The 144,179-nt window shown below is 39.8% G+C and overlaps 2 protein-coding genes across 4 annotated transcripts; one reads left to right on the plus strand and one right to left on the minus strand.

Moving 5' to 3' along the window:
- The first annotated feature begins 9,493 nt into the window (after positions 1–9,493).
- Positions 9,494–100,756, plus strand: SMAP1 (small ArfGAP 1). Of its 3 annotated transcripts, none has more exons than XM_084203739.1 (11): positions 9,494–9,696; positions 36,435–36,568; positions 37,280–37,365; positions 40,276–40,351; positions 52,531–52,605; positions 56,723–56,803; positions 78,391–78,475; positions 87,882–88,009; positions 96,382–96,550; positions 97,178–97,509; positions 99,797–100,756. In XM_084203739.1, the coding sequence occupies exons 1-11, from the start codon at positions 9,579–9,581 to the stop codon at positions 99,929–99,931; spliced, it is 1,419 nt and encodes a 472-aa protein (XP_084059865.1). In that variant the 5' UTR covers positions 9,494–9,578; the 3' UTR covers positions 99,932–100,756. The 3 variants fall into 3 exon arrangements, with proteins under 3 accessions (XP_084059865.1, XP_084059866.1, XP_084059867.1); XM_084203740.1 differs by having other exon boundaries at positions 78,397–78,475; XM_084203741.1 differs by lacking the exon at positions 52,531–52,605.
- A 487-nt stretch (positions 100,757–101,243) lies between these two features.
- B3GAT2 (beta-1,3-glucuronyltransferase 2) lies at positions 101,244–119,769 on the minus strand (the record flags this gene model as incomplete). The annotated part of the gene is made up of 4 exons (XM_084202753.1): positions 101,244–101,330; positions 101,468–101,616; positions 108,048–108,192; positions 119,230–119,769. The coding sequence occupies 4 exons, from the start codon at positions 119,767–119,769 to the stop codon at positions 101,244–101,246; spliced, it is 921 nt and encodes a 306-aa protein (XP_084058879.1).
- Between the last annotated feature and the right edge of the window lie 24,410 nt (positions 119,770–144,179).

A 144,179-nucleotide genomic window follows, 5' to 3' on the forward strand; every position in this document is an offset into this window, starting at 1 on the left:
GGGGCTGATGCAATTGGTGAGTTAAATCTTCAGTAAAAAAAAAAAAAAGACACAGGAAATTATTATTCTTTCCTTTCATATGATACAAGTAACTTATAGAAATGGGTGCTAGAAAAAAAAAATATGAAAAAGCTCAGAACTGTAGTTTTAATTACACTGTCAATGTCATGCAAGTCACCCTGAAATTAGAGCCACCTAAATAGCTTAGTTAATCTGTCATGCCTCTGAAGGCTGCAACTCAAAGGACATGAGGTCTTGTCTTTAACTGTTGAAATGCAAAGTGAGAAAGTCACCAAAATATAAGGAACTTGTATTATACTGACATGGATAAATTTCAGTACCGGAGTGACACCCAGGGAAATTTGCTGCTTAGTTATCTGAGGCTCAGGTAGTGAAATTCCGCTAAAACCAGAGGAAGCTGTGAATTATTGCTTGCAGTGTTTTGACTGTCAGGACTTCAGAAGCATCAGGAACACAGGAAAAAACATACTTACTGCTGGTCTTGAGAGATTTCATGGAAAACAGCCCCAAACTAGAAATGAAATTAAATGTTTATTAACATCCAAGTGTAATCAAACTAAAAACCACCTCCCATGGAAATAGCAGAGGAAATACCTGTCCAATAATACCTTTCCATCAGATGCAATTTAAGCAAATATTTGGTTTGCATTTTTCCATTGGTTAAGTCAAACTATCATCATAGTCTCCCCTGAGTGAGTTGAAGGGGTTCAGCTGTCTATTTCAGCATTCTGATGAGGTATTTTTTGGAATAGTATGTCAAAAGGATGATATTTTACAAAGCTGTGGGATTACCAGAATTTAAGAACTTTTGTACTTTAGAAAGATCTAAGGTTTGTTAGAACTATAAATTTAAATTAATTGACATTACTTAAAATATGCTACCATTTTATTCTAACCTTAACTGGTTTTAGTTCACTTATTAAGAGCCTCCTGCTAAGGCTAACCACTTTTACTGCTTAGTAAAGACAATACCAAAAGTCTTATCTGGCATTAAAAAGCTGTCATGGACACAAATGCTCTATGTATGAATATTAAAGACAATTCCTATCAGACTATGACAGTAAGAATACATAGAGATAATGGCTGACCTTGGGTGTGTCACTTCAACTGAAGATTCAGAGATGATCTCAGTCATCAGAGTTGTAAGGACAACATTGCTTATTACAAATTGTGCTTTAGAGAGCAAGTAATTATCTTCTGCCTAGCCCTAGACTGTCATTAAGTGTGCAGTGTTACAACATTTAAACAGAGCTCTGAGTCTAAATTACCCTGACACACAAAGTATTCATGTGTTATGTAGAATACCTTCTTTCAGTACTCTGCATGTTCCAGGTCATTCCTGCAACTGATCTGATTTATAAAGACCCCTTGTGCATAACATCCAAGAAATGAGCCAGATGTAGCAATGTACTAAAGCTATTGTTGTGAAGCAGCAGTTGCTGCCACACAGTGTAGTTTTTTCTTGCCTTTCCTGCAGTAGGAAAGGTACAAACCCCACCCTGTACCACAGGGGCTGTTCTGCACTTGCTAAGGAAAAGAAATGGTCAGCTCTGATGCTCCATGCACTTACACCTGCCTTCAAAGGGGCAGGTACTAAAATTTAAATTAAAAAAAAACAAACAGTGCTTGCTTGTTAAATGACCCTCTTTAGTAGTCTCAACATTACATATATGATACATTATTTATTTTTTTTAGTCTTGAATATCTCTGCTGTCTATTTTATTCATTATTTTATAGTACTCCATTACAAGATCCATATTTTTAGGAGACAAATACCACCCCTAAAGACTTGCAGTGCATGCTGGAACTATGCATGGGAGTAAAGCCTGAAAATAGACCATCTTTCTGCACTTCAAAGGCCCTAGAATAATCTGGCAGACAAGTGACATTAAAGAACACAAAATGAAGATTCAGAAGCAAGAAATGAGTAGTGGAAAGTAGATCTTGATATTGCTTTAATACAAGTGTACATTTTGTAGATCATTTTTAGAAATGAGGCATAGGACTTGTCTTGGAGTCTCTAGCAGTCTTTTTTTATTACTACAAACTGTCTTTAAATCTGCCTGGTGATTCTTACAAGAGCAATCTTTTCCCTTTTCTCTCTGTGACTTCTGCACCCATTACCTTACTAGACTTTTTGTTCAATAACCTTGTCCTTTGACTTCCTAAATAAAAAGATCATTTCATATTCAGTAAATTAAACACATGGCTTTCAATGTATGTGTCAGAGCAGTGCACTTCAAGAAAAAGAAATATGTTTTCCAGATAAAACATCAGAATGAAATAAACACAGAAACAATATGCCTTTGGGGAGTAAGAAAACACTCCAGGGCTGATTATATTTGCCAGAACACTGAACAAGGACTCATCAGATTGATTAAGTCTGTCATAACAACGAATCACGAAGTTATAAAAGACAAAATTCAATATTCTTTCTAAAGATAGAAGCCTATTTTTAAACTATCAAAATAGTACTGCATTTAGAAAATCCCTGTTGCTTTTCTGTACAAGTATTTTGAGCAGCACTTCGGTATCAAAGATGCTGTAGTAATAAAAGCACAGACACTGCAATGGTAATTTTTCTTTTTTACATGATGTGTGTATGTCTGGGCCTGTGTCAGTAGAGACTAACATGGTGGGAAGGAAAGGGAAAGGGAAAGGGAAAGGGAAAGGGAAAGGGAAAGGGAAAGGGAAAGGGGCAGGGGCAAAGGACCAGATAGATTTTATATGGAGGAAAAACTGCTCCTGAAAAGCAATGCAGTTATGAGGGAATTTCCACAAAATATTTCCTATCCTGTGAAAATTTGATCTGATCTGAAGAGAATTCCAGAGTCAGCCTACAGCCAGCAATAAAAAGTTAAAGCAGACTAGTCACTTGGGGGAAGTCCCAGTCAGATGCCTGTCCAGAGATTTCCTGTTCTCCTGCACATGCTGTGCAGGGCCATGCAACTCTTTGAGAGCTGTAAATTCTTGGAGCCAGAGCTCATATTCTCCTGACATCACACTTCCTGTGCAGTATAACTGCAAGTTTTGTACAAAACCCAAGGAAAACATCACATCAACCATCACGGGCTTCATGCTTCTAGAGGCAGAATCACAGGAGATTTTTTTATCTGCCAGATGTAGCCACTGCCCTGGGAACACATCCAAATATGTTTTTCCTCAAGTGATAGATCACAGAGGGACTGAAGGAAGAGTTTATTTTTTTTCTTTTGTACAGCAAATCACTTTTCTCATTTCTTGAGTATCCAGTAGCTGAGGAAAAACGTTTTCCTGCAGATATAAGCTCAGCTTGTGAGTGCTATGGACATTCTTTTCTTGATAAAAGACTCACTGATCACTAAAAATATCAGCTTTTGAAGTAGAAATTATTCTCCTTCAGCATCTCTGGACTGCAGAGACACTCAAAAGACAGTATGATTTGTTATAACTTTACCCCCTCAGCTTCCCCCAGTGTGAAATTATCTCAAAGGAGAAAAAGTATTTAAAATGTTTGTCCTCAACTTTTCCACTTTTCTGAGGGTGATTCTAGGACAAAAATAGGTAGAATTTGCAGGGAATTTGCTGCAGACCTCCAAACAGGTAAGATATAGCGCACAATTATTAATTGCTCCTTATCATAAAGGGCACTGACAAGATAAACACAAATTCATTCACACTAGTATTTGAAGAGTACAGCAAAAAAGAGAAGGAAAATCATAATGTTATAGAGTGAAAAAATAATCTCAAATGCTATATATATCTAGATTCTATTTTGTCTGCAACAGTCTGAAGCTTGCAATTCATCAGTTAGTCCTTAACCCACACTGTCTGCAAGTTCCTGACTTCATTGGAGGGAAAAAATGGATTACATGAATCACAGTTCCTATTGTTGAAGAGCTAAAATTAAGATTTGTGAAGATCAAAAACTGTCCTAGCTTTAGTGTCTATCTAGTTATTTACCCATCAACAAAACATTTTTAAGCTTCAAAGACTACCTTTGCACAGTAGGACATGAAACAGTAACAACAATGGAGTTCAGCTCCCCCTCTTTGTATTTTCTTTTCATATTTTTCACTAGTGTTTCAAATTTATGATTTTGCAACTGATTTTACATCCGACCATTGCTCTTCATCTTGGCTAGATATTAATGACTGCTGATACCTAAGGCTGGTATTCTTATCCTCTGAGCCAAACTGAGCCAAATGCATGACTCACAAAGTTCCATCTAACAGTCTCTCTGTTCAGAAAGCCCAGTCTAAAAATGAGATGAATCAAAATGAGAAGACTCCGACCAAAACATGCAAACAGCCCTAAATAACTGAAAATACACCATGAGCTTGGAAAGTGCAAAGCATTTCATTTTAAAGATCACTTCCACGCTTCCACTGGAACCATATGGAGCTTACATTTCCTTATATTCTACACCTACACCATCCTGCAATATAATTCACATGAGAATATAGTGGCCTAATACATGCACTAGTTCAAAACATAATAGAACATATTAGCTCTACAGTATGGGCTTTTTTTTCCCTGAGTTTACACAATTATGACTGACAGCAAAGGTCATTGAAATGTATTTAGTCATCCTTCTATTTAATTTGCAGTTTCCCCTCAGGCACTAATTTATTTATAATTAAAATTCAAGTTTACTAATAACTCTCAAGAAAACAAGACTGTTGGTGAAGCATTAGAATTTTTGTCTCAATTTTCAGAATTGCAGTCACATCTAAGCTTTCTATTTCAGTGTATTTCAAATGCTCAACAGCTATAGAAATTAGACTGCCTTTTCTGGGATGTTATAATGTCAATAATTCATCTAATACCAGTCTCTGAATAGAAGTAAAGGAAGAACCAAGAAACTGGAGGAAAGATTTACTGCCTCTAATACCTAATCTCTCCAGTCAAGTTGCTGTACAGAAACTAGAATTCATTGAAAATGCAGCCTCACCTATAAATCTTGGTCCTTTACTGGTTTTTAACCATCTTAGGAGTGACACTATCACTGTTTGGTTCATTGGCCAGGCAGTAAGGGCTCAAACTGTAAGAACACGACTCATGCCACTCCTGGGGCAAGCCCACAATGCTTATCAACCAGAGTTCCCATTGCAGTGACCCTCCCAGGCTGTCAAACACATCATACTCATTTTGGGGATGATGAGATATGATCTTGTTACTCCTGTGTACACAGTATATTCAACTACAGTTTTGAAAGTCCTGTCCCCAACAACTTTTGCATTGTAAAAGGATTATTTTTATTGCATCAACATATTCTGTCCTATATAGCTTAGGTTTTGTAAAACATAAATTAATGAATTAAACATAAATTAATGTATTATGTTCAAATATACATGTAGTTTGTATATTAACATTAAAAAGATTTATGAAGGCAGATTTAAAATTGGGCTTTGGAAACTAAACTTTCCGATTCTCCAAGGCTAGGGTTTGCTGTGTTTTGTTGGGGATTTTGTTAAAAAATACTGAATCCTTTAATACTATTGAATTTATTTTCAGAGCTGTATTTTTCTTTTTAAACAAAAAATATGTGGAAACTCTTGGTATAGCTGTAGAGTCTTTGATACAGATGTTATTTCGTGTAATGCGATGCTACTTTGGCTTTCTCTATTTTTATTTTTTTTTTCTGATTGAAAATACCTGCACTAGAGCTGGGCAGGAATTGTCCTACACAAAGTAAATTGCTGAAAAATTCTCATTAATTAAAATGCTGAGAATTCTTTTCTTAAATGTCTTTTACCACTCAGGTAGGAGACAATCACCCTCTCTACCCTTTATTCTCAATTAGGAGACAAATGCATCAAGGAAGTCATTCCCTTCCTTCTGACACAGCCCCTTCCAGATGGAAATTCTGCTCACCCCAGCCAGACACCTGTCTGAGAACACGGCAAACCACCTTCACAAATGTGCTTCTCTCCACTGGCCATCAAGAGTAGACAGGGTGACAGGCTCACAGCTCAAGGTTTTCTTAAGTTTGTGATAGAAATTGCATCTGAAGCCTTTGCTGAAACACAGTGGTTGCAGTCATCTTTGAGATTCTGCCATTCTCTGCCAGCCAAGGATCACAGGTGCCACATTATCTGACCCCGTGGGCTGCCCAGGCACTGCAGCACAGGCAGCCAATTTGGAAGAGCCAAGTTGCAAAAACATTACTGAAATGTCCATTTTCCAGTAAGTTATATACATATATACAAGTATATATATACATGTCTGTGTGTGTATGTATGTATATATATAACTTTTTTTTAAGAGCTTGGAAATATCTGAAGCACCAAGCTTTCTTATAAATCAGAAATTCTCAACTCAACAACTGTAACTGGAACCCCATTTATTTCTGGACTTTGGTGTTTGAAGATGAGGCATTAGAGAAACACAGCTATTTTAACACCTGCTTTCAATCCAGTTAATAACTTTGCACCTGATACATTCTATCCCATTAAGTCAAATTTATGCTAATGCTGTCCTGATTAGCAAATACTATTTAAAGCTGGTTTATGGGATGATTTCTGAATAAGGTAGGTGTCTAGATTTGGTGAATTTCAGCTATCAGATTATGAAGTTCACAAACTATCTATAGGTATGTCTGCAAAACAGTAGAATAGCCTGCAGGATGACAAGTAGTGACAATTAGGGAGACAAAGCAATCTTTAGTATTGAAAACCACAGAACACCAATGTTAAAGTTACTTTATGGAAAATTCAGTTAGCCTCATGAAACTCACTCAGTTCTGAAGATTAAGGTCTTGAAACACAAGGCATGTACTTTAAACAGTTCCACAACTGGATTGCATAGGCTGTGCACTACAGGGCTTAATGAAAGGCAAAGCAAAGGGCACTGAGCTGACAGGCTCAGCATGACAACTGGGTATCTTCTTTTGAAGGAGCAGCATCGCTGGCCTCTCTGCACTACGTGTCATGGCATGGTGTGGGCAGACCTGAATTCATTCTATAAATCATACTGCATCCTGAAAAACATATTTTCTTCCTCTTTTCCCCCTCTGAAAAATGCTTTTGGCGATAACTTTACATCTACAACATTCTGCTACTCTTTAGGATCTCGAAAAAGCAGCAAAGGCACAGAAGGGATACATTTTTGCTGTCCTTCAATTCATTTGTGCTCTGAGGGAAACACCTAATGATGTATTTACAGCATGCTGTTTTCAAAGAACTGTCTATTAAAATATTAATAACCTATTCATCTCACCCCATGGTGAAGCAGGTGATTTCATATTTATACTACATTACAGAAGCAGAAGTACTTAGAAGGATAATTTTCAGAGCTGAACACAAGAAGCACATCATCATGCCCAACAGTTAGAAGATGACATCCCACATCAATCAAGATATAACATCTTGTTTTAAGGCACTAAGGGCAAAAGCACATACTAAACATGACAGTCAGCACAGTTGTGTAGGTTTTTTCAAGCACAGCAACTGGATCAATAGTCACTTTACATGGGAAGCATCACTGTATTTGTTTTAGAATCAGAGAAACTGATGTACATTAAACCAATTGCTTAAAGCTATTTGATACTTTCTGTCAATATGGCAGAGTTTCAGACTACATAACCCACAGGTCAAGTCTGTCACATAGAAAAGCAACTACTTCTTTTCTTCTAAAATGGCAATGCTGCTGCTTATCTAGCACATGAGGAGCAAGTTCATGTCCTTTTCTCTCTCTACCCACGGCTCTTGCCTTTCTGACAAGCATCCTGGTTCTCAGAGTCCTGGGATAACAGCAAGGAATAGAATCTCTCTAGCTGAAGATGGTTCTCTCTTAAAAAAAAAGAAAAAAAAAAGCAGAAAAAAAAAGGAGTAAGTAGCCCACTTTGGGCTAGAAAACAGTTACATGCTTGTAGATAAAGTATTCAGCTAGAAGAATTCAGTCCTGCTTAATGTCATGTTTAATGTGCTTCAGTAATCCAGTCTCTAGGCAAGGGCTGATGGCAAATATCAGGATACAGTACCATTTGTGTTACACACCTTCTGCTGCAGCAAGTCTTCATGTTTTGGCACTGTAAGGCAGCTGGAGCTCAACTTTGCTGTGCCATTCCGTATTTCTGGTTTTAACCCTTAATGCCTGCTCTGAGCAGGATACTAAACCTTCTATTAGAATTATGTATTCATACCATATCCTCACTTTGCAACCTCATACCCAGTAACTCACTGGCCAGGAGACTCCCAGCATTCAGGCAGACCTTAACTCTCTATTTAAAGGAGATCTAAACACATTTTCCCATGTTAGGTGCTAGTTCAACTACTAATTAACTTAATGTGTAATATTTTCATTTTTTTCTGTTGCAACTCTTCCACACTTAGGGGATACTTAATTCACTGTTGTCTCTGAGAAAAAGAAAGATACAGAGAATGATTCAGTAATTTAGTGGCTGAGAGGGAAAAGACCTGAATTTCCATCTGCCTCACATAAGCATTTTATAGGCTATATATAGGCTTCAGCTCTTTCCAGAAGGGTTGGATTAGAGGCAAAAAAATGCAGCAAGCTAGAAATGATCTGACAAAAAGGATGTTACTGGTGAACAGACTCTGTAAGAGAGTCCTCAGCAGCAGCAAAGGAACCTGATACAAAATGGAGGAAGGGGACAACAGAGACATGGCATTTCGAGGGGCAAAGTGTAGAGGTGCAGTCTTGGTCCCAGAAAATCAGCCCGGGCTGTGCTTTTCTGCAGGTACTTTGGATCCAGCTGACTTCCCCAGAGCATCTCACCACCTACACAAGAGTAGAAAAGCACCGATTTCCTCATTGTGAGGTCTCTGCCGCCTGTAAAGCTTTATTTCAGACAGAAACACGTACTCTGGAGAAAGTTCAGAGTTCCGGCTATGGCAGTGTCCGTTCACTCAAAAGGCTTTAAGAGCTTTTTATTTTCCTCCGCCAGCAGTGGCCTGGAGAACGAGACAACCGTCCCAAGGACACAGGGTGCCCCAATCCCATGGACGCTGCAGACCCCTTGGCTGTGTTTTGGGGTGCCGGTGGGTCGGTAAACACAAGGGCAGGGGTGTCCGGAGGCTCGGCTGTGCCTTTCGGGTGTTTACACAGCTGGGGAGCCGCGCTCACCGGGGCACCCCGCACCCCCTCCTTCCCTGCCGGGCGGGGCGGGGCGGGGCGGCGCGCGCACAGGTGCGGCGGCTCGCGCGGGCCCCGCCCTTGCCCCAGGCACCACCTGGGGGGGCGGGGTCATACGCCGGCGGATGGATACATCACCTTCTGTGACCGGCTGACCCCTTATGCCTGGGCACCGCTCAGCGCCCTTCTAAAGCCATGACGGCGTGTTTTGCTCTTTGGACGCTCCGCGTAGGGGCGACATCGCGGCGCGGCCTTAGGGACCCGGCGGACTATTTGTCCCCCCCGAATAAGGGACAGTCGTGGCCAGGGTGGGCGTGTGCGCGCGCGCCATCCCGGTAGCGGGCGGGGAGGGAGGCGGAGGCGTCCGCGTCCGCAAGTAGTTCCGGTTGAGGAAGTCGGCGCTCGCGGCCGCCGGTTCCCGTGGCCGCGCCAGGGCAGGAGCGTCCCCGGCCCCGCTCCAGCCCCGCTCCAGCCCCGCCATGGCTACCCGCTCCTGCCGGGAGAAGGCGCAGAAGCAGAACGAGCAGCACCAGGCCATCCTGGCCAAGCTGCTGCGGGAGGAGGACAACAAGTACTGCGCCGACTGCGAGGCCAAAGGTGCGCGGGGCAGGGGGCGCGGGGCCCGGCCCGGGCGCGGCGCAGCCCCAGCGGGTCCCGGCTCGGGGCGGCCGCGGGGCCCGGCTCGGGGCCGCGCCACGTCCGCAGGGGCGGCGGGACCGGCGGGCGGCTCCTCCCGACAGCGAGCCCGGGGGCGGCAGCAGCGGGGTCGGGCTCGGGGGCAGCGGCAGGGCGGGCAGGCAGACAGCCAGCCTGACCTTTCCGTGTGAGCCGCGCTCCGCTCTTCCCTGGGCTGAGCTGCAGGCGCCTCGTCCTCCAGCGAGGAGCCCCCAGCCGGGCTTTATGCAATGACTGGCCCAGCCCTTTCCTGAAGTTTCACGGCCGCGTCCGCTTCCTGCGCTGCCAGGTATCGATCTGGAGCGGGCTGTGGCCTTCGGGAAGGGACTGGCCGATGCCAGGGGTAGATGCCAGATGATTGAATGTCCGGTGTCCAAAACAATATCCCCTGCCTTGCTGACTCAGTCAGAATGCCAGACTCTGTGAATCTGGGTGTCTGAGTCTGGTTAAATGTGTCACAGATGTGGCTTTTGTGATGAATGGAATTTTAAAGATTATCTCGCTGGTAAATCTTACAGTGCTTTAATATTTTTTTCCTGCACAAAAGTAGATACATATTTGCGTTTGTATTTACCTTGGATTCTGTGGCTTTTAAATGGAAAATTGTAGCACATTCCTCTTTCATCTAGAGTCAATTTATTATGATCTTATTCTAGGTAAGGTGGCTGCACAGTAAGTTATTAAGTCTGATGCTTCCTGAATAACAATTGGGGGTTCCCAGTGTATGATTAATGCCAGAGCTGCCTTGTTCAGTCCTTCTCCACATAAAGTGAAGTGAGTGAGCTTCGTTTGAGCAACCAGAAATGGCGCTGTGTTTGTCAATTTTCTTCCCATCTGTGCTACTGGTTTTCACTGTGTACTCAAGTCATGCCATGCACAATCAGAGAGAAGACTGTATTGTCCTAATACAAACTCTGAGAGCATTATGTGGATTACACCAAAGATAATGGGTCTTTATATTTTCTAAATAACTCTGCCTCACCATTTCCTAACACAGCTTCTCTTGCCCCCTAGCAGCTGGTTACCATGTAAATGACTCTTCGTAGCCAGCGACTTTCTGGAAAAAGCACATTTGTATGTTTTATCTATTATTGGCACTTTGTATTTCCTGCTGAATGCTGCTTGGTGTTGCTTGCTGATGGAATTCCACATGTAAGTTGTTCTGTAGCATCGGCCTGAGGGCTGTGTTGCTCAAGATTGGAGTCCAGAACTCTCCGATTACTTGTCCTGTCTTCCAAGTTTTCTCTTTCTAACTCTTGCTTAGTTAAAATGTTTGCATGTCTCTGTAACCCTCAGTACTTGGTATCTTTTGCCCTTTCAGTTCAGCAGCGCTGACACTTTCAGCTTCCTTTTCCTTATATTTGTGTTAATAAGTGGTTTTATTCACTGTTCTCTTCTTTGGCGCTTTCTTTCATAAGATCAAGCTTTGGTGTATCTTGAATTTGGGTTTTTTTTCCTGGTCAGGTTCTGGAGAACCTACCAATATCTTGACTAGGATGTCTTCTGCTAGTACATGTTCATTCAGTTTTCAAATTTATAGTAGACTATTTTACTTAGATACCTACTAAAATCTGATGGCACTTTTGAAAGCTTCTTGCTTTTCTCTTTTGTTGAATTTCTCTTTTGCTGTTTCTCTGTATGCCAGAAGCATGGCTTGCTTTCACCCTGTCTCCAGGAAAGCTGGCATGAAAATACTGGGTGATGCAATGTGAAGGACTTGTGGTTTGGTGGTTCCTTTTTTTATTTATTCTGTTCTTCCCTTCAAGTTTAATTTGCATTGGCTTCATCCTGTTGTAGCAATTTTTAAGTCTTGTATCATATTAGCTTTGTAGTGCTGACTTTGCCTGTACTGTGTATGTTGGAGTTCTTTAATAGTTGGAAGGAAGATTGTGGAATGATCAACTTGCTTTAGTTGCAGCTCTTCTAAAGGCACTTGACCGAGATGTGGCCATATATACACAGTTTGTGGAGATTTCTTACTTGAAACTTAGGAAGCTTCCTTCTGGGAAGGAGGGATGTATGAACAATGTTGAGATGCTTCCACTATACCCTGAAGTCTGGATTTCCATATACCTCCAGAAGACAGCTCAGAAAAAAAAGGAAACGTTATCAGTTGTTAAGTTGAAAATCAAGCTTATCATGAGCATGCAATGCCACCGTTGAACTCCTGCTTAAAGGCTGCAGCCAGCTGTTTTTACCTAATGTACTTCGTGTTTAATCCATGGTGTATGAGTGCTCATGACTTGCTGCTGTCTAGCAAAGCTGTAGTTTTGCTAGTCCTGGAATGCAGAGCTGTCTGAGGCAGCAGCTATTAACGTGGCTCTGTTAGCTAGCCAGAGCCTGCCAGTTGTCTGGCATTCCCCAGCCTGTGAGGTCTCCTTCACCTCTTGCAACACTAACAGCATCCCTTTCATCCCTAGTCTGGGATTAGTCTGGAGCTCCCTATGGTCCGTTCCACTGGAGAGCCTCTTGATCCTGGATTCTGCAGAAATTAACATGAAGCCATTTGTCATTAACATGACAAAATGTTAAGGACTTCTCTTGTGTCAGTCCTAGTTTGGCATGTCTTTAGTTTTCTTGATGTAGTGTATTCTTCTTTTCTTTGCAGGGCTGTCCACTTTGGTTTCTGTTACTTTCCTCTCTTGTATGAGCTTTGCTCCTTTGTCTGTCCTCCTTTCTGTTGCTCGGTAGGAGCCTCCAAGTTCTGTGTTTTGTTTCTTTTTCTGTTCACGTAATTTTGGGGTAACATCTTGATTAACTCCAGTTGTTTTAACTGAGTTGCAGTTGTCTTGGATCTTATTCTGTCAGTACTTAAAAACATTGTTTCAGTATGGTCTTTCAGATAGCTGTCAGTTCAGCGTGGGCACTTAACCTGAAACTAATTCCTTTCTCTCACCCTAGATATTATAGTATCTCTCAAACCTGGAGTATTATATTTACCCTGGGGTTCTTTTCAGATAGTCACATCCAAAGGTTGTGGAAATCTTGCAGATTATACTTGTATATCTAACTGCTATTTTTTGAGGCTCTGGGAATTCTTAAGTAGCTACACATAATTTAAAATCTTACAAATATCCTTTTGACCCTAAAAAATGTATATGTGGTCCTATTAGCATATTTGCCACTCATTACTTTCATTGCATCTATTGAAATGCTACTGTTGAACTCTTCCTTCGTATCAACAAGGTTTTTCTGCTGGCTTTTACGTCTTGCATCAAAAAGGTGGTACAGGATCTCTCTACCATCCTGTCACTCCTAAGTTACTGACTTAGCTTTCCTTGCCCATGTTTAGGACTGCCATATGCATTGCCTGCAAAGAAGTTTGAAGCATGCACCTTTCCAGTATTTATTGTATGCTTGCTCTGTGTAAGAATTAGAAAAAGCTATTTCTTGGTCATCCTCAAAATAATCTTTCTGTCATTAGCAGTGGTCTTGTATCAAGAACAAACCTCTCCTTTGATTTGTAGTCTGCTTCTTCAAGTGTGAGGTATGCAGATACATTGAATGGCTTTGTAAGGTGAAGAATACAGCTGAGAACACATCTGCCAGAGTAGCATTAAGTAATAATTAGGATTGTTGACCCTGGCAACAGTTTCTGGAAGTGATTTTTATTCTGTATTTGACTTTTGCCTGTTTAAATAGCTGCTATGAATCTGACTGTTGCTGCTAAAATGTGTTGGAAACTACCTGTTGTAGGGCCATACGGTAGTTGCCATATGTCACCTTCAAATTGTAAATCTTGCAGCTGTCAGAAAGATGAGATGCTACTTCTGTGGGGAAGAAGCCTGAAAATTAAAGGTTCTGGAACTGTCTTCGCAATCACTGAGACTTTTGAAAGAGTGAGGAGGCTGGGATGACATTTGACAAGGCAGTTCTTGTCTGTGTACTGTCTGTTCTTTACATCCCTATCTGAACAGCTGTCTGCATAAGGCAGTTGATGTCTTCCCAGTGTTATTTTACTAGGAAGAAGTTACACTGCTGTTTCTGATACTTGTAGGAAATAGTAGGGTATGTTGCCAGTAGCTTAAGCCACCCTGAAGTTTTGAAAGAGAGACAACTGAAATTTCTTTGTGATCCTTTTGTTTGTATAACTAAGTAAAGCTGGCAGGAATTGGAAGGATGTAGGAGAAGCTGTATCAGGTATGTAGACTATGCTGAAAGTTATTGTAAAGCATTTGATTTGTTCTAACTTTTCATTGTGGAGGGAGGGTAATGCATTTTTTAAATTGTTGTTTCAGTCCTCATAGTTGAATCCCTTAAGCAATAACACCTCTTAGAAATCTGTCAAATGAAGCCAAAATAAAAAAACTCAAACTGTTAACATCAGTCAGGGACCCTTCGACTATAGGAGCTATAATTTGCTATTTCTGTGTAGTTAGTACCTGCTTATTGCATGCTAGAAGTCTTCTAGACTTGTGTTCTTATTGCTTGACAGCAAGGCTGGTGTTGTTAGGATGCTGATATTAAATACTGAATCAAGTACTTAGAAGTTGAAGTGTGTGATGAAGCACAAAAAGAGATTAGTTTCAAACATGATTAGGAACAGTAATCAGTCTTGTGCTCCCCATTTACAGAGGCAGTTGCACTAGACCAAGACTGATGGCCTTCAGTTTACAGGCTTGCTTACTTAGATGGACAGTCCTTCAATTCTGCTGGATATCTTGTCCCCTTCTAAGAAAAAATAATGTGAATGTTCTCTGATATACCTTTTCTGTCTGCTGTGTTTGTATTTGGATGTTGTCTTTAATACCAATGGATTGACTACTGAAGTCTGTAAATTCATCTCCCTATCAAGAAAGCAATTACCTGAGCTGTCAACTGCTTTAGATTTTTTTAAAACTGTAATCAAGTTAAAATAACATAATTGGAAACTTGCAGACCTTAGTGTAAACAACTGTAGATGTTTTGGGCCTTCAGAAAAAGTGAATAAATTTCTGTATCAGAGGAAGTGTTCTGGTTTTTTTTTTGTTTTGATTTGGTTTTGGGGTTTAAGCCTGTTTAAATGATCTGTTACTAAAATTGTAGTACAAAGAAGCACGTTGACACTGTTACTTGTTCAACCAGATTAAAATTGGTTTACTTTGGTTATAATATTAATGAGAATAGTTTTCAGTATTTATAGTTGTACTGTACAGTCATTGAATATCTGTATGTGATTGAAGACTTGGCCTTCTGTCTGAAGAGTGGCAGGTACAGGCACTTGGGAGTGTGGAGAGAGACTCAACAGGAAAGAATTGTGGTACTAACATTTGTGGAGCTAGAACTTAAATTTAACTTCCCTAACCCAAGCATGATGAGCTTGGGAGGGAGTGAGGGAGAAAAGAAATATAGTTTAAGTGGGCATATTAGCTATGGAAACAAATCTGGAGTATCCCAGATATGTTTGCAGCTGTTCAGACTCCTTTGTGTAGACATTCAAGTCTTGCATATGATCTCTTCTATGGCTGGGAGACCAACTTAAATATTTGTGTATGATCATCACTTTTTGGGAAGCTGCCTTGCTGTTAACTTGTTTAATGTCTGATCTTTTAAGTGTCTTAATCTTGCCTGTATACTTTAATAGATAGTGTACTTCTTTCTCAAGCACATGGATAATTCTTACAGCTCACTGCCCTCAGCCTGTGCAAGGCATCAGCTTTTGCCTCACTGTAGGAAAGCTTTTTGACAGAGCTCACAGTAGGGCAAGGCACTGGCTGCTGTACCTCCTCAGATGAAAATCTTTCCCGTCTTCCTCCTCAGGTGGAGAAGCCCCTGAGAGTACACTAGGGAAATAGAACACAGATGGATTATGCTGGAGGTCGGTTTCACATGTCATCTCTGGTGCAACTTCTAGCCCTATATTGAAGTTCAAACACAAAGTACTAGTTTACTGCTAGCTGGTTGTGCTCTGTGGATATTCTGTACCAGTTGTTGCAAATATCACATGTTACTGCAGGTCACTTGGATCAAGAAATTGCTGGTGTTTCTTTGTGTGTTTTTGTTGCAGGGCTCATGTTGCTTCTGCGAGATAAGCTTGGGAAAAATCATGTGAGTGTAACAGACTGGAATATGAATTGACAGATACAACTGGAGGCCTCTGGCTCTCCAGTGGGGCTTTGCAATATCCTTCCATAAGGAATAATGAAGGCAAAGCTTTTTGATTCAGGGTTGTTCTTACTGAAGCTTTGCAAATGAAATTACATATCTTGAGCTGTAATAATAGTAAGGAACTGAACCATTAGAAGTCCTAGTGATAATCTGGTATTTAGCTGCTAGTTTTCTGGCCTTTTTGTCAAAGACACTGCCTTCAGAGACCCTTAGGGACCAGAAACTCACTTGAGTCTCTCTTGGGGCTGTATAACCAGGATTTTTTCCTGATTTCCTGCTACAAAATAAAACTACCTCAATCTTCTCGTTCTATGTGCTCTTACCTGTGGCTGACACTGGTTGGATGAGACTGAAGCTTAGGAATTAGTTGCTGTTGCAGCCCTGAGAAGGATGATTGTCTCCCCCAAGAAAGGAGCCCTTTAAACACCTCATTTGGTGGGGAAGAAAGTACGGCAGCCTTAGCTTAGGACTTTTGAATGGGGTGTTGCAGTGTTGGGTGACACTAGTGGCCCCTGTAAGGAAGGGTGTTGTTTCCATCTCCTGACTCTTACAGTGCAGAAAAATATTTTCAAATAAGTCATAGGAAATCCATTGAGCTTGTAATAGAACTGGATTATTTGCAAAGTTGAAGGCTTTTTCCCAAAATGGATGCAATCTCTATTCTTCAGGACTTAATTTAACTTGACTGTGTGAGACCCAAAGCAGCATGATTTGATTTTGAACTTATCATTGCTTTGACAATAGGCCAGACTAGGTGACCTCCAGAGATCCCTTTCAACCTAATTTTTTTCTGTGACTACTAATAGAAATATTTGTGGGACTTCTTAGTTTTAGTTTTTTATTATGTTGCCAATCTCAAGATTCTCTGAGGTGTATTATACAGATGGAAAAATTCTTACATGCTTAGTTTGCTGCCATATGTTCAGAAGTTTTTGGCAGTCTAAGCTGTTTCTGTTGTGTGGACCATAAGGATGGGACAGTTCCTGAAAAGTGATTATTACTATTGATGAGACCATGCTCTTGCCTTTTTAAAGTGCAAAACACAAGTTCTTTTGGTCAGGGCTACAGGTGTGTGTCTTCAAGTGGTCCTGAAGCTGCAGTTCTGCCACCCTTCAGTGATGTGAAAAAGCTGCTGCTGCAGGATGCTGTTTGTACACTTGGTCTTTGCTTTGTTCCTCAATTTCCTTTTGTGGAATGGAACCATGTTGTCTTCCATCTTTGGTCTGAATGCTATAAAGAAGAAAGAGCAACTGTGCTGCAGCCTGTATCATGTCCTTTTACATGACACAGAGGAAGCAATTAGATACATCCATGTGATAAGCAGACTTTCAGGGAGGTACCCTTTCCAGGAAAGGTGACTCCCTCTTTAATGCATGCATCCTATAGGATTTAAGAGAGTCAATTATCACACATTACTCAGGGAGTAGTCAGCAGTTGATTTAGCTCAGGTATCACATTGTCTTGGACTGGCTTCATAAGATTCATTTGAGCATGATTCAGCTTTACTTTAAGAACTCTGGTGCTTCACAGTGTCTCTTGTGGCCACAGCTAAATTCTTCTAGACATAATGATTTTTGCCTTGTGAACAGGCAAAGTTGTTCAGTCATCTCTTACTTTCTTGTTAAGGTTGTTCTGGAGATTTAGGCTGATGAACCCATGACTAATTAAATCTGTCCTCACTGTACTGTCAGCAAGTTGTTTTCATATATTATGGCAGAGCAAAATGCGTTAGGACCGAGCTATGATTTTTATTGGCATTGCTGAATGGGATAGCTCACAGCTGGAGGACTGTGATGAGTAAGTACAGGTGCTTAGGAAGGGCAGGCTGGGATGGTGGTAAAGGGGAGTTGCTGTGAGAGCAGTGGGGCTGCCTGTAGCTTTACCTGGAAATGGGTGAGCCAGTTGAGAGCTTATGGGTCAGGAGTAGTGATGAGGATTTCCTTAGACAACTCAAGCTAATGTTCACAGGTTTTCTTGCTAATAGGGTGCTTGGATCACCCTTATTTTCTGGGGAGAAAGCACAGCAGGGAATCAAGGAAGCTTCTGGCATGCATTGATGCCCATATCTCAGTACAAGTGCTTGCAAACAAGCAATGACAGGTTAAGGATGTAAAGGTTAGGAGTAGTCTTGGCTGCAGTGGTCATGAGGTAGAAGAGTTCAGAATCTGAACTGGAGATAGCAAAGCAAAGAGTAGGATTAAAACTATAGTCTTCAGAAAGGAAGATTTACTTCTGTTCAAGGACCTTCTTGGAAGAATTGTTTGAAGATGGTTCTGAGCAGAGAGAGCCAGGAAAGCTGGTTGCCTACTTCTTTAAACTCTGGTGTGGTGTATTGCAATGAATAGGAGAGATGGTACAGAGGCATCAGGGGTCTTGCTTGAACGAATGAGGAGCTTCTGAAAAAGCTCAGACACAAAAAGGAAGCACGTAACAGGTGGATGCAGAAACATGTTGGCTCAGGGAGAGCCTGGGGACATCATCCAAGCATGCAAATGGGTCTAGGTCAGAAAGCCAGTGTTCATGTGGAGTTTAATCTTACAAGGTATATGTGAATGGCAACAAGGGAGGCATTTACGGATAATTGGCAGAAAAAAGAATAGAGAAAATGTAGGCCTGCTGCTGAATGAGGAGGGGAATTGCTCATAAGGGATGTGGAAACAACTGAGACATTCAGTGTCTCCTTCACTTTGTTCTTTACTAGTTGGACTTGTTTTCAGCAATTCTAGGCAAGGAAAGTGTGCTCTCAGTAGAGAAGGATCAGGTTTGGGATCACTGTACAGAAGTCTATGGGCTCTAATAGGATGCAGCCAGGAGCAAGAGGGGGTGCCCAAGGTAATTTTGTGGTGACTATCATTAACTAAGGTCATGGTGACTTGGGGATGGGTTTTGCAGACTGAACTCAAGCAAATGTCCTTACTGTCTCTGAAGAGGGCAAGAAGGAATGTCTAGGGAACTGCAAGCCAGTCAGTTTTGCCTTTGTTCCTGGAAAAGTGACAGACCAAATAATTCTGAAAACACATGAAGAAAAATGATGGGCAGCAGTTGGTATGGATTAATCAAGGGGCTGTAATGTGTGAGCAACCTGATAACAGCCTTCCACACTGAACCAAGCAAGATGACTGGCTTGGTGGATGAGAACAATGGGTGTTTTCTTACTTTGACCTTTCATGGGGCTTTGGAAACTGTCTTGTAACCTCTTCTTTGGTAAGTTGATGAAATGCTTTCTGGATAAAGACACAGTGAGGTGGATTGAAAATAGCTTAGAGGCTAAAATGCCAGGCTCAGGGTGGTGATCAACATCCTAAAGGTCAATGGGAGGCCAGTCCCTTTTGGTGTAGCTCAGGGATTGTTATTGAGGCCAGCACTGTTTAACATCCTCTTTAATAACCTGTGTGACTGGATAGACCCCTCCCTTGGCAAACTTGATGGGATGCAAAGCTGGGAGGAGTGGTTGATAAACCAGATGGATGTGCTGCTACTCAGGAGCAGGCAAGAGAACAAGTAGAAGAAATGAGCCCACAGGAATGTTATGAAGTTAAACAAAGGGAAATGCAAAGCTCTGTCCCTAGGGAAGGCAATGCAAAAGAGATGCTGTGGTTCAAAAATTGGTCGCGCGTCAGTAATGCATCTTTGCCACAAAGAAGGCACAACATATTGGACTGAATTTCCAGAAGAGAGTGGTCAGTGTGTGGGGGCAGGTGATCCTTTCCTCAGCACTGATGAGACGACATCTGTAGTGCTGTCCTGTTCTGGGCTCCAGAAAGAAACAGGAACAGACTGGAGCAAGTCTAGCAAAGTGACATAAAGGGGAAGAGCAGCGTGCCTCACAGTCAGGCAGAGGCTGAGAGCACTGAGACTGTTTAACCTGGAGGAGAGAAGACTGCTGGGGGGTTCTTATGCATGTGTATAATAAATACCTGGTGACAGAAAGTAAAGATGATGGAGGCAGACTTGTCTGTGATATTTAGTGATAGGACCAAAAGGCAATGAATGCAAATTAAAACACAGGAAGTTCCACTAAATGGTAAGAAGGTTTTATTGTTGTTGTTTTGTTTGGATTTGTTTGTTTTCTTGGTGGGTTTTTTTTTGGGGGGGGATTTTTTTTGGGGGGGTGGTTTGGTTGGTTGGTTTGGTTTTTTGTTTGGTTTTTTTGTTCTGTTTTTTGCGGGGGGGTTTATGTGTGTGTGTTTCTGGTTTTATTTTTCTCTCCAGGAAAGACTGAACAGGATCAGGTTACCTGGAGAGGCTATGGAGCATGCAATATGGTAGCCCTAAAAGTCTGACTGGGAATAGCCCTAAGCAACCTGCTGTGTTCTCTGTGCTCTGAGCACCAGGGCTTGGACTAGCTGATCTTCTAGGGTCCCTTCCAGTCTCTGCTACTTCAGATCATTTCAGTTGTTGTATGACTTACAAGCTGATATGGGGTCCCACTGCAGATGCCACTTAATTTTTTTTCCTCTTTCTTCCCAGTAAGCAAGTATCAGCCTAGGTCAATTCAAAGTAGATTCTTTGTTTAAAGTTGAAGTCCTTTATGAGAAGTGATTAAACAGCAGTAAGTACAGACTGTAGTAGAGCTTTGAGTTTTCAAGAAATACAGAAATCGTGCTGTTGTTTGTGCATCCAGAGACAAAAAGGACCAAATCTAGTCATTTAAAGCAAATTGAGATGCTATGGTAAAAGGGTTACTCATATATTGTGTTTGACTGAAATGTTTAATTCTAGTTAGGACAATAACTTCACAACTTTAACTGCTCTGTAGAGCTGGTAGAAAGCTGCTTAGAGCTAGTGTCAGAAATTTCCCTGGATCTTAAAACTGCTGGTTTGAACTCCCTGTTATGACTAACAGAGGTTTCCTCTGAAGACTGGGGCAAAAAAGATTCTACAGATCTACAAAAGATAGTATGGATTCCTGGTTTTCTTCCATTCTGGCCTTTTACTTGATTAATGTTTGAGGGCTTGAGCAATATTAGTTCTCTTAACATTTTTCTCTTGAATGGCTTCACAAAAATCCATTCAAACAAAGCTGCTTTATTGTCTTAGTTTAAAATTTGAATGGATACCTATATATATATTCATCTTTGTTTACAGTAGACTGTTTACATGTGATATACTGCTAACTCCTGCTTATCATCCACGGTCTTGTCTTGATCAGTTTTTGCTTTCTATTACATGATAAACTTGTATGTTTGAGGACATATTCTCAAGGAACTCCTGCCCAGTGCTATGAAGCAACCCAGTCAAGAGAACGTGAGTTCCTGTCTTGCTTCCTGCTTATCCAAAATACTGATGAGATTTGTTTTCCTCTGACCAGAGAAGCCAGATGCTTTTCTGCTTTGAGGTTATGATCTGAAGAGGAAGTAGAGCTTGGAGGAACAGAGAACATCCTTTTGCTGCAAGTCTGTGGTAGATGCGGATATGGAGTGCTGATGTTGTAGCTTATGGAGTTCGTGACAGGCTTTATGGGGGAAGCTCATCTGTGTGGTTTTTGTGTTCTGCCTGTCTCAGGAGTCTTAAACTGTCAATTGCCCTTTTCCTCTCTTCAGGAAAGGTGTTTGTTTCTGGTAGATGATGGAGGCAAAAGAGGGAGAGACTGTAGCTCAATGCTTGCAGAGTGGAGCTGTGGACAGCCATGTGTGTTAGTTGGAGGCAATGTTGCCAAGCAACTGACTTTGCAGGTGTGGTTTGGTGAAGGAGCAGTTCTTTCTCTAAAAGCTGTGTCAGGCTATGATTTTTTGTTTAAAAAAGAAGAAAAAAAAATGGAGTAGGTAACTTTCTCTCTTGTATGGATGAGAAAATGAATGCAATAGTCCACATTCAGCTATTGATTGCTATACAAGAATCTAGTGCATTTTTACTGAAGTCTTTAATGGAAATGAATAAAGTTTCATAGTACAGAACTTCATTGGTAGGATTAAAGGCAGTAGTAGTCATATAAGAAATTGTGCAAAAGACAATGGAAGTGATTAATTGTGTAACCTGGTATTTTTGAATGCAGCTGAACTTCCAGGTGGATTCAAAACATGGCAATGAGGGGCAATCTGGAATGGATGATTATTTGAAATAAGGTCATGGCAATGTGTGCTGAAGTCATTTGGGTTTAAATTTGTCATTCATAACAATTTATAGAAGCAACCAATGTATTGATAAGTAATGATGCTTTTATAATATAGGGCCTGATTATCCCATTAAGGTGTATATATATATGGGGTATTTGTACAGTTGCCTGTTATCTGTAGAATGACAGAAATATGCCTTTAAACATGGCAAATGCTGTACTTTATGTGCACCTTTTAGATCTTCAGAGGAAGTGTGCTTGAGCACTTCAGCAGGGGTGAAACCAAAGAGACGTGTCAGTAAGACACTGAGTGCAGGCTTTTTGGTCTTTGTTCTCATTGCCGAGTGATACCTGGGTTATCCTCAACGTTAAAGGCATTGAGCTGCTGTACTGGGGTTGTCTGAGAGGGGGGTAACTTTCCGTAGCAGCACTCGTGGTGCTGTGCTTTGCAGCTCTAGAGGGGTGTTGATGGCACACCAGTGTTTCAGCTGGAGCTGAGCAGTGCAAGTGCAGCATCAAGGCTGTCTATTCAGCCTCCCTCCCCCCAAAGGCCACTGGGCTCGAGGTGAGTGAGAGTTTGGGAGAGGACGTAGCTAGGATGGCTGACCCAAACAAACCTAAGGGATAGACTGTAACAAGTGACGGAGTACAAGCTAAGAGGAAGTGGGGGAGTGGGGAGGTTTTGTTGTTAGGGTGTCTGTCTTCCAGAGCAACCAACTGTGTACTGAGACCTTGCTTCCTAGGAAGTGGATATCACCTGCTAATAGGAGAATATTTTTCTTCTTACTTCTGCACAGTCTTTGCTTTTCTTCTTTAAACTGCCTTTATCTTGACCCATAGGGGTTTTTATCTTATTTTCTCCTCTTTAGTGGGTGCATGATGACCAGACAAGGTTTATGCACCACAACTGCTGAGGGTTTCTTGTGTGTTCTAAGTACAAAGTTACTGTCGTTCTCATTAGTAAAGACTGTGAAGCCTTGGTTCCATTTTCTAGGGGTTCTGCAGCATAGAGCAAGCAACTTCTGAAAGAAGTTATGGATGCTAAATACCCCTTGATACTTGTCTTTTTCACTGTGATTTCTGTGGAGCTTTCTGGGTGCTCGTGGAGTCCCTGCTTTAAAAAGGTTACCCCAAAAATTAATGGAACAAAAGGATTCTGTCAAGTATTTGGTCTTAAGTGAGAATTTGAAAAATACAACAGATCCAAGATCTCATGCCTGAGAGGCTTGCAAAGTTTTGAGAGCACATTTGGAGAATTGATAACTTCTCAAGCAACCTTAATCCTGCTTTGGACTCATACTCACAAGTCTGTACTTCAGACTGAATGCAGCTACTGCTTTGGTATTGTATTCCATTTCTCTTCTGGCATCTGAAGAAAATTATATTTTTGAAGAAAAATATTGTACAGCTACAACTTATTTTCTACACAAAATACAGAAGATCACTTTGGAAAAATAACTTGCACAAAACACCCTCCCAACTTTCTCTCTATTTTTTGAAAAACAAATCAATTTAAATCAGTTGTGAAGAGCACTACTTAAAAGTAAATTTGTTCTTTCCTTTCTCAGTCACATGTGGCTGATATAATGATGTCTGAGTATTGATGATTGTCTGTCATGCTGGAATGTTTAACTGTGTTAGTTTGAATTATATTTAATTTAGTATCATCATGCAGGAGACCAACATAGTTTTAGGAAGCTAGAAAAATGCAAAGCACATTTAAGCCTTGAATGTGTGGCACGATGCATTTGAATTGTATATAAATAAGTTACTTTGTGGTTAACAACTACAAAATTTTCAAATATTCGACTGAGTTTTTCCTCAAAGAGTTGGTGAAATATCTCGTAGAGTTGTTCAGAACAGCTGAACAAAGCCCTAAGCAACATGATCTAATTAGATCTGATTGAAATATGGAGTTAATCTAAGTGACCTCAGGAAGTCCGTTTATGCCTAGATTATAGTTCCTTTGTTCACTGACTGAGGAAATACAGAAGTTAACACCTGCTCTTTAAAAGATAGATCTCACAGAGCATAGATACCTTCTGTTCTGTGGATTGGCTCAAACCTAGATTCTGGGAGGGGTATTGAAGCACTCCAAGGTGTGATCCATTTATGGAGACTTGGCAGAGTGCAGTACGGGAGTGTAGCTACCCTGACATGCGGGGCGTTTGCGGGAAAGGTTTGTGTGTGTGACACTGGAGCTTCAAGTGGAGAAAAGGTGAGATTCTGCTTGTCCTCTTCAGCCTATTATTTTCCCCAGTCTTCTGTTAATTTAGTGCCCTGAGCTCCCCTGAAAGTTCTGCTCTGAAGATTGATAGTATTGTTACAGTCAACTTGGGGGTCAAGACCAGAGTTGGATTTGCAAGGTACGCTGTTTCTATGCCTGAGAACTATGGTATATTAGTGTTTGAGGGTGGTCCAATCAGCTCTCTAGGCAAGACAGATGAATGGTGCAGCCTAAAAATCTACTTGTTCTGTTCTACATAACCTGAAGAGGAACTGAGACAGTATGTAGAGGAGGAATGTAGATGACTGTCAGCAATGGATGTGGATTTTGGGGATGTGGATGCCAGTGGGATGGCAGAGAGACTCAGAGGGGTAAGACTGAGAAAACTCATGAATTGAGATAAAGACAGGTAAAGCAAAAGCTGTGCCCACAAGCAAGGCAAAATAAGGAATTAATTCACTACTTAGCATCAGCAGGTGGGTGTTCAGGCTTCTCCAGGAAAGTGGTTCCATCACACCTAACAGTTATGTAGTTACTCACTCTAAATGTCTCTTTCTCCTTCTTCCTCCAGTTTTTATTGCTGACCACAGTGTTGTATGCCACATCCATTTGGTCAGATGGGGTCAGATGTCTCAGCTGTGTCCCCTTCTGGCCTCTTGCCCACCCCAGCCTCCTCACTGGCAGGACAGTCTGAGGAGCAGAAAAGGCCTCAATGTAAGCACTGCTCAGCAATAGCTAAAAATTGGTGTGTTATTGACACTGTTTTGGTCACAGATTCAGAGCACACCACCGTAGGGCTCTCTATGAAGACAATTAACTCCATCCTCACACAAACAAATATAGCAGAGAGGATCAGTACATGAAACAATCTGACTGGTCATTATAGATGATTTCAGTGTATTTCTACTGTCTAGAGGCTGAAATTTGGCACTTTGCCTGCTCATGGCTGCTTGAACAGGTGTACTTCTTGCTCTGTGTTAACTGGCTGTCTGGCCCAGCTCAGAGAGTGGTGAATAGAGTCACATTTATCTGGTCACTTGTGGGGTTCCCCAGGGCTCGGTCTTTGGTGTAGTCCTGTTTAATATCTCTATCAATGATCTGGATGACTGTCTTGAGTGCACCCTCAGTCAGTTTACAGATGATATCAAGTTGGGTGGGGCTGTTGATTTGCTGGAAGGAGGCAGGAAGGCTCCACAGAGCAATCTCAACAGGCTCTGTCCATAGGCTGAGGTCAGTTGCATGAGGTTCAGCAAGGCCAAGTGCTGTGTCCTGCCCTTGGGTCACAACAACAGCCTGCAGTGCTACAAGCTGGGGGCAGAGTGGTTGAAAAGTTGCCTGATGGAAGAGGACCTGGAGGTGCTGGTTGGCAGCAGCTGAATGTGAGCCAGGGTGTGCCCAAGAAGGCCAGTGGCATCCTGGCCCCTATCAGCAACTGTGTGGCCAGTGGGACCAGGGCAGTGATTGTGCCTCTTTGCTTGGCACTGGTGGGGCTTCACCTCAAATCCTGCGTCCAGTTCTGGGCCCCTCACTGCAAGGGCACTGAGGTGTTGGAGTGAGTACAGAGAAAGGCAGCAGAGCTGGTGAAGGGTCTGGAATGCAAGTCCTGTGAAGAGCAGCTGAGGGAGCTGTGGTTGTTTAGTGTGGAGAGGAGGGTGCTCAGGGAAGCTCTAATCACTCTGCAATTCCCTGAAAGAAGGTAGCCAGGTGAAGGTTGGCCCTTTCTCCCAGGCAGCCAGTGCCAGGACAGGAGGAAGTGGCCTCAAATTGTGCCAGGGGAGGTATAGATTAGATATTGGAGAAGATTTCTTCACTGAAAAGTTGGTCAGGCATTGGAACAGGCTGCCCAGCTCCACTGCCTGAAGTCCTGAATCATCATCCCTGGAAGTATTAAAGTGCAGGTAGATGTGGTACTTGGCCATGTTTAGTTAATGGTGGAACTTTAAGATGTCTTTTCCAACATTAAAGACTCTGATTCTATGGCTCTTGGATAAAGAAGCTTCAATCTGTTTCTCTGTATCTTTTATCAAGTTTAGGCTCTTGTTGGAGGGATTATGGAAGTGCATTTACCGTCTTTGTTATGTAGGAGAAAGCACATCTCTGAAGTCACTGAAGACTGCACGGAGCTTGTACAGTTTTGGAGTGTTTTCTTAAGGATCTCTTCAGTTATATTTGGGGAAAAAAGGTAAAGGAAAGCTGATTAATGCAATTGCTAGGCAATGTCTCTGGTAGAGAGAGGTTCATTCTTGTTTATGGCAAACAGGCTACATGATAAGCCTGTTTAGCAAACAAATCTTATCTCAGAGGTGTTTGTCATAGTTAAAGGAAGAACTTCAGTTACTGACTCAAGGTTTTTTTTTTTAAGCAGGTGCTTATATAATCTTTATCCTTTGCCTGGGTGTGCAGAGGGGTTGTTACATCTTAACAGAGCAGTATAGATTTATAAATTTCATTTTCTTTTCAGTGATGATTTTACTTAATGCTTAGCTATCAGCTTATGAAAACACTTTGTAAGAGCTCACTGTTGCCCATTTTCCTTTTATTTCTGCATATAAAAGGAATATAAATTGTAAACTTAAAACAGTAAGTGTTTTAGCATTTCCTTGCTGACAAGGGAAAAATTGCAGTCAAGACCTGCTCCAGAAGCTTCCTACTAATACTGTAATATGCTACATAACCTTGTCTTATTTAGAAAGCACCAAATGCTGCTAACAGGAAATGACAGCTTGCACACCTTATTCTTGCAGCCTGAACTCTGACACAAGCAGTCTTTCTCTTCATGAGTGAGCAGGCAGGATAAAATTGGAGTGCTACCCCTTAGCCAAATAGAAATTTTACTTCTGAAGCTGTTAGGTTATTGAATGTACCAGGGTTGGCGCCCCTGTCATCTCTGATGCTTGGGACACTGACTTTACTTTCCAAAGGGTGCTGTAGCACCCACCAGGCTGGTAGGAGTGTGGTGGCTGTGTCCTGTGTCCCGTGCATGTGTCACTGACACGTGCTCAGGCAATCCAGGCGTGGTTGCCACCAAAGGTCAGGAGCTGCTCTCTTGACAGTTCAGAAGCTGATTATGATTCTGCTTACCTGGCTAGTGTGGGATGGGTGAAATCTGAGGTGTGAAGTACTTCCAAGTCAGGAATGCAAACTTTGGGAGATGGTTTTAAAGGAAGTTGCCTTGCAAAACACTCAGTTATGCTGATTTTTTCATTAAAAATAAGTGTTTTAATGAGGTAGGTGTTCTTTTTAAATTCTGTCATCCGATTTCTAGGATAAATAGGAGGTCTTTGGGGAACAATTCCCAAAAAACCATCATAATCTCCTTTTTCTTGTAATTTGCATGAGGAGGGATCAACTGTGTATTTGTGTATATAACTTTATGGTGAACTCTAAATATTGTGTTTTATTTCACAATTTAGTTTCTATGTCCTGTGATCACCTAATATTTGATAAAATGACTTTATTTTGGAAAAGGAATTTATTAATAAGGCAAAACAAAATTCTTTCACTTTGTCATCTTAATAGATTGCTTGTGCCAAGTGGCTGTTAGACAAGAAAAAGACCTGTTTATTTCAAGAATAAACTGACATTATCTGTGTATCTCCGATAGCTAATGTAACCAACCAGTCCTCTGATTTACGGACTGCACTTGCATATTCCACACTTAATTGTCCATATAAAGCTTTTGCTGTTTGAGATTACTTGGATGCATTCCAGAATTAAAGTTGTTATGAAGCCAGCCACTTGATTTTGTGGCTTAAACATAGAATTGAAGGAACATACATGTCACTGTACTTCTTTTCTAGGTGAGGCTTCATACAACCCTTGAAATTTCTCTGAAATGCTTTTTGCAGTTTTTGATACTACAGAAGCAAGTGAATAAGTGAACTGAAGGAATAATTGAAACTGATATGTATTTTTCTCTCTGACTTAGAGAGGTGGGACAGAGTTGCAGGGGAAGAGTTTCATTCATTATACTTCTACAGAGCCTATTTGGAGTTATGAATAGGTCTGCACTTAATAGATTTTTTGATGGCTTTCATGAAAAATGGTTATCCAAACCAAAAGACAAACGTGGAGGAATTCTGTCCATGAAACTCATTACCACCTACAAGACACTGGCTAAAAATAGCTAAGCAATGCTTCTAAGGCTTATCTTACCACTGTTCCTGCAGTATTCCTTGAACCACATGAATCTAGCTGCTATTAAGCTGGGCTCTGGAACAGTGTACTTGAGTTGTCTGCCTTCAGAGCAATTTCATGCTGTTGAGTTTGACTTTATTTAAAAATATGAAAACAGCCTCTTACAAACAGTTCTTGTTTGAGCTCCTATCATGCTTTCTAAATGTGATAAATTTTAAGTTCTCAAATTCTGATCTTGACTCTCTGAACACAGGCTTACTAAGCCAGCTGTGAGAGACTGCTAACAACTATATGCCCTTTGTTGCCTTTGTTTATATAAAAAAGTATTTTGCTGCATACTTTGACACCTTAAAAGCACATAAAGACTGTGCTTGTGTAGTTTTCCCACACTTGGGTATGGAAATAAAGCAAGGAAACCTCTTCTACTGTAAAGGGAGTTATGCTTAATGTTGGAGTAGATGTGACGGGAGAACATGCTTCAGGCTATTTGTTCTGTTTAATCAGAAACAAATTCAGTGGATCAAGTGACAAGTAAATAGTCCTTTATCAGTCATCTCAAAAGACTTAAGGTTCAAGGTCCTTGAAGAATATTTCATAGAATAAAGATTTTTGTACTGTGCATGTGTTCTTGCATGTTTTCCTTTGCTTCAAGATCTTTTATTCTTTCAAAGGTTTGCTGAATTCACAAAGTCTGTTTCAATGGACGTTAACATTGCAATTAAGCTTTTTGTCTTGGGGGTGGGTAGGTGCTGTTTTCTTGAAGGATTTGTTTCAATCCCCCCACCCCATCGAGCCCAGGAGTTTGTGAATCAGAAATGGAGATGGCGGATCTCCCTTTTGGATGAAAAACTAAGCAACTGGCAGTGAAATTAGTAAGAGATGGTCTTTGAACTAACAGGATTAGACTGAAAAAGCATGATAGTAAATTATTTGTTTGAAGCATTTCAGTATTATTTTGATTTAATTGCTGTCTCTAATGTGTTATATTTGAGCAGAGAAATTTGGAGCAATCTCTGTAAATTCTGCCTTGTTCTTTTATTCTGTCCTGAGTAGCCACTGGAGAAGGGACTGTTTTTTGTTGACTCTGATCTTCTTGTATTGAATTGAATTACATAAAATACAACTCCTGCTTACTTGTTTTCCTTCTTTTCTCTCTGCCTGCTATGAAAGGGTACTTGTCTCCTGTTCACAACTTTTATATGTATGTCAGCTTGGAGAAGTTACAGATATTTTCAAAATATATTCTTTCCTAATTTGATTGAAATCTCAAGTAGCAGAATACTTGAGCAGTATGAATTTGGTGTGGGAGTAATGCAAAGAGAGAGAGCACTCCATGGGTATGCTTGGATTGATGCAACGACTGAGGCTGTCTTTGGCCAAAAGTGATAGTTTTTGGGAACTGACTAACAGCCGCTCGGGATGTCAGGTGTGAACATTTTCTTGTAGTTAATTCTCTGTTCCACAAGATGGAGCCAGTTAGTTGGGAAATCGAGTCGCTCAAACAGCAGCAGGATTTGGGGAAACAAATGAGAGTTAAAGTGACTTCACTGCACTTATGGGTGAAGGACAGGCAGGGTGCTGTTGAGAGAAAAAAGGAATTGTAATCTGTCAGAAGTCTTTAAAGATGTTGGTCCAAGATAAGTTTGCTACAGACAAAATTAGAGATGCCAAGTTAGTACTCTCTTATGTGTAATTCTTGGCTTCCTTCCTTGTAGAATTTCTAACTGCATGAATGTAAAGTGAAAACTACCTTTGTGTTTATGTGTCTCTATCATACAAACCATATTTAAAGCTAGTTTTGACAAGCTTTTTACATTTAAAGCTTTGTCTCAAAACCTACTAGTTTCCTAGTAAGCTGGTTTTATGCGCATATTGTAAAGGATTCAGAATTATTTGCTGAGATGTAAAACCGCTGTCCTTCCCTTTAACAGCATGTGTAAAATTGAAAGGCTTCATGATTGCTTTTTTCACCCCAATTCAGACCTCTGTGTTCTCTCTATAACTTAAGATGTTTTGTGAGAGGGGTCAGCACCTGTATTGAGCAAAAGGAGTGTTTCAGTATTAACTGCAGTTACAGAAAGCTGAACAGATGGTGGGGGACTGATGGAGGGAAGAAAAGTCTGAACTGGTGTAATGAGGAAAGCAACCATTATCATTCGACTTCATAGTCAAATCTGCAATGATCTTATTCTTGCTCTTTTGTAGATGTCGCCCAGTTGCGTCGTGGTCAAATACCTTTCATTTTCTTTTGCCTCTTTTTAGTTTTTTCTGGTCTCCACTGCTTGCTTTTTAACATTTCCTTTTTCCTTTTTTTTTTCCTTTTTTTTTTTCCTTTTTTTTCCCCTTTTTTTTTTTCCTAGCATGTTTGTGTGACAGGTTCTCCTACTCTGGCCCAGTCTTACCTAATAGTGTATAATATTTCTCGCTAATTTCTTACTACAGGTGGAAGCTGAGTAGAGGACTGAGTGTTTGCTGAGATGTTTAAAACAGTTAAAAGATTTTTTAACTAATCAAATGGGGAGCTAAAACAGTGTTTCATACCATATACTGTTAGTATATGAGGCTTTCACATTTTTTGTAATGCTAATAAAAGTATTTTTTCCTCAGCATTTTAAATGAACTGTACTGTCTAAGCCTTGTTTTGTATCTGATGCAGTACTATGCATGTGCTGTGCAAAATAAAACCTGAGCAGTTGGAGTAAAACTTAAATCTTGGACATATGAAACACTAATGTACTTTGTGTTTTATTTCCTTTGAAAATGCACTATACCAGCTTCAGCATTACAATTCCCGTCATTATTCTTGCCCAAAGATGTTTGTCAGCTGTGCTCAAAAATAGATGGTTGTATTGTGTAGAAGTGCATTAGGAGAGTTTGTCAGCAATGTGTGAATTTTTATTGTGGTTTCTTCAATCAGCTTATTTCTAAAATAGTGGAGCAGAGCACATGGTCCTTTCTGAGTGAGTTAATGGGGCCAGAGAAGAAAGTGGTAGTTGCGAGTACGTGCACGAATGTACGTATGACTTCTTTTTAAGCACGTGCAAGATATGAATCCCGTTTAAATAATATGAAGGAGAAATCTGTCATCAAAAATTGTATCCTGAAAAAAGGAAAGTGTGAGGGAAAAGTGGGAAAGATTTTGAAATATGTTGAGAGAAAAGCTTTAGCCTCACCAGAGAATATGTTAAAATGATGCCTTTTTCACAAAATTCACACTTTGATGTGCACTTTAGAATGAAAGAATGGCATGTGAGATTGGATAAGTTTTTTGGCAATGTAAAAATTGGCTTGAAATCAACTTATCTGAAGAGTTTTATCTAAAATTATGTAAATTGCTTTCAAGCTCTTTATTGCTTAAGTTTTAAACAGCTGGAGTTGGTTTTTGAATATTCACAGTTTTTTAATAGCTGTAGATATTTCTGTGAGTAGGGAGAATGTTGGTTCTATACAATAACTATACTGGCATGGAAGTCTACTGTAACTAGAAATAAACTCTCCAGGATTTTTCTTAAATTTATGAGTTGTCTAAAACCTCTGAAAACTTCAAGATACAACAAACTTGTTATATTGTTTCTTTGTGGCTAAGTATTTCTTTCATTCTTAGGGCCCAGATGGTCTCTAGTAAAGGACTCCTTAAATACCGTAAATATGTCACAGTTAGTGCTGTTTCTATGCACCTGATTGAATTCTAATATACTTTTGTGATGTCCCTTTGGTCAGTTGGGGTCTCATGTCCCTGACTCTTCCCTCCTGGCCTCTTGCCCTCTCCCTGCTTGCTGGGTGGGGATGGAAAGGCAAGCCTTGACTCTGCATGCACTGTCCAGCTGTAGACAAAGCATTGTTACCAGGACTGTTTTCTTCACAAATCCAAAGCATATCTCCATAGGAGCTGCAGTGCAGCAAGTTAACTCCATCCCAGTCAAGCCCAGTATTGGGAAATGTTGTTTGGTGTTTTTCATTTAACATGTAATAGCCAAGACTCCAAATTAATTTTTGTGAAGCTATATGATGGCTCAAATCCACCTTTCTGTTTAGCTCTTACAAGAAACTTGCACTTGTGCTGTGTTTAAATTTCCAGTCAAAATTCATCACTTCTTTTTATGAAGGCAACTGAATTGCAGTTTTCAGTAAGACTAAATACCTCATGCACCAAAAAAAAACCTCGTCATTTTAAGAATTCTTTAAATTGTATGTGACCTAATGCATTCAGAAACTTGTCATGATTTCTCTGGAAGACAGCACACACCTTCACAGCCACTGGCTAAGAACTGAAATAGGAATTTAGGTCTAACCAATAGATGATGTATAGAAATATGGCACAGAAAGCTTAGTGTGAAGAAAAAAAAAATTGATTCTTCTCTTGGAAGCAGCAATCTGTCTTTGGGTTGCTGAAGTTTATTCCTTTGTTCAGCTGGGCAGTATTCCAGGGACTTCAGAGTATTCTAGTATATAGTCTAGAAAAATACTGGTCATTTTCAGTCCTATGGCTTTTTTCCTAAAATTATCTTTAGTAAAGGATGAAAGAGACTGAAAATATTTTCAAGCAGTTGTCTATATCTTAGATGACTGAAGAAGTAACTTTAAGTGTATTTTTATATTGGAGTGGTTCAGCCAGCTGCTGAAGTACACATTGGCTTAGTAAAAATTGAAATGGTTTTCAGAAGAGCAAAATTATGATTCTATGAAAACTTACATGAAAGGTGATAAGTATTTCATATTATTATTGGCTGACTGAAGTTGCAGTGTACAGGGCAGTTCTAGGTAGGTAAGATAGGGTTACTAATGACATGTAAAAGTGTTTTAAATAGTATAAAATAGCAGTCACCAAGATTCTTGATGTCCAGTCTTCATTTCTGAAGCCAAATATCCATCTTTTTAATTGGTTAGCAATGGCAAGCAAAAAAACATACAGCAGTTGAACCAGGTTACTCTTGAAAATTTTTCTAAAGAAAAAAAGTATTTTTAAGGACCAAACAAAAAAAAATCCCTGTAAATATTTCTATTAGTGCAAAATATTTACTGTGTACAGAAATAAGGATCCTGACTTCATACAGAATTGACAAAACTGTTAATTGTTTATTGAATCACTCCAAATTACTGTTGAACATTTTTCACACAGAACGGCTTGCACAGCCTAGGCTTTAGTTGACTATTTGGTTAAGTCAAGCATAGTTGGTATGATGAACACACAGAAAATATTTTGAGACTTCTCTTACCTAGTGCTTAACTGTGGTTATGATTGATTTGGATTAACGAAAACATTTTTCATTTCAACTGTTTAATATTGCATGTTGTCATTACTCGGAATTAAAGTCAGAATTTGCACAAGAATATTTTTGTCTGGCCTCAGGTTTGCCTATTCCACTGTTTAATTTGTTCCTTCATTGCTTTAATATATTTTATTTCCAAAATTTATTTCATAAATAAGTACTAATTAATGAAATTTGGGCTTTTGGGAAAATACAACACTGCTCTTTTCCCGGAGAAAGCCATCTACTTCAAAAATTGTCTTTTTGTTAACGACGTTTCAATATTTTAACTACAATTAGTAATCTCTCTCTTAACTTATTTGGACTTTGAGTCATGTCAAGTCCTCCTTCCAGTCTTGTCTCATTAATGTAGAATTTGCCTGTCTGGGATCTCATAGCTGAGGCAGTACCTGGATGATAGGAAACTCATGCGATGTGTAGTTGTACAAACTCATCCGTGGTAAAAAGTTCATAGTGGTTGTGTAAACACCCTATAGGGATAAAAACTTGGGCAGCATACAGGTACTATAGGTCAACATCTTCTGTAGTAATCCCTTTAGTAACCTCATCAAAACTGGCTCCAGTTTTTAAAAGACACGTGGGTTATACTTCAAGGGGAGAACTGCAGAAGCTGTTGGGTACACAAGACTTTATCTTATCTGTTTCTAAACTGTCATGGCTAGATGAATCTTTTGTATAACCTGAGGTACTTGATCTACCTGATGAAGGTTTTTTTATTAAGTTTCTTCTGGTGCACTATTTTAGGCTGAAACTTGATTAATAGGTTGAGGCAAATGACCTGCGAAACTCTATCCTGAAGCACTAAAACTAAAAGTGGTATAAATTTTAAGTGAGGCCTTCCCATAATATAAATCTACCAAGTGTAAGAGTGAGTATTTTGTGTCTGGCGTGTTTTATAGGGGGAAATAAAAAGGCAGATCAATAGGTTGCTAGTTGTTGAAGTATTTAAGACACATTGCAAACAGACTCACCATTCTTACCTCACTAGTAGCAGTTGTAATGTAAAATTGCCATGTGGGAAAAGATGTGTTAGTTTTGGTGAGTAATTCCTAGATCCTTTAACCCTAGAAATATAATTTTATGATAGTAGCACTTACTTTGAAGGCTGCCAGTCATTTTAATGATTATGGTCTTAAAGGTCAAGCAGTGGACATCAAGTTTTTTTTTTTTAAATATTGAGCAAGATAAATTAAAAGCTAGGTGATTACCCAAAATATTGCTAGTATTTCCACTAGTAAGAGGAAGGCTTCTTGCAGCAAATGTGGGGATCTGTGAATGTGTCTTGGGATTTTCAAATACTGATTCTAAAGAATGGAGTCTAACTGAAAGGATTTCTCCTGTTTCCTTTTTTTGGCTATTGCTTGAACAGTGCTTAAACACTATCAGAGCTTTTCTTTTCTTGTTCTATTCCCCGGAGTTTAAAGGCTGAGTGGTGGGTGGGTAGGACGTGCAGCTGAGATGTCTACTGCCTGGATTGATCATTCTATGCCATGTGATAAAGTGCTCAAGCAACAAATGCTCAAGGAAAGGAAGAAAGGACAATCTTGGTTATGGTGGTGTCCAAAAGAAGTGTTGTGGGTGCTGAAACACAGCTTTCTAGGAAGTGGCTGGACAGCTGCCTGGCCATGGGAAGTAATAAAGAAATCCTTCCTTTTTTTTTTTTCCCCCTTTGTCTGCAGTTTTTGCTTCACTTATAAAACTGTTATCTCAATCTGCAAGTCTTCTCACCTTCCTGCTCTTTTCTCCCTTCCTGTAGGAGAGGACAGTGAATGAGCAGCTCTCTGGGTGTTTGCCAGGTCAAACCAAAACAGTCCTAAGAAAAAGATCAGTAGAAGGAAGCATAAAGCTCTTCTGTAGGTCCCAGGAAAGTGTTCATGTAATATATTGATGTTGAAATGTAAATGACTGCTGTTGCAGGAGTGGTCTTGGGGCACATTTGTCGTACAAAAGCAGAAAATAACTGCTTGAAATGTTTTCCAACTCTTCAATATGCCTTCTTGCTTTTGATGGTAATTATTTAATCTTTTAAATCCTTAGAACTAGATGGACTTCAAAGTAGTACTTTTAACAGTGGTGATATACAGGGCTGGAATAAAATTACATAAATGTGTTTAATTAGAGAATGAATAGTAATTTCAAGTGAAAAATCCTAAGTGTCACTGTGATAATTCAGGCCAGCATACTCTAACTGTCTCAACATGGCAGGACAGTTGAGAAACAATGGTGGTTAGTAAATCAGCCTGATTCTGTTAGAAAACCCATTTGGCTGTGAATGGTAGTTTAGAAATCAAGGATACTGGACATAATCAGTTTTCCATCATTCTTAAATGGATATTTTTATCGGTTGATTTTGCAAATCTGTGTAATCATTTCCTAAGAGTTTGCCTGCTACTGTTGTAGAGCCTGTGCTATATGAGGTATTTGTTGCATTAATATAAGATTGCCCTGCAGTTAATTTCAGTTAATGCATATCTTAAGAAGCTTTTAAATGGAGAAAAACTAACAAATTCTACTGGTTTCTGTTGATACTTCATCTGAGCCATAGCCATAAAGATTATATTCAAGATGCAAGCAAAAATCTTGTTGCTAGTAAGCCAGCTTTAGAAAGTTTGTTGTATTGTTTTGGAGGTGGGGAGGTGGACACAACATACAACTTCGGAGGTAAATCTGACTAGCTAATGTCTTGTAACATTATTTAGAAGCAGAAGTCTGTGATTAAAATTGTTAACACTGGAAATTGTTAAAAGTGATAGATATTCTAGAGAGGCAGAGGTGAGCCTTTATTTAAGCCTGTTCATTTTGTTGGTGTAGAATTAGGCTATAGAAAATCCTTGTAGTATATGGAATTTTGAAAATAATTCATTGATTTCCCCATTCCATTTAGGACCAAGATGGGCTTCCTGGAACACTGGTGTTTTTATCTGCATCAGATGTGCTGGAATACATCGAAATCTTGGGGTTCATATATCAAGGGTCAAGTCTGTCAACTTGGATCAATGGACACCAGAGCAAATACAGGTAAAATATCTTCAAATATTTTTCCAGTTTGGAAGGGATGTCAGGAATACTTCTGAAAGGATTTGCATTTATCATGATGCCCTGCTTACATGTTTTACAATCCTATTAGCTTTTGCATGTATCATACTTCTACTGTAGTGAGCCTAAGTTCATAAAACTCACTTCAGAAGTTGGTTTACCTCTCGTTTCTGTATCATTTTAGAGGTATTCTACCTTACCCCAGGGACTCTGAAAGCTACTTCTTGGTTGTATCTGTAGAAAAAGTGTTGTAAGCCTTTTTAGTAAGGAACAGGACAGTAGCACTCACATATCTGTGTGATGCCTGTTTGTGCTTTTTTGGTGTATCAAGCACCCACCAACTCTTCCAGGTATGCTCCAGTCTGAAGCCTCTTCCTTGCCATGGGGCAAATTTTATTACTCTTTGTCCTCCTGGTCCGAAGAGCCATCCTGAGAGATCAAAGTTTGTCTTTCCCTGGATGGGTTAGTTTACACTGCAAACAGGATCTGTGTTGCTGCTAGCTTTGTCCATCAAGTTTGGGCAGGCAGCCCTCCTCTGCAATGGTCATATCTCCCAAGACCTATGGCAACAGGGAGCTCTCCAAGTTAAAAACTTGTAATGACATTTAAGCACTCCACAGTAGCATTCTGACTGCTGCAGAGTTTAAACTGTTGACAGACATGAACTGACTGTTTTCTACCACTTTTCCTTAGTGCATGCAGGAAATGGGAAATACTAAAGCAAGGCTACTCTATGAAGCTAATCTGCCAGAGAACTTCCGAAGACCTCAAACAGATCAGTATCCTTTTTGTTTTGGCTTTCACATTGAAATGACTTTTAATGCAATTGAGATGTTATGAGTGTTTCAAGGAACTGCTACATTTGTCAGCTTATGTTATTTATTTCATTGATATTGTTGTATAAGAAATGACAGTGGAAGTTGAGAACAGTTCAGAAAAGATTTAAATTACTTCAGTCATAGCAAATCTACTTCGTAATGAGATTTGGCAAGCACCATTTATTTTTGCTTTCAGAGGAGGTGACTTCATAAATTTCCTGTATGTAGGAAGTTAGTGATACTTGAGAGCTCTTGAATATTTTCTTTATCTTGAGTAACTGCCATCTGAAGTTTAGAAGCATTTGATCAGGGAATAATGAGCTGAATGGTACAGCAAAATAAGCCATTGCATCTTACTCCAGTGAAGCATGGATTTCTTTCTCTGGGTGACTAGCATGGGAATACATAAATAAACCCAAGCTCTCTGAGGGCCAACAGTTGTGTTTGTGTGTGGTTATCACTGTGTACCTGGATGGGAAGGGTTGGAAGAAAAACCAAGAAATAACTTTTCTCGTGAAATACCTTTACTGAATCACCAGGATACTATATAACAGCATTAATTTAGGTCTGGGGTTTTTTTCTTGATTTAGTGAAGTTACTCCATAGGTAGGATTTGTTTCACCTGATCTTATTGTAACTCTTTAATTATAATGAGATCTAAACACCTACTCTTAAGTTAGCTGGGTCTTTCCCCAGCTACAGGAGCTAATAAACAGATTTGGTTGTAACGTAATCTAAATTTGCTAAATACAAAGATGATTCTGATTCTTCTGTTACACTTGATATGTAATAACAGAAGTTTGGTTTTTTTTTGAAGAGTTAAACTCCTCATTATAAAATGCACTCGAGCAAAACAGTTAATTTTTCATATTCTAGTAGCTTTTGCATTAAACATACATCCTCATAAGAAAATAATCAGATAGCACCATAGTATTCCAGCTGTAATATTCTGTAACTTTATTTTAGCCATATGATCAAAATATTTTGACTAAAACTTACTCAAAAATGGATCTTGAAGATGTATATTTTTTTTGCTGCAGCTCACTTAAATTCACTGGTGCTACTGCAAGAGAAGTAATAATGCTTTAAGCTGTTCTTGTCAGGTCAGATCAGATCAAAAGTCTAATTTTTAGACTTCGAAAAGAATTCTTTTTTTTTCCACACTGTATGCCTTTTGAATAGTTGCGGACTAACTGGTGGACTTAGTCAACTGAATATACTTCATTGCCTGTGTTTTCTTTATTAACACTATATTGCCATGAGAGGTGATTGCAACAATTTCTGATTTATTTCTTAATTTTTGCATAACTTTGCTAGCTGCTTACCTACTTGGCATTCATGACAAGCTGTTGTGTTATGGATGTTTTTTGCCTTTTTTATTTGCCCACTGTATCACCACAAAATAGTAGTGATGCTTAGTATGTTATCAGTATTCTGCTTGTGAATATTCTTATATTCTAAACATTCTTTTGGATAAACGTTAAAAATATTTTGCATGTAATGATCAATTTTGTAAATGTTCATCTATATTAGTGTTTAACTTCCTGTAGCACTATAATATACTTCTAGTTTTAAGGTAGTAAAGTGGAGACACAGTAGGAGTGTGTTTGTGGGATCAGCCCAAAATCTCCTGCTAAGGATCCCTCCTCATTTTTGCTTCTTAATCACAAGAGTGACCTTTCTAAGCATTTTTTTTCCTTCCCTCGTACAGCAGGGATGCTGTAATATAGAAACTAACTTCTAGTTTCTACTAGAACCAGTAACTAGTTCTAGTTTCTACTAACTTCTAGTTAGTTTCAACAACAGTAAATAATTTTTCAAACTATTAGTACTAAGACAGCTGTACCTTCAAAGCACTCAGGATGCCCTTTGCAATTTATATGTATTTGGAAAGAGGTAGAAAGCAATGTTTAGATTTTTGCAATTTTTATGAAACTGTCTTCAGGTGACATTTCCATACAGTATGAAACTATGATTTTTGACAATATAATTTGATGCACAGAATGAAGGGACTGAGTGCTCTAAATTCAGTGTTAATCTTAGGACACAGTAGGTGGAGCTAAGGGTATCTTTCCATCAATTGAGGAAATATGCTTTGGAAGTTTAAGGCAATGAGTATGAGGTTCTACAGTTGCAATATCAGTTTTTGAATGGCTAATCACATTGCTGGACAAAGTAGTTAAATTTTATTCTTCAGATCCTAGAGAGTCAGCTTTACTAAATGTAAAGTATTCAAACTGCTTTGGATGAGCTGCTTTATGAAGCTGAGAGAATAATTGAGGGAAACAACTGGCTGTTCTTTTTTGCATTTGAGCTACTGAGTTGTCAGTTCTGGTTTTCTACAGCAATATGCTTGCTGCCATTTCCATCTTTGCTTCAATATCTTTTTATCACTAGTTGTTTTGGCTTTTTTTCCCCTTCCACAGGGATGTTTGTTTTAACAGGAGATTCTTATGGAGAACTTAGTGATCTTGGAGAAGTGTTTATGATCAGCATTTGATAAATGGCATAACATGTAAATCAGAGAACAGGTACATACATTTCAGCTCTTTTATGAAAAGCAAGTATTTTTTTCCTAAGTTAAGATGGTAAACTAAAATTATTTACTATGTATGAGTACCATTGTTCAAGTATTTTCAGTCCTACAGCCATATAGATTATAAATACCAGATGAAAATGTCCTAATTGTGAAACACTGAGTTACTTTTACTCTATCTTTCTCATATTGTTTTCTTCAGAGATTAAACTGATTAATTTTGTGTAGTACAAAGAAGCCTACTTTTGGGCACTGCAGCAGCAGTTGTTCTGTATAGAGTGGTCGATGTTACTGTTTATATGAACGCATATTTTCCTTAAACTAACTTCTTCCAGAGCTGTGGAATTTTTCATCAGGGATAAGTATGAAAAGAAGAAGTATTATGATAAAAATGCAGCTAATGCCTTCAATGTAAGTAACCACTTTAACCAAAAATTGTCACCTTTTTTTTGAAAGCTCTGTAAGAGAAATGTAGCAAACATTATGCATGTTAAAATGTCTTTTACATTTGAAAACCTTTTGATTCAGAGCCAAGTGCTTTTTTTCTCTATGTTTTGAAGACTATTCCTAGGTTCCATAAGTTTTACCTCTGTTGTCTATTACATTTATATCAGCAAAGCATTGTGATCCAACAGGTAGCTTATTTATGATCCTTTATTTTGTGGTTTTCACTCATGGGTATTTATTTAACAGTAGAGTTTGAGTCTTCTTTATTTCTCTTTTTCCATGTTACAGGGGTAAGATAGGATTACTCTTTATTGTGACATGGTCTTCCCTCATCCTCTGTAAACCTTGATGAGAAATCCTAGGGTGCTTTGAGCCCTTCTTCTGCTGAATTCCAAGCTGTTGCTTGTGGTGAGGTGCACTGTAGTAGCAAACACAGGCAGTATGATGAGCCTGCTGTTAAATCCTGTAGTTGTGTGTTCACTACAGTAAGTTGGGGAGTGCTTCTCCAGCAAAGGAGTTTGGGGAATTTGAACCTTTACTGAAGTTCAGAGTCTTCTTAGGTTTGTTTTGTTTGTTTTTTGATACATCTGTTTCTGGGATACATCATCTAGTTCATACATTTTTCATTATATAGTTGTATTTATGCTTAAACATACACAGCTATGTACCTGCTTTATTTAAGTATGGCCTAGCACCTAGCTTTACTACTCTGCCTTAATAGGCAGTGAACTTTTACAGGGATAAGTGTATAAGCATAGGTTTAAACATGAGAGTTTATGCTGCATTTCCCATCTGAGAAAATGGATCTTTGAATGATGGTTTCATTTTAGAAGGGTAAAAAAAGGCAAACCTGGGATGTACAGAAGAGTATTTCAATAAGTAATGTTGAAATGAGGGAAAATTACTTCTTGAGACATAAAATACAATTGTGGTTTGAATTACAAATTGGTTACCCTTCTTTACTTTTATTCCAAAATAGAAAGTGGGAAGAGGAGTTTAAAATTATACTTAAAGTTTTTTAAGACACTCAAGATCTTTCTAAACAGAGAACCTTGGTGTCTAATGTAGCAGTTCACTCCTGCCTTAAAATGTTTGAAGGAGTAATTAGCTTTATCCTATTGCAGAGTAAGATGAATCACTTACCTGCCATAGCAGCAAGGATAGAATCCAGACAAGCTGAAAAGATACATATGTGTTACTGCTGAGTACTTTGTTCCTACTTGGGCTTTTCTTTCATTGACTAGTGTAAATGGCATAATCTTTCTGGGAACAAAAGCTGATCATACCATATTTTTGCAATAGATGAGTCGTACACATTCAGTGTTACCTGTGTTTCTTGAAGACCACAAGGCATCAGGTTTGAGGTGGACAATCTGTAGTCATAGTTGTGGCAGATCCTAAAAGTACACCTACAGTCGTTGTATGATGCTCCTGCTGGGTTGTCCTCCCTGGCTCTGGCCCAGCTTACATGTGCCTGTAGTGCTGCAGCTGGTGGTTAGTGATTGTCTTTCTACTGGGCCTGTGCCTGGACAAGGAAGAAGAAGAAGAAAAGTGAAGCTGAGCCTCCATTCTGCTTGTCTTGTACTCTGCATTTCTGCTCTTCTGGAAAATTTCTTTACCATACTTACTTTGGCAAAGAGCATCTTGTACCTTATTTTTAATCTAAATTAGTATTCTTGGTGGGACGCGTGAGCTTTTTAGCACACTTTTTGTTAGCACCTTTGAAATGGAAATGCCTTCAGCTTGGATTAGGACTAATTTAAGTTAGAGGTGCATACATACATTGTCATTTCTTAAAATGAATCCCTTCTAGGTATAAGCAGGTAACACAGAAGTGCAGAAAGGATTGCAGTGCCTAAGGGTTACTTTCCTTAATGTGGTACTTTCACTGAGGTGGCATCAGAAAATTTAAGGGGTTTTTCCAGATTTCATCCACCATTGCAAGTTGCTCATGGTAAAAGCTTTCCATAGCATAAAAGTTGTTTTGAATAGATTATTTTAAAACATGCAGTACAACATTTCTCTTAGTGTGATTTTGGTGGGTTCATAAGTTTTTCAAGTTTGTCTACTGGCGCATGTCTGTGAATGTATTCTGTGTGTTGAAGCCCAGGAGTACATATCAAGTCAGTTTTTGACTATCAGGATTAATTTGTTACAGTGAGTTACAAATGGGTTTTTTTTGGTTTTTTTTGCAAATCTTCTATTTTATTGTTCTTAAGTATAGAAGATCTTTTGTTCTCTGACAAGACTGTTGTATACTAAGTTTGATTTTTAGAGTTGCACCGTATAGTAACAAAATTAGCTAGTGCAGAGGACAGTAGTGCCATGCAGACTAAAAATATGTAAATATGAAATTTTTTTTCATGGTTCACTAAAAAGTGACAAAGGATAAAGCTATGGGCAAAAAAGGCATATGTGATTTTATTGGCTAGTTACATTTTAAATAGAATAGTGCATTTAAGTAGAAATCAAATATACGTTAGAATAATCTAATGCTGACTGAAAGCTACTGGACTTTAAAATCTTTTAAATCTACTAAAATGCATATTATCTCAGAGTTTTCTGATGTGGTATTTTTTGAAAAATGTGAGATGCTTGTTCTGTAACACTGTTCAGGACTAAATGTGTGGTATAATTTTCTCAGCTTTTTAAAGTGCATTATCAGTAAATAGTTACTCTCATTTTCTTGCTTAGACCCAGTGCAGGCTTGTAGCTAATTTACAGAAAGACCTTAGAGGTTATACCCTGGAACAATGTATGTATGTTTGTCCTGTGAATAACACATGGGATGTGATATTGTTTATTGGAAAGAACTGGTTTTGTTCTTTGAATAATCAGCTTAGGAGCAGCAACAGCTGTTGGCAAGTAAATGTATTTTAAATATCTTCAACATAATACTATTGTCCTGGAATCAATTTCTGCCAGACCTCATTCTCAATTTTTAGACATACATAAGCTATGAATGGTGTAAAGTATAGCATAGAATCCAATAAATTGAACTTCAAATAGCAGTGAAACAATTAGGGCATCTTTATAAATGGTGCTTCTAAGATACAGTAACAAGAACAGTTTCCTGTGCAATATGGTGTGCTTTTTGACTTCATTTATTCTTGAAAGCTTCTGAAAGTGGGAGCTTGCCTTGCTTCTGTAGTTAGCAACAGACTAGGTCATAGGTCAAGTTGCAGGAGGTGATTTTGGATGGTAAAACTATTGTTCAGGAAGTACAGACATGAAACGGGGAATATCATTCCACTTTGGAATTGTACTTGGTCATCACTTTGCAGCGCCCGCACATCCTTTTATATTCATCATAGGGGTTTTTGGTACCCAGCAATCCTAGAACTAAAGGGTAAAGCATGCAGAATACTTTTGTCCATAACCACCTTAGTCCTGGAGACTGTTAAACCTTTTCTTTGCTTTGGACTCTTATTAAACTGCTTATGCTCCTTTAGTTTGTTTCCTGGAACACTCTTAAAAGAGCACAGCTTGCAAATACACAAACACCTTTCCCCAGGAATCTGAACTTGTATGCTTAAATAAATGACTTGATGGATTTTTTCAGAATGGTTGCAATAAATATAAGTGAGGCAAATATGAGCCATGCAGAATTGCTCTGGAGTGTGGTGTTTTATGAAAGTAATGCCTGAACAAAGTATTCATCTTGACTGACAATCTCTGTATTGAGTCCCAAATATTTGCCAGAGCTATGCAGCTGGTTATGTGGAGGAACAGTTGTTAATGAGGCTCATAATCTTAGTGGCCAAGACAAGTGGCAAATCCTTGTTTTAGGTTTTGTGGAGTTACTAAGGTTCTTCCAAAATTACCGGCCTAGAGGACTTCAGCTTTGAAGTATACAATTGCAGTTTATCAATAAATAAAGAGGAGATGTGTAATTTTTAGAACCAAGCTTCCAGAAAGATAAAATCTGTCTAGAATGTGCTGTTCTAGAATGTGCAGTAAGAACTGCTGGGATTATTCCTTGAGACACAGAACTGCAGTAAAGAAGTTTTTTCTGGTTCACAACCCCAATAATTGAATTTGACCCTATCTATATGCTGCTAAGTTAAAAGTTTACTTAAGTTGCACAGGGATTCAGGAAATCAAGTTTGAAGCAGTCATACTTTCTCAATTTAAGAAAAAAAATTAGCAACTCCTACTTAATGTAAAATAAAACCTGTGAAAAGACAATCTTTCTTCAATTCTTGTTTTTTTTATCTAATACTATGACCCTTATGCTTTACAAGTAATAAGGAAAAGCAGTGAGGTCACTGTGTTGAGTGAGGATAAAGGTTAGCTATGTAAGTATCATCATAACAATCTCTACAGCTTTTTAAAAAAAAGTATATAGGAGAATGCATATAGGAATCACCTTATTCAAGTTGGATGATGATTCAGCTGAAGTAGATTTCAAATACTTTGTCTCAAAAATTATGAACTGGTACAATCTATTCCACTACATGAAGTGGGAATATGTTATCACATCCTGACAATGTTTAGAGAATAGGAAACGAAGTTGCTGTATTTAAAAAAGGATGTGAATTATGTATGGAGCAGAAGTTACACGTAACTCTTAAGTTCACTGAAGGAAAAGAATTATGGGTCTACATTTTTCATGTTTTCCTAAAACATTGTGTATAATTTAAGAAGTATGAACTTAGGCAACTGGCTAAAATGTGATGTGCATTTAAAAATTGTGATGGCACACTTTCCAGAAAGTTATCTTAAAGGAGATGAAATCTGTTATACGTATACTGCACCAAAATATGTTCGTTAGGCATCTTAAGATATACAAATTGGGGTATGAAAGGGCACATGAACATTTCAGTTTATAGTAGCCAGCATTCAGAAGCATTCAGTCAATATTGTGGAGAGAGTGGTTACCAGTTACTCCTCCCAAAAGTACAGTAAACATACAGGGTTTTTTGGTGGTCTATGAAAAACTTTGGAATCAACTCATAGGAAGTGTTTTTAAAATATGCTAGTCAAGATAGGCATCAATAGGGAGCACTGAAATACCCTACAAGGATTATGACTGGAAGGCAGGGGTAGGGAAAGCAAGGTAAATTATTTTAAAGATAATTTTGTTAGAATGGGTAAATTCTAGATTTGCAGAATAGCTAAGGTTGGAAGCAACCCTTGGACTTCCTCCTGTTCTAAGTAAGGGTCACCTCAAACAGGTTGTTGAGTATCATATACATTTGAGTTTTGAATGTCTCCAGGGCTGGAGACTCCCAAGACCTCTCTGGGCAACCCATTCCAGTATTCAACCACCTCCACAGTAAAAGAATGAAAGAAATTTATTCTTATGTTTCAATGGAGTTTCCTGTGTTTCAGTTTATGTTCTGTGCCTCTTGGTCCTGTTTCTGCGTGTGACAGGCCTTACTCTTGGTTCCCTTACTTACTAAGCCTTTTCTTGTCTGAAAGGTGCTCCAGTCCTTTAATCATCTTAGTGTGTCTTTGCTGGACTTGCTTCAGTGTGCCCTTGTCTCTCCTGTACTTGTGAGCCCAGAATTGGCCATGGGTCAAGCTCATGTCCAGCCTGTCCACCAGGACCCCTAGTTCCTTTTCTGCACATCTGCTTTCCATCCACTTGATACTGAACCCATACTGGTGCATGAAGCTGCTGCACCACCATATGGTGCAAGGCTTGGTGCTTTCCTTTGAAGGTCAGGTGACTCCTGATGGCCCATCCTGTCAGTTCTGCACGGCAGGGCACCTCTGTAGTGCATGAACCACTCTTCCTGTTCCTACCCTTTGCGCCACTGCGTGGCTCCTCACTGAAGAAGTTAGTGCTTCCCCATATATATCAGTGCCTGGGTGTATCACAAGTGACAGCCCTTCAGCAGCACTTTGCCAAGCAGTGGAATAAATGAGGGAGTTGGAGAAGCCAGACTGGATTTTCAGTAAGCCAGCTGCATTCCAGTAGCTCCCACATGCAGGGTCTTGTTTTCACCACTTCCATAATTACTTCCCACAGCTGGACCACATAGCTACAAGTTGCTATGTCCAAGTAAACAAAACTTTGCCAAAGATGGAATCTCTAGTGACTACCTTGCCAGTTTAACATGGATCATAAAAATGTAAATGATCTTGCATGCAGCAGAGAAAGCCACTTAGGGGAAAAGAAGGTATTGGTCTGTGTAGGGGGATACAGTATGGGTAAATGAAGGTGGTATAGAAGGTAATCTTATCCTCCAATGAGTTGCAGCTGGACCAATTACTAAAGATTATGAGCAGGCCTGATCTTAACAGGCCACACCAGTAGCCGATAAGAACAAGTGGTATAAAAGAGGGGATTGGTGGGATGTGAAGTAAGAGGAGTCAGATGACTGCTGCAAGGACCAGGAACAGACAGTGCATAGAGGAGCTGCATTGCCAGAAACTTAGAGGAGGTATGAAGCTCTGGTGGTATGAAATCCTTGCACTATAATGATGTTACAGCTCGTGCTAAGATGACAGTTTTGAAGTGCAGGTATTGTTCTGAAGTGCAAGGAATTCTCAGTAAAGATGATTTTCCCTGGAACAAATGCAGAAACCACTAGTTAGGCTGGACAGGAGAAATGGAGGGCAATTCAGTAAGAGATTAAAAGAATCTGTTTTGTTTATCTAATGTCAATATTTAACTAAGCCATGGTAACTCTCTTTTATATCTCACAGAGGTGGTTATTGAAAGGAGAAAATAAATAATCTAAAAAAAAAAGTGGGCAACAATAGGCATGGATGTTCTGGGTTAGAGTTGTGAAAAAATATTTTTTTTCTCAAGTCTATTGAATATATCTGTATTTCCCAGAACACTGTATAATTTACATCTATGTATGATGTAAATGTTACAAATGTCTATAGCTCTGCATGTGTTCAGAACTACAACTGCCTTATGCATAAGCATGATCTATTCCTGTAATTAGGATGCTGACTCTGAAGAGATGGAGGAGTGCTGAGTGTGGTCACAATATTGACAGAAGAGCAGTACTGGCTTCTTTCATAGCCAACCTGCTGCTCTGTTTTGTGAAACACAGGATTCTGCGTGTCTTATGGCTGTCCAGTGTTACAGCATAGAATAGGGGAGTGTTGTGGTTTCATCCCAGTCAGCAGCCAAGGGCTACACAGCTGCTCACTCACTCTGCCACCAGCAGGATTGGGAAGAGAATCGAAAAGGGTAAAAGCCAGAAAACTTGTGGGTTGAGATAAAGACTGCTTAATAGGGAAAACAAAGGCTATGCACACGAGCAAAGCAAAAGCTATGCACACAAGCAAAGGAGTTAATTCACTGCTTCCCAAGGGCAGGCAGGTGTTCAACCATCTCATGTGTAATGGTGACTTGGGAAGACAAATGGCATCACTCTAAATGTCCCCTTTCCTTCTTCTTCCCCACACTTCATGTACTGAGCATGATGTCCTGTGATATGGGAATATCCCTTAAGTCAGTTTGGGTCCAGTCTGTCCAGTCTGTCTCCTCCCAGCCTTCCATGCAGCCCCAATATCCTCACCAGGCTGGCGGTACTAAGAGCAGAAAAGGCCTTGGCTCAGTGTAAGCCCTGCTCAGCAATAACAAAAAAGTCTCTATAATTAATCAACCTTGCATTCATCACAAATCTAAAACACAGCCCTGTACTAGCCACTGTGAATAAAATAATTTCTACCCCAACCAAAACCAGCACAGGGAGATGTTTTAGTAATTTTAAAAAAATGCCTTGCCAGCTAGCCTTAAGAACTTCCAAAAATTCATAGATAAGTGTTGTTAATAGTATATTAGTATTCTTATACTTCTTTCAGTATTTCAAGAATAGAACTCTTTAAAAAACATAAAGCAGTTGATTTGTGTGTTTATATCCATCTACTAGTAGTCTATAATTGCTACTGCTTTAGGATAAATTGCTGATTTTAGTATTGCCAACATTTGTTGGAGATACATAGTAATAAAGTCAAAAGAAGAAAAACATATGCAGCAGCTAAACTTAAAACCTGTCAAATGAAAGCAGAATAGTCCTCCTCATTTAGGCTAATTCCCTGCATATTGTGTCTGTATAAACTGGCCACTCGAGGGCACTTTTGTATTTGGTTCAGATGCAGACTTCCTGAGTGATTTGATAACACACTCATTCTTTAATGTCTTGAATCTTCTGCATGATAGCAGCCTGCATTTAATATTTAAATGGAATTTAAATGGAATTTAGTGTAGGCTTGTAAAGCTTCAACTTGAATCCTCTTTCATAAAAGGCTGAATAATGACATGCAGTACATCAACTCTGGATTTTGGAAAAACTACAAATAAAAGCAGGTGAAAACTTTATGAAATACTTACACCTTAATGACTGATATGTTTGTGCGACTGTTACATAGCATCACAAACATGTCATTACAAACAAAACAAAAGTAAAATCCTTCTTGGTTTTTGTGTGTTGTTTTGTTTAAAGCTTACTTTTTTTTGTTCTTGTTTAAAGCTTTTTTTTTTTACTTGGAATAGTAGTCTGGTCAACAGACTGCATCAAGACAGTGCCAACTACTGTTTATATTGTTGCTTTTACACAAACTGTTAACTTAGCATGTATTTGGGTAGTGCCACCACTAGGTAATAACTGATAATAGGGAAGTGTTTCAGGGAGGAAAATGGTGACAGGTAGCACATTTCCATGTAAAAGGGGCTGGGAACTGGACTAATACTGTAAATCTGCAGACTCTTTCTTTCCTGATCTTACATTGTTTATGCACCAAAGGTTTTCTCACAGAGTGCAGGTGAAACTAAAATCTTACAGTACTGTTGCATGTGTATGGCATTTCTTGCTCAGCACTAAAGGTACCGGATGCTTTAAAGAGAGTATTGAATTTCATTGTACAAAATGGGTATTTTTGCTGCAACCTCTTTCTAAAAAGGAGACGCAAAACACAATCAGTAGAAGAAGATTCAAGAATTGCTAAAAAATAAATGAATGTAAATGAATGTAAATCTTCTGATCTAAAACGCGATCAAAATTTTGTGGAAAATTGAGAAAACTGAAGAGACAGCTCCTTGCCATCATTCTTTGTTTTAGGCAATTCTAAATTTCTTAATCAAAACATGTAGCTACTCCTAAATTAAAAGTTTAAATTATGTATTCATATGCTAATTGTCATTCTGCAGTACATTGGTAATGCACACAATCACCCAACTTTATTTTTTTTCTGGCTGTATGTATGATTAGTTACAGAGGTCACCATTTGATACTTTAAGGTGCCAATAATCAAAGATGTCTTTAGGTGACTGCTTTTCAGAGCATAGTGCAAGCATGTTGTCAGAGTAGATCATTGTGTGCTTTTTCACTTGGATTCTGGAATAGGGTTGGAAATTGCTTTTTGGGTTTTCATGGAGAAATTTAGGTGGCTGTCAACCAGCATTGCCAGATCCTTTTTCCCCAGGGAAATTTTCCAGTCACTCATCTCTAAGAGTCCCAAATGCAAGATGTGGAACCTCACTGTGTTAACCCTGTAATGTTGGCCTTGGGCCGTTGATCTGGCCTATCCAGATTCCTCTGTGGAGCCTCTCTGTCCTTCAGCAGATCAACGTTCTCGCTCAGCTTGGTAACGTCTGTAAACTGAATGATGGTGCACTCCATCCCCTCATTGAGATCCTGCATAAACAGGACTGGCCCCAACACTGAACCCAGGGGAACCCCACTAGTGACTGGCCACTCTGTGGTTGTGACTCCATTCACCACTGCTCTCTGGGCCTGGCCACCCAGCCCCTGTGTATCCAGAGAATAGTGCCCCTGTCTAAGCCATGAGCAGCAAGTTCCTCAAGGAGAATGCTCTGGAAAATGATGTCAAAGTCTTTGCAAAATTCTAGGTAGACAATATTTATGTGTTTAGCTTTGTCTAGCCACTCGGTTTGATTTGACTTTTTTATTCAGCTTTCCTTATTTGGTGCAGCCTGGTAGATAACAAATTCAACACGATGCAGTGGTGATAAAGCTGTTCAGCAACTCAACCTTGTTGCTTTCATTATCTAAACTTTATCTGTTCTTTATACATTGTAATGTGTTTTCTCTTAAAGATTAGCTTCAGTCATATGTCTTTTGTTCTCTGGCTTAGTTGAATATTTGCATGTGTGAAGTGTGCTTTCAAGTGCTCTTTTTTGCTTGAAGTGGTTATAGTGATGCGGCTGTCTTTAAACATTATGCTTGGGCATTTCTCAACTTGTACATCCTGTTCCATATCCCAGGCTAGACAGCAACTGCTTTTTACTCTGTCTCACAGCTCTTTCTGACAGCTTGCATGACACTTCTTCATTAGTTCTACAATTCCATTACTTGATTGGTGAAACTATAATAATTGCTTTCAGGCCTTCATAGAATTATTTTCTTCTAGGTTAGATAATCCTTTATAATATGAAGAGGATTTGAAGATTAAGAACTATTATGGGAGGATGGAAATTGACAAACACCTACAATGCTGATTTTCCCCGAACCCTGAAATGAAATTCTGCCTTCTGTGTTCTGTGTGGCAAGTTTTGTGTGGCTTGCTGCTGTTACCTGCTCTTCACCCATGAGGGCTATCAAGCTTAAATTCTCCAAAAATCTGAAGTATACAAAGGAATGAAAAAACTCCAAACCCAAACCAAAAATCCCACTTGTTAGCAGCTTGAAAGATGATGATTCATTATCAGAATTTTACACATTTTTATCTAATGGAAAGCTCAGAAGCATGATGTTAGAGTACATAGTTCAGTATATTGTGTAGTTACCTAATAATTTTTCCGGCATTATTTGATTACAATGTGGCGCAGTCGGAAGAAACAGGATCCTAATGTTCTTATAGCAACAGAATGCTACTGTTTGTGAAACTGCATCATTGCAGCAGGTGTATCCATAACTCTGCTAATAACCCAAGGATTTTAAAACAGTAAATGTAAAAAATGAGAATTCTGTTTCATATTTCTGCAGGTAAAATTTGGTTTTAAAATTAAACCTTATAAATATCTTTGCTGCAGCTCTGCGCCACCTTCCAACATAGACATAGGTTTTTTTTGTAAAAATATTAAGTATGTAAATTCTATGAATATTCTAGCTGTATAAGTAGAGAAACTGATAGGATTTTCTGTAAGAAATATGAGGTATTTAGACACAATATATGATGGGTTTTTTATCAGCTTTTTTCCATTTAGTGCAAGCTACTTTTCTTAAACTACATAAAAACATGTCATTTAAATTGCTTATTTTGGTCCAACATAATGACCTACTCATAGCTTCATTTCTTTCTAAATTTTCCCTCTAGATAATAGAGGTGATACAAAATAGTGTAGAAGTGTCAGCTTTATAGCTCTGAAGATCATCTACATATTTGGAAAATGTATTTCAGTTTTGTTTTTATAATAAGGGAAATAGATAATGTTTCCATTGAAGTAATCAACTATTCATAAAAAAATTGGATAGGAAGATGTATGAAAATGCCTTTAGAGAAATCCTATTTTTTTTGGCACAAACTGTATTTGTTGCATATGCAAGTTACACTTTTTGGAGAGTTCTGTAAGTCTAGCAGTGCTAATAGCAATTTTACAAACCAATTCCTAGAAAAGAAGTGTCACTTATCTGAGATCCTTCAACCTGCTGCTAAGATGTGGCTTTATATTAACCCTAAGCTCTTTATGTACTTGGAGTGCTCTTAGAGAAGAGTTAATTAGAACTTTAATTAATGTATAACTTTCAGAGTTCTTTTGCATTCCTCTTAATAAAAATATTCTGTTGCATTGAACAAGAACAAAGGCACTCTCTTCTCTCTCCCTCCTCTGGGACAGTCTGCCTTCATGCTTCAGGACATTAATATTTCAGTAGTTACACTGGATAAAAATTGAACAATGGATGAAACCTAATTATTTTTCTTAGGCCTTTGATATGATCTTATCCAGGTTCATTTTCTTATATTTTGTCCTAGTGAATTTCATTATAAGTCATGCTTTCATACCTGAAACGTTTCCTTTAACTATTGTACTCAGGAAAAAAAAGCCAACTTTGTCTCCTCTTTATGTTTCTTCTATGTCGTGTAACCACTACCATCAATATTATTAAAAAAAAAAAAAAATGAAAATCATGTCTCTTAGCAGCCTCTACTGCCTCCCTTCCCAGCTGTTCTTGCTTATTTTCTTTCTCCTTTCTTTCCTCTGTTTTGTACAGATATCATCTGATGCTGCTCAGCCTTTGGCATCTTCTCCTTCTCTGCAAGCTGCTGCTGAGAAGAGCAAAGCAGAGGTATATTGGTTTTGGGTGTAACTCTTATCAGGTTACTGCTTTGCACAAATGTTTACACCTCTATAGAGTAATTTCACTGAGGTACCTTGAGAGTTTGAATTGCTGTTAATCCTTCACACATTTGAAATACATCTCTCCTTTTTTCTTGGACTAGTTAAATGAAAAGACTCAGCACGCTGCAAAGTATGTGTGTGGTTGTTACTTCTTGGTGTTTGTATGTCAAAATTCTCGTTCTCTTCTGATTTAGTGTCACGAAATTGTGGAAAACCCACTTAATTCCCAGTTAATGGGTATGAGTGATGCTGTCCTCTCTCGTCAGAAATAATTTCTGATATCTTTTTTGGTATTACTTGCTTGTTCCAGATTCTAAATTATCAGTATTGTTACAGCCATTTAGTTCATTCTCCTTGGAAATAAATATAGAATTAATTTGACTCATACTGGTTTTGATGTCTTTCTGGCTGGGATATGTGTGTGTGCTAACACATTTACTGTTTAGATGGGTCTTTGAACTATAACGTACAAACAAGTAGTAGGTGAGACATCATTTAGATCAACTTTCAGTAAATGTCATAATTTGCAACAATAATAAAATGCATATTTAGAATGTGAATATCCAGTGTTAGCTTATTTTAGATACTTCACTCTAAATTGAGACTATACAGTATATGAAATAATTTATGATTCCTTCTAATCCTTCCTTCCTTTTTCCTTCTAAATAGAAAAAATTTGGACAAGTTTTAAATTATTTTAGTTCAGCTATATTTAAACATTAGTTAAAATTTAAATGTCAGTGTCATGTACTAAGACCACAAGCCTTGTTAAGTTTGTCATGTGTTTGAAATTGTACCAGGAGCAGCAGCAGCCACTAAGAATGAAACTTGCCTTTACTTTCTTATCTACCTCTCTTGGTGCATTCACATTTGAAAGTTCTTCTGTGTAACTAGTATGCCATTTTATTAGAAATGAAACTTGAAAAAAAATTAATAATCTTTGCTTAGAATTTAAGACCAGTATAAAGTCAATTTATTTTTACTATCTTCATAGTGCTTTTTGACTGCTTTTGCAAGTAATGAAGCACTTGAATTGAAGCTCTGGCATGAATGCAACATCTGAGAAATGTTTTTATTTAGTCTGAATTCATTTTTATCTAATGGAGCTGAAGCAGAAAGCTTGAATATTGAAATCAGGAAGTGTGAAGATGAAGGACTTGTGGCTTTTCAAGTCCACAGAGAAAATTAAATGAATGAAGATAAAGTTGCTGGGAATCAAGACTGTTTCTGTAGACTCTGTGAGGTGTGGAGGTAGAAACACAGGAGAACAGTTTATTTTAAGTCTTAATATATTCACTATTAAGTTTTCAGAGATTTGTTCAGGGCAACAAGAGGCATATATTTATATTTGGTCACCTTTACAGAGTGTTTGCCATATGAAACTAGCTGCAAACCCTCCTTGTTCTTGAATCCTTGAAAAATAAATGTTTCCAGATACTTTTTACTCCAGAAGTGAGGTTTCTTTGACAAAACATACTTTAAAAATATGTTGAAGTCAAATTGGAAATCAGGACATACTGAAAAAATGCAAAAACTTTTAACTTTGCTTTCCCTTAAACATATTTAAGGAAATTTAAGGAACTGTGATTGAAAAGTAAGAGTACTTACATGACACTTCAAACAACCTTTCCTGGGAGGAGAGGAATCAAATCATAAATTGTAGAGTCACAGAATGGTTTGAGTTGGAAGGACCCTTAAAGATCATCTAGTTCCAGCCCCCTGCTATTGACAGGTTGTTCAAAACCCATCCAACCTGGCCTTGAACACTGCCAGGGATAGGGGATCCACAGCCTCCCTGGGCAATCTGTTCCAGTGCCTCACCATCCTCACAGTAAAAAATTTCTTCCTAGTATCTAATCTAAACCTGCTCTCTTCCAGTTTAAAGCCATTCCCCCTTCTCCTGTCACTGTCATGCTAGAGTCCTTACCCATTGTTCCTGAAGCCCCTTTTAGGTACTATTATAGGAAGACTCCTATGAAGTGTCCCCAGACTCTTCTTTCTTCTCCAGGCTCAGACAACCCCAATTTTCTCAGCCTGTCTTCAGAGAGAGGTGCTCCATCCCCCAGTTATTTTTGTGGCCCTTCTCTGGGCTGCAGTGGGTCCATGTCCTTCTGATGTTGGGGGCCCCAACTGCAGAGGAAGGGTCTGTGAGAGCAGAGCAGAGGAGAAGAATCATGTCCACTGACCTGCTGGTCACACTTCCTTTGATGCAGTTGTCTTAACGAGATAATGTTTATTTAAATTATTCAAGTGAGAAGGTTGGAGTGGGATGTGGGAACCGAAAATGAAAGATTTCAAAAAGCTGTTGCTCTGACAGTGTAATTTATGTGTATACTAGAGTGCAGGTTGGTACTAGGGTCAGTGAAGCAATAGTGGAAGAAAGTCTGAGCTTCATTGAAGGACATGGCTATGCATTTGTAATTCTAGTTCAAAAAGACTGCAAGTCTCAGGTTATTATGTGACCTCAAAATACTGCTCTATGCTTATCCCAGTCATACAGACATTTCTTGAACACCTTCCATTACCACAGGTGAGATACAGCATTGGCAAGGCCTCTAGTTTGGACCACTGTGTTCACTTTTGTGTTCTTTTATTCAGTGAAATCTAAGTTGGTCTCTGTTTCTTTTCATCAAAACAGATGTTCCAAATTTCCCTATTGGGGTTTCCTGACTGTGGTCATTGCTTTTTGTTGCTTGTAAGCAGGTGCTTGGTGTGGTAGTCTGATTTGTCAGGAACTGAGTGTTCAGGTTAATGACTGATTAAATAATTCACATGGGTTAGCTGGGACTTGAGTAGCCCCAATCCATCTGGTAGATATGGTGAAAGGTTTGAAAATGGATTACTGGAAGTTTTGAAGAATGTATTACTTGGATCCCCCTGTGTCCAGTGACATCTGAAAAATAACCCCAAATAAACAAAAACACAAACAAACAAACCCCCCAAAACAACAAAAAACCAAAACCTTCATCTGAGTGTTAGAACTATATTAAGTAAATAGCATGCTATAAAAACTTTTACATTTTATATACTGGATGTTTAAAAAAAAAAAACAAACTCACAAATATTTCTTACTGACACAAACTATTAACTGTTTTATTTTTAATACTGGAGCTACATGGACAGATCTAGCCTCTCAACCTTCTGCCTAATATTGGGAAACTTGTAAACAGTAGTGTTTTCTGAAACAAGGTTGTTTTGAAGCTTTGAACAAACAGGGGTGCAAGTCTAATGGCCAAAAGAACATTTAGGAGCTACAGTTTCATCCATTTAGTGTTCAAATATACTCACTAGTACTACACTGTAGGTGTACAAGGTAAATGCAAGGTTAACACTTTGTCAAAGCAATTGCTAGCCTAGAAAGTCTGTATCTTCTTCGTGGTACTCCTTAAGGCATATTTTATGCTCTGCTTCAGTCAGATGGGTCAGTAATTTTGGCACATTAATACATTAAAAACTGAAGTGAAGAAATATCTGTAATGTCATTATGATGCATTCAAAGTAGAGGGATCTTTATATTTTCACTTTCTGGAACAACATAATGTCTCATGAGTCAGCTGGCCTGTCATATGGCCTAAGGCAACTTTTTTACATTCAGGAGTATTTTTTAGGTCTACTAGATTGGCTTTTAAAAATTAGTACCTTTCTGCAGAAAGCAGCATGCAGTTTACCTTAGTCTAGTTCTTTGGTCAAAGTAGCTGACATCCACTCTCAGTGACAGAGGCTATCAGAGTTAATGGAGATACTTATACTTGTAGATTTATTTTTTCTCTTCAGCTCTGCTTAGCTTAGGAGAATCAATACTGGTTCTTTTTTCCTTCTGCTTATTAAGCAGAAAAGCAGATGAGCAGGTAAAAAAGTGAATTTCTTGAATTTAATCTAAAAGTCACAATATTTTTAATATTAGTTTTTGAGCAAAATGAGTCAGTTCTGGAAGGAGAGCAGATAAAAGCATAAACTATGATTGAAAAGAGAGTAACCTAAGATCTCTGTTTATAGTCTGTATGGCTGTAGACATTTAATATGTTTGCAAATTGGGTACTAGCAAAATGCTTCTTCTTTTGCAGAAGGAAAAAGAAAAAAAGAAAGAAGAGAAAAAGAGAGAGAAAGAATCAGAAAAAACATCAAAACAGTTAACAGCTGAAAAGGTAATAAGAGTTTCTTTTTTTCCACTTATTTAAATGACACAGATATGTTCAGAGATTTGGGGAAAAAATTAATGTGTATATGAGTTCTGATCTGGTTAAACCGCATAAATTGTTTGCTTGTGCTGTTGCTTGCATGCAAAGGTTGGTTGACCATACGATGAGGAATGTGTTTAGGAGAAGAGGAGAATGGGTTAAGCTTTGTTAAAGTTTAGACTCAGACCATAAATCTAATTAAGATAACAGGATAGTCCTGAGTTAGAAGGGACCCACAAGGCTCATCAAGGACAGCTATTAAATGCACAGCCCATATGGGAATTGAACCCCAACCTTGGTGTTGGTGGCATCATACTCTGACCAGCTGATCTAAAACCTCAGGGTCATGGACCACTGCTATTCTTGCACAGAAAATTGTCACTTTTATTGAGTCCTGTATTATCATCTAATACTGTCTTTGATAAATGAATACATTTTAAACAAAAATATAAAATTTGTAGAATTTAAGTAGTAATTTTAAGTAGCTTAAAAGTTTGCCACTAAGATCATGTCACAAAACGTGACCAGCAAACAATTTAAGGTGCTTCTTTCCACAGCTATGTTAAAGCATATTGAGCAGCTTTAGCAATGTAGGCACAATTAAAATTTCATGTGCACTTCTGCAGAGATTTAATATTAAACAAAAATGAAATGGGTAATTTTAGTATTAAACATATTAATTTCTTTTAATAGAGATGTTTTCTCTCTGATCTTGTGAATCCGTTAATATGTTCAGGTCTGTAGTGTAGTCTGCAGAATGCATTGGAGTCTCCTCTGTCAGTTTATTCCCCCATAGTGCTGTGTTACAATTATGAAAAATGTTGTGTGTTCACAGACTATGACTGCAGATGTATTTCTAATTTAGTTTTCAAATAGAGTGCTTTTTACATAGTAAAACAAGATACAAAAACATTATATGCATACTTGGAGGGGGAAAAAAGCCCCTCCCCAATACAAATATAATTTTTCTTAAATTAGAAAGCAGGTTTGGAATGAATTAGTGCAGAAGCAAATTTTCTTACAATAATTCCTGAAGCTTCTGTGAGCTATTGTTATTGATATGGTATGAGGTTAAAGTAAGTTTATGGATGACAATAAAAATATTATAATGGTTGATTACTGAAGCTTTATAGGGGTGTCCAGCCAAGTTAAATGTTTTATTTTGGTCCTTGTAATAATATACTTTAGTTATAAAGGCTAAAAACATTGCTGTGGTTTGGAAACATTATCTTTCTAGAGCCCAAAGATCTACTTTTGGACTGGGAGAGAGGGTCTCACTTTGTAAGGATGCATGAACTTTGTTATGTGGCTGGGAATATTTGGTAAGTGGGGGGAAGTGACAACAGAGCACAGTTATAGCTAAGGGATTATCCTACCACTTGAAATAAAAAATTGATTCTAATGCCACTGATTAGATTTACATTTGAAAAGTCATTAGATTATCAGTTAATGATTAGGCAAATAAAAAGAAGTATTTTGATTTTAAATGCTTGTACTACAAAATGTGGAATTTGGTAAATATATCTGTATTAGATAATCGTGCTGTTGTAACAGCTGCGAAATGTTTGAAGTACTGCAGCATATTTTGTTTCATTATTAATGTGTCAGCATTGACTGCTCAAATGGAACTCATCTCTGTGTCATCTTTTTAATTTAAGACATTCTTCAAGCTTGGGCTTTTAAAGGATCATTCATTCAAAATAAACTGCTTTCACACTGTAAATTTTATATATTTTAAAGGTCTAGTTGCTTTCTGTAATCCGGATGAAGGAGAGCTGTATCATATGTTTATTTCTGCTGGACAGTGTTGGTGAGGTAGAAAACAAAGATTTTCTTTTCATACATGGAATAATACATTGCTGCTTTTGCAGTGTGTTTCTGCTTTAGGGTGCTGATAAACATTAGTATTTCAGTAATAATGATACACTTCACATCCAGGTAGAGACTGGCTGTAGGATGTTTTAAATATTGCCTCCTGAATCAGCAGGGGAGTGCAGGCATCTTGACCATGGTATTTATCATGTTTTCAGCAAACACATCAAGCAGTAGATGGTTATTTTTCCCAGTTCCTGGAGGAGGAAACAACCTGAGAAGTCTGCACACCTCATATTGAAAGTCACTGGTTGCCTTTAGTTCAGGCATGGTTGATATCCAGTCTAGCTGTTCCAGGCTTGGGAAATTATTTAAAAATATGTGAGCAAGCAGTTTGCAGTTCTGTCACAATTTTGAGACTTCTTTTAGATTAAGGTAATTCAAGCAATGTTTTAGCTATCCTATAGAAGAATCAATAAAGATGGAAAATATTAGAGGTCTTAAACTGGTAAAAAGAATTCATCTTTTTACTAGAGAAAACTTCAGATCTATTCTCAAGTGTCATGTACTCCTATAAGTCTCCAGTTCCTAGTGACTTCAATTTTCTCTTTTGTTGAGATTAAATTTCTTAGCACTTAAAACAAGAATATGCATCCTAAAAATTTCAAATGTTCACATTCAATTCTCATGTTCTTATCTCTGCTTCATAGAGCTAATTTGCTTCTACATCTATTTGAGCATCTTTCTCTTGTCACTAAGTGATCCTTAGCCTTTAGCAAGCTAAATGTCTAGCATGATTTCTTTTGCATTTTCAAATATTACTAAAAGATTCTAGCATTGATGTAGTAAGCTTATGATCCTAATATTACATTCATGTGGCAGGCAATTATGGCATAAAAGATACTTTGTTAATTATCATGCTTTAATAAACAAAGACCATAATCTTTTAACTTATTTAATAATAGTGAGATTTGTTACTGAAATTGCTTTTCAGTAAAGAATCATCATATGCTTGAAGTGGGTTTCAGGGCAAGTATTTTTTTTGTGTCTCCCATTGGAGAGTTCAGAAGCAGTGTAGAATTTCCTCATGATCAGGGAGATCTACTGCAGAATAGTGAGTAGCAAGGATACTTGCTTGACTCTGTTTTTGTGGGCTGTTCACTTTGCTGAGATTACTGGGTAATTTGTAATATAACAAGATCTTACTATGTCAGCTACTGATTGAGTCTTGTCCAGTGATTAGCATTTCATTAGAAACAGCCAACAACAAGATGTTCCACATCAGATCTGCAAAACTCTTAATAAAATACATGACATTGCCAAGCTACTGGCAGCTGTAAGGTTTTTTTCAGTCTAACTGAAGAAAGTTAAGAAACTTGTGTAAGTTACCCAGGGTCTTTCCTCCCTCTCGGCCTGTGTTATTTTCACAACTGCAGATCTCAAGTTTCCTTAGTGCTTCTGCCTAAAAAAACCTTATCCTTTGAAGAAACAGGGAAAATACTGCAAGAAAACTGCTGTAACAATTATTATGTAATTTTTCATGACATGAAAACTGGGGCCAGGTTATTTGAAGCTGAATGTTCACTCAAAGCCCAGCTTATTTGCAAACAACAGAAGTGCAAATTTTAGCAATATTAAAAATGTGTTGAATTGCAGGAATAAATAATCAAACTGAGCTAATTGGGTGCTTCTTAATGTTTCCTATGGACCAACAGCAGGATAATAGCATAAGGCAGACTTTCATGTAGTGAAGTTTTACAAGTTCTGTACAGACAGTTAAGATTAAGAGATTTTAAATTGACTGGAAAAGTAAGTCTCACATTGCAAGAGTGCAATGCATTTTATTAGTGGTGAGGGGAAGAAAGTCTGTAGTTTGTCCACCAATCTTACATATTTTGTTGGTAATTACATAAGAAAACCTTTAATTTGTGGGCAGGAAAAAACAGCTAGACTTTCACTAGCCAATTTTAAACTTCATCATACTGCCTGCCCTTTCATCAGCTGCCTAGGAGCATTCCCTGCTCATTAATTGCTCTTCTGCAGAGCTGAAGATAGTAAAATTTCACAAGTCACCCATGATTTTATTTTTATTTTTTTCCCTTTTTTTCTGCTGAAGCTGACTGAACAAGTTCTCTGTTCAGGAACAGAGTAAACCACTGAACTAACTCCTTTTTTATTTCTGGAGTGAGTAGAATTTCTGTTCATCCTTGAATAGTTGGATGTGTTCAATTTAGAATCGTTAGGGATTTAAAAAAGAATATGTAGCATAAGTGTTCTTGTGCAAGAGAGACCTCTCAAAGCCTCATACCAGTTTTATGAAACAAAATTTAACCTGTGTAGATAGTTTAGGTAAACTTTCTTCTTGGAACACTTTAGGTAAGCTCCATGCTATTCTTGATGCAGCAGGTTGGAGCAGGCTCAGTGTGCACTCCATCTGCCTTGTACCTGTTTTCCACTGAAAGGAAGCACAAAAAAGTGGGAGATGAGGTGCATTGAGGTCATCCGAGCTGAGCGATCAGGGGCGCGCTGGGACACGGCCAGTGTGTGAGCTGGGGAGACTGTGTGCCCCAAGGACAAACAGGAGCTGCAGAGTGAACTGAGGAATATTGTTCACAAGCAATCAAACAATATAAGGAATGTTTCATTTAGTAAAGGCATGTGCTTTGCACTACTTAGAACAGGAAAGTTAGACTGATCTGTATGAATGACTTGTTGGATTTCAGAGCAACCAGGACTGTTTAGTTTTTCAAGACATATCTGTTTATGTACTTCTGCAGTACAAATCCAAATAAAAAAGGCATCACTAGGTATGATGCTGTGAGGCTCTGGAGTGCTCCCAGAGTAAAGAAGAAGAAAATTGGTGTTCAGATTTTTGTAGGGTTCAACTTTTTATGAAGTCTAATTTTTAAATAAAGAAAACCTGATGTGCAACAGTGCTAACAACCCAGAATTAAGCCAGAAGTTATTTGGAAAACTGTCCATGGAAAACTTGGTAAGTATTTCTAATATCCAAAATTAGAAAGTTCAGCTAAGTCCATGACACTGAATACTTTGGAAGTGTTTGGGTTCAGTGCTGTGCAGCTTTCTCTTCTGTTTAGTTTAGAGGTTTCACAGGAGTTGAGTACTGTCATGAAAATATTGTGATGTTTTCTCTGTAAAATACTGCATGCTGGGGACTATCTAAGTTATGGATGTAAGCCCCTTTAGGACAAGATTGTGTTGTACTGGGACAGTAAAGTTAAATGGTTAGGATATAAAGAACTATATAAAGAACTATAAACTACTTTTTTTTTTCACTAAGTACTTGTGCATTTGCAAACTCAACACTCAAAGATTTTTGATTAATATCAACACTCAAAGATTTTTTCATTTTGCTGAACATACCAGGATGATTAATGGTTCTGAAGGACTGCAGCAGTTACACTTGATTAACTGAAGTTCAAAATGACACTGTGAGTTAGTTTGTTTTATTATATTGCTTTTTGAATTTGAAACTGGCTCTTGGTTTTGTATAAAGTTATTTCAAGTGACAGGAATGGGTCAGTTGGAGGTTATTTTTCAATGGTAGTATATCAAATGCTGTTTTTCTTCCCCAAAATGAAGACTAAATTGGCAGATTAAACTTGGCAGTAATAGTGAGCTGCTGCCTCTCAGCTGGTACCAGGCAGCACCAGATGGCCTGTATTAGAGGTACAGACATTGGTTTATTTGCCTTTAAAATTTACTGGACAACCCTCAAAGTGGGGGCAAGTCACACTGGTGGCTTTTCCCCTTCGTATAGGAAAAACAATGTGAAATACTCATTTAACCAAATAGGAAGAGCTTAACATAGCTTGTTAGGATGGTGTGTTTGTTTTCCCCCAAAGACAGCCTAATACTCCCACAAAAATCAATCTGCTTGGACTATTGAGGCAAAAGAAAGTATTGGTCCCCCTTATTTCTCTGGGATGTAATTTTCTTATCCAAAGTATTACAAGTTATCATCCTAATAATTTTGTACAAGGAGAAATAAGTTGGAGCAAATAGTGCTCTAGTGTTCTTCACTTCTTTAGAACTGAATAGCACTGTAAGAATGCGTGGAAGAAATGAAAGCCTGCAGAATAGTTAGTGTCCACCTAAACACCAGTTAGGTGAAAGTGATCTCTAAGTGTTTACTTTTAACTTGTAAGAACAAATGGATTCACAAATATTGACCTGAACGATAATTTAAATACAGAATTCTGTTATAAATAAACTAAATGTGTTCTTTATTTTGATACTGTATTGTTGACAATTTGCTAAATCACTTGAACAGTTGATAATAACATTTCCCTAGACATCTTAACATTATTTGTCTGAGTGATTTATTTTTAAAATATCTTTCCTTCTGATTTTTATATAAAATGAAATATTACTTTAAATTGTAATAAAAATCATGTATATAATGGGAACAGAAAAACAGAAACATGTGTTGTTCTCTGATTGAATACATAGTCTTATTTATGCTCTTAGTCCTTGTTTTCATAAATTCAGGCTAAGCAGATAAGAATTAAAGCTCAGGATTTAGGAGTATGTGATAAGACATAGGGCAACCTTTTTCCCTGCCTCCTGCCCCCACAATGGGTGAAGAGTTTAAGGCTTCTCAGTCTGCATTTTACAGTCTATGGACCTCTCCCAGCCTGGTTTTACATTTCTAATCATACCTTCTCAGTCTTACAGAAGAGATCAGATTATTTTGGGTTCTTTGGTTGTTTTGAATGCTAATCTGGAGGAAAGCAAATCAAATTAGATTCTTCCCAAAACGGTGCTATTCATTCCTTTTGCAGGTAACAAAGGACTACTTCTGTTTGAGGATTGTCATGAAAATAGTCTTACTTGATGGAATTAATCTGTCATGGCTCGTATTTCGTATTTGCAGTTGTAGACAAAGAAATTAAGAAACAGATATTGCAGGTAGAAGCACTGAAAGAAACCTCTTTTTTGTCAGGGGAAAAAAAAAAAGAGAGAAGTTTTTATCTTTCTGATGTTGCCGTTCAGGAAGGGTATCGCTTTTTTTTTCCTCAGCCGTGTGTATTTGCTGTATCAGCTTGACCCTCTCTATTCTGGTCTTGCAGCAGAACAGTATTTTAATGGAATAAAAAAAAATTCTCTGCAAGTAGAATCTAAAAACAAAGAGAAAAAGCTTGAGTAGGGGCTAGTTTGGTTAAATTTGCTTTTGTTTAACTTGCCAAATGGTTTTTATCAGAAAGCTGGTTTAAGTTTGCTTAGTTTTATTTGATCCTCTGTTACACTTGTGGTCCATGCAGGTTCAAAACATAATACTGCCTTGGGTTTCTTTCAGTTGTTAATACTTATTAACAGATGGCATTTTCAGCTTGTGATAAGCTCCATAATTTTTCTTGGGGACTTTGAGACAATTAAGACAACATTACATGCTTATTTGTATATTGAACAAAATTAAGTGGACACATTTAAACAAGCATGTTCTAAATCAGCCTTACTCATAGGTGGATGCTGTCTTTAGGATAAAGACGTTCTGAGACATTTGACACCACAGGACCATGCATGATTAAAACTGCAAATCACATGTAAAAAGTTTTATAAAAATTACAGTTCTAGTTAGGAGATTGCACAATCGATCAAATGTGCAGGAACAAAATGGATGCATTTACCTGAGTGGTACTGATACCTGGAACTGAACGTAAAGAAGGATAAGGATTGGATAAGATGAAGCTGATAAGAGGAAAAAGACTTTAATTTAAATAATGTCACTCAAAATAATAATCTTATCTTGTTTTAATAATAGGCTTCCTTTGTTTTCCTAGAATAATGCAAGTACTGGAACATGGGCAAAGCAATCAAGTGCTTTTGTGTGTTCTGTTTCGTTTCACCATGCTTAAGCTAGAACGTGCTTAATCTCACTCTGGTGTGTGACGATCAAGATAGGGCAATGGTGTAGTGGGAAATCCTGCCAGAAGTGCAAATCTCTCTTTACTGAAGAGTAAAGATACTGACGTATTTTTCATAAAAAATTATTTAGATGTCACTGGCAATATTAAATCTCCAACATGAGCTTAAGCTTTAAGTGGATGATGATAATAATAATATGCCATAAGATGTTTCAGCAATGTTCCAGTGCCACTCAACAACTTTGTGTGTCTTCCAGCTTAAATTTGTAGTTGACATAGGTATTGAGTGTGTGCCTTTTTTGCTAAAAAGATTATTTCTTTGGACCGTTGAATTTATTATTGATAGTTTTGATAGTTTTTGATAGATTTTGATAGTTGCTTTTGACACTAGAACAGTTGTTTGGAACCATTTATGACTCTGGCATTTATACTGTTGCATAATTATGTTTTCACAAAGTTAACTCAAAGGTAGTTGGAAAATAGGGCTGTAGCCATGATAGAGGTAGAAGCAGGGTCTTTCAACATAATTTGAAGGGGTTTCTCACCCTAGATAATTTTGTCAGAGGAAAAGTTACCAGTTGCCTAGTTGTTCAAATAACTGGCAGCTCTTTAATGCTAAATTGCTTACATGTATCAGTCAGAAATGTTAACCCATCTGTAGTGAATTGCCTCTTCGCTATGTCAAAAAAAGAATTGCAACTGCATGAGCTTGTGTTTCAGTTTTACTTGAAATTTTTCTTTTATGAAATAGGTACCTGAAGTTAGAAGAAAATGGGGCAGTTCTGAGGTTGGTCCCCAGGCATGCCACTGTACTGTTGTAAAACAAATCTGTCCTGCCTCTCTGCTCAGCAAGTATTGTCTCTCAACTTGAGAGTATTGTTCTTCATGTAAGAGTAAGTACTGCAGGCTTGTGTGCTAGGCAGAAAGTGTATATTACACAGAGTAGTAACAAGAGCGACTTCTGTTCAAGAGAAAATACAGATTTTTTGTCTTGCCTATTTAGCCCTCGGTTTACACTGTCGGTAGATATCAGCGTATCTTTTTCTTTGGTTCAAAAGTGGATTCTTTTTGTTTAAATGAAACAGGTTGGACTGAATCTTAACATAAATGTAAAAATGGATGACGGAACAAACAAATCAGAGGCCTTGTAATAACACTCTGAACGGCCAGTTAGAAAACTTTGGCATCTTTGAAGCTGTGAAGATAAAAGCTGTAAAAGGCTTTTACATGCTGTAAAGATGATTTAAGTATGCCATTTCAGAATATACAGAAATTTCATATAGGTTCACATTTATTTAAACTGGAGGATTAGAAGCAGTAAGAAGCTTGACTTATTTCCAGTTAAGATGGAGGCTGCAATGCTTATTGATAGTTCATGTTAAAGAGTATGATGGTATGGAGAATGAAGACAAAGAAAATGGTGCTTGCCCAAGTAAAGAGAAATTCATTTTGGAATTGCATATGATTGGTTAAAATTACTTAGCTTTTAAAGTAATTGTTTCAAAGTGATTAACTTTGAAATGAGAGCAAAATTGAGGAAAAATACCCTGACTGGCAGAAGAAATTAATGTAGCTAATGATGCATAAGTATTTATTAAACATTTCTCCCTCTCACTAAGTTCTGCATTTGTGAAACAGAATTATGTATATGTATGTGAGGATGATAAAGTACTCGTCAGCTCTCTCCTAACTTCTCTAGTAGTTCAAGAAAGCAACAAGCTGATACAGAAGTAAGAAAAATAAACCTGTGGGGCTATTTCAGTCTTGTTAGCTGTCACGGAGAGGGTTGAATTTCTGTGGAGCTAATTGAGAGGCTTTTTCAAATGCATCTCCTGAGAAATAGTATGCTTAGACTTCATACAGTGTTTGTAGTGTTCTGTTTGTGATAATGACAGAAATTATACCAGCACAGAGTATGAGTTCAACACTGAGTAAAATTTCCTAACTCAGAGGCTGTTTCTATGCAACATTACTCAGTGTGATGTTGTAAGACTAAAACATAAAGACTGTAAGAATCAGATGAACAACAACAGAGGGTGGAGTAATCTAATCAGTAAAAAGGGAGCCAGTGATCTGCTTCTAGTACATCAAAGGCAAGTAGTGAGATAGGTCAAGGAAAGAGATTCTTTCCCAGGAATACCAGGCAAGTAAGGGGTGATTGCATAACAGGGTATAGAATGTGGGATACAGAGAGAAAAGAGTTTGGGGATGGCGCAGAATATTGTACACAACTTATTATGGGATGTTTAGGTGACACAGACCAAACCAGGGGAGTACAAAAATGAAGATGGATTGGGGTGTAGCAAGCTTGAGGAAGCAGGGGAGAAGTGAATAAAAAGGGGCAGTCACATATGTGCTGGTAGTTGGGCAGGTTGCTGGGCAGTAGGATTGTCTGAGCCTTCACTTGATCTCTGCAGGCTATTCTGTATTCTTGCCAAATGCTATTTGCAACTATTGAGTGTGAGTGCATTGTTTCTTCTGTGCTTGTGTGGGAACACTTGCAAACTTCAAGTTCAGGTACCAGGCAAGTGGGGTAAGAGGCTGGTGCTGGCCACTGGAAAGAGGCTGCAGGCCTGAGGAATTTGAGGGTCAGTCATTATCTAGAAGCCAACTATTTACAGGCAGCACATCTAACACCAGCTGCCAGAGACAAACATACTGTGATCACACCTCATGTGTGCTAACAGGTAGCACATTTCACGCTGGACTAACCAGGGAGTAAGATACAAGCACCTGAAAAGTTCTAAGGTATGAGCTGATTGCTGGCTAAGGGATTTGATATTAAATGAAGTTTCACATAAAAAGCATTTTTCGGCAAAAAAAGCACTTCTGTTGTAATTAATGAAAATACTGAGAAGCATCCCTTCATGAATAGGGATGGAAAGTATTTCTTTGATTGTTTTTTTTACTCTGAGCTCAATCAGTTACCATGCCTGGATCAGTTCATTCTTGTCTGTATATATATGAAGAAGGAATTACAAATAAATGCCCTTCAGTTTTAATTGGGTAAATGATGTTGTATTATGTATTACTTGAAAGGTTTTTGAAAGGAAAGTTATAAAAGAAAATATTTTAATGAGGGGCTGGAACTGATATAGCTGCATTATTGAAATCTTGCTGAGGCTAATGAGCGCAATAGAAATCAAGTAGAAATGTGTAAGCTCAGTTCATGTAACCATAATATGTGATTTGAAAACTGAAGGTGTGTTTAAAATAGCTTATGAAATTTCAAGCCATGTTTATTGCATTTCACAGCTTGCAAACTGAGATGCATTAAAATACTTTGACCCTAATCCAGTTTATAGCTCTCATAACAGGACACTGGATTAGCTGTAAGATGGATCTTTTGAGGTTTTCTGCTTCTTAGTGATTTCTTCTATAAGATGCAAACCCCAGGTTTTATTGGATTAAAAGCAGAATTATTCCATTTTATCTAAATCAAGTTCCATGACAAGATAATACAAAATAGGAAAAGGGTTGATAAACAGCTTTTTCTCTGCCTTTTGTGTCCTTGTAAACACGTCCTTGCTTTTGGGTTCAAATGCAGTAATTTCAAAGATTTACAGCTGCAGATAACTCTGCTCAAGTCTTTGCCCCCAGAATCTCTGGAAAACTTGAATATCTCTGTACTCAGACTGTGTGCCTCTCGTGTTCTGCAGTCTTGTTATCCCTAGCTCAGCTTCAAGTTGCTACATCTTGTGACCATTACCTAGAAACCTTTTGATGCTTTTTTTAAGTATCAAACTTAGGAAAGAGCTTTTCCTCTTTCTTTCAGACCCTATTCTTAACTTTTCCACTTTAAGAACATAATATATTTTAATTGGAATGCATAGAATTATTGTTTCAAATGTGGTTGTTGCTATATAGATTTAATGCATGAATATAAGAATAAGGTTTTATCTCTGATACTTTTCTGTAGTCTCAGCAGTAAGTATAAAGAGCCAACTTAATTGTAGCAAATTGTACTTTTACATGGTTCATACGTTATTTTGAGCAAGGTAAAAGGGCCTCTAAGATTGTCTGATGCATTAGAAAGGAGCTAAACCAATTCAGCTAAGTACAAGACATAAAAGGTTTTAAGCCTTCTTGGAATATATTGACTAAAGTAAATGAGATCTGAGCTAACATTTTAAATTCAGTTAAAATACAATGTTAGTACTGCTTGTTCAATAAGTAAGAACAAAGGAATAGTCTTAATCTATTTTCATAGAAATGATTAGTGTATTAGCCTAGACCCAGCTGAAATCATATTAATGGAATAAGATTATGGTGCAAGGTCTGTTATTTCTGCCATGAAGTTTTTAATTCAAATTACTAAAGATATAATGCATTTTACATAATCTTGCTCGAGTATCTTGCTCTGTGAAAATCTAATGAAATCCACATACCCAGGTTTTTAAAGTGAAGATTTAGATCAAGGACCACTTTTAAAAACTTTTCCTTTGGGTATGTATTTTAACTGAAGGACCTTCATGTGTACAGAATCATATTTAGCAACATCAAAAGGCAATTTGGGTTTTTTTTGTTCGCTTAGTGTGAATGCCTTTAATAGGCTTACCCAGGTTAGTGTGAGTAGTTCAGTGTCTGTGAGTGATTAACTGAAATAATCACAATAGACTCTTAAATAATCAATTTACATTTTCCCCTTGGCTTGACTCTGTTTCAAGATAATTCTAGTTTGATAAATAAGAATGATGGCTTTTTTGTTGTTGTTGACATGCAGGTTTTTCTCTTGATTAGAAATGCATCAGAGTTTGATTGCAGAGTTGCTGTAGTTTATGCAATTTCACAATGATACCAACATAGTTTTACTTTGTGTTTCAATATAGTGCATCAGTTTTCTGGCTTTTTTGCTACTTAGGCAAAATAGGAGTTCATCACTTGCTAAAAGTATCATCTGTTCTGAAAAGTTAGTCCGATTTCTAAATTTCTGTGTCTTTAGTTGCAAGTCTGAAAAAACAAGTGCTGGTATTTTATAGGAGGGTAAACAAAATAACACATTTAGTCTTTAATGCCATTTAAATAAAATATTATGAAAATACTAATTTTTACTTATTTTCAGATCAGGTATGAATGATATAAAAATATTCTTTGAAAATTCTAGGATGTGCCTACATGAGTAACACTGTAAATGGATATGGACTAAACTTTTAAAGCCATAAGCATCAGAAAAATATCTACAAACCTATTGCAAAATATAGTGAGTTGCTAACATTTTCTCATATGGCAGTTCACACGTGTTTATGCTCTCCTGCAAGTTTTATTGCAAGCAGGTAATGAAGAGGGAAGAAATCCAATTGCTTTATGCACAGGGCATGCAATTCCTATGTATTAAGAGCAAAGGAGAGCTTTCATTCAGTAACTGTAGAAGTGTATATGAGCTCTAGTGAGTAAACTGGAAACTGCTTTTAAGTAAGTTAGAAGTGCTTTCCACAAAATTATTTAATGTATCTTCAGCTTTCATAAGGCTTCTTGTAGCTAAGGTAGGGAGTATGAGTTAGAAATGCAATGGTATTCAGATGCATTTTAAACAGACTGAGTTCTAGATCTGTATGAATTTTTCATTATAGTGGAAAATTGAGGAAAAAAATGTGAAGGAAAATGGGAGCAGATAAGTGGACTGGACAGCTGATGAATCAGATTTTTGACAGTGACTGATATCTTGCTTGAGAGTAGGAGAGATTTTCAGATTAGTAACTTATGACTGCTCTGACTGTAGTGTTTTTCTACTTTAGAGGTATTAATCATGTGGCTTTTGTCCTGAACTATGTGTGCTACCTCTTTAAATGCTCTCACACAGTGTAAATGAGAGTAAGGTTAATGATAATCCTAAATGCTGGTGTTGAAATCTGCTAAATTATTTACATTATTATCTTGCAGTAGTGAATTTGGCAAAATTCTGCTAGTTTTTAAAGTATTTTGTGTGGTTTACATTTTTACTGAATGTCGTATCTTTTAGAGCTGTTAAACCCTTAAAATCTGCCGATACGATGATAACTCACATAAGGTTACAGAAGCAGAAAATGGAAACTTGAATCTCCCTTTTACAAAGAAAAATAATCACAGTGTTTTCGCTCTGTGCTGGCACTCTTGAACCAGGCATTATGGGAAAGGTTTGTTCACAACTATCAGTTCCAGTGCAAAATTCCCTCAGCTGCCTGTCAGAGGAGAGCATTCTGGGGAACAGAGATGTGCAGAAGAGTAGCCCATAGATTTAGACCAAAGGCCCTAGAATGTATGATCATATTAAACAATGTTCTGAAAGGATACCAGTATCTTTACTTATTTAATAAACTTGTGCTATTTTCCTATTTTACTACAATAGTAATTTTTAAAAGGCAGTGCATTTGACTGCAGAGCAATGTATTTGATGCTAGAACTGAATATTCTTACTGTTTTATCGTTAAAAATGTAGCACTTATCAGAAGACCTCACGTATGTTATCTGTTCTATCAACCAAGCAAGCAGGGGTAGAGCTTTCCACTTGCCTCTTGTCTTTCCCTGCCCAACTTGTGCACCACTAGCCAGATGTGTTTGGGCATGGTGCTGAAAGTTGGGAAAGGACAAGCTTGTTTTGCAGTAAGGGAGCTGTGGTTGCAGGAGCCACAGACCTAATAGCATCATGTTATGTGAATTTAATCATATAGTGAATTTAATTGGTGTGTGACAGTCATGGTGGTACTGACCCTCCTTTTTATCTTGCCCATATATAACCATATCCCCTATAGGCAACATCCTATGTGCTGTACTGTAATCTCTGTACCAAGGAAAGAGGAGAATTGGCTTGGCAATGCTTTCGGGTTTTTTTTTCTGAGGCAGAATGAATCACTCATTTAATGGTTATCTCCAAAAATAGCTGGCTGAAGAAAATTTGATGAAATACCCCACTGACACAATGGACTTCCTACAGTATGTGACTTATGCTTCAGGTGTTACTCAATTTTCTTCACAATCTCATCTCCTGCAGATTTGCTGTCCAAGTTTCTGTGAGAAAGCATTGCTGCCCATTTCAGGGACTTAGAGTTTACCTTTGGATGAGTCAACTGTAAAACTATAATACTCAGATTCAGATCTTTGAGGCTTGTGTACACTGAGCTTCAATGAGAAAACTGAATTTGGGAACTCACTGTAGTTTGCTGGATGAAGTTTGTGTATAGGTTGATTCACTTGACTTGTGCTCCTTGCATCTGTTTGACAAAGTCAATAGAGTGCCAGAAAAAGGGGAAGAGAAGGTGGTTGTGGAAAAAATCTACCAGCAGGGAAGTACTGCTGACTCCTAAGTGTATGTGTATGTCTGTGTGTGTGTAGTCCTTGAATGTACTTAATGAGATGCTTGGAGGTTGGCTTGCTTAAATTAGCAAAACAAGAAATATGATTGTGCAAAGCAAGCAAAACTAAAATGATACAGTTAACAAAGTATCACCACTCAGCAATAGCCAAAACACCAGTGTGTTATCAACAGTGCTGTAACCACAAATCCAAACTATGGCATTGTATCGACTGCTGTGAAGAATGTGAACTCCATCCCAGCCAGACCCAGAAAGGCAATTAGTTTGAAAAACATACAGTATAAAGTGCATATCAGTTCCCTCTGTCCTTGTCAAAGAAACATCTTTATTCACTAATAATTTGTTTTAGAGTAACATATAAGAGAGAGAAACAAGTCTGTAAAATCAACTCTAGAACTTAAGGTGTGAATGGAGTAGTTAACACTGTTACTTGCTGATTTATTTGGTTTCATTTAACTCAAGAAAAGTATTTCCCATAAATTAGATTGAACTAGAATGGTGTAACTAATAGTATATTGAGAGCAATACATTGTGGGAGCTCAATAAAAGCCAATATTGATTTCTGTAAAATGGAGCTTTCTTTTTTAATTTGAGACCTAGCAGACACCTTTTTTCTTTTTTCTTTTTTTTTTTCTTTTTTTTCCTTTTTTTTTTTTTTTGCTGGCCTAACCTGGTGTTCTTACCCATTTTTTCAAAATTAAACCTTGTGTTTAACTTGTGTTGTTGCACAAAATTAGTAAAGAAAGAATAAAGGAGGGTGGTGCAGTAATGCAATATTAAATGCAAGTTGCTGAGTTAAAAGATGCTCTTTCATGATGGAATGGAAAACTTTCTCATTCTGTGTAAATTGGGAAGTTTTTGATAATGGTGTTCTTTTCATCTTTAAGGACAAAGCCAGAACTGCAGCACAATAATCATCACAACTTTGGTACAGATTTTCATAGCTTTTCCATCAAAACCTGATAGACTGGAAATCACCTTCAAGTCTTAGAGCTGATGTTGGATAAATGAGCAAGATTGATAGGTGACTAACCCTGCCATTCTCTAATGGTAGGGAAATGAGCAAGATGAATTAAATCATAGACAGTATCTCCATGAATTACGAGAAGACTGCCTGGTGCAGCTTCCACTAATGAAGGTATCATCTCAGTGTGAGATTAAAGTAGGATTGTGCACTTGGTGGCATTAAAATCACATAAGGAAGAGGTGACCTGGTCTTCTCCACTGTTGCCTGCTTTTGGATTTTGTGATGGTTTTTTAGCACAGAACATTATAGTTGGCCAAGGTGTACTGTGGAGGTATATGGAGATTACCAGCATATAAATTTCCATCTAGTAATTTCAAGCCAGTTGATTTACAGTGGCAGTGTGGGGGAAATTAGGTGAAGGTCCAAATACTCATTTCTACATTTCCATTTTAATTTAGTAGGAAAGAGATGCTGCTTCTTATGTGTAGACATAATTTCTCAGCTGTTCATTTTGGTAGAGGTAGAGTTACGAGGCATTCACAGATATTTTTGAATATTTGCTTTTTAGATACTGAAAGATGATTAATCTTGCTATGTGAGGACTACTTACAGATGTGGTATTAGCACCATACTGTCACATAATTGTTTTGTAGATGTAGAGCAGACAAGATTAAGGCATCACTTGATTTGGGTATAAAACTGGGAGTCATTCATCACTGGATACTAAGAATTAAATGAGAGCGGGAGATTGAAGAGAGAATTGTTTCCTTGATGGCACCTTTATCCATTATCAATGCCATCACAAAACCTTATTGAAGTAAAGGGAGACACCCTGTGATGCTCCACCCTTGTCTGCCAAGCCAGTCACAACACTGTTTAAAGTGTTGCTTTGGTCAAGCATGGCTTCCTCTTGATGAAGCCATGCTGATTTCTTCCATTCTTCTTGTCCTTTTTGTGCCTGGAATTGGTTTCCAGGTTAGTTGTTCCATTGCCTTCCAAGGTATTGAGGTAAGACTAAGCAACCAGTTGTGCCTTGGGTCTTGCTTCTTGCCCCTGAAGAAAGGACTGGCAGAAGAGCATAAGAAGAGTGGAAGGTTAAAAGGACTGCATTGGAAAATAAAACAATAAGAAATTATTGTATCTCAGTTACCTGTCATCTACAGGGTTGCAAAAATTTATAGTGCCCATACTGTATCTGAGTAACGAGTGTGTCCCTGCTCCTGTACTGAAAATAGGTGCTTAATCAGTGAAAATACTTGTAAGAGGTTACAAGGTTAATTCTTTATTTGCCTCCTTAATTTGGCCAAAGTATCTAATACCTGCTGATCAAGGGATAATTTAAATTAGGTTTTGTGGCTCTTTTCATAACAAGGACTCAAGTTTTTTTAGGTAAAAAATTCCAAGTCATGCTGATCATGTGGAGGATGTAACACTTGGAAGCTTCTGGCTTCAGTTTCTTTCAGTGATATTTGCAAACAAACTGTTTTCAATAATCTCAGAATAATTGAAGGCGGTGGACATTGCTTGCTTTCAAGTCTCCAACATGAGAAGAACCCTGAAGGGTAATGTAGTGGCCATAAGTGACAGCTGTGAAAAATGGCTATGTAACACCTGCATATCAAAGATGTATTGATGTTCTGCAGTTTGCAAGGACAGTATTTCAGAAGAATGTACTAGCAGCATAAAAATGATTTTGAATGAGAAGCTGTTAATACATGACCTGAAGTAAATATATCTAGAAATTGCTATAACCATGTACTTCATTCACTAAACCCACATATATTACTAAGACAATCTTGGCTGTCATAAAAAAATAGTAGCCCCAGTAACCTTGAAGGCTCCACTTGAAAATAAATGCACAAAATTGTGTACCTGTTCTTTCTACCTGCCTTTTTCATATCAGATTCTTAATGCTATTTTTAGTTTACTTAATGCTGCTTAATCTCCTGTTGTTAATGTGGTCTTATTCCAAAGGGCATAGCAAGGAATAGGTTATCTAGTACTGGTGTCAATACTTAAAAATAATTGCTGTGGGATTCAAGGAGACTAGTAATAGAAACTGAGATGAATCTTAGTGCAGCAAGACTCCCAAGCATTTGTCATACTACCTTGCAAGTCTACAAAATGAGGTGTTTTTTAGATAGAACACAACACTAAATTAAACAGGAAGTTTAAGAAATGTCACTGCCTTGTTATGCAGGGGTTTTTTTTCTGTTGCTCACTTCTGTGCTCACTGAGTGCTCACTGAGTGCAATGCTTAACATCTTGAAAGGCCTCTCTCTACATAAAGCTTAGTCATGAATGACTCTTATTGGGGCAAAGCTGCTAAAAAGAAATTAAACATCACATTTCTCTTTATGATTTGAAGTAATATTTTCTAGTAACTCTAGAGTGACTTCCTTTTTGTTCTTGTCCAAAGTTTCAATACCTTGCTTATGCCAGAATTATATGGGCTAGAAGAGACCTCTTGAGGTTCTCTCCTCAACCCAGAAATATGGCATGATCTCTGCTAGAGAGCACTGAAGTAAGCCATTGCTTTTTGTTACATCTACCTCAGGTGGACCACAGAGCAGAATCCATGGGACTGAACAGAGAACAGGACTCTCAGAAGCAGCATGGTAGTGAGGGTAATTTAGGTATTCTTAAAAGTAATTGTGTGTGAGCATGTTTCTTGTTCTAACTCATGCCACTGGTGCCTTACCTAGTTTATGCCTAAGTGCAGGTGACTTTAGAGAAGTCCCTGTCTGTCTGTGAATCATGGCAGACCTTAAGCACCAAACAAATGTCTTCTGAATTTGCACAGGAGCCCTCCTATGTGCTATGAAGCATCTTAAACACAAATAAAGGCATACTGAATTACAGAATTGATTGAAATCTCAGACAGGAGGATAGGAAATTCCAGAAAATGGTGCTTGTTATGGTGAGAGAATGAAGGGAACAAAATAATTTTGCAGGTATAATTAAAGAGGAAGATCTTTTGTTCCAGATAGCTGCCGAATATTGCTTTGTGTGTCTGCTGTTATACAGATGAATTATTGGTGAATGTTAGGTGACTAATGTGGTTTTTCATTTTTCAGACTGAAGGTTAGAATGTTGGTGAAAACTGTGTAGCTGCAAAGATGTTGAATAGTGCTTTAAGGAGAAAATCTTCACCAAGGAAACAGAAATGCAGTATTAATAGCTAGAAATATTTGATATACTGATGACCTTGAAAATAATTTTTGCAGCTTTTCTTAAAGTAATTAACTCTGAAGTAAACTTAAAATCTAGTAGTTTACTTACTGACAAGGGGAGCAAAATGGGACAGAAACTTTTGATCAAGAGATAATAGTTACGGTATTGGAAAAGGGCATTTTAAGAGATCAAATTTTTGTAGAAATTCATATTTTTATACCTTGTATCTTCATTGCCTTTCTTATTTAGAGTGATGAAACAGAAATATGCATTTAATATGTACTGAAGACATTTATTTGACAAAGCAGAGGACCTAAGTCGATTATTCCTCCCATATTTTTAAAATTTTTGTTTAGATAATGAAATTAAATTGCCACAGTAGTAAATACCAAATAAAAGAAAGTACTATTTGAACTCTTTTTCCTTAGTTCTTATTAATGTATGCACAAGTGTTTGACTTCTGTGAAAAGTTTGCATTCAGAACTAACCTGTCAAGCTTTAAATTATTTCAAACTTTGGTTTTAGGTAGTTATTAGAAATCTAATACAGTGTAGTGAAAATTTGCACATTTAGTATAATTCTAACAGTTTTTCTTTTCTGTTGAAAGAAGTCATTCTATATTCTTAATTTTTAAGCTATTTAAGCAAAAGGAAAAATAAACAGTTTCATTAAATAAAGGAGCATGTCAGAAATGCTTTTTACAATTTATGTGACCCATAGTGTTTCTTACAGAGATGGAGAAAACTCAGATAGTCGAGGTTTTATGGTACATTCTGTTCTGAAGTACTTACCGTTAGTTCTGATTTGTGTTTATAATAATAATTATGTTGGTTTATGGCGTATTTACTGAGATATGGTCAGTTGTAGAAAACTTCATTTTGAATTGTCACTTTTAAAAAATTCCTGATGGTTTACTTTCAAAAATGATACTTTTTTGTGTTTGGAATTGGTGTGCTATGCTCCAGATTGTAAACACGGTGTTGAAAGTTACAATACACAATAGAGTCAGGGAATTCATTTTTCATCAGGCTATTTCCCAAACAGCTGGATCTTGAGCAAGATATGTAAAGTCAAACTAAGGATTTTTGGCAAGAGGGAGCAAGTATTTTTCTGAGAGATTAGCAAGGGTCACATTATGTGTGATGGTACCTGTTAGCAGTACCTGCAGGAATGGAGTTTGGTTAATCGGGGCTCTTTGCTGAAGGTTTTCAGTGGGGATTTGCTCATACAAGGGGAATGTCTGTAGTGTAACAGGCTTCAGTTCACTTGGGCTGCCTTTGAATACTCTTGAGTTCCTCACTGCTCTTTACAAACACCAAGCTCCTTACACTTTATCCTCCTTTGGTAGGAGAGCAAGAAAGTCCAGGAGTACCTAAAACAGGTCTTTATATGATTGTGTTGAACTTTAAATGCTAATGCTAAATACTAAGATTCAATGACTTCTGCAACCTCAGGAGCCTCAGTGACCCTGAGAAAGCCACGTTATGTTTGTGATTAAAGTGTTAGTGAAGCAGGTTCTGTTGGTGTCTGCCCTGTGCCCAGCCTGACAGTGTCCTGCCACTGTTACTGTGTAATCTCTTCCAGTTAAAGGCTGTACTCATTGATCAACCAGTCCACTTCAGGTTTTTGTGATACGTGTGGAGAAAGGCACATTAAATGCGCATGAAGAAATGCATTTGTCACGTCACTACTTTTTACCAGTTCATCTTCATTTTAGAAACTGATGTTTTGATGGATTCAGGGGATCAGCCTGATACTGGTGTAAGAACTATAAACAGATTTATGGTGTAATTTTCATAATCAAATTTCACATCAATACCATCATACATTTTGAAGTCTCTGGGCAAGAGAAAACTAGGAATTCCCTTTTCAGAAGGAGAAGAATGCTGTTATTAGCATTCAGGTTTATAGAGGAGAAGGTCATGAACTCAGGTTATGTGCATCAGTGTTCAGCATATCAAAATTCTGCACGTTCTGCAGATGTTCTTTGCAGAAAGGCAAATTGATGTCATTAGTATGCTTCTAGTTTGTAAATTTAAGCTTTTAAAAACTTTATTTTTTTACTCTTTATGCTGCAAAACCATATAGTTTGGTTGCTGAATGAGTTGATAAATTATAGACAGCTTTTTGCCTACTGCTTGATATGCAGTGGTTCAATTTAAGACTTCAATTTATTTTAAATTATCCTCAAACTTAAATTTATTTAAAAATTTAGTACATACCAGTGAACAATAATTTTTTACAGTCATGTGCCATGTCCCTTTTGACCATAACTGCCACATACTTCATTACAAATCAAATTCATTATGATAAAAAAATATGGAAAAGAACTTCTGATACTGAAGCAGGGTCTTTAATGAAAATTTTTTAAGCACTGAATCTTTTCAGACATGTTATTTGTGTTTATTTTTTTTCCCTTACAAGCCACAGAAGAAAGAGGATCAGCAATCAGAAGCTAAAGCAAGTCCAAAAAAGTCATCAGAACCCACTATTGACCTTTTAGGACTTGGTAAGCAGTACATAATTGCTTGGTTTTAAATCAAACAGATATGTAATTTTATATTTTAATAGGTACTTCTATTTTTTTCTGTGATTACTGAAAGAGTAATATGAAAACCATAAGATTGCATGCATGAATGTAAAACTTTAACAGAAAATGCCATTGGGATGTGGGTATTTCAGTACTTATGATTTGCTAGGGAGAGTAATGAGATCCTGTGGGAAGGGGAAGTTATCAAAGTGATCTTCAAAGGCCTTGTGGATTGTAGTATTTCATTGTTTATGGTACAAGTGTACTTTTTAATGAAAATGCTGAGGTCATCTGAATCATGTATCTGTAAAAGACATTATATCATACATTTCCTATATTAGTTAAAAGAACAGTAAACTGTCAGACTGCAGCTGACTAATACCTTGTGAAACTTAATATAGTGGGCATTTCAGTGTTCTGTACTGACTGCAACCATCATTCATTTTTATCTAATCCACCTTTTTGTTTTCTGACTGGCAGGTAACTATGGGTTTGCCCTGTAAATAAAGTAGTTCCTAGTAAAATAATTTAATTGACACTGTCTGCCTATACTGTTGTGCCTAGGCCATTCTCATAAAATACGTCTTTCATTTATCTAGTGTTGCTCTTAATGTTTTTTCTGTTTGATTGAATCTTAAAATGTAAATGGAAGAATAAAATATTAGAGTATTTTTATTTCTTTTTGAAATTCTGTTAGGAAAATCTTCTACAAGTTGTGAATGGATATTAAGAGTATTCACTTTCTATCCATTTAATGGTTACTCCTAATTTTCTACATGATTTCTACGTTATATTGGAGGAGGCTAAGAAGTCTCTTAAATGCAATTCTAGTAACTTCACTTTGTAGAAGAGTGTTTTGGGGTTTTTAAAATTTTTTGTTTCAAGGTATGAATAATGTGACAAAACAGTTAATGTTTTCTCTGTTTTAAAATTCACATCAGTGGTGTTTTCCCTCTGATGTAGAGCTAACTGTAAAGTACCGTTTTTGCATGGGTTATGTGTATGTTGTCCATATCTCATTCCAAGTAATTGCTACTATAGGCGTGCAAATCTTAATTAACACCATAGAATGAATGTTAAATGAGCCTATTTTAAAAAAAAAGTAATTTAGGCCTGATGGAAAGCTGATTTTCCTTTTTTTTCCTTTAGCAGACCAACAACCTAATTAAAACCTAAAATTTAATCAATATGTGGTTTTGAGATTGCTAGGCTTCTGTATTCTGTTTGTCATGATTTGAAAAGTATCTTGGTAACACTGTTTTATGATACAATAATGAACTCAGATTACATTGGCTAACTTGGAATGTAATGTGCAATGAAAATAGTAGTATAATTGGTGTTCAACAGCTCTGCTTCTTCAATGAGATATAAAAAGGGCAAAGTTTATAATATGTATGTTAAAAGCCCATGATTTTAGAGGAGGGAATGCTTAAAGGTCTTTTAAATAACAAATTGAAAAGCAGTGTAATAAGCCAGTAGCACTTGGAATCCACTGAGCTGCAAATGAGATATTTGTTAATGAGAGCAGACCTGCATATTTCATTTGAAGAGTTGCCTTTTAATTAGCACCTGCAATAGAAGACTTCAGATAGTATTAAAAGAGAGTTCACATCAACCCAGTATATCATAGAACCACAGAGTAGTCCAGGTTGGAAGGGACTTCAAATGACCTTCTGGTCCAACGAGTCAGTGGGAAGGGGAGTGTAGAGGTTATCTAGCATCCTATCTAGGCACACAGCCTGCAAATCTCCATTAATGGGAACTCTGTTAAAGTGGAGTTGTTCTAGTAGTTGATCTCACAGTAAAAAATTTCTTTCTTACATTGACAAACTTTTAGCTGTTGCCCCATCTTCCCTGTGTGGCTCTGTGTATTGTGAAGAGAGAGGCTGTGACCTCCTTCAGTCTTTCCTCATAGAGCAGATCCTGCAGCCCTTTGGCCATCTTCATGCCTCTGCTTTGGACCTTCTCCAGTCTGTGTCTGTCTTGAATTGCGGGAGCCAGAACTGGACACCGACTCCAGGTGAAGCCTGGGAAGCGCTGAGTCGAGTGGGATGATCACATCTTTGCCTCAGCAAGTAACACCCCTGTGGATACATCCCAGAATTTCACTCACCTCTTTTGCTGCAGTGATGCGGGGCTGATTAAAATGTTTGATATGTCAAATCAAATAATATTAAAATGGATATGAATGCTTAGCTCGTTCGTCTTACTGAGCAGACATTTTTCTAATGAGGATTCATTCTCTTAGGACTTCATTTCTGCAAGTGGAGAGTAGTACTAGCTTTTAGTAGGGCAGCTCAAAATCACTTGTGATAGCAGGTTAAGTAATTTTAATGGATCAAAATTCATGGTAGAATAAGTTTGGCTTTCAGAACAGCCCAGCTTCTTGACAAAGTATTTTCTTGAGTAACCCTCACTGCTAGCTTTGAGTATAGTGTTAGTCTCTGGGTCATTGTTCTTTTTGTATAAGTTGGTTTTGCAGTAGTGACCTCATCAGAGGGTAAACTTCCTTAGATAGGACTTATCCTGTGAAAATTGTAGCTGGGCAATTTTCTAAATGGAAACTCTCTTTCACTTTTCTTTACAAATTGCAAAATTTTCAAGAAAATATGCCTTGGGGAATTGTATCTTTAAATCTTGTAATAGGAGAAGAGGCATAATATCCTCAGTGACCCTGCTATCACTTTTGTGTTTGTTCTGAGCCCTTTTAAATAGATCTGTGTCCTTCCTTTGATTTCCTCATCAGGAGGTTGTTACTGAGATGCTGTTTAGATACTTACTTTTTGATGATGCAACATTCATGGGTTTTGGCTTTCTGATTCAGAATAGATTTTTATTCAGAACTCCTCATACAAAGCGTGGGGAAATGGACATGACCAAGCTAAATATTGTTATGATCTCTACAGGCAGCAGTGTTAGTGTCCTTGCTGTGCAACCCCAGATTCCTTCCCTCTCTTTACAAGCAGTGGGAAATAACAGCCTGTTTCTGTAGGCCAAGACTGAAACTTCTTTTATAGTCATCTCTACAATTATTTGGATCTTACCCATGCTGGAAGACTGCCCTGTTGAAAATATGGAGATCTAAAATTGACACTAAAATCAATAATACAGGATGTTATAAAATGAATTTTTAATAGGATAATTATAGGAAACAGTCTTTGGTTTGAAAGTCACAGTGTGTAAACCACAGTTCTTCAGCACTTAAATGGTTGGTGGTGCTGTATTTTCATCTTTCTAGTGTTAACCTTGCGCTCTTTTTGGGGATCTTTTTTTATCTTTCACAAGGTAGATGTCTCCATTTATGCCAGGTTGATGTAAATGATTTCTTTATATATTTTGTTTAAAATGTCATGATAGCTATGCACAAATGTCCATGGAATATTGGAATGTTACACAGGCAGTTTGTGATCATTGTGTTTGCCAAGAAATGCCACTTAGAAATTACTTTGACATAGAGAGGAAAAAAAAGAAGTAGTAGTTTTAAATTATATTACCTTACAAAATTACCAGAAAGAAGAAAAGTGCATTTTACGTATTCTGCATCATTTACCATGTTTAGATGTGCCCTTCAAAAAATAAACAATTTCATATTCTGGATTAACCACTGTAGTTACAATGAATAGCTAGAAGAAAACAGATTTATTATGGTATTTACTGCATTTGATGTGTGGGGCATTCATCTGGCATGGCTGGAGGCAAAATACGATATGCTAAAAGCTGCTTATCTTCTTCTGCATGGGAAATATTCTCTGAAAGAGCTCTCTGAAGTTTTGAGAGGTTAATAGTGATATGAAACATAGCTGAATGTTGCATAACTGAGAAATGTACTTTTGTCAAGGCCTGTTGGGTAAGTACCAAAGCAGCATGGTTGGTCCTAAGTCAGAAAGTTGCATTTAAGAAATAGTGAAGATAGATTTGTAAATATATAAATATCATATATGCACATATAGATCACAGACTCCTAGAACAATTCAGGTTGGAAGGGACCTTTACAGGTCATCTAGTCCAACCCCCTTGCCATAAGTAGGGATATCTTCAACTAGATCAGGTTACTCAGAGCCCTGTCCAACCTGGCCTTGAACGTTTGGAGGGAAGGGGCAGCTACCACCTCTCAGGGCAACCTTTCACGATCCTCATTGGGAAATTTTTTCTTATATCTAGTCTGAATGTATCCTGTTTTAGTTTAGAACCATTACCCCTTGTTGTATTGTTGTCATCTTATTGCAGTAAGTTCCTTACCTTCTTGGTGATTTCTCATGGGCAGCTCTTCACAGCACTGACTCCTCCTTCACAGTACAGCCAACAAACTCCAACTCTCTTGTAGCATTCTTCTTATTGGACACAGCTGTGGCCTATTAAGGGCAGGCCTGTTCCTAATCTTTGGTGATGAGTACAGCTGCAACTCCTCTGGTGTGTGAGTACCTTCTACACTATCTTTATTTTCTTACATTCTATCCGTCCACATTGTATCACTCCAGACCCTAATAAAAAGTCTGTCCCCATCTTTGCTGTAGGTCTTTAGGGTACTGGGAGGCTGCAATAAGGTCTCCCTGGAGCCTTCTCTTATCCAGGCTGAACAGCCCCAACTATCTCAGACTTTCCTTACAGGAGAGATTCCTCTGATCATCCTCATGGCCTTTCTCTGGACCTGCTGCAGCAGGTCTGTGTCTTCTCTGTGCTGGGGACCCCTGAGCTAGATGCAGCATTTTAGGTGGGAGTCTCACCAGAGTGGAGAAGAGAAGTAGAATCCCTTCCCTCAACCTGCTTGCCATGCAGCCCAGAATACAGTTGAGTTTCTGAGCTGCTAGCGCACATTGCCTGCTCATGTCCAGATTTTCATCCTCCAGGATCCATAGGTCCTGCTCTGCAGGGCTGTTCTCAATCTGTTCATCCTCATGCACCCTGACCTGGTGCAGGATCTTGCACTTGGCCTGGTTGAACCTCATGAGGTTTGCATGGCCACACTTCTTGAGCTTGTAAATATGTTAACATTTATAGTATTGCTGCAGTATTCAGATTATGCTTAGGTAAGCAATATATCTACCCAAAAGGAAAACACTTACAACCACTTGAGGCATTACTAGCTTTCTGACTTTCCGCATTTTATTTTCAGAAGTATTATACAGAAATTGCCTCCCTGTGAATGCTTTCTCCTTTCTGCAAATGTTTTAGCAGTAAATAAAATTTTACTAATGCATTAAATAATTCTGCAATAATTTTGGCCAGACAGACCTTATTTGAATCTTTGCCCCAGATTTTCGTTGGAACTATTGACCTATTTCTCTCAGTTCTGCCTTTCTAGTATTTTGGTGTAAAATATAATCATATGCATATTCTCTTTATTGAAAGTCTTGCTATGGCTGTCATAAATGATTGTATATATAAAAATATGTGGCTGCTTAGTAACAAAGTTCTTGTAAACAATTTGGTCCATAAAAAATGAGTTTCAGTAATCTAGAGTTTAAGACCAGATCTGCTTTTTTGCTGTTTCCTCTCCTGCTGTCCCTTTGAAGCCCTTTAGCTGGCCTTTCTCACTATTGGTGCAGGTAAATATACCAAGGATTGATGATGTATGTGAAAGCTATGATGCATATGAATAACAGAAGGCAGCACTGAATTGGAAATTATTATGTCAGGGATTAATAAAATCTATACAGAAAAAGAACTGTAAAGGTAAACTTCACTGGAACCCTTCCCTGTATTATTGAGTACATCTTGGTAAACAGTTCCTGTTTCTGCTATCGAACTGAAACAAGATTTCCTAATCTGAAGTCAGAAGCATCATCTGCTCTTGCAGTGTGGCAGACAGCAGTGTATTATGTTTATGACAGTATGACAATATTATGTGTAATATTCTCATAAACTGTAAGAAGAGAAGTTTTGGAACCACTCCTAAGAGCAAGGGTGAAGAACAACATCTATAGACTCTTCACATTCCCTTCTCTGACTGAGCATGGAAGCCCTGCTTTGCATCTGCTCTCATTGCAGTGGTTTTTGCTACATCTAACATTTCATTCCTAGCTATGGATGCGCTCTCCAGAAAAGTGATGGAAAAATTAGCTCAAAAGCTAATTGCTTCAAAGTAATCCTGTGATGGCTGAAGCTATAAATTTCTCAAAATACTCAGACAGGCCCATGTAACTTAATCTGATGTTTACCTGTTTCCTGGGAAGGCTGCAGCTGTGTTTCCTTCTGTCATATACACACCACCTCTTCTAATCGGGTTTTAATGGTAGGTGGCACAAGTTGAATGAATAGTGATATACTTAGAATAAATTAAAACTGAAGACTCTGCTGAAGTATCTTTTTTAAATCACAGAAATATTTTAAGATGAGAAGGGAAAGGAGGAAATAGATCCTAATCCATGACCTAGTGTGTTGAAGTTGACACTATCCATGATCTCTGTATAATAATGTGAGTTATGATGTTGAAAAACAAGACTGTATGTGTCTGCATCAAATATATTTAAGTAGAAACACTAATATTGCTACAAGTAATAAACTGGAGTGAAAACACTGTTAGGTTTTCTTCTATATTCTGAAACTTATTTCTTTCAGTAGGGAAGGGGGAAGGTTTTTGGAGTCTCTTTTTGATAGATATAAATATTCCAACTATTACCTTTTGAGAAATCAGTAAAACAGGATCATCTATTAATATTATTCATACAGGCTTAAAACAGTGCTGTAAACACTAATTCAAAATGTCTGGTTTCTGCATCAGTGGAGACGGAGGTATTTATTCAGTAAGAGATAAAAGGCATGTGCATTGCCAAATAGCATTCTTACAGAACAAATGTAGCAAAAATCTGAGTTTTCATAATACTAATTTATAAGCAGCATATTAAATACTTAAAAAACTATATTCTTGCAAATGAGTTCTGTCATGACTGTTCTAAATATGTGAAGTGCTTGTTTAAGTAAATGATTGCATTTAAATTTTCAGTCTTCTATGTTAAATACCTTTATATTCAGGAAACCTAAACTGCTTTGGAATGTGACAAGATTTTTTTTTTTTTTAATGCATGTGCCTGATTGAGAAAATGAGAACATTAAATTATTAATTCCTGACAGTCGTTTTACTTGAAAATTATGCACAGTTCATTCCTAAATTTATCTGAAACAGTGTACCTTTGGGGAGTTGTTTTTGGAACTGCCAGTCTGCAGAATGACCTCAAAAGAAGCTTATGCTTAAATGACCGGTACAGTTATTTGCACACATATCAAAACACTAGTGTGCATCAAATGGTGCAGCAGATTATACATATGGTCATTTTGCTGTCCACTGACTTCCATTTATCAGAAATAAGGGAAAGAGGCAACATTTGCATTAAGGTGTAAGTAGCTCTATCATAATCATGGCTGAGTTTGTAACTTTGCTTTTCAAAATCAGTGCAACAGCAGTCCCTCAGCAAAGTCAAATCACAGAAGAGTAATAAAACTGACTGAGATGGCTACTTCACATTCCTCAAGCTGCTCACTTTTTACTCAGTATAGAGGATCTACTAGTGTTAACTCATTCCCATAGCCATTTCGCCTTCATGGAAGGCAGACAGAAATGAGAAGGCATCTGTCATGGTTTGACCCCAGCTGGCAACTAAGCCCCACACAGCCACTTGGTCATTCCCCACATGGGATGGGGAAGAGAATCCAGAGGGTAAAAGTGAGAATACTTGTTGGTTGAGATAAAAATAGTTTAACAGGTAAAGCAGAAGCTGGGCACGTAAGCGAAGCAAAACTAGGAATTCATCCACCACTTTCCATGGGCAGGCAGGTGTTCAGACATCCCCAGCAAACTGGGGCTCCATCATGTGTAATATGTGACTTGGGAAGACAAATACCATCACTCCAAAGGTCCTCCTCCTCCTCCTTCCCACTGCTTTATGTACTGAGCATGACAGTATGTGTTGGTATGGAATATCCCATTGGTAGTTGGTGTCACTTGTCCTGGCTGTGTCCCCTCACAACTCCTTGTGCACCCCCAGCCTCCTCACTGGTGGGTTGGGGCAGGGTCAGAAAAGGCCTTAACACTGTGCAAGCGCTGCTTGACAATAATGAAAACCTCCCTGTGTTATCAACTGTTTCCAGCACAAATCCAAATCAGAGCCCCATACTGGCTACTGAGAGAAACATTAACTCTGTCCCAGCCAAAACCAGCACAGCGTCTGTGGGTAATGATCTGAGTGGATTGTGTCAGAATGCAGTCTTACGATGTTAGTGGCAATGTACTGTTTTCAGATACTGTACCTTAGGGTTCTTGGAATACTGACCCTTCTGTGATGTGTAAACAGCTGTGCCAGTCATGGCAGTGTTTCTTTTGCAGAGAAAGTTTTGACTTAATTCAGCTAGTTTGTTCTACCAGAAGAGTTTAACTTCTGCACTGAGATTGGTTAATTTTAGACTTAACTTCTTCTATTGCCCATATAAGCTTTCTTAAACTTGCTGTTAGGACTATTCAGTCATTATAAAGTTCAGCAGAATCTAGAGTCACCTTTGTATTTGTCAAGCTCTATGCTATGGCAACCCACTTGTTATATGCTTAGGTATAAATTTGTTAGCCAATTCTTCTGCCTTTTTCTTGAGCAGCTTGAAAACAAAAGAGGATGGTTGATCTGTTCCGTAAAAACACTTTCATGATATTTTTGTCCCTGTATCTTTTAAAGTACTTTATTGCAAATTCTCTTTAAGGCATAATTCTTTTTTTGTCACACATGCATCCACTTTCACCTAGATCAGTAAATGTGTTCATGTGTTAAAGTGGCTTACAGACACCAAGGCTCAGAGTGAGAGCCGTAGGTTCTTATGGATTATTAGCTCAGTGTGCCTGACAGGTGTGCTCATATGGAGCTATAGAATAAAGCCTGTGTGAAGTACTTTTGAAAAAGGGGAAGAGAGGACCTTTTCCCTAGTGCAAAGTTCATTTATGTACTCTTGATTAAATTAGCATATCAAGAATAACTTCATGGATTCTAAAATGCAAATTTTAATTCTGAAGCACAGATAAGTGTATTTTGATACATGGCTACCAAATTTGGACCTTCTCAGTAAGACCTCTGTTAAAATTCTTACTACAAATGTTGGTGTGCAGAGACTCCTGAAAAATAAGTAGTGTGTACTGCTACGTTGGTGTGGTTGTCCTTAGGGAAGTTTTAAGTAGGTTTTTTGTCTTTGGTTGGTTTTTGTTTGTTTTTTTCCTGAAGGACAGTAATGTGCCATCTTCTTTGAGAAAGAGGTCTTTACAAAATCTGAACAATATCACAGTCTGAAAAATATCTCAGAAATTGAGCACGTGGGGGCAGGGTAGGAGGGAATAGACAGCTTTAATTATTCTCATGGCCTTAAGATATTTGTAATTTTCACTTTAAAAGTGATTCTGCTGCTTTTTTAGATGGTCCAGCTGAAGCATCTGTTACAAACGGAGGCACTGCTGCTGCCACAGCACTGAATGACGACCTGGATATCTTTGGCCCCATGATCTCTAATCCTTTACCAGCAGCTGCAGTACCTCCTGCTCAGGTAAAATTTATTAAGTGTATTTAGTTATATGTATGTGTAAATATGTGCATGCACAGGGGTACTTTCCTTCAGGAAATTGTTCTTTCACACAGAATGAGTGCACACTTCTCAACACATCCTAAGCATCTCATGAGTAGAGATGGTTAAACTGTAACACCAATGTTTTTCTCACCTCTTCAAGCTTCTGGACTGCTTGGATATAGAAGTAGATGATGTGGTCTTTCCTTCTGGTTATCCAGCTAAATTGGATTCTGTCTTACCCTGGTGATGGTAGTAATGTTTTCTTTTAATTTATATTCTTTGGTCTTGTTCTTTTTTTATTAGGTATTGCTGAATATAACTTTATGTTCTCAGGTTATTGGGCATCAAGTCATCCTTTTTAAGACCTCTTGTTGCTTTGTGACACTGGTATTTAGGAAAGGCTGCAGCAGATGCTTCTCTTTTAGCCCTGCTAAAAATTTGGGGTCTGAGGTTTCATACTCAAAATCAAGAACAGATATCAAGAAAAATTTGTATTGCTATCTGGGCTTATTTGTCTTTTGTATCATCTTGGAACTTGTACTTGAGAGTAACATAACTCTGCACTTGGCCTGCTCCGTCTTATAGCCATGATAGTTTGGAAGCAACCCATCACCATGCCTGCCACTGCCTGGAAAGGCAGCTTTGGTACATACAAAGAAGCTGATTGAAGCTGCAGCTCTCCTAAAGTAGCCATACAACTCAAAGAGCAGGGTGTTGGTGCTGCACATGTGCAGATTTCCTTAAGCCGGACTGATTTCTTAGGGGGAGATTTTGGAGTCGTGCTGGGCTAGCTTCCCCATCTGGGGCATTTTGTTAAGGTCATTTAGAAGCTTTCTTTTGTGGGGGGCTTTCTGTCTCACTCTGCTGAACCAGAAAGAATTGTGTGTATTCTTGAATTTATGATTTTGGGGCTCTGTACTCTCTTCATCCTTGAGTTGTCATAGTATCCACAATGGAAGGGATAATGATGAAAAGGTGTTCTGAGTGCCTTAAAGCAGATACATGTTATTCAACAGATTTTGTTATCGTCTCCCTTTCTCTGCTTGCTTCTGAGGGCTGACTTTGTGCAACATGCAAGTGAGGGTTTCAGAGACTGAAACCATGTTTCTTTTTAAACATAATGTTACAGATAGAGCAAGCCACCATGTGTTAGCCTTCCCATAAACAGTGAGGGAAATAATATGTATATTTACATTTAGATGTGGATGCGTTAGCTAAAATTGCAAAGGAGATTGTTGGTGTAGATTTTCTTATCTCTTGTGGAAGTCTCTGCTCAAAGTACCAGGAACAGCAGTATTTGAACGCTTTTTGCCTGCTATTCTAATGTTTTATGTCAAAATTAATCCCTGTAGAGCTAGATGTAACCCCTTTCTAGCTTTCCTTAGTTTTTAATTTGTTACATTTGGGTGTAGATTAAGTAAATTCAAATCTAGAATCGTGAAGTTTTCACTTGGCCTCAAAATAAACGGGTCAATAGTAGTGTTGTACATAATGGGTGGCACTGAATTCTAGTTTTCCCCTTTTCCAGCCCTTGTGAAGCTGGAAGTGATAACTGCTGTAGGTAGTTACTGTGTGCCCAGGAGAAAAGAGCAACCTGAGAAAGAAGAGAAAAGGCTTCTTTTGTTTCTATTCCTTGGACATGTGATGTGACCTGCTGGTTAAAGAATTATTTAGCTGAAGAATACAGGAAATCCAAAAGAAGGCTAAATATTTAAGAGTGAAAAAAAGCAAAGTGAAGGCTGATACCTTAGGTGATGATGACTAGTGATGGGTTAAATAATGGAGTAGTTGCTAAAGCATACTGAATTTTATGTATATATTACATTTTAAATGCGTTTCTGTGATAAAGATTTGGTCACTGGACCTTTTGTGAGAGGAATATTTTGACATGTTGTTCATCTTTGTGCTAGTTTCTAGACTAAGTATGGTATTTACCAAAAGGATTAAAAAGTGGTAGAAAGTACAATACTATTCTCAATATCTGGTGAGTATCACCTTTTTTATATACTAGAAAGTATGAATGTATTTACTTTCTGTAAACAAACCTGTCCAGATTTATAGTGACATTTTTCTTTCCTCTGAATGCTGTAATCAGGAGGAACAAACAGAACTTTCAGCAAGCATTTTTTTTATCAAGCACACAATCCTTATGGTGTATTGCAAGATTTAATTCTTGGTTATCTTCCATTTTTAATCAGTATTTCAAAGAAAATATAATGTAATCAGATAATCTACAGATAAGAGACAGGAACACAGGTTTCTGATGGTGATTACATGGGTTGCTTGCTAAAGTGGGGCAAAGAGAATATTATTACTATCCTGGTTCTTTATTTTCCTTATTATCCTTATTATTATCATCATCCTGGTTTTCTTCAGGATTATCAAGACCTTGCACACGTTCTGTTTCAGGATGGTGATGTCTAGTTTGGGAACTGAGACTGGGGAGAAGTTGCCTCTCATTTGGCAGTGCTATAAGTATTTTGTAAGATCTTTCACCTTGCAACATGGAAAAAAGTTGTATGGGATTCAGAGAAGAGTTAGGAGAATACAGGGTGCCTTATTATAAGAGGGTTTAAGGACTTGGTCTATTTAAATTTCTTGATGTGTGAGGCTGTAATTGGTGAAGTGGGCATGAACTCAGATCAGCAGTTGAGTAACCCTAACATTCAGTTCCTGTCCTTGAAATTGGAAAATTTAAAGTAGAAGTCCATGTCCAAACCCTAACTTGAACTTGTTTGAATATCTATTAACAGAATGTATTGAAATTTTTAAAAATTAAATAGAAGAAGGGGATGAAATGTGGAATAGCGTGGCTTGCTTTCTTGCTGAGATATTTACCATTATGTTCTGCATTGTAGGTGTGTCTGAGGTGCCACAGTGGGATTTGAGAGCTTTTCTTCTGAAAAATATGGAATTTATTGGTGCTCCTCAAACTGATCTGTATGACCCTTGAGTTTTCACAAGATTGCTTTTCTTCTCCATTTTAACCTGAAAGGCAGCATTTAATGCTAAATGTACTCTTGTTTTATGGCACTGTGGAGCACAGAAATGTCTGTTTGAATGTTTTATTATGAGACTGAAACATCATGATGTCTGCAAAACTTAGGATTTATGTCCATTGTCATAGCCAAGACATATTTTTCAAGTGAAAACAAAAGCATTTGTTTCTCCTTTTTCAAATGTGACTTGAGCATTGATGATCATGAGCACTTTGACTCTGCTTTCAGATGTGCCTTTATCACAGTTTTCAAAAATATTTAAAATGTTTCTTCCCACCATTCTGTATAGCTGTATGCTGTTATGCAGACTGTTGAATTTGTAAAGGACTGGTAAAGAACAATATGTGACAGAGTAATTTGGTTTTTTTATAGAAGTTTGCCTATTAGCTAACTCAGGGGGGTTTGAGAAGAGTTACCTTAAGCAGCTCCTACAGTAGAACTAGATAAAAGGTATGTGCATTATTCATGGGCACAGAAAGGAAAGAAGAACATTTCATATGTTTAATGATGGTTTTTCATGTGAAATGGGCATAGCTAAATTATCAGTATTAGAATAGGGTTTGTTGCCAAGTATTATATAGGAACTGAGCAAAGGTCTATCATTTTCACCTCTACTTAAAACAATTTCCTGAATTGTTTTAGCCACACATTAATTTCAAATTTCAAATCTTCCAGCAAAAGTGTGATCTTCCTTCTTCAGTGAAATTTGTAGGGAGGAAGAGAAGGGGAGAATTGTGAGGTATTAAGTTTGGAAGCATTAATTCAGTGAAATATTTAATATATGTCTTTCTCCAAGGATACTCAAATCTAGTCAACTTAAACTTTCTTGGATTTTGTGTGTGTGTGGTTTGAATTGTACTGTATTGGGAGCTGAGAATCAGTTCAGTGGCTACAAAAGTGTATTTTCCTAGAATGGTGTATGTTTTTCATTATTCTTATCTGACAAACTTTGGTGGTGTATTTTAGATAAAGAGATGTTCATAAATACTCATTTTTCCCTGAGGCCAGGTGTGTGTATCTAGCATGATTGCCATAGATTGGCAAACAAGCTTCAACTTATTAATGAATTGTGGTGATGTTAATGTGTCAAAGTCCTCAGATTTTATGTAAAAATGTTTTGTTTCAGAAATTTGCTTTATCATGAATGTTATTTAAGCAGGGCAAGACTGGAGAGCTATGTATTCCTATTCCAATGCAATCAGCTGAAATGCTTGTATCTTGTGCTTATGTTTGCTTTACCATTGTTTATATTTTCAGGTATCTGAAAGCAAAAGTTTCATTCCTTCAAATGGAGTTAAAGCAATTCCAAATGTGGCTGCAGGCTGGGCAATAAGTTGAGAGCAGACCTGCACAGAGGGACTTGGGGGGGGCTGGTGGGTGCAGATCTGAGTATGAGCGGGCAGTATGCACTTTCAGCTTGGAAACCCAGCAGTATCCTGGGCTGCATCAGAAGTGTGACCAGCAGGTCAAGGGAGATGATTCCCCAACTCTGCTACACTCTCATGAGAGCCCTGCCTGCAGTCTGGGACTCCCAACATAGGAAGAACACGGACCTGTTGGAGCAGAGGGGGGCCACAAAGATGCTCAGAAGGATGGAGCACTGGTCCTGTGAAGTGAGGCCAAGACAGTTGGGGTTGTTCAGCCTGGAGAAGAGAGAAGGCTCTGGAGACACCTTTCAGTTTTGAAGGTGGACTACAGGAAAGATGGGGAGGGACTCTTTTTCAGGGAGTCTAGTGACAGGACAAGGGAAAATGGCTTCCAATTGAACAAGGGTAGGTTTAGATTAAGTATTAGAAGTAAGATTATTACTGTTAGGGTGGTGAGATTCGCCCCCATCCTTGGCAGTGTTCAAGGCCAGACTGGACAGGACTCTTAGTAACCTGATCTGGTGCAAGGTGACCTGCCCATGCCAAGGGGTTCGAACTTGATGATTTTTAAGATCCCTTCCAACCCAAACCATTTATGGATCCATGATTATATTCTGTTTGGTGCTTTGAGTGCCTTAGGTGGAGCACAGTGAAAGAGCAGACATCATACTCCAGAACCAGAAGGAGTCAGCTGAACAGAGGCTGAACTAGAGGCACAAAAATTTATTTTAAGTTCTAGAGAAGGGAAATCTGAAGAAGGAGTTGGAAATGGGACTGCAGGGAAGATAAATGTTTTCAAGTCTAGACAAGGATGATTGCAAAGGAAATGTCTTGCTTGTTGTGAGTACTGGACGTGCAGCAAAAAATAAAGTTAAATTTTTAATCTTCTTGCAAGGTTAATTATATTCTTCGATATGATTTGAGAAAGTGATAGAAATCTTAATCTTTTTCAGATATTGCTGATAATTCCTAAAAGCAAGAGAACAGATGAGATTTCTTAGTGGTTTTTTTTTGTGAACTGGATATAGTTGAGTGCTCATTTCCTCATTAGTTATTAACAGGAAATAACAGTTGATTATTTTTAATGGAACTGGGTAGATGTCTAAAAACAAAATATGCAAAATCAAAACAGGAAGAGTTGAAATAAACATCAAGTCCATCTACAGTGCAAAGATAAAAAGGGTAAGAATTGTATATAGAATTTAAGACCTTAATAATGTACTTAGTACCTTGCTTACATAAGAATAATTGTGTGCTAGGCTGTATTTTCCCTATGCAAATAGCTCTCAGCAGGGAGAAATTGAAAATGTTGTGTGGGGCTATTATTTATCACCATACAAATGGAAAACAGTGGAGACCTGGCTTTTCTACAGGCCATCCCTGCTTTCCTAGATACCAGCCAGAGACATGCAGATGGCAGGAAAGTGCGCCTGTGCTTTTTTCTCTCCTTCAGTCCTTCTCTCAACTCCGTGTGTCCCACTGTCCCACTTCCCTCTTTCATTTCCTCTCTTGCCACCTCTCTTTCAGTTTGTAGGAAAAATTCTGTTGCATTGATACCATGAAACTGCTTACCAGTATGATCCTTAAGCACCTGATGAGCATTTAGGTTTAGCATAATGACTCTCTAAGAGCACTGTGTGTAGGAAAATGATTAGATGAATGCCAGGTGTGTTTTTATAGAGATCTTGGGTAGCATGACGATGTTAGAGATACAAAAATCATGTCAATGTTGGTTGTTTTTTACCTTGGATGCCACCTGCTGTTTTCTTGCCATGTATTTTGCATTACCTTCCATTTATTCAGCTGATGAACACTTCAGGGAGTGCTTGTCCGGTGCTTTGACTCCTTTGAGGATCTTCCAAAACCAAACCGAATGAAGAGACATTAAATGAACATTTAATCTTAGGTTGTAAACATAACATGATCAGACCTCCAGGCTTCCAGCTCTGCCTTCTAGAGAAAAGCAAATCCCTTCCTTGCTGCCTGCAGGCAGCAGAGGGGAAGCTCCCTCTGTTCACCCACTTGCAATGCTCCTGTGTGCTCCTCCCTGCAGCCTGCTGGGCACAGCTGTGGCACAGGGGCTGTCCTAGGCAGGCACCACGGGAGATCATGTCAGCAGGGAACAATTCAATAATGGGCCTTCCTGGGTGTATGCACAGGAAAACAGTGCTGCTCTTCAAGATGGGCTTTTACCTGAATGTGTTGTTAAATCTGATTCTGGTATTTTTAAAGACTGATTATGTCACACTGATAAAGAATTGTCTCAAATAGGGCTTCATACTACCCACTTAAATAAAAATTGATTTGCTTCGCAATCATAAATTATTGTGAGAAGGAAGAAGTTTTTTTAGTATGTACAGAAAAAACTGGAAAATTTAATTGTACATTGGCCGGAGAGGTTTCATAGGTATGTTTCTGTTTGCTTTCCCTCTGTAGTGCTGTCAGCCCACTCTTGGTTGCCCACTAAGTCCTATTGACTTTGGCCCAAATTGGCTGTAGTATAAATGCAGTTCTTTCACTTTCCAGAAAGTTCCCATTTTTGGGTTTTTTTTTTCTCTTCCCTTTCTACAGCAGTTTTGGAAATTTTTCACCATCATGAGTATGAATCTGCAGTTCTTTCTCTTGCTGGTTTCTTGCAAATTTAGCTAGTAACAGAATTGTTCTGTGTTGTTGTTTTCTTTTTTCCCTAATCTCTAGCACTGCCTTATGCTAGAGGTTTTAGCACTTCAGAAGTCATACACTTAATGTGTTTTTTGAAGCTGCATATTGAATATTTATGGTGTTTGTAACAAATCCAGTGTGACCATAGTGGACTTTTTCAGGGCTTAGACAGTAGCACACCAGCAAAAGCAGCAGATCAGAGATAGTTGCTTTAAGGAAGATTATAGAGGTGTTCCATATCTGTGTATTTTGTGGTGTCCTTTGTCTGCTCACTTGGGTATGGGATCTCAATAAACAGACCTGGTTATATGTGAGTTCATTGACAGTGGTATTCCAAGGAAGATTTTCTTTTAGTATGGAGAAGAGTTGACGCTCATGCAAGCTGTGGGTGCAGTAGGTACATGCTAAGCAGTTGGAGATCACTTAGCTGGACTAAATAGGGCCATAGTTTAAGTATGATTTGCAGTCCTGGCTCTTTTTCATTGTGCATGCAGTTGATTTGCATTAGAAGTTCCCACTGGTAACAGGATGAGTTGTGTATTTTAAGGAATATAACAAGAACCTATGTATTACCTGGTTCCCCAAGAAAGCCCCCACGTGGAACTGTATGGGTATGAACAGCAACATAACAGCACTGAGAAACTGGATGTAATTTGCTTACAAAACATTCTACTGCAAGAGCAGTACAAAGGCTGCCAGCCTGCCTGTGTTTTAGTTTTTCATTGGTAGATTGCAGTAAGTTTTAGATAATTATGCTTTCTCAATAAGTGAAACGTGCTTACAGAACTCTAAGCCAATTATAAGCAATGTTTTTTAGAAATTTTATTACTTGGAGTAGATAACCAAAATTTTGCCTTTTCTCCAAAGATACATTTCAAAGCACTTAATCTTTTGTTTTAGCTCTTCTTTAATCTATTCTGCCTATGAGAGGATTAATGAGATGTGAATTTTAATCTCCTTATTGATTTCCTAATTATTTTTCATAATCTAACTCCAGCTCTTGATTTATGCTTCTCACTGATGAAAAATGTAGAAGCAACAGGAATGAATAATCTGTATGTATACGCCCTGAAGCTGGTTGAAGATTTAGTTTTCTTTGTTTTGTAACCTCCATCTGGTCTGAAGGTCTTTCCATCTTGCCTGTACTGCTTTTTCCTGTCTTTAGTCATACCACATATTTTTAAATTCCCATTCACTTAAATTTAGTTTCTGTAAATTAATGAGGTTTTATTAAGTTGAGGGGCAAGGGTGTACAACAAATATTTAACATCATCTTTTGCTGGTTTCTTTCTACTGAAAGTCTGTCTTGTCTTTTATTTCCCAGAGCACTTCCACTAAACCAGCAGCTGCCACCTTGTCTGGAGCAGCCGGGGATCTTGATCTATTTACTGAGCAAACAACAAAATCCGAAGAGTCAGCGAAGAAACAACTCTCCAAAGACTCCATTTTATCACTGTATGGCACAGGAACAATGCAGCAGCAAAATGCTCCGGGTAAATAATGTTGTGAACGTTTCTGTGCAGTCCTATTTTAATCTTTATCTAGAAAAGTTACCTCCTACAAGTATAAAGCTATGGTTGGATACCTGTTAACTATATTCAAATGAAGGTTTTTATTTTCAGCTTTTATAAAACTGAGAATTACTGAAATGTAATATGGATGACAAAGAAAAATGTGTGATTTTAATTTATTTATAGTTGTTCAAGTTATCAAGTGTACAATTTACTGAAAGTTTTGTGAAGTCAGATTCTGCCACGCAATTAATCAGTGAGGGTCTGAGTCTCCAATGTGCAGGCATCAGTCTGTCAGGATCCCTGCAGAACTGCCAGAGCTTTGGTTTAGCTGTGTTTGTGTGAACACAAAGACCTCCAATACAGCAACTGAATGATTCTGGTTCACCACAGGGATGCCAGACTTTCTTGGCAATTTAGCTCGTGGTGAGTCCCTTTCCTTTGAGAGTTTTAAAGTAATTTTTGCTTTTACCAGAAGCTAAATTGGCAGCACTGACACACAGATGGATAGAGTTATCCTTACAATTATTTTGGTGCACTTCTGACTTATGGGATGGGGGTGGAAAATCATGAGACACTTCTGCTGAAATCTTCCCTTCTCTGGTACAGGTATGTTCATGGGCTCGTCTTCTATGCCATTTACCACACAACCATCAACTCACTTTCAAGGCTTTCCAGCCATGGGAGTTCCTGTGCCAGCAGCACCTGGGATGATGGGAAACATGATGGGACAATCAGTGCCAGTCATGGGACAAAGCACAGGCGTGATGGTAGGAGTGGGAGTGCCCAATGGATTTACTGGTACTGCACCAACTGGTGTGATGGGACTTCCTCAAACTGTCGTTGGACCTCAAGGTGGAATGGTGGGACAGATGGTCACACCACCACAAAATAAGTATGGATTGCAACAGAACCAACAAGCTCAATGGAACCTCTCTCAGGTAAAGACTGACAATTCCCAGCCAGGAGTGCTTTAGGAAGAATGATGCTTTTTGGATACAAAAAGTGTGGCTGTAGGAGGAAGGTCAAGTGTAGCCAAGTTAAAGACTACTGGGCTATGAACTGCTCAGAGGCACATATTAATAAACCAGTGAGTAGTTCAATGAAAGATAACTACTACAAAAGCAGAGAATAATTTTGCCAAAGTAGACCAAACTCAGTTCTCTGCTTCCACAGCTCTTCTCATCCTGTCATCAGAGTCAGCCAAGTAAAAAGCTTAGCTCAGGTAGAGTTAAAAAATTTAGAAATGAAACACAGCCTTATAACTAAAAGCAGAATTTAACTTCTCAAGGATAGCCATTAACAATGAATACATTCATTCACAGATTTCAGGATAAATTTTGGTGGAATGTGAAGTGCTTTCTGCTCTTAACACTTTCCTGTAGATAGTTTGTTTAGGTGCATCTGTTATTTATCTGTAGCATTTCCATCCTCTGTTTTAAACATGTTTCAAAGATTCTCTAGAAGGGTTAATGTACATGTATTTGTACATTTTCCAAGGAAACATCTTGAAATCAAGTATTTGAGCATTTATTGGGGCAGGGTGAGGCAGAGGGATCAGACTTAAGTTATTCCCTTGGAGTTCTGCATGGATGATAGCAACTATTTTTTTCATACTATTGTTTGTGTTATTATAACAATATAATAATTCCATGCTGCTTACTTAGTAATGCAGGAAGAGAACCTTTAGTGACTGACTTAAATTAGATGATATGAATTTTTACTGTTCTGCTGCATTTGACGATGTGAACATTTATGAAGGTAAACAGTATTGCCTACATGGATACAACAGCCCCTGTTTGAAAATACAGGCTGTCATTCTGCTTTGAAAAGTAATTCTTAAAGGTGAGAATTTCAAAATGTCAGATCAAAAATATCTGTGGATATACTGGCAGCAGTCTTTTCATAGGTAGCTAGCTTTAAAAGGACCCATAACAGCTTTGAAATTAAAATCTTGCCTCTTATCAATTACATGTGAAAACTTGGCTCCTTGAACAAGTTCTTCACATGTTCCTGTACCCCTTGCACATCAGAGGTTGTCAGTATGAAGACATTCCACCGTCTGCAGAACTCTGATCTAAACTCTGACTAGTTGAAAGGGGGGAGAGCTTGCTTTACCAGACTTATATGTTTTATATAGTCTGCTGCTTAAGAATTCTACTCCAGAAGAGATGAACCACTGGGTAAAGCATGTTTTTATCAGCCTTTTTTATATTTCCAGGTTCAGTGGTGCCTTGTTTTCTGCAGATACACAGTTCTGTGTGAAAGCATACAGAACTTAATTTTACCCTAAAGTACTAGTTTGCAATTTACTTGATTTTCACCAGTGTTTCACTTTCATTTTGCATCCTGGTATTGTTTGCTCATATTTAAATAAACTCTTTTACCTAGTGCTGCCTTTAGTTTGGATCAAATGTTACTTATCCAACATCTCTATTCATTGGCTCTGATTATTAATTGCTCCAAATGCTCTTTTGCTCCTAAACTCATTTTGACATTGAGCATTTAAAATTACAGTGACTAGATATTTGTAACTACAAATAGTTTTGCAGGAGCTCTGAAGTGAATGTGCTGAATTTTGAATTCTTTCCCACCTTTAACTAGATGTTAAATTCATGTGAATTTAATTTCATGTGGATTATTTTACTTGTTTTTCAAGGAATTACAGCATCTTGGGTAGATTCTTTAGCAAGGATGGTTGGATAATACTCAAGTTTATAAATCCACCTCATTCTTTGTTGATTGTCACCTAAATAGATAATTTCTGTAAAAACTGATGTAGTCAAGATTATGAAATCTCCAAAGAAATGTTGCTGGAAAAAAAAATAAATCTGGAACTGCAAGTGCAGACAAGATTATATTACTGGCTTTGCTGTTTCTTTATTGCAGTTACTACAGTTTTGTTCGTTAGCTTTGAAACTGTGAAAGCAAGCATTTACCAACCAGCCACACTGGCCACCTCCTTCACATGCTGTCAATTCTCATGTGACACATACACCAAGTGCTGCAGCCCATCATCTGATGTATGTTGGTGTTTGAAGGGCTCCAGAAAAGCTGGTAGTGTGAGAAAAAGCTTAGAAACTTAGAGTCAATATTTTTATTTAATGAGAAATATTTTTAGGGAAATGTAACTGGATGGCTGGTTGGAGGCAGGACTGCTTTTGGCTAGCAGCATGCTGTGTTTCAGTGCCAGTGCTAACCAGGCTCGTGTGTGTGTGTGCTTTGCAGATGAATCAGCAAATGGCTGGAATGAACCTCAGCAGTTCCAGCAATGTGATGGGCTTTGGCCAGCCCCCCAGCACAGCCACAGGATGGACTGGAAGCTCCTCTGGCCAGACTCTCAGCACACAACTGTGGAAATGAAAGTTGCAATAGAAATCTTTCCCAGAACAGCCACCTAACATTCCTTGTTCAAATACATTAACTTTTGCTGTTCCTTCCATGTACATATATATTCTTTTTCTTTTTCCCCAGCTGTTCAGATTAAGAATATAACTGACTGACCGTGTTGTGGTCTATATTGATTTAAATTTGATGTAGTGAAAAGCAGATCAAATATATTTATACATCATTGGAAGCATTTTCATACAATGCATATGATTTCATAGACCATATTAAGAAGCTGCTTAACCACATACTGATTTTTTCCCCTCAAAATTCTAGATCAAATGTTTGCATATAAGGGATGTAGCTATCATGTTAGTAATATCCAAAAATATGAACCCCAACCCCCCAAAATTACCCAGTAATCCTGTAGAAGGTACTGTATGAACAAATGTTTAATCATATATAAATAGAATGTAAATGTATCACTGAGCAATGTTTTCTAGTGTATCAAACAAATTTTGTTTCATCATACATTTCACTGTGATGTTGTTATGGTGTGCATAACAGGGAATGTGGTTATTGAAAGAAAGATAAACCTGGATGTTACTGTAGTTCTACAAATCAATAGTTTATTCTTCTAAAGATGAGCATTTGATGCATTTGAGTTTCCTGTGGTAAAGTCTCAGACCTGGCTCAAGAGGCAGGCGCACAGTGTTAAAAGAGAGCTGACAGCACAATATGCATTCAAGGTAATTCAGTGTGAACAGATATATTTTGTCTTGCAGAGAGATCCAGGTTTATGACAGTGATTGTGTTTACATTTTATGGTGCCTCGTAATGATAAAATGTTATTTCCCTATATTAAAAGGATAAATCCGTAAATGATTGTGGGTTTTTTATTTCATTATTGTATGACCTGTTTGACTGCTACTTTTAATGAAGTAAAACATATTCAGTTTGGAGGATCCATTTATACAGATATTTAGACCAACAGTTCGTGAGTTAAAATCAGTTTATAATTACACCATTAAGCTGGATAAATACAAAAAGTATGTACATAAATAATGATTTTGAAAATACTCCATTGCAGCCATGTTTATCTATGTGGAAACAGCATTAAAACAAAGGTAAGTGTCAGTGTATTAAGCTGAGAGTTCAGAAATGCATGCAGACATGTTAGAACAAAGCACACACACTTGATTTGCTTATTAGAGTCTCTGAAAGCTTCCTTTTCTTTCCACAGAAGTCTGTCAGGTCTCAGGCAGAAGCTGATGACTTTAGCTGTCCGAACCGGAACACGCGCTGGTGCGTCCATTGTCCTGCTCTTGCCGTGGGACTGTCCCCCCAGTCATACCTCAATGTTGACTGTGTCCAGGTGGTACTTTGGCTCATTAGCTAGATTCACTTTCTCTGTTCGAGTGTGCCATACAAGAACCTAGAAAATACCATGTGTGTCAGTAAAGTCGTCCACAGAGATGAAAGCTTTTCACAGAGTAGAAACTACCACGTGTATCAGTAAAGTCATCTACGGAGATGACACAAAAGCTTTTCACAAAGTGTGGCAATCGGTACCTTTGTGCAGTTGTTTGCTTTTGGCTCCAGTTCCTCCACTGTTGTTATCTGTTTCAGAAAATCAGATTCTTGCATTCCTGGTTGAGAACCACGACGCTTGAATACGGCTTTGGGATGCGACAGGATCACTTGAAGACTCACAGCAAATCCTTGGAGAGAGGGAGACAGGGAAAAAGGTTGAGAAAAACCTTTAGGCCTTACATTTTTGTGCAGTTATACTTAAAATCTAGAAATCTCCCATGTTCTTTTTTAAAATGTGTAAATTTGATTATGTGCATAGATAATATTTGGTAGGTTTGTACATCCTACGTTATATTGTTTTGGTTTAGTGTGCCCTTAAGATACAATCAGATTTTTTTTTAATTGCACCATATTTTCAACATGTTAAATCTTAATTTCCCATCATGTAGGTAGTATATGCTTTCTTGCCTGAAAAGTCAGGTATTGCTAAAATCTTGGGTTATTCTTTCTTTCTACTTTTAATTAAGAAATAAAACTCAATTTAAGTAAAATAAAATGTATGAAATTTATACTGTACAAACCATTCTACACTTCAAGGTGAGAGTCAAGAGAAAAGGTTAAAACATGTTACAACTGTGATATTTAGATAGCTTTAGCCTGTAGATTTTTAACAGCCTTGCTGAGGAAAGACAAGTCATACTAATGCTCTGCCTTGGGAATGACTTTCAGCACCAGTGGTCTGCCAGGCAGTCTCAGCTGGTCTGAGCCTGGCACAGCACAGCTCAAGGGATTTATTCAGTGTACACATCCTCTCTGCAATGGTTTTCTCCACTAACATGCGTCAGGTTCCTTGAAGGGAGACTGCAAACTGAGAAATCACTGGTTTGAACAAACTCACCCTCTCTGAAGAAGCTACCATGAATCTCTACCATTATTTTATAGAACTCTCCCATTTTCCTTCAGCAATGCTCGGTCATATGTTTGCTTCTTTAACTATGACTCAAAAACTCAACTGATAGACTTTTAAAGAAAAATTACATTTGTAACTAACTCCTTTTGTCTGATTGCCAAGGCTACCAAAGAAATCCTTTCTTCATCAGTTCAGAGTGGTTCCAGCTGTCCCTTTATGACACAAATAGTAACAGTTTTGACATCAGTTCTGGAAGACTCCAAGAACATTTAATTCTAAAGCCACTATTGAAATTTTATCGGAAAGTTATGCTCAGTTTTAAACTATAACTTAATGTAATTCTGACATTCTTTTAGTAGAAGTGTCTTGCTGCTGTGTTTTCCTTGAAAGTATCTGTGACTTTTACAGGAGCCTTTTGAAGAGGAAAATTTAAGGAACTAATTACTACATCCCATGTAAAGAAAGGCACACTGAAACCACTTTATCATGGTCTTGCTTGTAGGAAGCAAAAGAAGGCACCAGGAAGTTTGTTTTGTTTTCAGTAAGGATTTGGACCCTGATGAAGTCTATGGGTTGGATGTAAACAGGTCCCAGTTCACTGATGGACACAGAAAACATTTATACATTATATATTTTATGTAGCTTTGTACATCCTGTCCTGCCTGAGATAGAGAGTAGGTGTCTGCATTGACAGGGCTTACCCACACCCTGCAGTGCAGTCTTGCTACTCACTCCTTGTAGCCTGGCCACAGTGGACCACAAAGTGCACTCTGTCTCAGTGCTCTTGGTAGCCAAATGTAATCATTTGGGAAGAGCTGAGGGTGACAGTTTAGGAGAGAGTCTCTGAGAGAGTCTCCTTCAGCTACAGACAGTATGCACAGCCAGCATGCTGCACCTTGAAAGAGGACTGGAGACTTAGTACTGATGAACAAAACAGGCTGCTTCAGTTTAGTGGGTTTGGTTAGGTTTTGTTGGCCTTCTTTCCTCACATAAAACAAACTATAAATTTTGGATGCAACTGGGCTTTAATAACTTTGGGCACAAAAAAAAAAGTTCTTTTGCATGGGAAAGCATTTTTGGAACCCTTATCAGCTGTGTGAGCTGCTCTTTCTTTTTAAATACATTTAAGATTCAAGCTGCCCATGCATAAAGAAGAAAATGAAGTAAACACCAAAATTAGTGTCCTAGATTTTAGTGCATAGAAATAATCCCATTCTAAGCAGAAGAGACACAGATTTTCTGCTGTTTATTTTTGCAGTGTCAGTGGGGCTTCCAGGACCCATAGCCTATACTTATCCATACATTAATTTCTCATAATTTCTTGTTGCAAGGCTTGCTCCTCTGTTGAGAAAATTGCATTGAGTTCTGAGGGTGGATTTCTCCTACACACAGATGCTCAAGTGGGTCGTGGCCCCTGCATGTGACACGTGCCCTTGCTACCATGCTATTGCAAATTGTCGTTTGAGGGTGTTGTGAAAACTATTGGTGCCATCAAGTAAAAGTTAAATTATAAACTGAGCATTGCAGGTGACAAGGACGTGGGCTACTGTGCACTGACTGGCCTGAGGTTTGTTTCCTTGGTCAGGGTCCATGCAGTCTTTGTTTGTTAAAAGAATCCAATAAAGCAGCGACTTTAGGAGATAAAATAATCCAAGGAGACTAATCTCTTGTCTCTCTAGTTCTTCAGCTCTGTTTTATAACAGCTTTATTTTCATATGTATGACATTTTGTAAGATGGATTTGAGAGCAAACCACTTTCTAGTGACAACTTCAAGTTGACTTTATCAGATGTATCTTTTTGGTGTCAGAAATAGAAGAGACAGCACAAGTTTTGACCAGATTGGTACTAATTATTTTTTTCAGTAGGTAATGATCCTGTGCTAACAGATGAAAAGACGTTGTTTTGAATTCTATCACTAAACAGGATTTATCTGGGATTACTGTCTCCAGTGTCACATAACTGAACAGTGCTTACCTGCATACAGTTATTTGACTTAGTCATTATTCCTACTAGGTCATACTGGGCTTAACTTCACATGAAATGCCTCAAGACAATTTCATAGCTGGAGTGTGAAGAGGTGTTTCAGGGGTTGTTTGGTGTTTAATGCAAGGTTATAAATTGAATCTAATTGGCTGAAGAGCCACCTAGATAGGAATTAATTTGTTAGAGGACAAGATACCTGGGAGACATAGCAGATATTACATTTGTTCTTTCAATGTAAGCTGTTTCTGTTCGTTCACACCTTGACTTGTGTTCAACCAATGGCTTCTGTTAAAAGGCAGAACTATTTTTCTTCATCCAGATGAACTTGAGCCAGGGTTTAAAGATTTTGTTTCCATGGTTAATGCCATTGCTTCCTAGATGTTCTAGTTAGGACAGAAGCTGAAGGCAAGCTAGAAACTTGAGTGCTTATTGTTTCTGGAGTGTATAAATGCTAATGCTCAAAGCTGATGTTGGAACAGATGTGCTGGTTTTCACATAGATCAAGGTCCCACCTTTGGCTTGGACTCTGTGGCTTTCAAGTTCTGTTCTCCCTGTGGTGTACTTTTTGGGTTGCAGTAAGGCAGAGATGTCTAACCAGGAGGCTTTGTAGTTAGGATCAAAGGCATCTGCTGACATTAATTCACCATGAAAGAGGCATTTGATTATAAGCTCAATGTTTAAAACAGTATTTATCCTTGGATGGGAGGGGAGGTTGGTGTTTTGCTTTGGTTTTGGTGGAGGGTTTTGAGTGCTGGCTGCCATACCACTTAAATTTTTTTTTTGTTTGTGACTTCCAGCAGTGACTCTTTCTGATTCTGTCAAAATATGCCATGTTTTACAGTGCTGTGGATAGACTGGCATTTTGCTCAGGGAACCCTAAGAAATATGAGATGTACTGAAGATCTCATTACTATAGCAAAATTTTAAGAAAATGCAATTAAAAAAGGTGATTGCTCAGGCCCTAGCAGAGCTGCCTAGGGATCCAATTCCAAAACCTGCTGGCCCAGTGATGTACAGTCACATATGAATCTCTATGACTGAAGTAGCTCCTGGAATGCTAATGCAAAGCAAGCATCTGTGTTCTTGAACAACCTTCACATTAGGAGAATCACAATCTAACTTTTTTCTTGAGTGATCCAAAATGCTGGCAGTAAGGAACAGGCCAGAAGTAAAACAACCTTTAATATAGAAGACTTGAATTCAGATCCATACTGAATAACACAGTTTTTGCTTTCCACTTCTCTCTCACTTTTCTTCCCCAAGGGTAAGCAAATCAGTGTCAAACTCTAGAACCCCCCTCAATTAAAAACTGAAGCAGAACTTCGGAAATTCCAGAACTAATTTGTATGGTGTGTTGTTTGCCAGGTAAGAAGCAACACAGGAACCAGCTACTTTGCTTTCTGAATTCAATTCACCATTGGAGAATAGCAGTACCGGCCACAAATTTCTCAAAATAAATATCCAATGTTTAATGAACTGACCTAATGTGATTGCCATGAGCAAGTGTGTTTCAAAGAACCTGGGGAGGTTGGCCAACTAGGGTCATTGAGCTGAGCCCAATGAAATCAGCAGGACTTGAATTTGGCCTTGTATCTTGCAGTCTAGAATAAGAATTTTATGTGCCTAAAGTCAAGGAGGTGCTTCCTTTGAACAGCCACAAGTTAAACTGGTGATCCCAAACCTTTTAAGCTGTCACTGTTCATACCCAGCCTCATGATCAAATTCTTGTGAAAATCACTGGGAAAAAATGTTCACTAAACCAAATAGAGCCTCCTTAGCAATGCATTGGGACACAAGCACAGAACATGAACTGTAGACAGCTGATACATTTCCATATCAGTATTACTGTATGCAGCTATCCTGTTTGCATGGCAGTATTTCTAACAGAGATCCTTGATCTTCCTTATGTGCAGCATTCAGTATAACCTAAGTTGCTTATATATGGAAAAATGCCAGCAATGGACTACAGCATGGACTCTAGGTTTGGTAGCAAGTCCCTGGAGGCGTGCTGGGAAGTCAGGAGAGAAGGGCACGGGTAGGAAACTGCATGTTGACATGCATCCTCTAGCCTGCACCTACTCAGGAGTTCTGGATTTGCAGTTCTGTTGTGTTTATGGCCTGACACTGTATTCCTGAGGGGAATGAAGATGCAAATTTCACATCATTTTTTTAGCAGTCTACACTGCATCCATTTCTCTCCTTCCTGAAATTAAAAATGAAATTCAATTTCTTCAGTATTTTTTGAAGAGTAATAAAAGTTCTCTTGCAAAATTGTAACTCTTTGTTTCTGGTTGTGCAATAACTTCCTGTAAGTTTTGGGGTTTTTTTGTCTGTATGACCCTCCCTTACATGACTGGTCAAAGCACAAGCAGGGAATGCTCCTAATGGACCTGCTTTTCCCTCATGCCAGTGATTTAGCCAGCATATTGGAGGTAAACAACTTAAGAACTTTCCATGTGTATCTTCATGTCTGGGTCATGTCCTTTGGCCGATGTTGTGTAATGGCTTTCTGCCTGCTGCTGATGAATTATGGACCATGCTCTCACCTTTATAATGCCATCAGTAATCCCTTCTAGAGTCCAGTATCAACATGTATCTGTAAATCCACAGGGACTGTTCAGCTGCACAGCTGCAGTCCCTGACACACTGCATTATTTTGGGCATTGAACACCTGCTTTGCCCCAGAGGAATGCCTTTATGTGAACACCCAAGTACTTATTTTTATGCCAGGTCTTACTATTGACTTGAAATGCCTCTACAGTGCAGAAAAATTCACCTGTTAACCTTTTTGTCTTTGAGGTGATAACAATCATTAGTCCTCCTTTATTTGCTCTTTTTTACCAGTTGGACTGTAAATACTGTAGATGTTTTTATCGATAATTTCAGTTAATTTAACAGTACTCTGTTAAGATGAGAAAGAACTGTACACTGTCCTTTTCCCTCTCTTAAAACTTTGGGGTATCAGGATAAAAAAACCTGGCTATTTCTACCCTATTCTTGCCCTTGAATTTCTACTTTTCCCTCCTGAGTACAGAAGATATCTAAGTGCAAATACTGTATCATTTGCTGGGAAGCCAGCTTCTGCTGTATCAGAAATTGGACCTGTGCACAGTGGTGATTCATGTGGCAGTTGTGAATGTATACAAAAGATTGTCTAAGCATGGACTGTCAGCAAGACAGAGCTGTGTGGTGTGCAAACTTCACTGCAGAAGATTGATTAGATTCATTTTGAAGCTTTTCTGCCTTCATCTACCAGGCAACAGCTGTCAGTGATTTTTTCCCCTAAGCCCAGTGTTTCAAGCTATATCCATCTACAGTTATCACTGTCATTCCAAATAACCAATGCAACATGAATAATTTCATGATAAAGTAGCGTTTTACAACATGAGGTCTGAGAAGGTCTGCATTTATGCTGCCTGGTTTAGATTGATGACAAAATGACAGGCAGGGATTCCTTGCAAGAATTGCTAGGATGAATTAATTTACAATTAGCTTGTTTCAGACAATTCGTACAACATAAAAGCCAAGTTGCCACATAAAAACAGAAACAAATTAAAATAAGTTCAGATACCGCCAAGCAGCAAATTAATTAGACAAGATGTACAAGCTTAGACTTCCGGGATAGTTAGAGCCAAAGGGCTGCACGCTCTGCCAGCACTTCAGAAGTTTAGGAAGCTGCTTAAATTGAGAAATGGAAACATGCATGCGTCATGAGTGAGCCTCACCTGCCATGTCGATAGCAAAGGGCCTGTCAGCTCTCCAGCCCGTGTACCAGCCGACCACTTTGCCGTTCTCCACCACCGGGCGCTCGTAGCGCCGGCCTCCCACCAGCCCCACGGGCCACACGGACACCTTGCGCGTCGTCCGCATCTGCAAGAGGCAGGCACAGCGTCACTGCCGGCTCCAGCGGGCTCTCCTGCCAGTGCTGCTGCAAACCCACGGCAGTCATCAAGAACAGGAATTCAAAGGCAATTCTAGCTTACAGACTGTGGCCCAAGAGCTGCCTGTGCCCATTCGTTTTCTGTGAAATCTCCAGCTCTGTAGTCCATAGGCATCTCGAGTCTACTTTAAATACCCTATTCGTGATATCTTTTATACCAAGAATTTTTAAAGCTGTGAAAAAACAGGGTTTTGTTCTTGTTTGTTTGGGTTTTCAGAGGCGTAGTAGATCTTTTTTATCTGCAAGACTGCAGCATTCTGGCAGTGGGCTTATGTCTATAGATAGTTGAGATACTGTAGAAAGCCAGTGAGAGAAAATATAATTATGATTAATACACACTTCACGAGGACAAGTACAATTAGTTTGGGACTTGTTAAAAATGCATTGAATAGGGGAGATTATGACACACAACTCTTTCCTACTGCAGCAGACCTCAGCTGCAGCTCAGATCTATTTAGGATTCATGAAAAAAGATTGCTAAGGCTAAGTGTTTTTGACTTCTGTATTTTCCCTTTAAAAGCTCTGCTAAATTTCTGAGAAGGACGAAAAGAAGGCCAGGCAGGATGCTTGTTATCACCAGCAGCAGTTTTTCCCAGTGATTTAAATTAACTAAATGTAAAACTGGAAATGTGATCCTTTTCTAACATAGAAGAAGCCATAGGTATGAAAAAATTACTGTAGCAAGAAGTGTCCATGACTGGGAGCCACTTCAAGAAGGGCATTAAAGTGCTGGGGCATGTCCAGAGAAGCACAGCAAAACTGGGGAAGGGTCTAGAAAGGGAGTCCTATAAAGAGCAGCTGAGGGAGCTGGGGGTGCTTAGCCTGGAGGAAAGCAGGCTTGGGAGGACCTTATCACTCTAAACTGTCTGAAAGCAGGATGGAGCCAGGTGGGGGTCAGCCTCTTCTCCCAGCTAACATCAGGAAAGAGCCTCAGGCTGTGCAAGAGAAGGTTCAGGTTGGCATCAGGAAAAAATTCTTCACTGAAAGGGTTGCCAGGCATTGGAATGGGCTGCCCAGAGAAGTGATGGAGTTACCATCCCTGGAAGTGTTCAATAAACTAGATATGACAGTGCTATGGTTTAATTGATGTGGTATTCAGGCAAAGGCTGGACTCGATCTTGGAGGCCTTTTCTAGCAGTAAAGATTATGAGTCTGATTCAGTGACTTCAGATAACTGGTTCAGTGGTCCATTTTCTCCAGTAAACAGGAGATAATATGGCACAAACCTTGACACACTGCTCCCCGTGGGAAAATCAGACGGTCTGGCGTGAGAACTTGAGCAAGCGAGGGCACCGACACAGCAACTTGCACAACAAAACCACACTGGTTCAAAAGCCACTTCTAACACTGTGCTTTAAATATGGTTCTATTGAAACAAGTATTAAGCTATTTCAGTGTAATGTGGGCTTAATTTGATCTATTCTGAAAACAGTCTTGTCTTTTGTTGTAATTGAAACTTACTCCTTTGGGAAAGGTTATCCCTTTTTCCTTCCAAGCACTCTTCTCAGCAAAAACAAACACAGTTTTACATATTTGTAACCGCAGTCCCCTATCGATGGATGCTGAAGTAAAAGACAACCTTGGTTAAATATTAAACACTTCCCTCTCTCTCTGCCAAGGTGAAAGATTTATCATGCATATCATCAAGACTCGCAGGAGTCACACAAGAAGAAAACAAAGACATCACGTCAGCGTGGTTCACATTTCTAAGCTAGAAACACTAGCAGATTCTTAGAACTTTCACAGAAAGTGTAAAATACATATTAAAAAATCCACAAAAATGTAGGAACACACAGAAGAGAGACATGCTCCTTCTCTCCCTCCAATTATTTGTGTTTCTTCAGATTTGTTTATCAAAAATTCCTCTCTTTCACCTTAATAACTGTTGCAGCAAGCAAGAACACCTCACTCAGCAGTAGCAGCCCATGGTGCATGAGAGCAGGGTATGTATTCAGCTGGAAATACAGGGAATTCTTGTGATAAGTATTGTCTCCAAGCCATTGCCTGGCTAATTGCCAGTGAGAGGCTGCCATGAATCTTTCTAAGGTTATTGAGAAATGTATTTACCTACAACTGTTCTCCCTGCTTATGTTTAACTTTCCAATCTCTCCCACTCCTCCATGTAGGAAATGCAAGGTTAGCAATTAGCTATTTGGGTATGGACAGCAACCAAACCTTCTCATGAAGATCTTTTAGCCCTGGTTTTAATGACACATCTCTTTTGCTTATTTTGCTAACAGCATGTTTATGTTAACATCCTAACATACCAGACATGGGCACAGGGAATCATCCTGTTGGGAATGTCTACGCAGCACCATCAAGCTACATTCACCCAACTGTAAATACCACAGGATAAACAGACATGGTGCCACTAATACTTCCTGGAGGGTGTGGATACCTGAACAGATTATTAGGGTTCAGAACTGCAGTACTTTGGCCATCCTGTGCCAACTGCCTGTACCTAAACTCAAAATGCCACAAGACAAGGGTAGGCATACTGTGCAAGAGAGTGGCCAGAGCACTGTGCCCCCATACTCTGCCTGTGTGCACAGTGATAGTTTGGGCAGTTGTACTGCAAAATGAGCCAGGTTACACAGGACTTCTTAACTGGGTCAAGAGTGGCCTCAGCATCTGTGCTGGCAGAACCAGGTAGATTTACATTAATACTCTATGATACACAGCGTTTTGGAAAACCTTGTCAACGAAGAGTATCTCACTGACCTCATAAAACCAGCATGAAATGACCCAAGGAGTTTTAAACTAATAATCTTGGGTCAATCCCAGTGTCTATGAATTATGTCAGATGCAAGTAACCCCTTACAGAGCTCCTACTTCTGTCCTTGGGTGACTTTATTCTTACAGGTTACATTTTTGAAGAATAAAATAAGCAGGTGTCAAGAATGCAGCAATTCCTTCAAGTAAAAGCTGAAAGAGCACATCTAGACCAGTATTTATGCTAATTCTGAAATACCTCACAGCCTTGGGATATGCTAGGCAGATGAAAGTAGGAATATTTCTTTTAATCTTCTGAGAATAGCATTACTGCAGTTAACATACTGATATGTGAAGGCTGTATTTATGCATGATGGGGAAAAAGCTATTATTTGGATTAAAAGGCCAGCTTGCACCTGGAATTTTATGCTACTAATCATCAGGACACAAAAAAGTGATTGAAAACTGTGTTAAATCTGAATAACTTTAATGCCGTGGGTTAAACAACTGCCAAAAATCCTAGGACTTACAAACAGCTTCCTAAATGACTGTTCTATCTGTCATTGTAATGACAGCAGTAGCACAAGCTGTGTTAACACTCAGCATTGAAAGTCCTGGGAGCTTACATGAATGGTATTCATCTTGCACTTCACTCTCTGCAAGTCAAGCAGCTGCTCTGTCCTAGTTAGACTTCTGTAGTTAATGAGCAGAGATAGGAGCCCACTGCAGGATTCATCCTGCCCTGCTTGGACAGCTCTCTCAAGGTAGAAGTGCTTTTGTCCTCTGTTTACTTTTTGAAAGGGGGTCTTGGGCATAGGAGGAGAGTGATGTACTGGGTGGGGAAGATGGTAGAGCAAACCAGAATGAAGTAGGAGGAGAACTGGGAAGAAATGATCAAGGAAATGACAGGAGAGATGAGTAACAATTGACCAAAGAAATGCCAGTAGGGTGATGGGCATACAGCAGTAAATACAGTAACAACAGAGTAATCACTGAAGAATAGCAAGTGAAATGCAGGAAATGGAGCTGAGCAATAAAAGACAGTGATAAAAGCATTGCTAAATTTAGCATCTCATTAGTCAATCAAGAAAAGCTGCTTAATGGGATGCACTGGACTGATGGATAGGGAAGATACCAAGCCAGTAACAAAATATAAAAGCCCAAGGGGAATGAAGGCAAATGACAGAGGAAAGGAAACATGGCTGTACTTCCTACAGTGAAAAGGCTTCCAGATAGGAACAACCATCCTGCTGTTTTTGCAGCATGATGTCAATGTGTTTCTGTTTGGGATTCAAAGCCCTCTGCAAGGGCAAATCTGCTGCCACACCTTGTAAGCTTTTTTCCCCTCTGTCATTTCAACCACTGTGTGATTTGTGATCTGTCCTGGCTACAGATTCACATCCACACTCACCATGCTACCCCACACCCCTGCCCATCCCAGGGATACTCCAGCAGATTTCTATGCAAAATTCTGATTTATTACTGCCAAAGACAGGATCTAGAGCTCCTTCACTACAACAATTCCTCTGGACAAAATTTTATGGGTTAAAGCATGAGCACAGCCAGGTTCCCTGTCAGTCCTCACACAGTTCTCTGCATTACTCATAGGCCATTTAAAGACAAATTCTGCTTCAACTAAACTTACGTGAGAGCCCTGTGGCTCAGCCAGACAGCTCAGCCTGATGCTGTGCCTGTTTACTGAGGCTCTGGACAGAGCTCCTGCCCCCTCTTGCCACCATTTCAAAGGAGGCACCGAGGCATAGAAACCTGTGCCAGTGGCTTTTGTGGTTCAGGGATTGGGTTGCTTAGGGGTTAGGAACTTCAAAAGGCAAGTTTGTTGTTGGCAAATTTGACTGTGAAGGATATTATCCATGGGAACACTTGTAGAAGAGATCTACAAATCAAAAAATTGTCATTCCTTGATGTAGCCCCCTTTGCAAATCTCACAGGTGATCTGCTTCACCATCCTCTCTGCTGGAACGCTTTCTTTCCAAGCATCTGCTTTAAACCTCCTCTGCTGATCTGTACACAATCTACATTGCATTGAGGGAGGATAGCTTAATTCCTCCTTTTCTCCAACAACATTTTATATATTAGGTACATGACTAATGTTTCTAAATTATACCAGCATCCTTGGGCACAAATGTCAATATTGCTTCCCTGCAGAAGAAAACTGTACCAAATTTAACTAAAGCAGTTTGCAGCCAATTTCTGTGGACTGGGACAACTTCCAAAACATTTGCTACTCATTTTACTTCTGGGCCCTTCTATTTCCTGGTTGCCTCATTCTGTGTTCACTGTACCTCTGAAGAGCTGCTGATCCTTTGTAATTAATTTCACAGCAATAGTATCAGTTTCACAGGTAAAACTGCTGCTGCCAGTGCAGACACAGAGAGTACTTGGTACTTTGTAACCAAGCAAAAACATGTTTCAAATAGCCTTTTTTTTTTTTAGTCACTTTTTCCTCTCATTTTTAAGCTATTTTATTCTCTGCCAGTCTTTTCTAATCCAGCCTCTTTAGCATAGGTATTACATGTCTATGTGGAAGAAAAATGTCAGTGTGCATTTAAAATCTGTCATGTACTCCTAAATCATTTATATACTAGAAAGGTATTTAATGCACTGCTAACTCATATTTGGATCACTTTTTATTCTGAAGAAAATAACTAATGACTGCCAGCTAATATTTAATTCTGCCTAGACTACCGAATGTTATTTTTAAGACTATTATAAAAATCTGATTTTTCCAACCAGCTCCAAGAGATACAACAAAAGATTTTTATGTTTTCAAAGGTAAAGAGACTCATACTACTAGACTTCTACTACTTTTAAATCTTTTGCACAAATATATCTATTAAAAAATACACAAAAGTTAGCCTAATACTGTGTATAAAAATTAGGACAGTTACGTAAGTGTTATTGAAGGAGCACTAACCCTTCCCTAGTCACAGTTGGAATAAATAGTAAATTTATTTTTAAATTTAAATTTACCTCTTCTATAATGCATTTTTTGAGTTCCCCTCAAAATATTTTATGAAGATGATCACAGGAAAACTGAAGCCTGTGTGACATGCAATGCCTGCAAGTATTTCTGTTCTATTTTTAATAACAAGGAATTCTTTTTTTAGGCTACTGAAATGGCTGTTAAAAGCCATTAGAATATCTGCCACCTTCATACATACCTTTTGAGAGGGAAGTGCAGGGACACAAGAAAATTCTTTCAGTCTGAATCTGTGGCTCTTAGAATCTTGAGCTACCTGTAAAGACTACCTCAGCTTGGGGAGAGCAGGCTGAGCTCTGTCCTCTCATAACTCCTTTCCAGCTTCAACTCTACCATCATATTCAGGGCACTCTTGTGCAGGCAACAGCTACAGCAAATTGAATTCTGCTCCACAACTCAGTGGGCAATAGGACACACTGCTAAGCTGCTGAAGTTTGAGTTGGGTTTCTTCATCCCTTAGAAATAACAATTAGGTGTGTGATCTACTCTGAATTCCACACTGTGAGGCTGTATCCACATCACACCTGAGAGTGTGGATTTCTCTAAGGAGACCCAGTCTGCAAATCCTCTCCTTGCACTCAGACAAGCCAGTGCAATGTGTCACACTTGCCTGTTCTAAGCACCCAGCAAACATTGCCAAGAAAATCTGGGCATTGATGACCAGAAGCCTGGGGTGGCAGGGATGGGTAACATGGTTTTAGATATGAGCACTCTGATTTCAAATATATCTCCATTTAGGTGTCTGAAGAAAACACAAGCAAAAGTGTCAGAAATAACCTAGACAGGAATCTCTAAAACTCAGTGTGTTTTTGGATGCAGCAAGCTCACTTTCAGACAGATGGTGAAGACCTTCACTCCTCTTGTACTCCTCATGCTGCTCACCCCTCACCTTCGAAGGATTCAGGGCAGTCTGCACAATCAACAGCAGAGTGGATCTCCAGCACAAATTCCTCCAATTTGCACACATATCCAAACATGGACCATGGAAGTGATGGCCTTTGGCCAGCTACTCAACATTTGGAAAGAGCAGAGAAAATGCCTGAGACAGAAACACAGGGATTCTGTGAAGAGTTAAGAGAAGTGGAACTTTGCTGTCTATCTTCAGTTTCCAGTGCTTAGGTTAATCCTGTTTTTAAAATCTCTCTGTGAAGGTGGAATGCCAGTATTATCCAAGGTTTTTTCCCTCTGGAAGTTTAAAATGTGAAATCAGCAGTTGCTAGGCATCAGTCACAATATTACAATAACTTGCATTCAGGAATAAGATGAAGCACAAATGCAGCAGAAACTATACGAATCACTCCAAAATGAACAGCGTGTGGTAAAAAATAGAAGCTATGGTGAGTCATGTAGAAACATTTGTAAAACATCTTAAATATAACAGTTGGAATTTCAGGCCTCTCAGTGGCTTTTTTATGAATGCAGGCTGACTTTTAACAAAGGTATTTTCAGAAAGCAGACTTGTTTTTGAAGGAGAGATGCACAAAGACATCTCCAAATGAACAGATCATACCTGAACAGAAAATACATAAATTATTTCTGAGGTTTCAATCCCAAAATAATAAATGACAAAATACAATACGCCACAACCACAGGCATTAGAGTAAAAGCATGATTTTTCACCTGACCACCACTACACTCTCAAGCAGAAAGAGTTGGGAATAACTTAAAAGCCACACCTCTACTCCTGGCAGTATTTCTTCATCATTGCTGCTTCCCTTTTAGTACTCCAGAGAGTTTCACAATCACTGAACAGGTTGGTTCCTTCCCTGCAGCCTTTCCATGGAAGGTGAACCTCTCCTAACAAAATGCTAAACTGAGCCAATGCTGTAGCAGCAGAAGGACAAACAGACTCTCCACCTTATTCTAGAAAGGACAACTGAAACTGTAGACCCTGCCCAGTTTAACTTTGAGGACGTAGTTTCACCCGTCAAAAACTGACCTATCCACCCACATGCCATCATAGGTCTTAGGAAAAAAGGTAATTATAAACAGCAGCCAAGGGTTCCAGATTTACTACAGAAGGTGATATTTTCCAGACTACTGTAAGCTGGAGGTTTTTTTCCTCATTTCCATGAAACACACTTAGCCTAGGTCTACTGGGCCCAGCTCACTCCACATCAAATATAAAGTTCTCATTCCTATAAGCACCAGGCAGAAGTACTTTGGACAGAGATTAGAATTTCTTCATCAAAAGCTCTCAGAAGTATCCCATGGCATTCCATGTCAAAGCATGCTCCTTTTTGATCATGCCCTCATGGTTTATACACTACAGCTCACAGGAAAGCCTTTGCTGATCTTGCTTTGTTAAAAGGCTCCATCTCCTGTAAGGACACCAGGGAAACCCACAGCAAAAGAGCTTCCTTAAACCCAATCCTTGTCGATTGCAGTTCCCTCGCTCGCCTCCTGCTCCGCAGTCCTGCTCGTTTGACCTCTGAACAAAACGCTTCCCTAACGCAAATGTTCCTCTCGTGCTGGCTTTACAGCCCTAACCAGCCTTGCTTCCCATCCCCCGAGCCCCACTGCTGCCCCTGGAAGCAGCTCTGACCCAGCAGCAAGCCATCACAAAGAGGACAGACCCGCTGTCAAAGCAGCAGCTGTTCAATGTACGCACCTGCCCGCAGTGCTGCTGGCACTGGGGGGCCTCACCCCTGTGCCCGTGGCAGTGACCTGCTGGAAGTCACACACCACACGGGATGTGACAGGATGAGAGTTCAGAGCTCCTGGCTCATCCTACGTTTAAACCTCTCCCTCTTAGGGAGCAGACTAAGGAGGTTTATCAGACCTCCTTCGAGAAAGCAAGTGCTGGTCTGGAGAATTGTTCCTGGCAGGGAAACAAACTGAAAAATCTCCCTCTCAGGTATAGTTAGCACTGTTTTCATAACAGGAATTACTACCAGACTTCACCCACAAACAATGCATTCTGAAGCTGTTCTCTTCATGCTTGGAGGAGACAAGTATAATTTACGTTCATAAATCAATCAATTCCTGAAGGGGAGATCGGGATTTACCACAGAGCTGTCAAGCCAGAATCCATGAATACATAGATTTTCTTTTATCGAGTCAAGAAGGAAGCAGCCCTCTAGCAGTGCCTCGACTGCAAAATCAGGCTCCTGGCTCGCTCTAAATGCAGCCTCCCACACGTAAAGGCGCCTCCCGTTGGCCAAGCCTGCCAAAGGGCTCCGTTAGCTTTGCCAGGTCGGCATTCCCCGGGCCAGCAGCGGTGCCTCGCAGGGACCCCACAAACAGCCACAGCAACCCGCAGCGGCAACTGGAGCCAAAGCTCCTTCTCTGCTCCTGTAACTGAGCATTCCCAGCTCCCCATTTCTCAGGGAAAACTCGTTCATGCATGTGTGGCTGCCTGAGAACACAAGGCTCAGAATGAACAGCCTCACCCCAGCAGCTCAGCGCAGGGGAAGGGGAAGCCTTAGGGTTGCAGAAGTTCATGCTGGAGGTTACAATCCTTGTTAGCAAGAGGAAACACAGGTTGCCTGTTGTGCTTGCAGTTCTCAAGGTTAACCCTTCAGACAGCCTTATCCCTTAATTTTCCTGCATTTCCTAGCTAGAGAGGTAATTTGTACCTTTCTGTTTCATAATTCACAGCAATTAGTAGAATAATGATAGAAATTTTTAAAGAATAAATGTGACCAGACTCCTTTTCAATAGCTGTGGAGCACTCAAGAGAAATGCCAGCTAATACTGTTCCTTCAGCTTGTCCCTAATGTTGGTACTCAACAACAACAAAAAAACAAACAAACAAAAAAACCCCAAACCCAAACAACAAACAGTAGATATTTGCGAAATATCTTTTGTCCCACATTTCTCATTGTGCCAAAGTGTATTTTCTGTTTCTATTAACAGACTCCCTGAGAGTCAGTCAAATTAACCTTATTTCTACAAATACACGAGAGCACTCCCATAACATCAAAGACGGGTACGTGAAATTACTCTGCATTATAATGCACTGAGCACAGCTATGAGAATTTTTTAAAAATCAATTGCAACAAAGGCTTAGCCTCAAGGCAAAGGTCCTTAAATTAGCAGCTTCAATGCTGAATGCCAAGTGGGCAAAAGAAGTAGGGCATCGCTGTTGAATGGGGAGCCTGCACCTGCCCACACACTGGAAATGGAAAGGGATGCGTTATGAACCTAAACACAAACGAACCTAAGCATTTCTAAACCAGCTTTCCCTAAGGAGCTGCATGTGCTTCACATCTCTGAGTATCACGTTCACTTTAACTCACAGACTGTGAAGCAGGCGAGGAAGGGCACGGCTCGGCAGCCAGCGGCAGGGGATGGGGTGTTCACCTCGAGCTGCATCTCTGTCCTCCGGCACAGCGCACAGACCGCAGCGCGCCTGAAGTCCTCTGCTGCCAACTTACTTTCCTGCTTCCCTCGCTCATTTCCCTGCCAAGGTTACTCTCCTAGCTGTCACACAAGATGTACATGATCTTTCTTCTACTGTTTTATGTCCACTTATAAAACACCCTCCTTCCTGCCAGGGGGAGCCCAGAAAGAAAGCTGGATATCCTCTGCCCCGAGCGCTTGCCAGTTCCCACCAAAATGAAACAAAGCCCTTCACCAAGGGGAGGCAATGAAGACAAAAACAGGTCCCTTCACAAAAGAGACTCCTGAAAGGGCGTTCAGTCGTTACACAAGAGATTTGCTGCTTTTAAGAGCAAAAGGCTTCAGAAAGGCAACTCCACATGAAGAAGCCTGCTCTGGCTTAATTCATTAGCGCCAAGGAAAAAGCTGTGAAGGATAGCGACTCCTGATGCGAGTTTGCCCTACAGGGAGAGGGATGCAGCCTGAACATAACAAACCAAGGAGCACTTTTCAACCCAGTTTGGACAAAAACACAGGATCCCTTACATAAACCTTAAACTTGCCCCGCTCGGCAGCAAAATGATAAAACAGCAGCAAAAAGTTGGGGGAGTAGGGAGAGGAGGGACAAGAAACTTTAAATCAAGAGAGCGGTGGTCGCGCAGAGGCAGCCCCGGGGAGCCCGGGTGAGGGACGGGCGCTGCAAAGTCTGCGGGCGGGGAGCAGGCTCGACTCCTCCATGCCCAGAGTTTTTGGATAAGGGACGCCGAGTTCGCCGCAAAGAGGGGATGGGGAACAGCCCGGCGCGGGAGCCTGAGGAGGGGGAACGGCAGGAGCCAGAGGGGAGGCGGGGAGAGGGGATGGGGACGCGGCGGGCGGCTGCGGGGAGCGGTGGAGCGAGGCGGCCGAGCGCGCCCCCCCGTCCCGCACGCACCTCCTGGAACAGCTCCAGGCTGTAGGTGTTGTCGTCGTCGGCGAAGAAGAGCACCCCGGGCTGCGGGGGCGGCAGGTGCTGGTGCCGCTGCCGCAGCCAGGCCAGGCCGGCGTTGCGCTGCTCGGTGGCGCGGGGCAGCCCCGGGCGCTTGTAGCGGCGCGGCGTGGGGACGTGCAGGTGCGTGCAGGGCAGCCCGGCGCCCGCCACGAAGCGGGTCACCAGCTCGCTGCGCGCCGCCGCGTCCTCCACCAGGATCCAGTGGAGCCGCGACACCTGCCGGAAGGTGTTGGCCAGGCGGGTGAGCTCGGCCTTCTGCACCGGGCGGCTGTAGGTGGGCGTGATGGCATAGATGGTGGGCAGCGCGGCCTCGGGCCGCCGCCGCGGGGCGGGCGGCCGCGCCCCGCCGCTACCGCCCTCGGCCCCGCCGCGGGGGGACAGCGCGGGCAGCGGCGCCCGGCTGCTGTCGATGTCCAGCACGATGATGACGATGAGCACCCAGGGCAGCAGCAGGAGGAAGCGGCTGAAGAGCAGGGACTTCATGCTGCCCCCGGCGCCCTCCCGCCGCGCCGCCGCTCAGCGCCGCCCCATAGACGGGCGCGGCGGGGCTGCCCCACCGCGCTGCTCCGCGGGGCGCCCGGGCGGCGGCGGCCGGGGCGGGCGCCGGGCGCTCCCTCGCTCCCTCCCTCCCGCGGGCGCGGGGGCCGCCGGCGGGGCGGGGCGGGGAGCCCCGCGGTGCCTGCGGCAGCCCCGCGGGACAGCTGCCGGCCCCGCTCCCGCCGCTCCTCTATTCCGCGAGCGGCCGCCCTTCCTCCTCCTCCTCTTCCTCCTCCCGCTTCGCCCTCGGCATCGCCGGACGAGGGCTCGGCGGGGGGCTCTGGGGAGACGCTCCTTCTCCTCCGCTTCCCCGGGCGGCTCTGGCGGTGCGCGGGGGCGTGGAGGGGAGGGCGGGCGGGGAAGCGGGAGGGAGGGTCCCCGCGGGCGGGGGCTCCCGCCCCGCCCCGCTCCGGCTGCCGGCCGCGGGGAGGGAGCGGCGGCGCGAGGACCTCCGAGCTCGGCGTCCTCGGGGGCGCCGCCGGGCTCCGGCCGGCGGGGACCGGGACTCGGGTGGCCACGGGGTGCTGCTTCTCTCCGCGGCGGGCCACAAATTCGGCCGGTGCCGGGACGCCTTCCCCGGGACAGCGCCGGCCGGCCGACGGGCAGGGCAGGGTAGGCGGATGGGTCCGTGCCCGAGTACTTACCCCTCGGAGCGGCGGAGAGCCGCTCGCTTCATTTCGGCTTGGGTTTGGTTTTTGGGTTTTTTTCCTACGTTGGCCGAAGTAAGAAGTTGTAAATAAGGCGGCGGTTTGACGCAGCTCCCCTCGGTGTCTGTCGGTGTCGCCTCCCGTCCCCCGCCCCGCACCGCCCGCGCTCCCTGGACCGCATCTCCCCGTTGTTCGAGCGTGCAGCTTCCCCGGAGATCACACGGAATTGAGAGCTCCTTCTTAAAAAGCACAAGTATATCAGAACTTCGTAATAATCTGCCTGTCTTTATTTTGAGGAAAAGGCATTCATCAGGTGCTGCAGCACACATGAAATGCACAATCTAAAACCTCTTTCAAATCCTTTCCTCACAGGGAAGTTTCCGATGCATTTTTCAACACTCCCTGCTGTCATAACTAAACACTTCTTTACAGCTTGAATTATGCTTTTAAAACTTCATGCTGCATAAGAGCACAGAAGCACAGCAGTAGAGTTTGCAAATTACTGAGTTCTTCACGATTTTCTGATTAAAACGTAGAGATCGATTGATGTTCTCACTGGCTTCTGAGCTATTTGTGATAAGAAATGGAATGATTCGTCACTGATACTTAGATTTTTGGTAGGAATAGCACAGCTTGCAGAAATGGAGGATGCCTGCACACCAGCCTCCTGGGCTTACACCACTGCTTTCTTTCCTCTTTTGTATTCAGCCTTCACATTTGCATGTGTATAACGAATGCAGATAACATGGACACTCTCTCTATCTATCATTCATATCTATCCCAAATCGATTTGTTTCAAAAGGACACACACACACAGAGGACATCGATCTGACATAATGTAAGCTGAAATTCAGGGGAAAGTGAGGGCGACACCTGGCCTGGCACTGAACATCTGAATGGGAGAGAAAGGGTTATTATGTGCTTAATGAAATAATATGGAGGAATGGAGCAAGCATAAAAAGTTCAATATATTCAAATCAAGAGCATCTCAGACACAAAATTACAGTTGCCTGGTTGATGCTGGTGCTGTTTATCTAGAGGACGATCACCTAAACTGTGTCTTTCCAGTGACTGAGCACACCATTGTTTTCTCATTTCCAGTACAATTCTATTTACAGAGATAATTTGTTCAAATAATGCAAACATGTGTATCAAAGCAACATACCAAGAAGATATTGCTTGGTATCATTTGCAAGTCAGCAATCATTTGGAGAAGTTAATTCTAAGCTTGCCACTTCTAGATACTCTATGATACAATGTCAGGATTCTTAACAACTTATTGGGACAGAACCTAGAAATTATGGATTACAAATGAATGTGTTTAACTGGCATTCTTTATATCCAAGCATATTAAAATATTTTTAGAATACAGTTTTCCCCTTTATATTACCTTTCATCCAAAAATATTATCTTTAGTTAACTTGTGTGCTGTATTCAGAGCCTATAGAGGATACTTAATAGTTTGTGGCTGTAAGACCTTAGGAAAAGCAGCAATAAGAATAGCAGAACGTAATTGCAGCAGTTTGGGAAGGAGGACAAACAGCAAGCACCAGGGAGGTCTCCCGATGAACTGTGATCTTCCATCTCTAATTGTATTCCTGAAAGCTGGCAACTCTGTTTCTCTGTGCTAGCTAACAAATACTGCCTGTACTCCAAACACGGCTGCTGTAACAGCAAGATGAGACACGTGGTTGTTTGATACCAAATTGCAACGACTTCATTTTGCCCTCAGAACCGTTGTAACACTTCCAGGTGCCACAGAGCAGGCTCCGAGGTCGTGAGCCAGATACATCAGGTGTGATATCAAATAATGCAGCAGCCTTTTCCCGTTAGCTTCATGTGCAGATAATTTCAGATGGAATGGTAAAAGATAACGAAGGCACTACATACAAGCCAACTGCTATTTATTAAATTGTTGTTTCTTGATAAGCAAGGCAGAATGTTCCTCCTCGGGAAACTGAAGAACCCAGTCAAATTACCACTCCATTTGCGGGGGCAAACTGTCTATGGAGATACTTTTTTCAGCTGAACACCTTAGCACTGGTTATTATAAAAATTGTCACATTTGATTTGAGGCCTCAGGTGCAACTCTGAAACAAAGGACGAGTTTCTAACTTGTGATGGATGGTACCAATCACTGTGTGACTCAGGCTGTTCCTATGGTTTCACACATAGCATGCAGCACAGTGCATATTCTGGGTAGTATCAGAGTGTGTGAGCAGGCATTTCTCTTTAGGATCTGGTCCAGAATTGTTTGTTTGCAGTAGTTTATGGTTTGGGTCATCTATTATGGTGTTGTGATTGCTGCCTCCATTCTCCAAAGATTTTTTTCAGAGATGTGTCAGGACTTGGCATCCAATTTTTCATTTGTTTTCAAGAAAAGCTACCTCTACTTCAGTTTCTTGTGCTTCTTACCAGCAGAGGATGCATGACTCTGGCAGGAGAATGCTTAACACAGTCCTAGAGAGCAGCCCATGTGTGCAAGTGTGCATATGCACACCCATGCTAAAGAAATCCCATCCCTAGGAATGCTCTCCACAGGCCCACAGAGGCTTCCTGTTTCAAAGAGGATCACACAGCAGATGCTGGCTGGATGCAGTCACAGGGGGTTGTGTAATGCTAGCCAGCAATGTTGTGCCCCAGCTCCTTTCTTCTTCATTGTTTTGAGTCTTTCCAATGTCTGTAGAAAAGGATAGGTGTGGCAGGAGGGTTGCCTTAGCTGTGCAAGAGATGTACTGTTGCATCATTCTTAAAACAATTCAGCTCTTTTTGCCTTTCTCCCTCTTCTGGCTCAGGGTCACCCACCCATCAGGCAGCTCTGTTTAGGGACTTCTGCTGCACTCCCATCCACCCTGTCAGCTGGGCATGCCTGCAAGGGACAAGCTGGCCAAGCCTTTTGCTTGCTGCATTTCAATTTCCCCAGTTTCTGAACAGCAGGATTTGCTAAAGCTAGGTACATTAAAAACTGTGTTGTTTGGTTTTATTTTTTTTTTGCCCCGTTATTGGAAAGTTGGTCTGAGTTAGACAATAGCATTTGAAATAAAGCTATTAAAATTTATTGTTTCATAGGTTCTGCAGCTGATAGAACTGTTACAGTCCCGTGGGAAGCAGAAGCAAAATCAGTTGGATAAACATATAAAAATGTGCAATTATTTTTAACTAGTGGATGAAACACTGGAGAGAAATAGTTTCTATTTCACATGGCTGTAATTGAATAGATTAAACTCAAGGATGGTTCATTTCTTTGGGCTGTTTCATATTTTTCTTTCAAAAGCAATGACTGGTGGTGACTGGAGGTGGGTAATTAGCTCTGGCATGCAAAGGGGGCTCATCGACCTGGCTTCTGTGATGGGTAAATCCAGATGCCAGGTGACTCAAATCACAGCAGGCAAAAGAGTAGCCTGCCTGTCTGAATGAAATATAGGCAGAGTAGTTTCTAGTGTTTGCAGTTACACCTTTTGGCATTGCTCAGTCAATCAGTCAATCAAAACGTGCAATTAGCCAAAAAAAAAAAAAATAAAAGGGCTTTGAGGCTGCATCCCACAGGAGTGTCAGAGAGCATCCGCTGTGTACTACACACTGAAGTGCACAAGCCTGATCTCAGTGGAGTCACAGTGTATCCAGGGATTCAAATGAGAACAGATTTATTACACGTTAGTGAGGGCCCAAAAGACCAGTGTGTAGGCCAGGCATCCTACTGAGATGGTGATGTTCTGCCATCTGACAGGCACAGATCACCACTCCAAGTCTCTGCACAGAGGTATCTTGGCATCAGCAAGGGGTAAAAAAGGTACAATAAAATGAAGCTGCATCACAGAATACAGCAAAAGCATAATTTCTTCTGTCCTCTTCCGCTCCTTTACACTTATTTCAGCTTCATTAGACCACCTAACAGTTTTTCTAAGAAAGCACATTTTCCTATACTATCCAGTTATGGGACACCCTGAGAAGTTTAACCATCCAGCAGAGAAGAGAAAGCCCCACACCCTCACACAGCACACTGTGTGTCAGAAAACAAAGGCTGTGGAGACTGGGCTGGACTTGCTAAAATAATGTATGAGGGGTCTATGCTGCTCCAGAAACAGGAAAGCAGCTGCCCAAGCTGACAGTGAGAAGTGAGATCGCATGTTTATCTATGCGTGTAGGCCATTTTAGAATAATTTTCTCTCGTTCTTTGTTCCTTTTCCTAATAAGCCAACTTGTTTATCACTATAGCAACCAGTGACAGATTCCTGGAAAGAAGAGCTGCAAATGCCCATTTGGACCTCTGTGGTCACGGGTGGTTGGTACGAGTAAGGTGTCACACCTGCCCCCCAGGGCTCTGAAATGCTTTGCAGGGAAAGAGCAGGGTGAGGCAGGCATGACAGGGTGTGACACAGCGTGAGAGAGATGTGCAGAGTGAACGGGGCTAAGCACTGCTTAATGGAAGCCATCACAAACCTAAAGATTTTTGTTTTAAATGAAAATAAACCTGTTATACACAAGGCAAAGTAAGTTTGAAGTGCAGAACTGAATCCTGAACTGGATTGATTCAATTATCCTTCTGTGACATGGGTTCTGGTGCTGAGGACTGCAAGAGGTGGGAAATGCATGTACAAATAACCTGGAAATCAACACTCTCACCAAACATCTGCTGACAGCAAACACATCTGAAACCTGCACCAGTGACCTTCTTGCTGGCACTGAGCCACATTCCAGGTGACATCTCACAACTGCAGCATTTGTTCAAGTGGTAAAAGTTTGTGGGGCTGAGCAAAACGTGGTGTCCGAAGACAACCCTCAGGGGCAACATAGTTACACAAAAATGAAAGTGTTTCTTTCCTTAGCTATCTATAAAAATTCATGCACAACCTATGCCCCCAACTTTCCCTCCTGCTCCTTCACCCCACCCTGTTTACAGGAATATTGGCAGAAATGTCAACTCTTCATCTTCTTTTAAATCTGCCTTTTTGGATAATGTTGAAGAGGACCATTCTTCTGCTCTTTGCCCGCCTCTCCCCTGCGTTCACTTAACTCATATCAGAAGGCACTGAGCGCTCCTTATGTTCTGGTACCTACTCAGTTTGCTCACCTTTTGAGTAGGCCCCGAGTATGAAGGCATAAAAGTAAGAAGCTGTATGGTTCAAAAAGGCTACTTGACCTTTGGTCTTGATATGGAGAGGGCTGATTTTTTATTCAATTTTTTTTGTAATGTAATGTTGTATTAATGAAGTAATGTTGTTGTAGCGACTGTGTCCTAGTGAATGTCAAGCAAGCTTTTAAGGAGACAAATCTTCTGGTAGACTACATGATACAGTAAAGAAAAACCCAAGCAGATGAATGCTCAGGCATACAAATTTTTCTTTGGGTCTCAAAGAGCTCTCAAAAAAAATGCCCTCAAAAGACTAACAGTTTCAAGATACTCTATGGAATTACTCCTAACGAAGAAAATGTTTTCTTTCACAGTGTTGTGATTTTTTTCTAAGGACCTCAAGCTGATAATTTGTGTTTTGGCTTGGTTTGTCTTGGTTTAGTTTGTTTTTTTGTCCTTGAGAAGTCAAAGATTCTGCTCCAGTTTCTCTTGAAATCATAAAGGAACCACCCACCTCTTTATGTTTCACATCTGCTTGAGGCTTTATTGACAGAATGAATAGTTTTGGCATAACCAGGCACGGATTTAAACCAGAACTGCCTGATGCAATCAAACTTCTGGGCAAGTATGATTGTCCCTACCTGAAGACTAAATCAGTGCTGTGTGAAGCTGTTATCTTCCATCTCACTGTTCAAAACCGGATCTGGGCTGACAGCACTAACGCTGAGACAGCTTGCAATCACCATGGTAAGTGGGTATTATATGACAAGGCTTGCAAACTCTCTTGCAAGTCAGCTGGGTGACACCTCATATTGTGAACCCGCAGACAGGAAAGTTTCTTGTCTTGGCTAGATTTCATAACATAATATTTAATTCTGGGTTGGCCCTTACCATACAAAAATAACTGGCTGACACTGCTCTGATTTTATATAAAGATGTATTTTGAAAATGGGTGTTGAGGATGTATCTCTGAGGTGATAAGTGGTTTATGGCAACTCTGAGTGATTTATAGAACTATAGTGTTTGAGCAATTGGACACTGTCACATCATTTCAAAGACCTAGGGCATACACCTGCCTCCCCAAACCAGAAGTTTGGGGAGCTAGTTGGCAAAACTGGGGATATGTCTTTATCTTATATTTTTAAGAGTGTTGTATAAGTAATTGTATAAGATCCTGGGAGACGTTAGGCAGTCAATGGGAAAAGGTGCGTACAAAGGTATGATCTCTGTCCAATAACCTGTAAGTCCCAAAACAACCAAGGATTTACTATGGCTAGGGAAGAGCAGGCACCTTTTCAAATCATCTCCTTCCTAAGCTCACATTTTTCTCCTCTAGACAGGCTTGCCTGTGCAGATCCAACACAAAAAAGAAAGAGGAGTGTGCTGCCTCCTGTTGCAGACTGTGCATAGTGGTGCTACCATGGCAGTGAAGATGACATTCTTGTCTTGGGCAAGCCAGGCCATGAAGAAAGGGTCACACTGTATCACCACCAAGCAGAAACTCATGGGTGGGAAGCATTACTTGAAACTCTGCCTCTTTTTTCCTCTCAAATACTCTAGATGAAAAAGAGGGGACAGCTGGCCTTGGTCAGCACCCAGTTGGCCTGCATGCCTTGTCAATATGTCTGTGGATTACTGCTGCCTTTCCATCTGTTCATGGCATCTTCTCCCACACTGAAATTCTCATTGAAGCCGAGCAGTGGGCCATGATACAGTTAATATAAAAGTTACACAGTACCTTTGCACTGAGCTCGCACACTCAGCTGAGATTAGCTGGGCTCAGCAGCACTGAGAAGCAGGCTCTGTGTTGGTGGTATTTGCAGCACTGCCACTGAGCCACAGAGATAATATATTGCTCCTTCCCCCTTCACTCACCTCCCCAGTATTTCTTCTCTGTCCCAGCAGGATGTCTCTGGAGCCTTCCAGCTTGTCAAGCTCAGCACTGCTCTGTGCTTGAAAGCATATGGCCAACAAAACAAAGAGCTTGCAGCTGGAATTTGAATGTGGCACAAACTGAATTGCTTTAAAAAATCAAGGTATGTCACATTGTAAATGTGCCTGACACAAAAGGAAATGTAAACCAACGACTGGTCTCAAGCCAGGAACAATTGTCTGAACTTCCCATGATGGTAATCCAGCCATCTCCTAACTGTGCTGATGGCAACAAAGTTCTCCTGATATTTTACACAAGCCTTATGTTCATAGGTTACTGTCTCCCTGCAAATCAAAAATAGCTGATCACTTTCCCATTTATAGCAATATTTCAGACAACTAGCATCAATACTACCATTTCATATTTGCTTTTCCATAAAAAACATTTTTTCCCTAGAAATTATTTTTAAAATTCATAATAAATATAGGTCTTTTCACCACAGCTGTGTATTTCTGAAAATGTGTACTTCAATACAAGAAACATTGACCAAGATCTTATCAGTGCATGTCAAGGACAATATTTAGCATACAGGCCTTTCATATGATAATTAGAAGAGTTAGATTATTGTTATTATCTGTTATAGGTCCATTTCTATGGTACTCTTCCATAGTCAGGTGTTCTGTACATAATCCTACTCCCTCCTTTCCAAGGTGATCATATGGCTTTGTTTCTCAGGATTGTTCTCGTTCATGTCCTTTTTCCTTAGACTTTTCCCTTTTCCTCACAAACTCACAAAATGTTCAGTGATTTTTTCCGCAGGAAAAGCAACTTAAGTAATTTCAGCTCATCCAAGAATTCCTTAAAAGATTTTTTTTCCTATTCCTAGACTGTTTTTTTGTTATTAATTTTAAAGATTGTTAGCCAATAGATCATAGTTAATGTCTTTAGGAAAGATTAATTATATTTAGGCTATAATTTTTGAAAATCTATCTTTAATATTTGTGTAAATTTAATGGAATTTTAAAGGTTTTTCTAAATTACCCTTTTCAGAACCTGCAAACTGTGTAAAACAAATCATGACTTTTCTCTTCCTCAAAACCTTCTGATTTTGAAAACTTGTTGTAAGCTGACTGTCACTCTTAAATATGATCAACAAATTCCCAACAGAATCATCACAGAAGGTGTGGTGGAACATTTTTTCATGAAAAGCTGGCATAAAATGCATCAGCAGAGACTTTTTCTGTAGGTTGCTGATAGGCTCATACACTCACTCCCCTGGTGATTTTATTTGCCTTTGTGCTTGCAGTTGATGCATGAGTGCAGGAAAAGTGAGAGTAATACTTTAGTCAGGATGCAGGAATGTTCATTGGATGAAAGAGCAGAGAGGGATGGGAGAGCTCTCACAATCTCCCAAACCTGTGGTACCTGGGATGTAATGTAGGAGGTAATTCCTGCACAGATCCCCCCAAAAGAGCTGCTGAAGACCTGTGGCAGATTAGTGATGCAGATTTTGGCTTTCCAAGGTGAGAGGATGTCTCAGAAGCTGTGAGCAAACATGGGTCGGGTAGACTTGCAAAGGCTCAGGATAGCTTCAGAGGGTGGGGAATGGGAGGAAAAGGCTCTTCTGCATCACTAGGCAAAGGATGAGGACATGCTATTATTCCTAGGAGTTATTTTTCCAAGGACAATTTGCCCTAAGGCACTTTTGTTTTGTTAATAAGGATGTGGCCAAGCTAAGCAATTTTCTCTAAGTCATTGTGTGCATTTCTTTCTCAAACCATGTCCATGGCAAATTATGTATAATTGGTCTGTAAGGCTCTCTGTGTCCTGCCTAATCTGCTGTTTACTGATATGGTCTTTATCAACAGTGACAGTTTTTTTGGTGATGATTTTGTCACCTCTAACAGAATGTAAACAGTGATTATGTAAACAGCTTACACTCCTATCCACCATGTTTGAGCACTTTGATTTTTTATCTCTTCAAGGGTGAGGGCTGTATACAGAAATGTGGTAGCACTTACTGCAATTCATTGGGACTGGATGAAAGCACAGTCCAGAGTTAGGGATGGGCCACCCCTGCTGTGCTCTGCAGGACTGCACCTAGGGCTGTGACTTTAGATGGCACTTGGGGCATTTTGTCAGAGATCAGTCCCTCCTTCAGAGCACAGGTCTATGCCAGATGTTGGCATGCTAGGGAACTTCTCTGATAGGCACAAGAAGCATGTCCCAAATAAAAATCTACCCTCATCCAACCTCATGTGCCAGTGTAATGATACCAAAGCTTTCAGAGATGAGCATTACCAAAATTAGGTATTTCCAAAACAGATTTCTTGCCCTGCAGCTTGCAGTTCAGTGCATATCACTGAGATACTATATGCAGAAACTTTTGGGGTTTTCTTTCCTGGCAGGTGGAACTTTATGTTTTAAGGAATATTGTTCTTTCAGAAATCCTTAACCAGTTTTGGCTTTTGAGAAGAAAAAAGCATTTAATCCTTTTTGTGAAAACAAGGCAAAGTTGTATCTGTCACAACCTTCCTCTCAAATTACTTTTTGTAATTCTCAAGTAATCCAGCTTAACATAGTTCAGCTATTTGCCTGAATTTTTCACTAAAGATGAGACACAGTATAATTCTCAAATAGCACAGTTTAACACACCAGCTTTTCCAAAACTGCATGTATCTGTTATGTATAGTATAAAAATAAAAGTCTCTTGAACTTGCTCTCTCAATACTGAATACTGGAACTAAATGCACCATTTTTAATCTATTTTTTGTTCTTCCATATTTAGTCCTGCTGTTATTCCAAAGAGGAGTGAAATTATTCCACTACTTCACAGAAATCTCTGCAGTGTAAGGTTGAAAATGACCTCAATAAATCATTTCGTCTAGTGATTCCCACATGTTTGTAGCTAGTGGGGGACAACTTCATCTCAATTCTATAGCCAGTTATGGGCAACTGAACTCCAGGCTCATGGGTCACCAGGTATTGTAAGATTTTAATACAGGTACCTTGAGACTAGGAACATCTGCTTATCACCTCCTCTTGCAGATTTGGGTGTATCCTGCTGCCACCTTTATAATTCATACAACTGGTTCTTGGCTCTTTCATTTTCAAGGTGATCCTTGAAGAGAGAATGAGCTCTGAGCAGACAAACAGGACGGGCCATAGCCTGCTCCCAACCATCCCCCTTCTTAAACAGCTCTGGTCCTTCCTTGGCCAGGGAAGATGACATTCACCCACCATATCAGAGACCTTCTATGCAGCTGTGAGCTGGTCAGAGGCCGCCACGCCCAAAGGTTCAGCCAGGTCTCGCTGGCTTCTGGCTGGCAACACGCTGGGCAAACTATCCAAGCAATCTATGGATGATCATCAGAACAAGCATCCCTGATTTAGTCTATTCCCATCCTTGAGGCAAAATTGAACAGAATCACACCATCCTCTTCTGCTCTTAAAAACATGAAGTGTAGAGGATGCTGGTTGCCTCTGTGGTAAGTAATGCTCGACTGGCCTTTCAATTAAAAGGAAAACGTCTAATCTATATTACCTTCCCTCAGCAAATGAGATGACTTGTTTGTCTGATGATTTTGGAGAAAGAGCACATATCTCATGCATGTGAAAATTCACATCATCCTTGACTTTCTAGACAATAGATTCAATTCTTTCAGCCATTCCCAAGTCACATGCCGTAGGATAGGTGTTGCTCCCCTCTGAACTCTGTGATTCATGGAGCTACATTCTTCTAAAAATACCTAGCCCAAAAATGGACACAGTTTTCCAGCTAAGGTCACTAATGCCAAGCTGAGTAAAAAAGCAAGTTCCTCTATTTTATACCTGTTAATGCATCCCAGAAGGGTATTTGAATGTCTTCCAGCAGCATTATATTTAGCACCAATTGCAATCTATTGTCATCTTCTGAATCCTTTTCTGCAGCAGAAAAGAGCAAACACATCAGGACAACTTCTACAGGGCCCTAACTCTTGACTCATCACATTTAAAGACACACTGTATGACAAACTCAGACAGTAATTTGCAATCAGTTGTACATACACCTCACAATTTTATCTGAATCATTTTTCATCAGCTTGCTTCTGAAAACATTGTGTGGGATTATCAAAAGCTGTGGTACAGTCAATATAAATTCTGTCTGTGGTTCCTTAAGGTTTGCTAGGTTTCTATTAATCTTCTAGATTTTTTTTAGGATGGTATCATGTGATTTGCTCTTTAAAAACCAGTATATTTTCTGTTTTGTTGGTCATTTAGTGACTGCTCAATGAGATCATTTCCAGGAACTGAAGTTAAACTCATCCATCACTGTATGTCCCATAGGCTTCTTTCTAGCCTTGCCCTAAATATAGGAGTTTTTTCACTTTTCACAGTAAAAACCTCCCTGTCCACCTGCAATTTTCATGAATGATCATTAACAGTTGAGAGGTTGCTCAGGATAAATCCTGAAATACTCTTGGAGAAATTTCCTCAGAACAAGCTCACATGAATAGAGCTAGCCTGTGCTAATCTATCCTGTCCTCTTGTTGAAATTAATTTCATGGATGCACCTGGTCAAAAATAACTTTATTTTATAAAGGAATTAATAAAGGAAAAAAGGAACTCTATTGAGTGTCCATCAGTCATATTGCTTTTAAAATAGTATGCATTCTTAAGTAGATTTTTCAGAAAATCTCATCTGTGATGCAGACCCCCATGAACAAACACAATTCATTGATTTCAAATTCCACCCTGAGCTCTGTCTGATAAATATGTTAATTTCACTATTACAACTAGATTGCAATGTAGAGATGGAGTCACAGTCACCAAATTCATTCCATGAAACTAGTCCTTTTTAGATCACTATTTAAAGTTTGAATTATTTCTCTTTCTCAGAATCCTTTAAAGGATTAAGTATTAAACTATTAAATTATATATATTATTTTAAGAGCTGGATCTGCTAGTCCTTCCTCTCCTCATAATTCATTGCCTTCACTTCTACCTGTATTTATATTGTGCATGAATTACTTTGCTCAGGCAGAAAGCAAGATTAAAATACTTTTGAAAATCAGTTAATATCTCGGCTTGGATGCATCATATAGCAATGATCATCCCTATTTTTCAGCTTCTTCATGTTCTTGAGAGGCTTTTTGTGACAAAAATTTTACTCTTCTACATTTTTATGCAGATTTTTTAATGTTTAAACAAAGCTTCTTCTTCTTAGAGTTTTTTTTCTCTGATAGATGCCAAACACCACCTGGGTGTGCTCCTTTTGCTCACACACAGGCTCTCCATACAGGTGTGTATTTGCAATGCCAGGTCAGGTGCCAAGAGTAATTTTAATTTCTAAATGAAATTTTTGCCATTTGGTAGCTTGGTGGGAGCAGTGCCACTGACTTCAACAGTGTCAGACCACCAGCCACTGTTTGTGCAAAGCTTTCCATGAAACATTCCTGCTGTGTCATTCATATGACTACAGGGTAAATGCAGGCATTTGTTCTCACTTGCTCACTATTTCATTTCAGGGAACAGGAAGTCTCAGAATGCACCAGGACGAAGGTCTCACAGGACTGGTTGCACATAAAGAAGCTCCAGTCACAGCATAATCTAATTTCAGAGACAATAAATGACTCTAGCACAGAGGTAGAAAACTAAAGGAAGCTTGAGAAGTTTTTAAGGTCTTACAGAGAGGTAAGATACTTCCCTCAATGCTAAATAGGCTTTTTTTGTGTGTGTTTAACAAACCTTTTCTCCTCAAAAAGTAGCTATGTATTTTTTATACCTTCTAGGAACTGCTGCCCTAGACAGAAGTGCAATAAACCAGGCATTTTCATCATGAAAACTTTGTCTTCAGCTGATTATAGCTTTCTGAAAATAAAACTTCTGCGATTTCTTACTATCACAATTAAGAGAAGACAAAGAACAAAGAAGCAGGCACTAAAGTGACATAAGGAACATGTGAAACATTTAAGAAGCAGAAAAAGAACCCCAGAAATAAAGGTTGTCCAGTCTCTCAGATTTCAAAACATAAAGATTAAGTAAAGTAAGTTTAGGGAAAGTGATAACACTTTTCTGACAAGAGGCTTTTTTGCAGAAGATTGCATGATTAAATTACCTACCTGGTACCCCCTGAATAAATTAAACAGCACTGGCTCAGAGTACAGCCCAGAAACCCAGGAGACCAAATTACTTCATCTGCCTCCCCTTGATGAACAACACTTCCCCAGTCATAGAAAAAATAAATATTCAAAGACAGCCCCCAAAACTTTCCAGGGCTTTGCCTGCCTCTTGCCTCTCACCTCCTTCAGTGAGCCCTGGCCCAAAGGGTGCTCCTCAGGGCTGCAGTGCTGATCCTGGCTGTGCTGCCCTTTGCTTTGTCACTGCTGGTGACCCCAGAGGCCATACCTGAGTGCAGAGCACTCAGACAGACACACAGCCCTGCCTAAGGGACACCTTCACAAAGAGAAGCTTCATCTTTTGCAATTCCCTATTCTTGTTTTCCTGAGGTCTCATTATCAAACCTTCCCAAAACAAGAGTTGTGTTCAGCGCTCATTTAATGCGGAGCACAAAAGGCTGGCAAAGAGCTCCTTCCTCTGTAGGTACTTCTGTCCCCTGCAGCTCTGCTCTTTCCTCCAACAGCTGAAGACTCTTCCAGGTAACTGAGAGGCTCCCTGCATGAGCTTGCAGAGGGTTTGACCTTACATGGACTCCTTAGTCCATAAATGCAGACAGACTTTTACACCTGCAGAAGGTTCACGGCAAGGCTGGGGCCAAAATAATTCACGCTGTGAAATATGTGTGTGCCATAGTCAGGCTCAGTTACTCATCCCAGCCTCGCACCAGAAAAAGGTCTAGGGGTGAAACCAGGAGGAAGAAAATCAAATTAAACATCCAGAATAATCCAATTTTCTTACATTGTTTTCTCCATGCCGCTGTCTTCCCCAAGCCACTTTTGTCAAATGCCCTATCTGATTGGTGCAGGATTGTTAGGCATGAGCACGGTCTGAAAAACAAACGTCACCCCCTGGAGAATTTTGCTGAGAATAATAGATCTGTGTGAAGGTCTAAATCAATAGAAGTCTTTCTGAATGCATTTCTAGGAAACCTAGAAATATCACCAGTGACTTTGACTAAAATACAAGGTGCTATTGTTTGGAAAGCAATTTATAGTTAAGTAATTTAAATTTCATAGCAAAGAAGGCCATATAGTGAGAACTTCACCCACTGCAGGAGAGGGAAGATGGAGCTGTTCAGGGACTGCAAATACTAGCACAATTTAGGTTTGACAGGGCTTTTTTTGAGTTTTTTTTTTTAAAGTATGATTTCTGGATATCCTATTTCAATCCCAAAGGAATACCCTTTTCTGTCACCCTTGAATTTCAGCTTTTGCATATTTTTTCTCCCTAAGTTTTTTTTCTGTCAGAGGATTACTTTCCCCTCTACTAAATGCTTCTTTTAGGTTATCAGAGTAGGTGTTTAAGGTCTGCATTCTGTCACTTCTTATTTACGTGTTTTTAAGTGTTTCTTCTAAAGCTTAAGCTTAACTGAAAGAGAAATAAATGTAGAGGCTATGCTACCATGCAGTCAATTGAAATGCATACCAGGGATTCTTCCCCTTTTTTCACTATTAGGACTAGCATTTATGAAAGGTCTGGTTCTCCTAATGTCAATTTTGTTATCCAGTGCCACCCACAAACCTTTATTTTGAGCTTCAGCAGCATCTTGTTAACACCTAAAGTGGGGATGCATCCCCATGTGCCAGTTCCACGATACAATGAACCAGTTTTACTCTTGCATCTCTTTGACTGAGTAGCTCAGCAACTACCTTCAGTCCAAACCCAGCTGAGGTGCCTCAAGCCTACCTTTTTCACCTTCCAGAAGCAAGTCCTCTCCATGAGGATATGTGCTAGTCATGCCAGGAATGAAGGGAGGAAAGAAATTGTCATTTCTGTAGAAAATGGTGATGTTCTATAGAAACTGTGATTTCTATACACTGACTGAAGTGATGCCAGTGGGTGGATGGCAGTGAAGGCAGGAATCACAGGGCCAGAGAGAGAGGAGAAAGGAATTTCAGATCACCTGGTGCTCCCACCTGATATGATAGGAAGCGTTGTTCAGAACTCTCCCATGCTGAGGAGCTGCTGACCCTGCATTTCTCTCTTTCTAAAACTGAGGTTTCACTGATCACCAGGGTATTAAATAAAATATGGGGTCTGCTTTCTCCAGCCATTTTAGTTCTTTCCCTTAGTTTATGAACGAATGTTTCCTAGTGTTTCTCTCAGGAGACAGCCTAAATGTCTACAGTGTGTTTAAAAGGAGGCATCATTCCCTTGCACCCTGTGCCTTCACATCCCTGCCCATTCCTCTGTGACCAGCCTTTGAAGGGGTCAGGCTGGCCAGGAGCACAGAAGAGGAGGAGGGTGACCACAGCACTGGCTGCAGGGCCCACTGCTGGTACCAGGATCCCCGTGGTCAACATGACTTGATGGCATCCATGTACTCAGTGGGGGGCACAGTTAGGTCAGCCCTACAGCAAAGCTCTATGATGATCTGAAGACTAAAGGCCTGGCTTTCTCCCTACACTGCTATGAGCTGTGTGTTGATGACTTTAAGTGTTAGTTACATTTCCTTTTGTCCAGGTTCGATTGATACAAACTCATTTGGTTGATACAAATTCATTTGCTTCCAGAGATCTCTTACTGGGGGCTATCACAGCCTTGAAAACCTTAGAAAGAAATTCAAAGTGCGAAAACCCACTGCAGCAGCAGAGAAAACAATTTGCAGGAAAACAGAGCGCACCAGCAATAAAGGCAGACAGGGGGAAGGGATGCAGCTCTCCAAGGCTCCCCCAGGGCACAGTGAGCTAAAATCAAAAGAGAAAACAGCATGCAAGACCAAATCCTGCCAGTGGCAAGTCCAACAAACAGCTGGAGCAAAAGGCAGCTCTTGGAAACAAAGCTGCCGCTTACCCTCACCCTTCCTGTATAAGTATCCCCCACATGAAAAACAAGATACATTGGACAGTTCTGCTCTCATGAATTTCTCCCTCACTTTTCTCTTGGGTCTGACTGGTTTTTTAACCTTTGGCAGCCTCCTCACCAGACCTGCTGTGCAGGGGCTGGAACACCAGTGGGGTGTGCAAGTCCATGCTCCCTCAGCAGCCTGAACAGGAATGGAGGTGAAAGCAGTGGGGAGGTCACACTCCAGTGGCTTTCCACATCCTTATAGTCAGATTCTTTCTCGCTGCAGGATAGGAAAGGCAACTGGAGAAAGAGTATTACATATCTGCTGTTCATAAAATACTTTGGATTGGAAGGGATCTTCAAGGATCCAGCCCTCCTGCTATGAAAAGGGACACCTTCCACTGGACCGCATTGCTCAAAGCCCCATGCAGCCTGGAGTTGGGAAATTCCAATGATGAAACGTCCTTGTACTTGGCCTTGTTGAACTTCATGAGGTTTGCATGGGCAACTTTTCAAGCCTGTAAAGGTCCCTCTGAGTGCCTTAGCTTCCCTGCAGTGAGCCAACTGCACCACTCAACATGGCATCATCTTCAACTTCCTGAGGGGGCATTCAACCCCATTGTCCATGTGTTAAGTTACCCATTTTCATATTGAATGCAGTGTTCCATTCACAGTTATGTAATCTTTACATATATATGTATTTATATAAATGGGACCCCTTTTCAAAGTGTTGTGCTGGCTTTGGCTGGGATAGAGTTAATTTCCTTTACAGTGGCCAGGGTTAGGGGTGTGTTTGGATTTGTGCTGGAAACAGAGTTGATTATACAGGGATGTTTTCACTATTGCCAAGCAGTGCTTGTACAGTGTTAAGGGCTTTTCTGACCCTACCCCACCAGTGAGGAGGCTGGGGGTGCACAAAGATTAGAAGGGATGTGGCCAGGACAGGTGATCCCAGCTACCAAAGGAATATTCTGTACCCAACACATGATGTCATGCTATATATAAAGTAGTAGGTAAAGCGGAAAGAAAAAGGCAAAGGAGACTTGTAGAGGAATGGGGTTTGTCTTCTCAAGTCACTCCACATGTGATGGAGCCCTGATTTCCCCGGGATGTCTGAACACCTGCCTCCCCATGGGAAGTGGTGGATGAATTCCTGGTTTTGCTTTTTTCCTTTACCTGTTAAACTGTCTTTATCTCAACCTCTGAGTTTTCTCACTTTTACTCTTCCAATTGTTTCCCCACCCCACTGAGGTGAGGGGGCAGACCAAGCAGCTGTGTGGAACTTAGTTGGTGGCTGGGCTTAAACCTCAACATTTCCTTTTGGTGCCCAACATGGGGCTCAAAGTGTCCACGATAATGACAGATTTGATTAAAATGTGCTGGATTGAATTTGTAGTTGTTCTTGCTGTTTAGCTATTAATGGGCAGGCTTCTGTGCCTGCCATGAGGCTCGCTTGCCTGACTCTGTATCAGAGCCGAGTGCTCGTTAGTGTCTGCTTTCTGCTTTTGCTGCTTGCTGCGCTGCTTATCATCTTACTCTGTTGTGCTTGGGAACATTTTGATAACAGCCTGGGCTGGCTGATGGCCAGGACATTGCTGCTGTTTCTGTGCTGCCGTACTGGACAGGCTGGGATTCTGGTGAGAGCTTGAGTTTAAGAATCTCTGACCAGTGGATGAATGAATGTAGGTGCAGGACACCCAAAATATCTGTGCTGCAGTAGTTGTGCCTCTGAAGGAACATGGCCTAAGGATGAGGTCACACTGGAAAAGGTACACCTCGGAGTGTCCAGTGACCAGTGACCAGTGAGGTCATGCTTGAACACCCCAGAGTATGTGGCCATGGATGAGTCCATGACAGTATTCACCATCTGAGAGTACAGAATGGTACAGCAGATAAACATGGAGACAGTAGTTTTCTACATCTAGAAAGTGCACAGAATGTGAGAATCTCCTACTGAAGGCAGATGCACTTTTAACAGTGTTGAAGAAGGTTTTGGAAGGGCTATGAAGGTCATTGGGTATGGTGCACTCAGCCCTAACTCTGTATTTTTAAGCCTCCCTGGGTGCTTAACATTTGGGTTTAAAGCAATTTGTAGATGACTTGTCATTTGGCACTGTAGCTATATTGTTTTAAAATGTTATTGTAATGGTAAAAAATAAAAAAAAAAAAGGTGAAATTTTGCACTGGTATCCTTACCTTGGGAATTTGTAGTTGGAGAATTACAGCTAACGATTACAAGCTCCCAATATGAATGCATATTTGAGTGCGTGCTTATAATATATACCCACAGAGGAATACACGGAAACAACATCTATTTTGGCAACCCTTGCACTTTTCAAATTAGATGCAGAAGAGTTATTCTAATTATTTAAAGGTCTCTGAGCCTCAGCAAATTGTATTGACAGAGCTTTCGCTTTCAATAAAAAACAGACCTGAAATGCTTTTGTAAATGTGTTGCTTTCATCAAAATTTTTATTTCACTGTTATTGACTTTTATATTGGGCAAAAGCTGTGCAGGCAGCCACATTTATGCAAGTCCCCATCCCTAGTCCCCTTCTTTCCTACCACAAAGTTCCTGATTTTTCCCATATGACAAAAGGTGATCCAGCTGCACAAGGAGTCAAGTGTATTGGGCTAGCTTCTAAGTAAAGGCAGAGGCAGGGAAAATAAACTGAAGGAGATGACTTCAGAGTGCAAAGCATGAAACTGGGACAGGCAATACAAAGAGAGCTGAATACTGGTGAAGCTGGAATCAGATGAGCTAGGATGATTGAAGCAGAGAGGAGCAAAGATGTTGCTACAGATTGTCCTGTCATGAAATTGAAATATAGGGCTTTAAATTGCAAGGTAGGTGAGGCAGAATAAGATAAAAGGAAGGCAAGGGAGTAGTAGTGAGCAATAAGCTGTGCTTTGATGCACATGCACCATAAGTGCATAAACCAATTAATGAAAATATTGCATTAGCATCTGCAGCAGGATTATCCTTTCTTTAAATCTGTGTAGAGCTCTCCTGGACATGGCTGCCTCTTACCAGTTTGGTGTTGCTCATGCCAATCCAAATTTTCCATTAAGAGGAGTGGTACTGCTCTGGTTTTAATGAGTTTCCTAATAAAGAGATGATGACTGGCAGTGTAATTTCCCTTCTACACTTTGTGCTTTCATGACGGGAGTTTATTATTAACCTTACTACTACATTTTCTGTTATTTTACTCTGGTGGTTTAATTGTATTTCCACCTCAGTCATGTGCATTCATTTTCTAATAGTCTCCTTTCCCAGACTGCTTTCATGTGAGCAGCAGGGTTTTTCAGTTAAGTACTCTGTGATGGTTTTCATATGCATTTCTTTCTGGTTTAATCTTTCCCTTTTTCCCTCTCTGTCTGTGTATTAGTCATCCTTAATGGGGTACAGCACCTTGTGCTCTCTGACATGGAAAACAGGGACAGTGTAAGCAAACATCAAGGACAAAGCATAAAAATAACAGAGGCAGTCTCCGTAAAAGGGGAATTAATGACTCAGGCAAATGGATGCCACATGTTAGTAATTTTAAGGAAAGAAAGCATCAGCCATGCTTAGAAATGCAGATGTATTTATCGCCTTTCAGCCCCCCTATTTAGCTGTTACTAATGGTGTATTGAAAGGGAACAAAAGAAATTTCTGAATGCAGAAGCAAGGATGTCTTAGCAGGTGGTGGGGGTAATGGAAATTTAGGGCACAAGCAGCAGATCTGATTCTTATTTTATTAATGCTGACATAAATCAGGCATGTGTATCCACTGAAGGAGTGAAAGAAGTTATGCCAAGGTTGGAGAGAAGTCAGTCAGGTCTCCCATATCCAATCTAACACAGAGCAGCAACCCCCTCAGGAACTGCACCTTTGCTCTCACTAAATAAGACAAGATGGAAATAAATCTTTGTATTTCACTATAAAATACTGGGATGTGTGAACAGACAACCATTGGTATGTGAGCACCACTCTAATAATGCAAAGGAGCAAAAGTGCAGTAACCCTAGAGGTACGGTCAGTGGTTTGGTATTCAGTCAATAAAAATAATTGAGAGTCGACTCTTATTTACAGTCTGGCCCCTTTCCAACACCAACATTTTAGGGGAGCTGTACATTGGATCTAAATGAAAAGTAATTTGCCAGAGTTAGTTAGAGGTCTCCAATGTGAACAGGAATCAGGACCTTTGATTTTACATCCCGGAGCATGTTTCCATTTGGCATGTTACACGCTTACACTATTTGCAAGAAGTGAGGGCAGTCACATTAATTTGCTGAAAAATTGTAAGCAGTGCAAAAGGCCTCATGAAGCTGAAACAAGGCTCGAAGGGATTGCCCTGTAGCACAGAACAAGCCTTTCTGCTGATGGGGTTATGAGAAAGATTCAGAGCTTTTTTCTTCAGAGAAGAAAAATCTGGGTGCTAAAGAGCTCTTTGAACTACTGGGCAAAGGTATTATAGGAACCACAGGCAGGTGGATAAAATGTAACAAAATCAAATGGAAAATGAAGCATGTCTGAAATGGCGAAGCCGAATAAGCTTGTGTTGATGTGGGTTGAGATGTGGGTTGTGAACTCTTCATTTCTGGTTATCCATGCTGGATACCTTGCAAGAAACAGAGTTCAGAAGAGGAAACTCTCAGCAAATTAAAGGGCTCATATTAAATAAATATTTGCTTAGGTGGTCTAACAGCCTTGACTTTAATCCCTGCGAGCCATTTGCTCCGGCTGTCCATCACGGCCGGATGCTCTAGAGCCAGACGGGGAGCGGCGGTGCGTGCAGCCTCAGTCTCCGTGCGCCCGGCTGCCTCAGCGTGGGCAGGCTCCTCCTAAAGCGCGGCTAATGAAATCCTGCCACAGAGCTTAGCAAAGCGGAGCTCCACAGGCTTACCTGCCCAAAGCGCTCCTCAGCCTCCGAGCACAGGAACCCCGCTGTGGTTGCTCAGAGCCGCGGGACGACGGAGCACTTGGCCGGCAGCATCCTTGCCAGGCCCTTGACTCTGCTGTGACAAAACAGAAGCACCGGGCCCCACTTTTCAGACAGCGCATGGAGCGCCAGAGCCCACATCGCCTGACCTGAGGTCTTCAGCATTATCTGACACACCATCCTCTTCCCCTGATCACCTCCCCGGGAAGACTGACAGGGACACGTCCTGCAGCTTCCCGGAGTTACTGACAGTCCCTTCCTCACGCCTACAGCGAGATGAAACAGACGGGAACGTAAATAAACCGACTCAAAATAAAACCCTGTCCGCAAGCGCACCGTGGACGGGCCCTGCGGCGGAGCGGCCGGGCCGGGCCGGGCCGGGCCGGGCCGGGCTCCCTCAGCCTCGGGCCGGGCTCCCTCAGCCCCGGGCCGGGCTCCCTCAGCCCCGGGCAGGACTCCCTCAGCCCCGGGCTGGGGCCCGGCACAAAGGGCGGGCGGCAGCGCCACCTGGCGGCCATGGCGGGGCCGGCGGGGCGGGGGAGCTGCGCGACTCCTGCAGTTCCTGCAATTGCTGCAGTTGCTGCAATTCCGGCAGTTCCCGCAATTCCTGCAATTCATGTAATTCCCGCAGTTCCTGCAATTCCCGCAATTCCTGTAGTTCCCGCAATACCTGCAACTCCTGCACTCCTGGAACCCTGCTGTGGGAATGGAAGTGGCGAGGTGAGGGAGAGAGCGAGGGAGGGAGGGAAGGAAGTGGCAGAAGGAAGGAAGTGGTGGAAGGAAGTGGCAGAAGGAAGTGGTGGAAGGAAGTGGCAGAAGGAAGTGGTGGAAGGAAGTGGTGGAAGGAAGTGGCGGAAGGAAGTGGCAGAAGGAAGGAAGTGGCGGAAGGAAGTGGTGGAAGGATGTGGTGGAAGGAAGTGGTGGAAGTGGCAGAAGGAAGTGGTGGAAGGAAGTGGCGGAAGGAAGTGGCGGAAGTGGCGGAAGTGGCGGAAGTGGCGGAAGTGGCGGAAGTGGCGGAAGTGGCGGAAGGAAGGAAGGAAGGAAGGAAGGAAGGAAGGAAGGAAGGAAGGAAGGAAGGAAGGAAGGAAGGAAGGAAGGAAGGAAGGAAGGAAGGAAGGAAGGAAGGAAGGAAGGAAGGAAGGAAGGAAGGAAGGAAGGAAGGAAGGAAGGAAGGAAGGAAGGAAGGAAGGAAGGAAGGAAGGAAGGAAGGAAGGAAGGAAGGAAGGAAGGAAGGAAGGAAGGAAGGAAGGAAGGAAGGAAGGAAGGAAGGAAGGAAGGAAGGAAGGAAGGAAGGAAGGAATTTTCGGTTCTGTCACATTAAGGGTGAAACTGCAGGCATGCATGACCTGTGCCGCCTGCTATAGTGGAGCCAATGCTACATTTTGATCAGTGGAAAAATCAGTTATTAGTCAGCAAAGAACTATTGATTTTCCAACTGCTCTTTCCATAGAATAGGAAGTCAGCCGTTGCAGCTGGCGAGCATTGGAATGTGAAGTGCCACCGGGAGCACCTCTGGCCCAAAGAAGCGAGTCGATCCACATTGGGAGCCATGGGGTGTTCTGGGGTCACCGCTCAAATAGAGCAGCTCCCAATTTGCAGGAGGCATGGAAGTGCATTTCCCGTTTGTAGTCAACAAATTACGGAAAATTCACTGTTGAACTGGGAAGCAGAATGGAAGATGTGGCATACTCTTCAAATCCACATAAAACCATTATGTTTGGTGGATGTTGGTTGTTTTCCAGTCAATTCATAGTGGCCCTGAGAAATGCATCATTTTCCTCTGACAGAATTCAGTTAGCAAAACAAGCTCCTCTCTCTTTTTTTTAAAATATATTTTTTAATGCAGTAGAAATATTCATAAGGTGTTCAATGAGATAGAGTCTTCTGATTGCTTTCCTTCTCTGTATAGATCAATTGAGATGGTTCACTCAGGCAAACGTGCTGATCTGAACCATACAGATTTGCCTATTTATTTTAGTTAGGTCTGTAATGGAGATTTTTATCACCCCAGCTGCTGGGATTTGGGATTCTTTTTATGAAACCTGACCAGAAACATAACATTCTGAGACCTGAAATTCTTCTTTTGTAGTCTTTTTCCTAATTTCCCTGAGTAATATACTCAAGAACATCATTGAAATATGTCCACAATGCAGAGCTTACGCTGCCATTTACCCAGGAGAGTGTCAGCATCAGCATAGTGCTGCATAATAGAAACAGGGCAGTGTTCTTTCACACTTTTTGGAATTAAAATTATAATTTCATGATCTAGAAGATGTTCTGCTTTGGATCAGAGTTTTAGCTGTCCTGCAGTCATCAGAGAGTGAGGGCTGGCTCACATCTATTTTAGGTACCTTGACAATATGCACACAGCCTCTGTTACTCTGCATTTCTCTGCATTTCCCCAACAGATCAAACTGTGGTTGTTTCTTCAGTCATGGTCCAGCAACACAATGACAGTAGCAAAGATGTGAGCTCTCACAGCTGTCATTAAGAATCACAAGTTCATTTACTCACTACTGAAACTTTTATCTGAAATAATCCAATACTGTGCAACCACTCCAGGAAACTGGAAAGAGACAAAATGTCTCTTTGAAACCTGAGCTATGAAAGAATTACCCTGGAACTTGACACAAAGAGCACTGCGCACAGTTCTAGTGATCACCATCAGGAGAACATTGGAAGGTAGGTTAGATGCTAAAATTTCTTGTGGAATTTAGTGTTCCCAGTGTCACAATTAGTGTTGCCACTATGGTCCTGGCTTCATAGAGCACCAATGGCACATGCAGCCCTACTGCATGGAAAAACTGGTCAGCTTACATGGTTTAAGTCCAAGTGAAATTAAAGCAATTTATTGGTTTATTAGCAGTGCATATTTAACCTCTTATCAGTGACAT

The sequence above is a fragment of the Fringilla coelebs genome (assembly GCF_963513975.1).
Source record: "Fringilla coelebs genome assembly, chromosome: 3".
Lineage (NCBI taxonomy): Eukaryota > Metazoa > Chordata > Aves > Passeriformes > Fringillidae > Fringilla > Fringilla coelebs.

Excerpts from the sequence above, each read along its gene's own strand:
- SMAP1 (XM_084203739.1), top strand. The coding sequence starts at position 9,579 with ATGGCTACCCGCTCCTGCCGGGAGAAGGCGCAGAAGCAGAACGAGCAG. Across the intron at positions 40,352-52,530 it reads ATGCAGCTAATGCCTTCAAT|ATATCATCTGATGCTGCTCA; the intron begins GTAAGTAACCAC and ends TGTTTTGTACAG. Across the intron at positions 56,804-78,390 it reads AACAGTTAACAGCTGAAAAG|CCACAGAAGAAAGAGGATCA; the intron begins GTAATAAGAGTT and ends TTCCCTTACAAG.